The following is a 118,168-nucleotide window of genomic DNA, read 5'->3' as shown; positions in this document are numbered from 1 at the left end:
ATTTTCCTCATTTAGCAGACACTCTTATCCAGAACACCTAGGGTTAAGTGCCTTACTCAAGGTCACATCGACAGATTTTTCACCTAGTCGGCTCAGGGATTCAAACCAGCAATCTTTCAGTTACTGGCCCAGCTCTCTAACTGCTAGGCTACCTGCCACCCCTGATCCATGCACTACAAAATCCATGTATTATTTTGTTGTATGAATCTATATATCAGAATGTTACATTAACGAGATTGTTGTTTTTAATAAACGCTTTAGTCGTTTAGCAGACAATCTTATCCAGAGCAACTTACAGGAGCAATTAAGTGCCTTGCTCAAGGGACAGATTTTTCACCTAGTCGGCTCAGGGATTCGAACCAGCGCCCTTTTGATTACTGGTCCAACGCTCTTAACCACTAGGCTGTCCTTTTATTAAAATGTTTTTTTTTTTAATGTGATTATTGGGTTTTATGCTCTGACAATGGAGGAGTCAGTGACAGTCAGGCAATGTAACTTGGTTGTGTCATGTCAATGATAGCATTGACGCAGGTTATCTGGGCTATTGTATCTTCTAATATGGTACTTATGAATACACAAATATGAATGATTGAATCAGGAAGGGTGGGAAAGTGGTCTATTTTGGTGACATCACCTTTGGATTATGTGGCAACCGCCACGCGCGCGCACACACACACACACACACACACACACACACAAACACACACACACACACACACACACACACACACACACACACACACCTATTGTGTCTCTTTGTAGACCCTGGTAGGTTTGTGTTTCCAGTAATCATTAAACTAGTCCAGTAATAATTGACAGTTAAACTGGGTGTAGAGTTACTGTATCACCTAACACAGACAACAGGAAGTAAAGGCAAGTCATGTCTCTACCAGTGAATTGTGAAATACTGCTTATTATATGAGACAAAGGCGTGGCCAAAAGGACCTCATTGGTAGCCTATAACAGTGATTTCATAGCATCATACGTTTCTTTGTTAATGGTGTAATAGGACTGAGTGTAGTTTTTCGCTACAGGTTTCACATGTCCCACTATGTTCCAAACAGATTCCTTTGAGTTAGGTTTCCTTTACAGTGTACCTGCGTAAAGTTATTGTGCAACTTTCACACAGATAACAGGAGAGAGACAGTAAGTTCCAAACATGCCCTAAAAAGGTCATAACCCTTGTCTTTCAGAGTTCTGATAAGATTGATAAGGGGTATCAGAAACACTCAAGATTAGCGGGGTGGAAGGCATTTACAATATGTGATCAAACCCTTATAATTCAGCTGTATCGATTTAATATGGTATTGCACCCTATTCCCTATATAGCCCTATGGGTAGTGCAGTGGAAAAAGGGAGCCATTTGGGACGTAGTCTTAATGAGAATGTACGACCCAACAAACATCTAACTGTGTTATTTGTTGGAACGTTGAACTTTGACGTTTATCCATTGTGAGACTGGCTCATTTGGGTTCAGAGAGTTGGCCATCTTGATACACAACAGCATTATAAACATCATAAAGGTAAGCGGGAAGGCTAGGGTGACCCTAGAATAGGAATAGGAATAGACTAAATATGTTAGGCCTGTTTTTTCTGTCTATTGATTACCTGGGAAGCTTAGCAGAAGTAGACATCCTCATGTTATTTATGTTAGTGCAGGGTGAGCTACACATGTGGACTTCCTACTAGGGCACATCGCCTCAGTGCTAACAGTATAGTTAATAGGGACATGACTACTGCATACAATAGCTGTAGGATCAGCAGCGGCATTAAGGGCAGTTAGAGGGACATAAATTAGGTTACGTATATTGTACTAAACATTGCTCAAGTGTTTAATTTTTGCAATGTATTTTACTTTTCACTAAAGCAATGAAAACAATCAAGCATACCAGAAAAGCGCTAAAAACAGCCCACGTTAACATACATAGCTTAAGAAACAAGGTTCATGAAGTCAATAACTTGCTAGTAACAGATGACATTCATATTCTCTGAAACTCACTTAGATAATATATGACAATACAGTGGTAGCAATACATGGCTATAACATCTACCAAAAATACAGAAATGCCAATGGTGGAGGTGTTGCCGTGTATATTCAGAACCACATTCCTGTAAAGCTTAGAGAGGACCTCATGTTAAATACTGTTGAAGTAATATGGTTCTACAGGTTAATTTACCTCACCGAAAGCCTATTCTTGTGGGAAGCTGCTGTAGATCCCCAAGTGCTAACAGTCAGTATCTGGATAATATGTGTGAAATGCTTGATAATGTATGTGATATCAATAGAGACTTATATTTTCTGGGTGATTTTAAATATTAACTGGCTTTCATTAAGTTGCCCACTCAAGGAAAGGCTTCAAACTGTAACCAGTGCCTGCAACCTGGTTCAGGTTATCAGTCAACCTACCAGGGTAATTACAAACAGTACAGGAATGAAATAATCAACATTTATTGATCACATATTGTCACTCCCTGACCTTAGTTAACTTTGTTTTCTTTATTATTTTGGTTAGGTCAGAGTGTGACAAGGGTGGTTTGTTTAGTTTTTGTATTGTCTAGGGTTTTTTGTATGTCTAGGGGTTTTGTATGTCTCAGAGTTTTGGTATGTCTTGGGGTTTATATGTCTATGGTTGCCTAGATTGGTTCTCAATCAGAGGCAGCTGTTTATCGTTGTCTCTGATTGGGGACCATATTTAGGTAGCCATATTCCTTGGGTATTTTGTGGGTTGTTATTCTATGTTTAGTTGCCTGTTCTGCACTAGCCATATAGCTTCACGGTTCATTTTGTTGTTTTGTATAGTTTTGTTCAGTGTTCTCTCTTTCATTAATGAGTTATGTAAGCTTACGACGCTGCACCTTGGTCCCCTCATTATGACGACCGTGACACATCTTTACTAATGCTGCAGAAATGTGCTTTAAAACAGTATCCAAATCCATCGGATGTAGTGATCACAATATAGTAGCCATATTTAGGAAAACCAACATGCCAAAGGCTGGGCCTAACAACATTGACAAATACGCTGATTCGGTGAGCGAGTTCATTAGAAAGTGCATCGGCGATGTTATACCCACAGCAATGATTAAAACATTCCCAAACCAGAAAGAGTGGATTGATGGCAGCATTCGCGCGAAACTGAAAGCGTGAACCACTGCTTTTAACCAGGGCAAGGTGACCGGAAACATGACCGAATACAAACAGTGTAGCTATTCCCTCCAAGGCAATCAAACAAGCTAAGCGTCAGTACAGAGACAGAGTAGAGTCGCAATTCAACGGCTCAGACACAAGAGGTATGTGGCAGGGTCTACAGTCAATCACGGACTACAGGAAGAAATCCAGCCCAGTCACGGACCAGGATGTCCTGCTCCCAGGCAGACTAAATAACTTTTTTGCCCGCTTTGAGGACAATACAGTGCCACTGACACAGCCCGCTACCAAAACCTGCGGACTCTCCTTCATTGCAGCTGACGTGAGTAAAACATTTAAACGGGTTAACCCTCGCAAGGCTGCAGGACCAGACGGCATCCTCAGCTGCGTCCTCAGAGCATGCGTAGACCAGCTGGCTGGTGTGTTTACGGACATATTCAATCAATCTTTATCCCAGTCTGCTGTTCCCACATCCTTCAAGAGGGGCACCATTGTTCCTGTTCCCAAGAAAGCTAAGGTAACTGAGCTAAACGACTACCGCCCTGTAGCACTCACTTCCGTCATCATGAAGTGCTTTGAGAGACTAGTCAAGGACCATATCACCTCCACCCTACCTGACACCCGAGACCCACTCCAATTTACTTACCACCCCAATAGGTCCACAGACGACGCAATCGCAACCACACTGCACACTGCCCTAACCCATCTGGACAAGAGGAAGACTTATGTGAGAATGCTGTTCATCGACTACAGCTCAGCATTTAACACCATAGTACCCTCCAAACTCGTCATCAAGCTCGAGACCCCGGGTCTCAACCCCGCCCTGTGCAACTGGGTACTGGACTTCCTGACGGGCCGCCCCCAGGTGGTGAGGGTAGGTAACAACATCTCCACCCCACTGATCCTCAATGGGGCCCCACAAGGGTGCGTTCTGAGCTCTCTCCTGTACTCCCTGTTCACCCACGACTGCATGGCCATGCATGCCTCCAACTCAATCATCAAGTTTGCGAACGACACTACAGTGGTAGGCTTGATTACCAACAACGACGAGACGGCCTACAGTTGAGGAGGTGAGGGCCCTTGGAGTGTGGTGTCAGGAAAATAACCTCACACTCAACGTCAACAAAAGGAAGAGATGATTGTGGACAAGGGAGATGATTGTGGACTTCAGGAAACAGCAGAGGGAGCACCCCCCTATCCACATCGACGGGACAGTAGTGGAGAGGGTAGTAAGTTTTAAGTTCCTTGACTTACACATCACGGACAAACTGAATTGGTCCACCCACACAGACAGCGTCGTGAAGAAGGCGCAGCAGTAGCGATATTGCTACTCCTATTTGCCGTATCTTCAATTTAAGTGTGTGGCCTCAGGCCTGGAGGGAAGCAAAAGTCATTCTGTAAACTTTTGGAAAAAATTGTGTTTGACCAGATACAATGCTGTTTTACCGTAAACAAATTGACAACAGACTTTTAGCACACTTATAAGGAAGGACATTCAACAACCACAGCACATACACAAATTACTGATGATTGGATGAGAGAAATAGATAAAAAAGATTGTGGGGGCTGTTTTGTCAGACTTTAGTGCTGCTGGAAAAACATGTGTTATGGCTTTATAGTCACTGCTATATTGTGGATAAAGAGTTTCCTGTCTAACAGAACACAGAGAGTGTTTTTTAATGGAAGCCTCTCCAACATAATCCAGGTAGAATCAGGAATCCCCCAGGGCAGCTGCCTTGGCCCTTTACTCTTTTCAATATTTGCTAACAACATGCCACTGGCATTGAGTAAGGCCAGTGTGTCTATGTATGCTCATGACTCAACACTATACACGTCAGCTACTACAGCGACTGAAATGACTGCAACACTTAACAAAGAGCTGCAGTTCATTTCAGAATTGTTGACAAGGAATAAGTTAGTCCTAAATATTTCAAAAACTTAAAGCATTGTATTTGGGACAAATCATTCACTAAACCCTAAACCTCAACTAAATATTGCATTAAATAATGTGGAAATTGAGCAAGTTGAGGTGATTAAACTGCTTGGAGTAACCCTGGATTGTGAACTGTCATGGTCAAAACACATTCATACAACAGTAGCTAGGATGTGCTTCTACACCTGCATTGCTTGCTGTTTGGGGTTTTAGGCTGGGTTTCTGTACAGCACTTTGAAATATCAGCTGATGTAAGAAGGGCTATATAAATACATTTGATTTGATTTGAGGAAGGGAAGAAGTCTGTCCCTAATAAAGCACTGCTCTACCTTCTTGACAACACTATCAACAAGGCGGGTCCTACAGGCTTTAGTTTTGTCACACCTGGACTCTGTTCAGTCATGTGGTCAGGTTCCACAAAGAGGGACTTAGGAAACTTACAATTGGCTCAGAACAGGGCAGCACGGCTGGCCCTTAATTTTACACGGGGAGCTAATATTAATGATATGCATGTCAATCTCTCCTGGTTCTAAGTGGAGGGGAGATTGACTTCATCGCTACTTGTTTCTGTAAGAAGTATTGACAGGCTGAATGCACCGAGCTGTCTGTTTAAACTACTAGCACACAGCTCAGACACCCATGCATACCCCACAAGACATGCCACCAGAGGTCTCTTCCCAATCCCCAAGTCCAGAACAGACTATGGGAAGCTCACAGTACTACAAAGAGCCATGAGTGCATGGAACTCTATTCCACATCAGGTAACTGATGCAAGCAGTAGAATCAGATTTTTAAAAAACACAAATAGGGGACTGTGAAGTGACGCACACACAGGTACAGACACATGCACACACACGCTAGCACACGCACTCTACACACACACATACATTGTAACATTGTTGTATGGTGGTATTATACATTTTGTATTGTAGATATGTAGTGGTGTATTAATGTTATATGATGTACTATTATATCATTTGTTTTCTGTGTGATGTAAGCGCCTTAATGTGTTTGGACCCGAGGAATAGTAGCTGCTGCCTTGACCTAAACCTAACCTTAATAATTGACAGCTAATGGGGATCCCTAATAAATACAAATATTTCTTTAGATATTAGATATAATAATGGATGGGATATGCAGTACAGTGTGTATTCCACCAAGTCACTCTAGGTGATTTAAGAGGTGCGCCTGATAGATCCAACTCCTCCACTATCAAAGCACCGGGGTGCGATTGATTTAATGGACATGATTGGCATCTCCATAACCCTAACTCCCTAAACCCCACCCCTTAACACTCTAAATCCAACATGGGTTTGCTGACCAGTTGTGTCTCTAGATTTTCCCTTCACTTTGGTGATGTAATGAGCGGCAGCCATTTTGAACCAGTAAGCACATCACGCTTCACTTCACTTTATTGCCGTTATCTAACATTTATCACACCGGTATGTCAAGGCTTCATTCAGATCATTCAAGGCAGTTTTAATAGGTTTATACTTTTACTATCTGTCTCTCTGACACTTAAACTGAAGAAGACATGTTTGGTTTAGACCTGGGAACTCATTTATAAAATGTTTTTAGTTTTTATACTACATTTCAAACACAATATGAGAACGTTTGGTTTATACATTGTCTACACTCATTAATAAAGTTGTGTTGGACACAAATAAACATACCATGGTTCTACTCTCATTTTCTCAGACATTTTTGGTGTGGCCCTGGTGAGCAGTGTTCCTGAAGAGTGTAGTATGGTGTACCATCTCTACCAGGGCTCCACGTAGGCTTTTAACACTTCTCCGTCATATCTGATGTACAGCCAAGTACATTGATCTTAATCACGTAAGTTCTATTGGGGCAGTGTGTGTGTTTCTCAGGTGTCTATGTTCATGTAAAAATTTACAATTTAAAAGTTTGTCTGACCCTTGGACCCATTGAGGTATGTTTGTGTGTGTGCGTTTCTCAAGTGTCTATGCGCCCATGTAAAAATGTACATTTAAAAGTTTCAATTTTTACCTCTGTGACGTACAGGAAGGAATGAGATGACGAGTTAACGAATGGGAAAGGGAGGGTGAGTCAGAGAGGGTGAGTCTCAGTTGTAGCTGAGAGGGACGGAGGCAGGGAGGGTCTCTGTGCTATCTGTCTTTACTAGAAAGGGAGATGGTGTTGGGCCTTTTACTTATCTAATGTTTGGCCAATCTGTCATCCCAACAAACAGTTACAAAGGACATGACCACATTTAAACATGTATCTTGCCAAATCCCAACCTATGACTTTATGACTGCAGTAAAAGCAATCATTCATAACCATGGAATTATATGAGTGCTGAAGAAAGACATATTCCAAAGGACATAGATGTATCTCTCTGTAAGTGGCCATAACATTGTTTATGACAGTGTACAGTGCCCATCCCCAATGGCACCCTATTCCCTATAGAGTGTCCTACTTTTGACCCTGGGGCCCATAGTGATCTAGTCAAAAGTAGGGCACTATTTAGGGAATAGGGTGCCATTTGGGACGCACAGATGGGCTATGTGACCACATAGCATTGTTTATGGTTGTCACCACATCCCTAGTGATTTTTTTGTACCTATATAATGCTTTTCAGAGAATATTAAAGCGCAAAAAAGTTAAACTACAAAATGTAAATGATGGTGATTGAAACTCTCAGTCGGCTTAGCATTCATGTTTATGTGTTCATATTTTATCTTGTCATATCTGTTGATTTGGAATCCTATATTCTCACTGATGAAGACTGAATCTGATTTTCATGGCTCAGCAAAACGACAGTTCAGAAGAAGGAGGAGAGAGGGGGCAGAGAGAGAGGAGAGAGAGATTGTTTTAAAGATTGCTTTGAAAAACAGACTCTAAACCCAAAATAACTACATTTCCTTTGAAAGCTTTTAGTCCATGTTCCGACTGATTCTTTCCACATTTGTGCAAAAAGTGGGTTGCATTGTGTGTTAGGACAGACATCAGATAAACTGTTCAGAATTTCATTTTGCTGTGTTTTATTACAGCTATTCTCTTCTGCAGTTCTCTTCTGTCACTTGTTGAACACCCACCCTCCCTCCCTCCCTCTCGCTCTATCTCTCACCCTCCCTCCCTCCCTCCCTCCCTCTCGCTATATCTCTCTCTCTACCCCCTCTCTACCTCTCACCCGCTTTTCACATACCCACCTGTCCATCTCTCTATTCAATTGGAAGTGGCTTTATTGGCATGGGAAACAGATGTTTACATTGCCAAAGCAAGTGAAATAAACAAGAAACAAAAGTGAGAAGTAACAAAACAACATCAACAAAAACTATTGGAAAGGAACAGTTAACATTGTACTCACAAAGGTTTCAAACAAAAAATATAACACTTGAAATATCTTTATCAGCTATGTGCAGTGTTTTTAACAACGTGCAAACAGCTGTAGTACACTATCGAGAACCTTAAAGGTTAATTGAGCTGTCCCCATCGAAGAACCCTTTGAAGAACCCTTTTTTGTTCCAGGTAAGAACCCTTTTGGGTTCCACGTAGAACCTTTTCCACAGACAGTTCTACCTGGAACCAAAAAGGTTCTACCTGGACCCAAAAAGGGTTCTCCTATGGGGACAGCCAAAGTCACTGTTGGGGAAAGATGGGGAAAGATAAACAGATAAATATTGGTGGTATTTACAATGTTGTTTGTGTTCCTCTGGTTGCCCCTTTCTCATGGCAACGGGACACATATTTTGCTGCTGTGATTGCACATTTTGTGGTATTTTGAATGACAGATATGGATGTTTATCACTGTTTGAATTGTTATTGAATTCTTTGTGGGTCTTTGGGATATATGTGTCTCTAATATGGTCATACATAACTGCATTGTTGGTTAAGGGCTTGTACGTAATACAACACTGTTGTATTTCGCGCATGTGACAAATACCATTTGATTTGACATTTGGCAGGAGGTTAGGAAGTGCAGCTCAGTTTCCACCGCATTTTGTGGGCAGTGTGCACATAGCCTTTCTTCTCTCAAGAGCCAGGTAGGCCTGTGGCGGCCTCTCTCAATAGCAAGGCAATGCTCACTTAGTCTGTACATACTCAAGGAATTTCTTCATTTTGGGTCAGTCACCGTGGTCAGGTATTCTGTCACTGTGTACTCTCTGTTTAGGGCCAAATAGCATTCCAAAACTCTTACTTTTCTTGTTGATTCTTTCCAGTGTGTCAAATAGTTATCTTTTTGCTTTCTCATAATTTGGTTGTGTCTAACTGTGTTGCTGTCCTGGGGCTCTCTGGGTTCTGTTTGTGTTTGTGAACAGAGCCCCAGAACCAGCTGGCCGAGGCTCTCTAATTATGGGATGGAAGCAAATGAACAAGGGAGCAATGCTGCCCCCTATGGAGTAGTTTGTTATTGGTTTTGTGAGTGCGTGTGTACTTCTCTTATCAACATGATCTCTGTTTTATGGTTTCTCTCTCTCCCAATCTTTGATAAGAGTCACATTGTGACACTCGACTTGTGTATTTGTGATTCCTCCATAGCAACCTCAATGCCTAATGTTTCCGAAACAAGTTTTTTATTAACATGGTCCCTCCAATCTGATAATCTCTGACGCCACCTACCTCTCGTTAATATTTTAGCTTTCCACCATGCAGCTTCAGTACCACCTGTCACTCCACTCCATGCCCTATATTCAGCCACAGATGTTCCCTGCACACATGACTAGAGCTTGGAGTGATAGACAACAGGGGGAAACAGGCACTGAATAGATGCTAAAAATATCTGCTAGAGTCAATTGAAAGACAGTAATGTGATTTGAAATCTATGTATGTACAGTATCTATTTATGTGATCCTATCATATACAGTACCAGTCAAAGGTTTGGACACATCTACTCATTTAAGGGTTTTTCTTTATTTTTACTATTTTGTACATTGTAGAATAACAGTGAAGACATCAACACTATGAAACAAGACATATGGAATGATGTAATAACCAAAAAAGTGTTAAACAAATTAAATGTTAAATATTATTTATAATTGAGATTCTTCAAAGCAGCCACCCTTTGCCTTGATGACAGCTTTGCACACTCTACACGTTCACTCTACCAGCTTCATGAGGAATGCTTTTCCAATAGTCTTGCAGGACTTCCCACATATGCTGAGCACTTGTTGGCTGGTTTTCCTTCACTCTGCGGTCCAACTCATCCTAAACCATTGGATTGAGCTTGGGTGATTGTGGAGGCCAGGTCATCTGATGCTGCACTCCATTACTCTCCTTATTGGTCAAATAGCCCTTACACAGCCTGGAGGTGTGTTGGGTCATTGTCCTGTGGAAAAATAAATCATAGTCCCACTAAGCGCAAACCAGATGGGATGGCGTATCATTGCAGAATGCTGTGGTAGCCATGCTGGTTAAGTGTGCCTTGAATTCTAAATAAATCACTGATAGTGTCATCAGCAAAGCGCCCCTACACCATTACACCTCCTCCTCCATGCTTGACGGTGGCAACCACACGTGTGGAGATCATCCATTCACCTACTCTGCATCTCACAAAGACACGACGGTCAGAACCAAAAATGTCAAATTTGGACTCATCAGACCAAAGGACAGATTTCCACCTGTCTAATGTCCATTTCTCGTATTTCTTGGCCCAAGCAAGTCTCTTCCTCTTATTGGTGTCCTTTAGTAGTGGTTTCTTTACAGCAATTCCACCATGGAGGCCTGATTCACGCCAGTCTCCTCTGAGCAGTTGATGTTGAGATGTGTCTGTTACTTGAACTCTGAAGCATTTATTTGGGCTGCAATCTGGGTACAGTTAACTCTAATGAACTTTTCCTCTGCAGCAGAGGTAACTCTGGGTCGTCCTTTCCTGTGGCAGTCCTCATGGGAGCTGGTTTCATTATAACGCTTGATGGTTTTTGCGACTGCACTTGAAGAAACTTTCAAAGTTCTTGAAATGTTCTGCATTGACTGATCTTCACGTCTTAAAGTAATGAATGACTGTCGTTTCTCTTTGCTTATTTGAGCTGTTCTTGCCATAATATGGACAAAGTATTTTACCAAATCTTCTGTATACAACCCCTACCTTGTCACAACACAACTGACTGGTTCAAACACAATAAGAAAGAAAGTCCACAAATGAACTTTTAACAAGGCAAACCTGTTAATTGAAATGCATTCCCGAGTGACTACCTCATGAAGCTGATTGAGAGAATATCAAGAGTGTGCAAGGCTGTCATCAAGGCAAAGGGTGGCTACTTTGAAGAATCTCAAATATAAAATATATTTTGATTTGTTTAACACTTTTTTGGTTACTACATTATTCCGTATGTGTTATTTCATAGTTTTGATGTCTTCACTATTATTCTACAATGTAGAAAATAGTAAAAATAAAGTCAAACACTTGAGTGGGTGTGTCCAAACTTTTCACTGATACTACAGTATATATATATATATATATATATATATATATATATATATATCTACCTACAGTGCATTCATAAAATATTAAGACCCCTTGACTTTTTCCACGTCATAGCCTTATTCTAAAATTGATAAAATTGTTGTTTTTTACACACAATACCCCATAGTCACAAACCCAAAAGAGGATTTTACATAAGTATTCAGACCTTTTTAGTCAGTACTTTGTTGAAGCACCTTTGGCAGCGATTACAGTCTTCTTGGGTTTGACGCTACAAGCTTGGCACACCTGTATTTGGAAAGTTTCTCCCATTCTTCTCTGCAGATCCTCTCAAGCGCTTTCAGGTTTGATGGGGAGTGTCGCTGCACAGCTTTTTTCAGGTCTCTCCAGAGACGTTCGATCGAGTTCAAGTCCGGGCTCTGGCTGGGCAACTCAAGGACACACAGAGACTTGTCCCGAAGCCACTTCTGCGTTGTCTTATCTGTGTCCTTCCTGATGGAAGGTGAACCTTCACCCCAGTCTGAGGTCCTGAGCGTTCAGAGCAGGTTCGTCAAGCATCTCACTGTACTTTACTCCATTCATCTTTCCTTCGATCCTGACTGGTCTCCAAGTCCCTGCTGCTGAAAAAACATCACTTGACGTTTGGCATTCAGACTAAAGAGTTCAATCATGATTTCATCAGACCAGAGAATCTTGTTTCTCATGGTCTGAGTTTTTTAGGTCCATTTTGGCAAACTACAAGTGGGCTGTCATGTGCCTTTTGCTGAGGAGTGACTTCCCTCTGGCCACTACCATAAAAGGCTGATTGGTGGAGTGCTGCAGGGATGGTTGTCCTTCTTGAAGTTTCTCCCACCACAGAGGAACTCTGGAGATCTGTCAGATTGACCATTGGGTTCTCGGTCACCTCCCTGACCAAGGCCCTTCTCCCCCGATTTCTCAGTTTGGCCGGTCGGCCAGCACAGGTGGACTCCATTGAAGTTGTAGAAATATCTCAAGGATGATCAATGGAAACAAGATGCACCTGAGCTCAATTTCTAATCTCATAGAAAGGGGTCTGAAAACTTTTGTAAATAAGTTAAAAACAAATATATCTTATCCATTTTAGAACAAGGCTGTACCTATGTATCTGTCTATTTCTCATATTTGTCTGTCTGTCTGTTTCTCATATTTTTCTGAATGTCTGTCTATTTCTCATGTCTGTCTGTCTATTTCTCATGTCTGTCTGTCTGTCTGTCTGTCTGTCTGTCTGTCTGTCTGTCTGTCTGTCTGTCTGTCTATTTCTCATATTTGTCTGTCTGTCTGTCTGTCTGTCTGTCTGTCTGTCTGTCTGTCTGTCTGTCTGTCTGTCTGTCTGTCTGTCTGTCTGTCTGTCTGTCTATTTCTCATATTTGTCTGTCTGTCTGTCTGTCTGTCTGTCTGTCTGTCTGTCTGTCTGTCTGTCTGTCTATTTCTCATATTTGTCTGTCTGTCTGTCTATTTCTCATATTTGTCTGTCTGTCTGTCTATTTCTCATATTTGTCTGTCTGTCTGTCTGTCTCTCATATTTGTCTGTCTGTCTGTCTCTCATATTTGTCTGTCTGTCTGTCTCTCATATTTGTCTGTCTGTCTGTCTCTCATATTTGTCTTTCTGGCTATTCGGCCATCACTCATTCATATATTTTTATGTATTTTTATGTTATAAGGTAGTTGTTGTGAAATTGTTAGGTTAGATTACTTGTTAGATATTACTGCATGGTTTGAACTAGAAGCACACGCATTTTGCTACACTCGCATTAACATCTGCTAACCATGTGTATGTGACAAGAGCGAGAGAGCGAGAGAGCGAGAGAGCGAGAGCGAGAGAGAGAGAGAGAGAGATAACCCTGATAACCCTGAGAAAGTTATTTCTCTCTCTCCCTCTCCCTCTGCTTCCCACCCCACCTCCCTCTTACCCTGAGAAAGTTATTTCTCTCTCTCCCTCTGCTTCCCTCCCTCTTACCCTGAGAAAGTTATTTCTCTCTCTCCCTCTGCATCCCTCCTTCTCTCCCCACCTCCCTCTTACCCTAAAGAAGCTATTTTTCTCCCTCCCTCCCTCCCTCCGTCCCTCCTCTCCCTCCCTCTCTTTCTCACTGTCTCTGACAGGGCTCTTTCTCTCCCTCCCCGCCTCCCTTTTTCTACCCCCATCCCTCCCTCTCCCCAGACCACCACTCTTAGAGCAAGGGCTGTAGATATATGGATCCCATGGTGCTGATGGGGCCGCTGCTGATTAAAACTTCTTGATTCACCCATCCCGTTACCGGGATCATTTTCATCAACATCCGCTGAATTGCAGAGCGCCAAATTAAAATTAAATTACTAAAAATATTTCATTTTCATGAAATCACAAGTGCAATATAGCAAAACACAGCTTAGTTTGTTGTTAATCCACCTGGTGTGTCAGATTTAAAAATATATTTTTGGCGAAAGCATACCAAGAGTTTATGTAAGGACATCTCTCTCAGTAGACAAAACATTACAAACAGCTAGCAGCCAAGTAGATTGGTCAGGAAAGTCAGAAAATAAATAAAATGAATCGCTAACCTTTGATGATCTTCGGATGTTTGCACTCACGAGACTCCCAGTTACACAATAAATGTTCCTTTTGTTCCGTAAAGATTATTTTATATCCAAAATACCTCAATTTGGTTGGCACGTTATGTTCAGAAATCCACAGGCTCAAGCGATCACTACCAGGCAGACGAAAATTCAAAATAGTATCCGTAAAGTTCGTAGAAACATGTCACACATTTTTTATAATCAATCCTCAGGTTGTTTTTACAAGGTATAATCGATAATATTTCAACCGGGACTGTAGCTTCTTCAATAGGACAGAGAGAAAATGTCTGCTCCAAGCTGTTGCGCATGCAAAACGCTGCTGGCACCCAGCCATACAATGACGCGATGTGATCTTTCTCGCTCATTTTTTTAAATAAAAGCCTGAAACTATGTCTAGACTGTTCGCACCGTGGGGAAGCCATAGGAAAAGGAATCTGGTTGATATCTCTTTAAATGGAGCGAAGGCAGGCAATGGAACAGAGAGCTTTCAGGAAAAACAGCTCTTCCGGGTTTGGATTTTCCTCAGGTTTTCACCTGCAATATCAGTTCTGTTATACTCAAAGACAATATTTTGACAGTTTTGGAAACTGTAGAGTGTTTTCTATCCTATCTGACATTTATATGCATAATCTAGATTCTGGGCTTGAGAAATAGGCAGTTTCATTTGGGTACGTTTCTCATCCAAACATCAAAATACTGCCCCCTACACTCAACAGGTTAACAACTTCTACCTCCAAGCCATAAGACTACCGAACAATTAATCAAATAGCCACTTGGACAATTTACATTGACACCCCCCCCCCCCCCCCCCTTTTGTTTTTACACTGCTGCTACTCGCTGTTTATTATCTATGCATCGTCACTTTACCCCTACCTAAACACATTCATACAACAGTAGCTAGGATGTGCTTCAACACCTGCATTGCTTGCTGTTTGGGGTTTTAGGCTGGGTTTCTGTACAGCACTTTGAAATATCAGCTGATGTAAGAAGGGCTATATAAATACATTTGATTTGATTTGAGGAAGGGAAGAAGTCTGTCCCTAATAAAGCACTGCTCTACCTTCTTGACAACACTATCAACAAGGCGGGTCCTACAGGCCTTAGTTTTGTCACACCTGGACTCTGTTCAATCATGTGGTCAGGTTCCACAAAGAGGGACTTAGGAAACTTACAATTGGCTCAGAACAGGGCAGCACGGCTGGCCCTTAATTTTACACGGGGAGCTAATATTAATGATATGCATGTCAACCTCTCCTGGTTCTAAGTGGAGGGGAGATTGACTTCATCGCTACTTGTTTCTGTAAGAAGTATTGACAGGCTGAATGCACCGAGCTGTCTGTTTAAACTACTAGCACACAGCTCAGACACCCATGCATACCCCACAAGACATGCCACCAGAGGTCTCTTCCCAATCCCCAAGTCCAGAACAGACTATGGGAGGCTCACAGTACTACATAGAGCCATGAGTGCATGGAACTCTATTCCACATCAGGTAACTGATGCAAGCAGTAGAATCAGATTTTTTTTAAACACAAATGGAGGACTGTGAAGTGACGCACACACAGGTACAGACACATGCACACACACGCTAGCACACGCACTCTACACACACACATACATTGTAACATTGTTGTATGGTGGTATTATACATTTTGTATTGTAGATATGTAGTGGTGTATTAATGTTATATGATGTACTATTATATCATTTGTTTTCTGTGTGATGTAAGCGCCTTAATGTGTTTGGACCCGAGGAATAGTAGCTGCTGCCTTGACCTAAACCTAACCTTAACCTTACTTGACAGCTAATGGGGATCCCTAATAAATACTAATATTTATTTAGATATTAGATATAATAATGGATGGGATATGCAGTACAGTGTGTATTCCACCAAGTCACTCTAGGTGATTTAAGAGGTGCGCCTGATAGATCCAACTCCTCCACTATCAAAGCACCGGGGTGCGATTGATTTAATGGACATGAATGGCATCTCCATAACCCTAACTCCCTAAACCCCACCCCTTAACACTCTAAATCCAACATGGGTTTGCTGACCAGTTGTGTCTCTAGATTTTCCCTTCACTTTGGTGATGTAATGAGCGGCAGCCATTTTGAACCAGAAAGCACATCACGCTTCACTTCACTTTATTGCCGTTATCTAACATTTATCACACCGGTATGTCAAGGCTTCATTCAGATCATTCAAGGCAGTTTTAATAGGTTTATACTTTTACTATCTGTCTCTCTGACACTTAAACTGAAGAAGACATTTTTGGTTTAGACCTGGGAACTCATTTATAAAATGTTTTTAGTTTTTATACTACATTTCAAACACAATATGAGAACGTTTGGTTTATACATTGTCTACACTCATTAATAAAGTTGTGTTGGACACAAATAAACATACCATGGTTCTACTCTCATTTTCTCAGACATTTTTGGTGTGGCCCTGGTGAACAGTGTTCTTGAAGAGTGTAGTATGGTGTACCATCTCTACCAGGGCTCCACGTAGGCTTTTAACACTTCTCCGTCATATCTGATGTACAGCCAAGTACATTGATCTTAATCACGTAAGTTCTATTGGGGCAGTGTGTGTGTTTCTCAGGTGTCTATGTTCATGTAAAAATTTACAATTTAAAAGTTTGTCTGACCCGTGGACCCATTGAGGTATGTTTGTGTGTGTGCGTTTCTCAAGTGTCTATGCGCCCATGTAAAAATGTACATTTAAAAGTTTCCATTTTTACCTCTGTGACGTACAGGAAGGAATGAGATGACGAGTTAACGAATGGGAAAGGGAGGGTGAGTCAGAGAGGGTGAGTCTCAGTTGTAGCTGAGAGGGACGGATTCAGGGAGGGTCTCTGTGCTATCTGTCTTTACTAGAAAGGGCGATGGTGTTGGGCCTTTTACTTATCTAATGTTTGGCCAAACTGTCATCCCAACAAACAGTTACAAAGGACATGACCACATTTAAACATGTATCTTGCCAAATCCCAACCTATGACTTTATGACTGCAGTAAAAGCAATCATTCATAACCATGGAATTATATGAGTGCTGAAGAAAGACATATTCCAAAGGACATAGATGTATCTCTCTGTAAGTGGCCATAACATTGTTTATGACAGTGTACAGTGCCCATCCCCAATGGCACCCTATTCCCTATAGAGTGTCCTACTTTTGACCCTGGGGCCCATAGGGATCTAGTCAAAAGTAGGGCACTATTTAGGGAATAGGGTGTAATTTGGAATGCACAGATGGGCTATGTGACCACATAGCATTGTTTATGATTGTCACCACATCCCTAGTGATTTTTTTGTACCTATATAATGCTTTTCAGAGAATATTAAAGCGCAAAAAAGTTAAACTACAAAATGTAAATGATGGTGATTGAAACTCTCAGTCGGCTTAGCATTCATGTTTATGTGTTCATATTTTATCTTGTCATATCTGTTGATTTGTAATCCTATATTCTCACTGATGAAGACTGAATCTGATTTTCATGGCTCAGCACAACGACAGTTCAGAAGAAGGAGGAGAGAGGGGGCAGAGAGAGAGGAGAGAGAGAGATTGTTTTAAAGATTGCTTTGAAAAACAGACTCTAAACCCAAAATAACTACATTTTCTTTGAAAGCTTTTAGTCCATGTTCCGACTGATTCTTTCCACATTTGTGCAAAAAGTGGGTTGCATTGTGTGTTAGGACAGACATCAGATAAACTGTTCAGAATTTCATTTTGCTCTGTTTTATTACAGCTATTCTCTTCTGCAATTCTCTTCTGTCACTTGTTGGACACCCACCCTCCCTCCCTCCCTCCCTCCCTCTCGCTCTATCTCTCTCTCACCCTCCCTCCCTCCCTCCCTCCCTCCCTCCCTCCCTCCCTCCCGCTCTATCTCTCTCTCTCCCTCCCTCCCTCCCTCCCTCCCTCCCTCCCTCTATCTCTCTCTCTACCCCCTCTCTACCTCTCACCCGCTTTTCACATACCCACCTGTCCATCTCTCTATTCAATTGGAAGTGGCTTTATTGGCATGGGAAACAGATGTTTACATTGCCAAAGCAAGTGAAATAAACAAGAAACAAAAGTGAGAAGTAACAAAACAACATCAACAAAAACTATTGGAAAGGAACAGTTAACATTGTACTCACAAAGGTTTCAAACAAAAAATATAACACTTGAAATATCTTTATCAGCTATGTGCAGTGTTTTTAACAACGTGCAAACAGCTGTAGTACACTATCGAGAACCTTAAAGGTTTATTGAGCTGTCCCCATCGAAGAACCCTTTGAAGAACCCTTTTTTGTTCCAGGTAAGAACCCTTTTGGGTTCCACGTAGAACCTTTTCCACAGACAGTTCTACCTGGAACCAAAAAGGTTCTACCTGGACCCAAAAAGGGTTCTCCTATGGGGACAGCCAAAGTCACTGTTGGGGAAAGATAAACAGATAAATATTGGTGGTATTTACAATGTTGTTTGTGTTCCTCTGGTTGCCCCTTTCTCATGGCAACGGGACACATATTTTGCTGCTGTGATTGCACATTTTGTGGTATTTTGAATGACAGATATGGATGTTTATCACTGTTTGAATTGTTATTGAATTCTTTGTGGGTCTTTGGGAAATATGTGTCTCTAATATGGTCATACATAACTGCATTGTTGGTTAAGGGCTTGTACGTAATACAACACTGTTGTATTTCGCGCATGTGACAAATACCATTTGATTTGACATTTGGCAGGAGGTTAGGAAGTGCAGCTCAGTTTCCACCGCATTTTGTGGGCAGTGTGCACATAGCCTGTCTTCTCTAAAGAGCCAGGTAGGCCTGCGGCGGCCTCTCTCAATAGCAAGGCAATGCTCACTTAGTCTGTACATACTCAAGGAATTTCTTCATTTTGGGTCAGTCACCGTGGTCAGGTATTCTGTCACTGTGAACTCTCTGTTTAGGGCCAAATAGCATTCCAGAACTCTTACTTTTCTTGTTGATTCTTTCCAGTGTGTCAAATAGTTATCTTTTTGCTTTCTCATAATTTGGTTGTGTCTAACTGTGTTGCTGTCCTGGGGCTCTCTGGGTTCTGTTTGTGTTTGTGAACAGAGCCCCAGAACCAGCTGGCCGAGGCTCTCTAATTATGGGATGGAAGCAAATGAACAAGGGAGCAATGCTGCCCCCTATGGAGTAGTTTGTTATTGGTTGTGTGAGTGCGTGTGTACTTCTCTTATCAACATGATCTCTGTTTTATGGTTTCTCTCTCTCCCAATCTTTGATAAGAGTCACATTGTGACACTCGACTTGTGTATTTGTGATTCCTCCATAGCAACCTCAATGCCTAATGTTTCCGAAACAAGTTTTTTATTAACATGGTCCCTCCAATCTGATAATCTCTGACGCCACCTACCTCTCGTTAATATTTTAGCTTTCCACCATGCAGCTTCAGTACCACCTGTCACTCCACTCCATGCCCTATATTCAGCCACAGATGTTCCCTGCACACATGACTAGAGCTTGGAGTGATAGACAACAGGGGGAAACAGGCACTGAATAGATGCTAAAAATATCTGCTAGAGTCAATTGAAAGACAGTAATGTGATTTGAAATCTATGTATGTACAGTATCTATTTATGTGATCCTATCATATACAGTACCAGTCAAAGGTTTGGACACATCTACTCATTTAAGGGTTTTTCTTTATTTTTACTATTTTGTACATTGTAGAATAACAGTGAAGACATCAACACTATGAAACAAGACATATGGAATGATGTAATAACCAAAAAAGTGTTAAACAAATTAAATGTTAAATATTATTTATAATTGAGATTCTTCAAAGCAGCCACCCTTTGCCTTGATGACAGCTTTGCACACTCTACACATTCACTCTACCAGCTTCATGAGGAATGCTTTTCCAATAGTCTTGCAGGACTTCCCACATATGCTGAGCACTTGTTGGCTGGTTTTCCTTCACTCTGCGGTCCAACTCATCCTAAACCATCTCAATTGGATTGAGCTCGGGTGATTGTGGAGGCCAGGTCATCTGATGCTGCACTCCATTACTCTCCTTATTGGTCAAATAGCCCTTACACAGCCTGGAGGTGTGTTGGGTCATTGTCCTGTGGAAAAATAAATCATAGTCCCACTAAGCGCAAACCAGATGGGATGGCGTATCATTGCAGAATGCTGTGGTAGCCATGCTGGTTAAGTGTGCCTTGAGTTCTAAATAAATCACTGATAGTGTCATCAGCAAAGCGCCCCTACACCATTACACCTCCTCCTCCATGCTTGACGGTGGCAACCACACGTGTGGAGATCATCCATTCACCTACTCTGCATCTCACAAAGACACGACGGTCAGAACCAAAAATGTCAAATTTGGACTCATCAGACCAAAGGACAGATTTCCACCTGTCTAATGTCCATTTCTCGTATTTCTTGGCCCAAGCAAGTCTCTTCCTCTTATTGGTGTCCTTTAGTAGTGGTTTCTTTACAGCAATTCCACCATGGAGGCCTGATTCACGCCAGTCTCCTCTGAGCAGTTGATGTTGAGATGTGTCTGTTACTTGAACTCTGAAGCATTTATTTGGGCTGCAATCTGGGTACAGTTAACTCTAATGAACTTTTCCTCTGCAGCAGAGGTAACTCTGGGTCGTCCTTTCCTGTGGCAGTCCTCATGGGAGCTGGTTTCATTATAACGCTTGATGGTTTTTGCGACTGCACTTGAAGAAACTTTCAAAGTTCTTGAAATGTTCTGCATTGACTGATCTTCATGTCTTAAAGTAATGAATGACTGTCATTTCTCTTTGCTTATTTAAGCTGTTCTTGCCATAATAAGGACTTGGTCTTTTACCAAATAGGGCTATTTTCTGTAAAACATCCCTTCCTTGTCACAACACAACTGATTAGCTCAAACGCATTAAAAAGGGAAGAAATTCCACAAATTAACTTTTAACAAGGCACACCTGTTAATTGAAATGTATTCCAGATGACTACCTCATGAAGCTGGTTGAGAGAATATCAAGAGTGTGCAAGGCTGTCATCAAGGCAAAGGGTGGCTACTTTGAAGAATCTCAAATATAAAATATATTTTGATTTGTTTAACACTTTTTTGGTTACTACATTATTCCGTATGTGTTATTTCATAGTTTTGATGTCTTCACTATTATTCTACAATGTAGAAAATAGTAAAAAATAAAGTCAAACACTTGAGTGGGTGTGTCCAAACTTTTCACTGATACTACAGTATATATATATATATATATATATATATATATATACCTACAGTGCATTCATAAAATATTAAGACCCCTTGGCTTTTTCCACATCATAGCCTTATTCTAAAATTGATAAAATTGTTGTTTTTTACACACAATACCCCATAGTCACAAACCCAAAAGAGGATTTTACATAAGTATTCAGACCTTTTTAGTCAGTACTTTGTTGAAGCACCTTTGGCAGCGATTACAGTCTTCTTGGGTTTGACACTACAAGCTTGGCACACCTGTATTTGGAAAGTTTCTCCCATTCTTTTCTGCAGATCCTCTCAAGCTCTTTCAGGTTTGATGGGGAGCGTCGCTGCACAGCTTTTTTCAGGTCTCTCCAGAGACGTTCGATCGAGTTCAAGTCCGGGCTCTGGCTGGGCAACTCAAGGACACACAGAGACTTGTCCCGAAGCCACTTCTGCGTTGTCTTATCTGTGTCCTTCCTGATGGAAGGTGAACCTTCACCCCAGTCTGAGGTCCTGAGCGTTCAGAGCAGGTTCGTCAAGCATCTCACTGTACTTTACTCCATTCATCTTTCCTTCGATCCTGACTGGTCTCCAAGTCCCTGCTGCTGAAAAAACATCACTTGACGTTTGGCATTCAGACTAAAGAGTTCAATCATGATTTCATCAGACCAGAGAATCTTGTTTCTCATGGTCTGAGTTTTTTAGGTCCATTTTGGCAAACTACAAGTGGGCTGTCATGTGCCTTTTGCTGAGGAGTGACTTCCCTCTGGCCACTACCATAAAAGGCTGATTGGTGGAGTGCTGCAGGGATGGTTGTCCTTCTTGAAGTTTCTCCCACCACAGAGGAACTCTGGAGATCTGTCAGATTGACCATTGGGTTCTCGGTCACCTCCCTGACCAAGGCCCTTCTCCCCCGATTTCTCAGTTTGGCCGGTCGGCCAGCACAGGTGGACTCCATTGAAGTTGTAGAAATATCTCAAGGATGATCAATGGAAACAAGATGCACCTGAGCTCAATTTCTAATCTCATAGAAAGGGGTCTGAAAACTTTTGTAAATAAGTTAAAAACAAATATATCTTATCCATTTTAGAACAAGGCTGTACCTATGTATCTGTCTATTTCTCATATTTGTCTGTCTGTCTGTCTGTCTGTCTGTCTGTCTGTCATATTTGTCTGTCTGTCTGTCTGTTTGTCTGTCTGTCATATTTGTCTGTCTGTCTGTCTGTCATATTTGTCTGTCTGTCTGTCTGTCTGTCTGTCTGTCTGTCTGTCTGTCTGTCTGTCTGTCTGTCTGTCTCTCATATTTGTCTGTCTGTCTGTCTGTCTGTCATATTTGTCTGTCTGTCTGTCTGTCTGTCTGTCATATTTGTCTGTCTGTCTGTCTGTCTGTCTGTCTGTCTCTGTCTGTCTCTGTCTGTCTGTCTGTCTGTCTCTCATATTTGTATGTCTGTCTGTCTGTCTGTCTCTCATATTTGTCTGTCTGTTTGTCTGTCTGTCTCTCATATTTGTCTGTCTGTCTGTCTGTCTGTCATATTTGTCTGTCTGTCTGTCTGTCTGTCATATTTGTCTGTCTGTCTGTCTGTCTGTCATATTTGTCTGTCTGTCTGTCTGTCTGTCTGTCTCTGTCTGTCTCTGTCTGTCTGTCTGTCTGTCTCTCATATTTGTATGTCTGTCTGTCTGTCTGTCTCTCATATTTGTCTGTCTGTCATATTTGTCTGTCTCTCATATTTGTCTGTCTGTCTGTCTGTCTGTCTGTCATATTTGTCTGTCTGTCTGTCTGTCTGTCATATTTGTCTGTCTGTCTGTCTGTCTGTCATATTTGTCTGTCTGTCTGTCTGTCTGTCATATTTGTCTGTCTGTCTGTCATATTTGTCTGTCTGTCTGTCTGTCTGTCATATTTGTCTGTCTGTCTGTCTGTCTCTCATATTTGTCTGTCTGTCTGTCTGTCTATTTCTCATATTTGTCTGTCTGTCTGTCTGTCTGTCTGTCTATTTCTCATATTTGTCTGTCTGTCTGTCTGTCTGTCTGTCTGTCTCTCATATTTGTCTGTCTGTCTGTCTCTCATATTTGTCTGTCTGTCTGTCTGTCTGTCTGTCTGTCTGTCTGTCTGTCTGTCTGTCTGTCTGTCTCTCATATTTGTCTGTCTGTCTGTCTGTCTGTCTGTCTGTCTGTCTGTCTGTCTGTCTCTCATATTTGTCTGTCTGTCATATTTGTCTGTCTGTCTGTCTGTCTCATATTTGTCTGTCTGTCTGTCATATTTGTCTGTCTGTCTGTCTGTCATATTTGTCTGTCTGTCTGTCTGTCTGTCATATTTGTCTGTCTGTCTGTCTGTCTGTCATATTTGTCTGTCTGTCTGTCATATTTGTCTGTCTGTCTGTCTGTCATATTTGTCTGTCTGTCTGTCTGTCATATTTGTCTGTCTGTCTGTCTGTCTGTCATATTTGTCTGTCTGTCTGTCTGTCTGTCTGTCTCTCATATTTGTCTGTCTGTCTGTCTGTCTCTCATATTTGTCTGTCTGTCTGTCTGTCTGTCTGTCTGTCTGTCTGTCTCTCATATTTGTCTGTCTGTCTGTCTGTCTGTCTATTTCTCATATTTGTCTGTCTGTCTGTCTGTCTGTCTATTTCTCATATTTGTCTGTCTGTCTGTCTGTCTGTCTCTCATATTTGTCTGTCTGTCTGTCTGTCTGTCTGTCTCTCATATTTGTCTGTCTGTCTGTCTGTCATATTTGTCTGTCTGTCTGTCTGTCTGTCTGTCTGTCTGTCTGTCATATTTGTCTGTCTGTCATATTTGTCTGTCTGTCATATTTGTCTGTCTGTCATATTTGTCTGTCTGTCTGTCTGTCATATTTGTCTGTCTGTCTGTCTGTCTGTCATATTTGTCTGTCTGTCTGTCTGTCTGTCATATTTGTCTGTCTGTCTGTCTGTCTGTCATATTTTTCTGTCTGTCTGTCTGTCTGTCTGTCATATTTGTCTGTCTGTCTGTCTGTCATATTTGTCTGTCTGCCTGTCTGTCTGTCATATTTGTCTGTCTGTCTGTCTGTCTGTCATATTTGTCTGTCTGTCTGTCTGTCTGTCATATTTGTCTGTCTGTCTGTCTGTCTCTCATATTTGTCTGTCTGTCTGTCTGTCTCTCATATTTGTCTGTCTGTCTGTCTGTCTGTCTGTCTCTCATATTTGTCTGTCTGTCTGTCTGTCTATTTCTCATATTTGTCTGTCTGTCTGTCTGTCTGTCTATTTCTCATATTTGTCTGTCTGTCTGTCTGTCTCTCATATTTGTCTGTCTGTCTGTCTCTCATATTTGTCTGTCTGTCATATTTGTCTGTCTGTCATATTTGTCTGTCTGTCTGTCTGTCTCTCATATTTGTCTGTCTGTCTGTCTGTCATATTTGTCTGTCTGTCTGTCTGTCTGTCTGTCTGTCTGTCTGTCTGTCATATTTGTCTGTCTGTCATATTTGTCTGTCTGTCATATTTGTCTGTCTGTCATATTTGTCTGTCTGTCTGTCTGTCTCTCATATTTGTCTGTCTGTCATATTTGTCTGTCTGTCATATTTGTCTGTCTGTCATATTTGTCTGTCTGTCATATTTGTCTGTCTGTCTGTCTGTCTGTCTGTCTCTCATATTTGTCTGTCTCTCATATTTGTCTGTCTGTCATATTTTTCTGTCTGTCATATTTGTCTGTCTCTCATATTTGTCTGTCTGTCATATTTGTCTGTCTGTCTGTCTGTCTGTCATATTTGTCTGTCTGTCTGTCTGTCTGTCTGTCATATTTGTCTGTCTGTCTGTCTGTCTGTCATATTTGTCTGTCTGTCTGTCTGTCTGTCATATTTGTCTGTCTGTCTGTCATATTTGTCTGTCTGTCTGTCTGTCTGTCATATTTGTCTGTCTGTCTGTCTGTCATATTTGTCTGTCTGTCTGTCTGTCTGTCATATTTGTCTGTCTGTCTGTCTGTCTGTCATATTTGTCTGTCTGTCTGTCTGTCTCTCATATTTGTCTGTCTGTCTGTCTCTCATATTTGTCTGTCTGTCTGTCTCTCATATTTGTCTGTCTGTCTGTCTGTCTCTCATATTTGTCTGTCTGTCTGTCTCTCATATTTGTCTGTCTGTCTGTCTGTCTGTCTGTCTGTCTCTCATATTTGTCTGTCTGTCTGTCTGTCTGTCTGTCTGTCTGTCTGTCTGTCTGTCTGTCTGTCTGTCTCTCATATTTGTCTGTCTGTCATATTTGTCTGTCTGTCTGTCTGTCTCATATTTGTCTGTCTGTCTGTCTGTCATATTTGTCTGTCTGTCTGTCTGTCTGTCATATTTGTCTGTCTGTCTGTCTGTCTGTGTCTGTCTGTCATATTTGTCTCTCTGTCTGTCTGTCTGTCATATTTGTCTGTCTGTCTGTCTGTCTGTCATATTTGTCTGTCTGTCTGTCTGTCATATTTGTCTGTCTGTCTGTCTGTCATATTTGTCTGTCTGTCTGTCTGTCTGTCTCTCATATTTGTCTGTCTGTCTGTCTGTCTCTCATATTTGTCTGTCTGTCTGTCTGTCTGTCTGTCTGTCTCTCATATTTGTCTGTCTGTCTGTCTGTCTGTCTGTCTGTCTATTTCTCATATTTGTCTGTCTGTCTGTCTGTCTGTCTGTCTGTCTGTCTGTCTATTTCTCATATTTGTCTGTCTGTCTGTCTGTCTGTCTGTCTGTCTCTCATATTTGTCTGTCTGTCTGTCTCTCATATTTGTCTGTCTGTCTGTCTGTCTGTCTGTCTGTCTGTCTCTCATATTTGTCTGTCTGTCTGTCATATTTGTCTGTCTGTCTGTCTGTCTCTGTCTGTCTGTCATATTTGTCTGTCTGTCATATTTGTCTGTCTGTCATATTTGTCTGTCTGTCATATTTGTCTGTCTGTCATATTTGTCTGTCTGTCTGTCTGTCTGTCATATTTGTCTGTCTGTCTGTCTGTCTGTCATATTTGTCTGTCTGTCTGTCTGTCTGTCTGTCATATTTGTCTGTCTGTCTGTCTGTCTGTCATATTTGTCTGTCTGTCTGTCTGTCTGTCATATTTGTCTGTCTGTCTGTCTGTCTGTCATATTTGTCTGTCTGTCTGTCTGTCATATTTGTCTGTCTGCCTGTCTGTCTGTCATATTTGTCTGTCTGTCTGTCTGTCATATTTGTCTGTCTGTCTGTCTGTCATATTTGTCTGTCTGTCTGTCTGTCTCTCATATTTGTCTGTCTGTCTGTCTGTCTGTCTGTCTGTCTGTCTCTCATATTTGTCTGTCTGTCTGTCTGTCTGTCTGTCTATTTCTCATATTTGTCTGTCTGTCTGTCTATTTCTCATATTTGTCTGTCTGTCTGTCTGTCTGTCTCTCATATTTGTCTGTCTGTCTGTCTCTCATATTTGTCTGTCTGTCTGTCTGTCTGTCTGTCTGTCTGTCTGTCTGTCTCTCATATTTGTCTGTCTGTCTGTCTGTCATATTTGTCTGTCTGTCTGTCTGTCTGTCTGTCTGTCTGTCATATTTGTCTGTCTGTCATATTCGTCTGTCTGTCATATTTGTCTGTCTGTCTGTCTGTCTCTCATATTTGTCTGTCTGTCATATTTGTCTGTCTGTCATATTTGTCTGTCTGTCATATTTGTCTGTCTGTCATATTTGTCTGTCTGTCATATTTGTCTGTCTGTCTGTCTGTCTGTCTGTCTGTCTCTCATATTTGTCTGTCTCTCATATTTGTCTGTCTGTCATATTTGTCTGTCTGTCATATTTGTCTGTCTCTCATATTTGTCTGTCTGTCATATTTGTCTGTCTGTCTGTCTGTCTGTCATATTTGTCTGTCTGTCTGTCTGTCTGTCTGTCATATTTGTCTGTCTGTCTGTCTGTCTGTCATATTTGTCTGTCTGTCTGTCTGTCTGTCATATTTGTCTGTCTGTCTGTCTGTCATATTTGTCTGTCTGTCTGTCTGTCTGTCTGTCATATTTGTCTGTCTGTCTGTCTGTCTGTCATATTTGTCTGTCTGTCTGTCTGTCTGTCATATTTGTCTGTCTGTCTGTCATATTTGTCTGTCTGTCTGTCTGTCTCTCATATTTGTCTGTCTGTCTGTCTCTCATATTTGTCTGTCTGTCTGTCTCTCATATTTGTCTGTCTGTCTGTCTCTCATATTTGTCTGTCTGTCTGTCTGTCTGTCTCTCATATTTGTCTGTCTGTCTGTCTATCTGTCTATTTCTCATATTTGTCTGTCTGTCTGTCTGTCTGTCTGTCTCTCATATTTGTCTGTCTGTCTGTCTCTCATATTTGTCTGTCTGTCTGTCTGTCTGTCTGTCTCTCATATTTGTCTGTCTGTCTGTCATATTTGTCTGTCTGTCTGTCTGTCTGTCATATTTGTCTGTTTGTCTGTCTGTCTGTCATATTTGTCTGTCTGTCTGCCTGTCTGTCATATTTGTCTGTCTGTCTGTCTGTCTGTCTGTCTGTCATATTTGTCTGTCTGTCTGTCTGTCTGTCATATTTGTCTGTCTGTCTGTCTGTCTCTCATATTTGTCTGTCTGTCTGTCTCTCATATTTGTCTGTCTGTCTGTCTCTCATATTTGTCTGTATGTCTGTCTGTCTGTCTGTCTGTCTCTCATATTTGTCTGTCTGTCTGTCTGTCTGTCTATTTCTCATATTTGTCTGTCTGTCTGTCTGTCTCTCATATTTGTCTGTCTGTCTGTCTCTCATATTTGTCTGTCTGTCTGTCTGTCTGTCTGTCTCTCATATTTGTCTGTCTGTCTGTCTCTCATATTTGTCTGTCTGTCTGTCTGTCTGTCTCTCATATTTGTCTGTCTGTCTGTCTGTCTCTCATATTTGTCTGTCTGTCTGTCATATTTGTCTGTCTGTCATATTTGTCTGTCTGTCTCTCATATTTGTCTGTCTGTCTGTCTGTCTGTCTGTCTCTCATATTTGTCTGTCTGTCTGTCTCTCATATTTGTCTGTCTGTCTGTCTGTCTGTCTGTCTGTCTCTCATATTTGTCTGTCTGTCTGTCTGTCTCTCATATTTGTCTGTCTGTCTGTCTGTCTCTCATATTTGTCTGTCTGTCTATTTCTCATATTTGTCTGTCTGTCTCTCATATTTGTCTGTCTGTCTCTCATATTTGTCTGTCTGTCTGTCTCTCATATTTGTCTGTCTGTCTCTCATATTTGTCTGTCTGTCTGTCTCTCATATTTGTCTGTCTGTCTATTTCTCATATTTGTCTGTCTGTCTATTTCTCATATTTGTCTGTCTGTCTGTTTCTCATATTTGTCTGTCTGTCTGTCTGTCTGTCTGTCTGTCTGTCTGTCTGTCTGTCTGTCTGTCTGTGTCTCATATTTGTCTGTCTGTCTGTCTCTCATATTTGTCTGTCTGTCTGTCTGTCTGTCTGTCTGTCTGTCTGTCTGTCTGTCTGTCTGTCTGTCTGTCTGTCTGTCTGTCTCTCATATTTGTCTGTCTGTCTGTCTCTCATATTTGTCTGTCTGTCTGTCTCTCATATTTGTCTGTCTGTCTGTCTGTCTGTCTCTCATATTTGTCTGTCTGTCTGTCATATTTGTCTGTCTGTCTGTCTGTCTGTCATATTTGTCTGTTTGTCTGTCTGTCTGTCATATTTGTCTGTCTGTCTGCCTGTCTGTCATATTTGTCTGTCTGTCTGTCTGTCTGTCTGTCTGTCATATTTGTCTGTCTGTCTGTCTGTCTGTCATATTTGTCTGTCTGTCTGTCTGTCTCTCATATTTGTCTGTCTGTCTGTCTCTCATATTTGTCTGTCTGTCTGTCTCTCATATTTGTCTGTATGTCTGTCTGTCTGTCTCTCATATTTGTCTGTCTGTCTGTCTGTCTGTCTATTTCTCATATTTGTCTGTCTGTCTGTCTGTCTCTCATATTTGTCTGTCTGTCTGTCTCTCATATTTGTCTGTCTGTCTGTCTGTCTGTCTGTCTCTCATATTTGTCTGTCTGTCTGTCTGTCTGTCTCTCATATTTGTCTGTCTGTCTGTCTGTCTCTCATATTTGTCTGTCTGTCTGTCATATTTGTCTGTCTGTCATATTTGTCTGTCTGTCTCTCATATTTGTCTGTCTGTCTGTCTGTCTGTCTGTCTCTCATATTTGTCTGTCTGTCTGTCTCTCATATTTGTCTGTCTGTCTGTCTGTCTGTCTGTCTGTCTGTCTCTCATATTTGTCTGTCTGTCTGTCTGTCTCTCATATTTGTCTGTCTGTCTGTCTGTCTCTCATATTTGTCTGTCTGTCTATTTCTCATATTTGTCTGTCTGTCTCTCATATTTGTCTGTCTGTCTCTCATATTTGTCTGTCTGTCTGTCTCTCATATTTGTCTGTCTGTCTCTCATATTTGTCTGTCTGTCTGTCTCTCATATTTGTCTGTCTGTCTGTCTCTCATATTTGTCTGTCTGTCTGTCTGTCTCTCATATTTGTCTGTCTGTCTGTCTATCTGTCTATTTCTCATATTTGTCTGTCTGTCTGTCTGTCTGTCTGTCTCTCATATTTGTCTGTCTGTCTGTCTCTCATATTTGTCTGTCTGTCTGTCTGTCTGTCTGTCTCTCATATTTGTCTGTCTGTCTGTCATATTTGTCTGTCTGTCTGTCTGTCTGTCATATTTGTCTGTTTGTCTGTCTGTCTGTCATATTTGTCTGTCTGTCTGCCTGTCTGTCATATTTGTCTGTCTGTCTGTCTGTCTGTCTGTCATATTTGTCTGTCTGTCTGTCATATTTGTCTGTCTGTCTGTCTGTCTCTCATATTTGTCTGTCTGTCTGTCTCTCATATTTGTCTGTCTGTCTGTCTGTCTGTCTGTCTGTCTGTCTGTCTGTCTCTCATATTTGTCTGTCTGTCTGTCTGTCATATTTGTCTGTCTGTCTGTCTGTCTGTCTGTCTGTCTGTCTGTCTGTCATATTTGTCTGTCTGTCATATTCGTCTGTCTGTCATATTTGTCTGTCTGTCTGTCTGTCTCTCATATTTGTCTGTCTGTCATATTTGTCTGTCTGTCATATTTGTCTGTCTGTCATATTTGTCTGTCTGTCATATTTGTCTGTCTGTCATATTTGTCTGTCTGTCTGTCTGTCTGTCTGTCTGTCTCTCATATTTGTCTGTCTCTCATATTTGTCTGTCTGTCATATTTGTCTGTCTGTCATATTTGTCTGTCTCTCATATTTGTCTGTCTGTCATATTTGTCTGTCTGTCTGTCTGTCTGTCATATTTGTCTGTCTGTCTGTCTGTCTGTCTGTCATATTTGTCTGTCTGTCTGTCTGTCTGTCATATTTGTCTGTCTGTCTGTCTGTCTGTCATATTTGTCTGTCTGTCTGTCTGTCATATTTGTCTGTCTGTCTGTCTGTCTGTCTGTCATATTTGTCTGTCTGTCTGTCTGTCTGTCATATTTGTCTGTCTGTCTGTCTGTCTGTCATATTTGTCTGTCTGTCTGTCATATTTGTCTGTCTGTCTGTCTGTCTCTCATATTTGTCTGTCTGTCTGTCTCTCATATTTGTCTGTCTGTCTGTCTCTCATATTTGTCTGTCTGTCTGTCTCTCATATTTGTCTGTCTGTCTGTCTGTCTGTCTCTCATATTTGTCTGTCTGTCTGTCTATCTGTCTATTTCTCATATTTGTCTGTCTGTCTGTCTGTCTGTCTGTCTCTCATATTTGTCTGTCTGTCTGTCTCTCATATTTGTCTGTCTGTCTGTCTGTCTGTCTGTCTCTCATATTTGTCTGTCTGTCTGTCATATTTGTCTGTCTGTCTGTCTGTCTGTCATATTTGTCTGTTTGTCTGTCTGTCTGTCATATTTGTCTGTCTGTCTGCCTGTCTGTCATATTTGTCTGTCTGTCTGTCTGTCTGTCTGTCATATTTGTCTGTCTGTCTGTCTGTCTGTCATATTTGTCTGTCTGTCTGTCTGTCTCTCATATTTGTCTGTCTGTCTGTCTCTCATATTTGTCTGTCTGTCTGTCTCTCATATTTGTCTGTATGTCTGTCTGTCTGTCTGTCTGTCTCTCATATTTGTCTGTCTGTCTGTCTGTCTGTCTATTTCTCATATTTGTCTGTCTGTCTGTCTGTCTCTCATATTTGTCTGTCTGTCTGTCTCTCATATTTGTCTGTCTGTCTGTCTGTCTGTCTGTCTCTCATATTTGTCTGTCTGTCTGTCTCTCATATTTGTCTGTCTGTCTGTCTGTCTGTCTCTCATATTTGTCTGTCTGTCTGTCTGTCTCTCATATTTGTCTGTCTGTCTGTCATATTTGTCTGTCTGTCATATTTGTCTGTCTGTCTCTCATATTTGTCTGTCTGTCTGTCTGTCTGTCTGTCTCTCATATTTGTCTGTCTGTCTGTCTCTCATATTTGTCTGTCTGTCTGTCTGTCTGTCTGTCTGTCTGTCTCTCATATTTGTCTGTCTGTCTGTCTGTCTCTCATATTTGTCTGTCTGTCTGTCTGTCTCTCATATTTGTCTGTCTGTCTATTTCTCATATTTGTCTGTCTGTCTCTCATATTTGTCTGTCTGTCTCTCATATTTGTCTGTCTGTCTGTCTCTCATATTTGTCTGTCTGTCTCTCATATTTGTCTGTCTGTCTGTCTCTCATATTTGTCTGTCTGTCTATTTCTCATATTTGTCTGTCTGTCTATTTCTCATATTTGTCTGTCTGTCTGTTTCTCATATTTGTCTGTCTGTCTGTCTGTCTGTCTGTCTGTCTGTCTGTCTGTCTGTCTGTGTCTCATATTTGTCTGTCTGTCTGTCTCTCATATTTGTCTGTCTGTCTGTCTGTCTGTCTGTCTGTCTGTCTGTCTGTCTGTCTGTCTCTCATATTTGTCTGTCTGTCTGTCTCTCATATTTGTCTGTCTGTCTGTCTCTCATATTTGTCTGTCTGTCTGTCTGTCTGTCTCTCATATTTGTCTGTCTGTCTGTCATATTTGTCTGTCTGTCTGTCTGTCTGTCATATTTGTCTGTTTGTCTGTCTGTCTGTCATATTTGTCTGTCTGTCTGCCTGTCTGTCATATTTGTCTGTCTGTCTGTCTGTCTGTCTGTCTGTCATATTTGTCTGTCTGTCTGTCTGTCTGTCATATTTGTCTGTCTGTCTGTCTGTCTCTCATATTTGTCTGTCTGTCTGTCTCTCATATTTGTCTGTCTGTCTGTCTCTCATATTTGTCTGTATGTCTGTCTGTCTGTCTCTCATATTTGTCTGTCTGTCTGTCTGTCTGTCTATTTCTCATATTTGTCTGTCTGTCTGTCTGTCTCTCATATTTGTCTGTCTGTCTGTCTCTCATATTTGTCTGTCTGTCTGTCTGTCTGTCTGTCTCTCATATTTGTCTGTCTGTCTGTCTGTCTGTCTCTCATATTTGTCTGTCTGTCTGTCTGTCTCTCATATTTGTCTGTCTGTCTGTCATATTTGTCTGTCTGTCATATTTGTCTGTCTGTCTCTCATATTTGTCTGTCTGTCTGTCTGTCTGTCTGTCTCTCATATTTGTCTGTCTGTCTGTCTCTCATATTTGTCTGTCTGTCTGTCTGTCTGTCTGTCTGTCTGTCTGTCTCTCATATTTGTCTGTCTGTCTGTCTGTCTCTCATATTTGTCTGTCTGTCTGTCTGTCTCTCATATTTGTCTGTCTGTCTATTTCTCATATTTGTCTGTCTGTCTCTCATATTTGTCTGTCTGTCTCTCATATTTGTCTGTCTGTCTGTCTCTCATATTTGTCTGTCTGTCTCTCATATTTGTCTGTCTGTCTGTCTCTCATATTTGTCTGTCTGTCTGTCTCTCATATTTGTCTGTCTGTCTGTCTGTCTCTCATATTTGTCTGTCTGTCTGTCTATCTGTCTATTTCTCATATTTGTCTGTCTGTCTGTCTGTCTGTCTGTCTCTCATATTTGTCTGTCTGTCTGTCTCTCATATTTGTCTGTCTTTCTGTCTGTCTGTCTGTCTCTCATATTTGTCTGTCTGTCTGTCATATTTGTCTGTCTGTCTGTCTGTCTGTCATATTTGTCTGTTTGTCTGTCTGTCTGTCATATTTGTCTGTCTGTCTGCCTGTCTGTCATATTTGTCTGTCTGTCTGTCTGTCTGTCTGTCATATTTGTCTGTCTGTCTGTCATATTTGTCTGTCTGTCTGTCTGTCTCTCATATTTGTCTGTCTGTCTGTCTCTCATATTTGTCTGTCTGTCTGTCTCTCATATTTGTCTGTATGTCTGTCTGTCTGTCTGTCTGTCTCTCATATTTGTCTGTCTGTCTGTCTGTCTGTCTGTCTATTTCTCATATTTGTCTGTCTGTCTGTCTGTCTCTCATATTTGTCTGTCTGTCTGTCTCTCATATTTGTCTGTCTGTCTGTCTGTCTGTCTGTCTCTCATATTTGTCTGTCTGTCTGTCTCTCATATTTGTCTGTCTGTCTGTCTGTCTGTCTCTCATATTTGTCTGTCTGTCTGTCTGTCTCTCATATTTGTCTGTCTGTCTGTCATATTTGTCTGTCTGTCATATTTGTCTGTCTGTCTCTCATATTTGTCTGTCTGTCTGTCTGTCTGTCTGTCTCTCATATTTGTCTGTCTGTCTGTCTCTCATTTTTGTCTGTCTGTCTGTCTGTCTGTCTGTCTGTCTGTCTGTCTGTCTCTCATATTTGTCTGTCTGTCTGTCTGTCTCTCATATTTGTCTGTCTGTCTGTCTGTCTCTCATATTTGTCTGTCTGTCTATTTCTCATATTTGTCTGTCTGTCTCTCATATTTGTCTGTCTGTCTCTCATATTTGTCTGTCTGTCTGTCTCTCATATTTGTCTGTCTGTCTCTCATATTTGTCTGTCTGTCTGTCTCTCATATTTGTCTGTCTGTCTATTTCTCATATTTGTCTGTCTGTCTATTTCTCATATTTGTCTGTCTGTCTGTTTCTCATATTTGTCTGTCTGTCTGTCTGTCTGTCTGTCTGTCTGTCTGTCTGTCTCTCATATTTGTCTGTCTGTCTGTCTCTCATATTTGTCTGTCTGTCTGTCTGTCTGTCTGTCTGTCTGTCTGTCTCTCATATTTGTCTGTCTGTCTGTCTCTCATATTTGTCTGTCTGTCTGTCTCTCATATTTGTCTGTCTGTCTGTCTGTCTGTCTGTCTGTCTGTCTGTCTGTCTGTCTGTCTGTCTGTCTCTCATATTTGTCTGTCTGTCTGTCTCTCATATTTGTCTGTCTGTCTGTCTGGCTCTCATATTTGTCTGTCTGTCTGTCTGTCTCTCATATTTGTCTGTCTGTCTGTCTTTCTCTCATATTTGTCTGTCTGTCTGTCTGTCTATTTCTCATATTTGTCTGTCTGTCTATTTCTCATATTTGTCTGTCTGTCTATTTCTCATATTTGTCTGTCTGTCTATTTCTCATATTTGTCTGTCTGTCTGTCTCTCATATTTGTCTGTCTGTCTGTCTCTCATATTTGTCTGTCTGTCTCTCATATTTGTCTGTCTGTCTCTCATATTTGTCTGTCTGTCTGTCTCTCATATTTGTCTGTCTGTCTATTTCTCATATTTGTCTGTCTGTCTATTTCTCATATTTGTCTGTCTGTCTGTTTCTCATATTTGTCTGTCTGTCTGTCTGTCTGTCTCTCATATTTGTCTGTCTGTCTCTCATATTTGTCTGTCTGTCTGTCTGTCTCTCATATTTGTCTGTCTGTCTGTCTCTCATATTTGTCTGTCTGTTTCTCATATTTGTCTGTCTGTCTGTCTGTCTGTCTATTTCTCATATTTGTCTGTCTGTCTATTTCTCATATTTGTCTGTCTGTCTATTTCTCATATTTGTCTGTCTGTCTGTCTCTCATATTTGTCTGTCTGTCTCTCATATTTGTCTTTCTGTCTCTCATATTTGTCTGTCTGTCTCTCATATTTGTCTGTCTGTCTCTCATATTTGTCTGTCTGTCTCTCATATTTGTCTGTCTGTCTATTTCTCATATTTGTCTGTCTGTCTATTTCTCATATTTGTCTGTCTGTCTATTTCTCATATTTGTCTGTCTGTCTATTTCTCATATTTGTCTGTCTGTCTATTTCTCATATTTGTCTGTCTGTCTATTTCTCATATTTGTCTGTCTGTCTATTTCTCATATTTGTCTGTCTGTCTATTTCTCATATTTGTCTGTCTGTCTATTTCTCATATTTGTCTGTCTGTCTGTCTCTCATATTTGTCTTTCTGTCTATTTCTCATATTTGTCTGTCTGTCTATTTCTCATATTTGTCTGTCTGTCTATTTCTCATATTTGTCTGTCTGTCTATTTCTCATATTTGTCTGTCTGTCTGTCTGTCTGTCTGTCTGTCTGTCTGTCTGTCTGTCTGTCTGTCTGTCTGTCTGTCTGTCTGTCTGTCTATTTCTCATATTTGTCTGTCTGTCTATTTCTCATATTTGTCTGTCTGTCTGTCTCTCATATTTGTCTTTCTGGCTATTCGGCCATCACTCATTCATATATTTTTATGTATTTTTATGTTATAAGGTAGTTGTTGTGAAATTGTTAGGTTAGATTACTTGTTAGATATTACTGCATGGTTTGAACTAGAAGCACACGCATTTTGCTACACTCGCATTAACATCTGCTAACCATGTGTATGTGACAAGAGCGAGAGAGCGAGAGAGCGAGAGAGAGAGAGAGAGAGAGATAACCCTGATAACCCTGAGAAAGTTATTTCTCTCTCTCCCTCTCCCTCTGCTTCCCACCCCACCTCCCTCTTACCCTGAGAAAGTTATTTCTCTCTCTCCCTCTGCTTCCCTCCCTCTTACCCTGAGAAAGTTATTTCTCTCTCTCCCTCTGCATCCCTCCTTCTCTCCCCACCTCCCTCTTACCCTAAAGAAGCTATTTTTCTCCCTCCCTCCCTCCCTCCGTCCCTCCTCTCCCTCCCTCTCTTTCTCACTGTCTCTGACAGGGCTCTTTCTCTCGCTCCCCGCCTCCCTTTTTCTACCCCCATCCCTCCCTCTCCCCAGACCACCACTCTTAGAGCAAGGGCTGTAGATATATGGATCCCATGGTGCTGATGGGGCCGCTGCTGATTAAAACTTCTTGATTCACCCATCCCGTTACCGGGATCATTTTCGTCAACATCCGCTGAATTGCAGAGCGCCAAATTAAAATTTAATTACTAAAAATATTTCATTTTCATGAAATCACAAGTGCAATATAGCAAAACACAGCTTAGTTTGTTGTTAATCCACCTGGCGTGTCAGATTTTAAAAAATATTTTCGGCGAAAGCATACCAAGAGTTTATGTAAGGACATCTCTCTCAGTAGACAAAACATTACAAACAGCTAGCAGCCAAGTAGATTGGTCACGAAAGTCAGAAAATAAATAAAATGAATCGCTAACCTTTGATGATCTTCGGATGTTTGCACTCACGAGACTCCCAGTTACACAATAAATGTTCCTTTTGTTCCGTAAAGATTATTTTATATCCAAAATACCTCAATTTGGTTGGCACGTTATGTTCAGAAATCCACAGGCTCAAGCGATCACTACCAGGCAGACGAAAATTCAAAATAGTATCCGTAAAGTTCGTAGAAACATGTCACACATTTTTTATAATCAATCCTCAGGTTGTTTTTACAAGGTATAATCGATAATATTTCAACCGGGACTGTAGCTTCTTCAATAGGACAGAGAGAAAATGTCTGCTCCAAGCTGTTGCGCATGCAAAACGCTGCTGGCACCCAGCCATACAATGACGCGATGTGATCTTTCTCGCTCATTTTTTTAAATAAAAGCCTGAAACTATGTCTAAAGACTGTTCGCACCGTGGGGAAGCCATAGGAAAGGGAATCTGGTTGATATCTCTTTAAATGGAGCGAAGGCAGGCAATGGAACAGAGAGCTTTCAGGAAAAACAGCTCTTCTGGGTTTGGATTTTCCTCAGGTTTTCACCTGCAATATCAGTTCTGTTATACTCAAAGACAATATTTTGACAGTTTTGGAAACTGTAGAGTGTTTTCTATCCTAATCTGACATTTATATGCATAATCTAGATTCTGGGCTTGAGAAATAGGCAGTTTCATTTGGGTACGTTTCTCATCCAAACATCAAAATACTGCCCCCTACACTCAACAGGTTAACAACTTCTACCTCCAAGCCATAAGACTACCGAACAATTAATCAAATAGCCACTTGGACAATTTACATTGACCCCCCCCCCCCCCCCCCCCCCTTTTGTTTTTACACTGCTGCTACTCGCTGTTTATTATCTATGCATCGTCACTTTACCCCTACCTACATGTACAAATTACCTCAACTACAACACACACACACACCTCCCTCTTTCCTCTTTCCCTCTCTCTGCCCTCATCTTCTCCATCTATGTTTCCTACTCCTCTCCAATCTCTCCCTCCCTCTTTTCGCTCTCTTCTTTTCCCATGTCTCTCTCCCTCACTCTGCCCTCCCTCTCTTTATCCCTGCCCTCTCCGTCTCTGTTGCATTACATACAGTATACTTGTCACCAACCTGAATCTCTCTCCTCTCTTCTCCTCCCTTACCCTCAACCTCTTTCTACTTCTGTTGCTCCCTCTCACCCTTCATTTCTTCTCCCTCTGTCTTCTTCTGTTCTTCCCTTCTCCTTCTTTCTCCTCCTTTCTCTCTTTCTCCCTCAGTGGGTGTGTCTCTGTGTGTTTGTGTATTGGGTAATAGTTGTTATTGAGTCAGGCTGAATTAATAGTTGAGCTGAGGGAGAGGCTGCATAGTTCAGTCTCCAAGGAGGCACATAATCAATCACAACTGAATTAGCAAAACCCAGGGAGCATTCACGGTCATCCACTTGCACTGCCTTCCTTCTGCACAATCTTTACACGTCTCTATTAAGGCCAGCAGCCAAAACAGACCTACAATTTCCCAACAGAACCTTTGAGACTCCAAAGGTTCTAGAATTCAGATTTTGAAGGGGTTTTGAATGATATAAATAGAGTAGAAGGATTCTGGTTCTATGGATGGAACACGTTTTTTCCTGGTCAGGTGACAACATTGTCAGGTAAAACACCTGGTCCTAGTAGCAGCAGCATATCTGCAGTATGCACCGAGATTCAGGGTTTCATTTTAATTTCCGGTCTGCTCCATTACAAATCCAGACAGTCAGTAATGTTTTATTGCAGAATTGATCAGACTCTGAATAAATCATCTAAGATATGTACAGTGCATTTGGAAAGTATTCAGACCCCTTCACTTTTTCCAGTACCTGGTCCGGCTGTAGTTCCAGCCTCAGCACTACCTGGTCCGGCTGTAGTTCCAGCCTCAGCACTACCTGGTCCGGCTGTATTTCCAGCCTCAGCACTACCTGGTCCGGCTGTATTTCCAGGATCAGCAGTACCTGGTCCGGCTGTAGTTCCAGCATCAGAAGTACCTGCTCTGGCTGTAGTTCCAGCATCAGCAGTACCTGGCCCGGCTGTAGTTCCAGCATCAGCAGTACCTGGCCCGGCTGTAGTTCCAGGATCAGCAGTACCTGGCCCGGCTGTAGTTCCAGGATCAGCAGTACCTGGCTCGGCTGTAGTTCCAGGATCAGCAGTACCTGGTATGGCTGTAGTTCCAGCATCAGCAGTACCTGCTCCGGCTGTATTTCCAGCATGAGTAGTTACTAGATCGGCTGTAGTTCCAGCATGAGTAGTTACTGGATCGGCTGTAGTTCCAGCATGAGCAGGTCCTGGATCGGCTGTAGTTACAACATTGAGTGTGCCTGGATCGACTGTAGTTACAACATGACGAGTGCCTGGATCGGCTGTAGATACAACATCGGGTGTGCCTGAATCGACTGTAGTTACAACATGACGAGTGCCTGGATCGGCTGTAGATACAACATCGGGTGTGCCTAGATAGGCTGTAGTTACAAAATCAGAAGTGCCTTGATTGGCTGTAGTTACAACATCGAGTGTTTCTGAATTGACTGTAGTTACAACATCAGGTGTGACTGGAGTGGCTGTAGTTACTACATCAGGAGTGCCTGGATTAGCTGTAGTTACAACATCAGGAGTGCCTGGATTAGCTGTAGTTACAACATCGGGAGTGCCTGGATTTGCAGTAGTTACAACATCAGTTGTATATGAATTGACTGTAGTTACAACATCAGTTGTAGCTGAATTGACTTTAGTTACAACATCAGTTGTATATGAATTGACTTTAGTTACAACATCAGTTGTATATGAATTGACTTTAGTTACAACATCAGTTGTATATGAATTGACTGTAGTTACAACATCAGTTGTTGCTGAATTGACTTTAGTTACAACATCAGTTGTATATGAATTGACTGTAGTTACAACATCAGTTGTATATGAATTGACTGTAGTTACAACATCAGTTGTATATGAATTGACTGTAGTTACAACATCAGTTGTAGCTGAATTGACTTTAGTTACAACATCAGTTGTATATGAATTGACTGTAGTTACAACATCAGTTGTATATGAATTGACTGTAGTTACAACATCAGTTGTATATGAATTGACTGTAGTTACAACATCAGTTGTATATGAATTGACTGTAGTTACAACATCAGTTGTAGCTGAATTGACTTTAGTTACAACATCAGTTGTATATGAATTGACTGTAGTTACAACATCAGTTGTATATGAATTGACTGTAGTTACAACATCAGTTGTATATGAATTGACTGTAGGTACAACATCAGAAGTACCTGCTCTGGCTGTAGTTCCAGCATCAGCAGTACCTGGCCCGGCTGTAGTTCCAGCATCAGCAGTACCTGGCCCGGCTGTAGTTCCAGGATCAGCAGTACCTGGCCCGGCTGTAGTTCCAGGATCAGCAGTACCTGGCTCGGCTGTAGTTCCAGGATCAGCAGTACCTGGTATGGCTGTAGTTCCAGCATCAGCAGTACCTGCTCCGGCTGTATTTCCAGCATGAGTAGTTACTAGATCGTCTGTAGTTCCAGCATGAGTAGTTACTGGATCGGCTGTAGTTCCAGCATGAGCAGGTCCTGGATCGGCTGTAGTTACAACATTGAGTGTGCCTGGATCGGCTGTAGATACAACATCGGGTGTGCCTGAATCGACTGTAGTTACAACATGACGAGTGCCTGGATCGGCTGTAGATACAACATCGGGTGTGCCTAGATAGGCTGTAGTTACAAAATCAGAAGTGCCTTGATTGGCTGTAGTTACAACATCGAGTGTTTCTGAATTGACTGTAGTTACAACATCAGGTGTGACTGGAGTGGCTGTAGTTACTACATCAGGAGTGCCTGGATTAGCTGTAGTTACAACATCAGGAGTGCCTGGATTAGCTGTAGTTACAACATCGGGAGTGCCTGGATTTGCAGTAGTTACAACATCAGTTGTATATGAATTGACTGTAGTTACAACATCAGTTGTATATGAATTGACTGTAGTTACAACATCAGTTGTAGCTGAATTGACTTTAGTTACAACATCAGTTGTATATGAATTGACTGTAGTTACAACATCAGTTGTATATGAATTGACTGTAGTTACAACATCAGTTGTATATGAATTGACTGTAGTTACAACATCAGTTGTATATGAATTGACTGTAGTTACAACATCAGTTGTATATGAATTGACTGTAGGTACAACATCAGGAGTGCCTGGAATGGTTGTAGTAACAACATCAGTTGTATATGAATTGACTTTAGTTACAACATCACGAGTGCCTGGAATGGTTGTAGTAACAACATCAGTTGTATATGAATTGACTGTAGTTACAACATCAGTTGTAGCTGAATTGACTTTAGTTACAACATCACGAGTGCCTGGAATGGTTGTAGTAACAACATCAGTTGTAGCTGAATTTACTGTAGTTACATCATCAGGAGTGCCTTTATCGGCTGTAGTTAAAACATCGGTGGTGGCTGGATTAGCTGTAGTTACATATTACATACAGCCGGGAGGAACTTTTGGAAATAAGAGCAACGTCAACTTACCAACATTACGACCAGGAATACAACTTTCCTGAAGCGGATCCTCTGTGTGGATCACCACCCAGGACTATGAATCAGATCCCAGTAGGCGACCCAAAACAACGGCGCCGCAGAAGGGACAGACGGAGCGGTCTTCTGGTCAGGCTCCGTAGACGGGCACATAGCTTACTTCTCCCGAGTTTACTACTCGCCAATGTCCAGTCTCTTGACAACAAGGTAGACGAAATCCAAGCAAGGTTTGCCTTCCAGAGAGACATCAGAGATTTCAACATTCTTTGTTTCACGGAAACATGGCTGACTCGGGATACGTTATCAGAGTCGGTACAGCCACCCGGTTTGTTCACGGATCGCGCCGACAGAAACAAGCATCTCTCTGGTAAGAAGAAGGGCGGGGGTGTATGCCTTATGATTAACGAGTCGCGGTGTGATCATAACAACATACAGGAACTCAAGTCCTTTTGTTCACCTGACCTAAAATTCCTTACTATCAAATGTCGACCGCATTATCTACCAAGAGAATTCTCTTCGATTATAATCACAGCCGTGTATATCCCCCCCCCCCAAAGCAGACACCTCGACGGCCCTGAAAGAACTTCATTCGACTCTATGTAAACTGGAAACCGCATATCCTGAGGCTGCATTTATTGTAGCTGGGGATTTTAACAAGGCTAATCTGAAAACAAGGCACCCTAAATTTTATCAGCATAACGAATGTGCGACCCGGTCTGGAAAAACTCGGGATCATTGTTATTCTAACTTCCGTGACGCATACAAAGCCCTCCCTCGCCCTCCTTTTGGCAAATCTAACCAGGACGCCATTTTGCTGCTCCCAGCCTATATACAGAAACTAAAACAGGAAGCGTCTGTGCTCAGGTCTGTTCAACACTGGTCCGACAAGTCTGATTCCACACTTCAAGATTGCTTCGATCACTGGACTGGGATATGTTCCGGATAGCATCGGACAACAACCTTGATGTATACGCTGATTCGTTGAGCGAATTTATTAGCAAGTGCATTGGTGATGTGCTATCCACAGTGACTATTAAAACCTTTCACGACACTACAGTGGTAGGCTTGATTGCCAACAACGACGAGACGGCCTACAGGGAGGAGGTGAGGGTCCTTAGAGTGTGGTGTCAGGAAAATAACCTCACACTCAACGTCAACAAAACAAAGGAGATCAAATCAAATCAAATTTTATTTGTCACATACACATGGTTAGCAGATGTTAATGCGAGTGTAGCGAAATGCTTGTGCTTCTAGTTCCGACAATGCAGTAATAACCAACAAGTAATCTAACTAACAATTCCAAAACTACTGTCTTGTACACAGTGTAAGGGGATAAAGAATATGTACATAAGGATATATGAATGAGTGATGGTACAGAGCAGCATAGGCAAGATACAGTAGATGGTATCGAGATGATCGTGGACTTCAGGAAACAGCAGAGGGAGCACCCCCCTATCCACATCGATGGGACAGTAGTGGAGTAGGTGCAAAGTTTTAAGTTCTCGGCATACACATCATGGACAAACTGAAATGGTCCACCCACACAGACAGCGTGGTGAAGAAGGAGCAACAGCGCCTCTTCAACCTCAGAAGGCTGAAGAACTTTGGCTTGTCACCAAAAACACTCAAACTTTTACAGATGCACAATCGAGAGCATCCTGTCGGGCAGTATCAGAGGGTAGTGAGGTCTACACAACGCATCACCGGGGGTAAACTACCTGCCCTCCAGGACACCTACACCACCCGATGTCACAGGAAGGCCAAAAAGATCATCAAGGACAACAACCACACGAGAAACTGCCTGTTCACCCCGCTATCATCCAGAAGGAGAGGTCAGTACAGGTGCATCAAAGCTGGGACTGAGAGACTGAAAAACAGCTTCTATCTCAAGGCCATCAGACTGTTAAACAGCCATCATTAACATTGAGTGGCTGCTGCCAACATACTGACTCAAATCTCTAGCCACTTTAATAATTCAAAATTGGATATGATAAATGTATCACTAGTCACCTAAACAATGGCACATTATATAATGTTTATATACCCTACATTACTCATCTCATATGTATATACTGTACTCTATACCATCTACTGCATCTTGCCTATGCTGTTCGGCCATCGCTCATCCATATATTTATATGCACAGTGGCGTATGGCAGGTCAGCCACCAGGGGGAGTCTCGTCGAGGCCTGATGACAGATGGAGTATACATCACGACGCCTTGGCTCCATCTGCTGGACGTGCCAGGTCTCGACGTGCTCTCCGCCCAGGACTAACTGGGGCTGATCGGGGAGTTGGTTATTAATCAAGGGCTGATTGCTCACCAGCTGTACAAGCCCCATAAAGCTGCCAGAAGGGCAGCACACAGGAGAGGACTGGGGGAAGTAAGGTGACTTCCGTGTAGTTGGAGACGGTGCCCGAGCTAAGATGAGGGAGTTGAGTTTGTGTGCCCCTACAGGATACAGCAAGACCCGGAGCCCAGAAGACGGTATCCCGGAAAGGGTCTCATCGGGGACACCTATCCTTTTCTTTTGATTTATTATTTAATAAACACCCTTGAAAACCGAGCTAATCATACTCTGTCTGTGTCTGATCTGTGAAAACGTCTTGACCAAACCCCCTGGTCTGCCACAGTACATATTCTTAATCATTCCTTTACACTTGTGTGTATAAGGTAGTTGTTGTGAAATTGTTAGATTACTTGTTAGATATTACTGCATGGTCAGAACTAGAAGCACAAGTATTTCGCTACACTCGCATTAACATCTGCTAACCATGTGTAAGTGACCAAGAAAATTTGATTTGATTTGACTCATAGAACAGTGCAAACTGGCTCTACCCAGAATAGAAAGAGGTTAAAGACAGTTTGCACTGTTCTGTGAAAGGAGTAGTACACAGCGTTGTACGAGATCTTCAGTTTCTTGGCAATTTCTCGCATGGAATAGCCTTCATGTCTCAGAACTAGAACAGACTGACGAGTTTCAGAAGAAAGTACTTGTTTCTGTCCATTTTGAGCCTGTAATTCAACCCACAAATTCCAGATACTCGACTAGTCTAAAGAAGGACAGTTTTATTGCATCTTTAATCAGCACAACAGTTTTCAGCTGTGTAACATCATTGCAAAAGTATTTTCTAACGATCAATTAGCTTTTTAAAATGATAAACTTGGATTAGCTAACATATCGTGCCATTGGAACACAGGAGTGATGGTTGCTGATAATGGGCCTCTGTACGCCTATGTAGATATTCTATAAAAAATCTACCGTTTCCAGCTACAATAGTCATTTACAACATTAACAAGGTCTACACTGTATTTCTGATCAATATGATGTTATTTTAATGGACCAAAAACGTGATTTTCTTTCAAAAACAAGGACATTTCTAAGTGACCCCAAACGTTTGAACGGTAGTGTACATTAGTCAAGCAAAGTATAATACACCTACCTATGTGTTGCATTGATGCGTCAACAGTCCAGGTAGTTCTGATGTTCTGTAGTATTTTAGAGAAATATATTATCACAATCAGCGATCCCGATTTAAAAACGGATTTATTGCAGCTACATTGCCAAGCTGTCTGGAACAATGGCAATTCAACCTGCTGTGATCATGAGGAAGTGAAACACAAGTTACATATCGGCTGCCCTAGAATTGTGTGGTACTGTATCCATGGACGTGCATATATAGAATTCCAACTATTAAGCAATTAAATAGGATTTCTGTGTATCTCTGTTTTTTCAGGCCATTATTGTGGATAGGAATTTGGTTGAGGGGCGAGCATTGTGTAAGAGTGACGCCATCTGTCGGAAGACTGTCAACTGTGGGACCTTACATACACTGCATTCGGAAAGTATTCAGATCGCTTTACTTTTTCCACATTACAGCCTTATTCTAAAATGTATTAACTTCATATTTCTCCTCATCAATCTACACACAATACCCCATAATGACGGAGTGAAAACAGGTTTAAAGATTTTTGGGCAAAATTAAAAATGTTTCCATTGATCAGTTTTCAGACCCCTTGCAATGAGATTAGAAATTGAGCTCAGGTGCATCCTGTTTCCATTGATCATCCTTGAGATGTTTCTACAATTTGATTGGTGTCCACCTGTGCTAAATTCAATTGATTGGACATGATTTGGAAAGACACACACCTGTCTATATAAGGTCCCACAGTTGACAGTGCATGTCAGAGCAAAAACCAAGCCATGAGGTCGAAGGAATTGTTTGTAGAGCCCCGAGACAGGATTGTGTTGGGGTACAGATCTGGGGAAGGGTACCAAAACATTTCTGCAGTATTGAAGGTCCCCAAGAACACAGTGGCCTCCGTCATTATTAAATGGAAGAAGTTCGGAGCCACTAAGACTCTTCCTAGAGCTGGCCGCCTGTCCAAACTGAGCAATCGGAGGAGAAGGGCCTTGGTCAGAAAGGTGACTAAGAATCTGATGAGTTCCTCTGTGAAGCCTGGAGAACCTTCCTGAAGGACAACCATCTATGCAGCACTCCACCAATCAGGCATTTATGGTAGAGTTGCCAGATGCAAACAACACCTCAGTAAAAGGCACATAACAACCAGCTCTCAGACCATGAGAAACAAGACTCTCAGACCATGAGAAAAAAGATGATCTGGTCTGTTGAAACCAAGATTGAATTCTTTGACCTGAATGCCAAGCGTCACGTCTGGAGGAAACCTGGAACCATCCCTACGGTGAAGCATGGTGGTGGCAGGGACTGGGAAACTAGTCAGGATCAAGGGAAAGATGAACAGAGCAAAGTAGAAAGAGATCTTTGATGAAAACCTGCTCCAGGCACCTCAGGACCTCAGACCGGGGTGAAGGTTCACCTTCCAACAGGACAATGAGTCCTAAGCACACAGCTAAAACAACACAGGAGTGGCTTCGGGACAAGTCTCTGAATGTCCTTGAGTGGCCCAGCCAGAGCACGGACTTGAACCCCATCAAACATGTCTGGAGATACCTGGAAATAGCTGTGCAGCGGCACTCCTTATCAAACCTGATAAAGCTTGAAAGGATCTGCAGAGAAGAATGGGAGAAACTCCCAAAATACAGGGGTGCCAAGCTTGCAGCGTCATAACAAAGAAGACTCAAGGCTGTAATCTCTGACAAAAGTGCTTCAACAAAGAGTAAGGGGTCTGAATACTTATATAAATGTGATATTTCCGTTTTCCTTTTTTTTGCAAAATTTTCTAAAACCTGTTTTATATATGTCATTATGGGGTATTGTGTGTTGATTTGATGAGGGGGAAAAATCAATTGAATCGATTTTAGAATAAGGCTGTAAGGAAACAAAATGTGGAAAAGGTCTGAATACTTTCACGAATGCACTGTAGACAGGTGTCTGCCTTTCCTGTGTCCAATCAATTTAATTTATCAGAGGTGGACTCCAGTCAAGTTGTAGAAACATCTCAAGGATGATCATGGAAACAGGATGCACCTGAGCTCAATTTTGAGTCTCATAGCAAATGGTCTGAACAATTATGTGAATAAGTCTTGTCTCATCTTGTCTCATCCCTCACTCTGGAGGGGAGAAGGTCGAGAGCCGTGCGTCCTCCGAAACACAACCCAACCAAGCCGCACTGCTTCTTGACACAATGCTCACTTAACCAGGAAGCCAGCTGCACCAAATGTGTCGGAGGAAACATCGTACACCCGGCGACCGTGTCAGCATGCACTGCGCCCGCCCGCCACAGGAGTCGCTTGTGCGCGATGGGACAAGGACATCCCTGCCAGCCAAACCCTCCCCTAACCCGGACGACGCTGGGCCAATCAATTGTGCGCCGCCTCATGGGTCTCCCAGTCGCGGTCGGCTGCGACAGAGCCTGGACTCGAACCCAGAATCTCTAGTGGCACAGCTTGCACTGCGCCACTCAGGAGGCTGAAAATGGGCTTCCTCTATAGAAATAGTTCCTGCCACTCGTTAAATAGTAGAAAGCAGATTATTCAGTCGATGTTCCCATCAGTCCTAGACTATGGTGACGTCATCTATAGGAACACAGCTGACACTTCATTAAAGCCGTCAGATGTAGTTCATCATAGCGCACTGTGCTTTATTATGGCAACAATTTTAGTACTCCTCACTGCATTCTCTACCAGAAAGTTGGTTTGTGGTAGGTTTGGTGTGTGGTTTGATGTCACGTAGGTTGATACATCGCTATGTTTTAATTTGTTATGCCCTTTCACTCTAGTTAAACATTATTACTCAACTTTAGACATAAGAGTTACCATACTTGCTCTAAGGGAAGTCTAACTCTGGAAATGCCTTAGGTCTCTACTGAGTTAGGTAAATAAACTATTCGTTTTATTGAACCATATTTGTGGAACAATCTTCAAAATATTCTTAAATTTGATGTTTGGGTGCCTTTAGGGAATTTGAGAAAGCTGATTTAGGACATTAATACTGATGAATGTGTTAGTTTTTTATGACCGTGTTTTTCTTTCTGCTGCCTTTTTTATATATGTTTTATTCATCTTTAAAAAGACCTTGGTCTCAGTATGACTCCCTGATAAAATAAAGGTTCAATAAATATAATAAATACATAGTCATTGAACACCGGTCATTTTAATAATGTTGACATATTTTATACACTGAGTACACAAAACATTAAGAACACCTGCTCTTTCCATGACATAGACTGACCAGGTGAATCCAGGTGAGAGCTATGATCCCTTATTGATGTCACTTGTTAAGTCCACTTTAATCAGTGTAGATGAAGGTGGGGAGGCAGGTTAAAGAAAGCTGTTTAAGCCTTATGGATTGTGTGTGTCTGACGTTCAGAGGGTGAACGGGCAAGACAACAAATTGAAATGCCTGTAAACGGAGTATGGTCATAGGTGCCACCGGTTTGAGTGTCAAGAATCTTTAATACTATTGGGTTTTTATTTTCAACACCTAAGCAGCCCTCTCATATCATCAGTTTTTCAATAACCCGCTTTACAGAGTGGAATACCTTCAAAAACTAATATTGGACAACTTATAGACCAGCCATACTCAAAGGCGGACCGCGGTCTGGATCCAGATCCAGAACGGGGTCAATACGGACCGCGGATCCCGACTTTTATATTTTTTAATTTAAGAACACAATCAGGCTTTCAATTTATTGCAGTTGAGAGTTGTAATAGTAGAATGCAAAAGGTTCAATTGAGAGAATGTGGTAGTACAGTTCTCCTCTTGTTATGTCATTCACTGACAGATCTTAGATATCTATTTATAATTTCCAGCTGATCAACTAGCCCATGCTAGATACCAGCTGTCTAGGTCTTGTAGTTATTACGATGCCCATTGGGGCCTCAACCCCCAGGGGGCCCACATTGATTTTGTTGACTCACTTAGATATCATAAGACATGACAAAATGTGTAGAATCACAGGAAATTAGCTTTAAAACTGTGAAATGTTCTCTCTGCCCAATGGCAAAATGTGTTGAATTGCAGGAAATGATCTGCAAAACCTTCTTTCTGACAATAAGAGGGGTCTTTTACTCCCCTTGTGTCAGTTACTATTTGTCTTTATGTTAATCATTTTGTCCTCTGCATAGTTGAAGGGTTCATAAGCATTTCACGGTAAAGTCTACACCTGTTGTATTCGGCGCATGTGATAAATGACATTTGATTTGAACAGTTTGGGGTCACATGGGTTGCACGTTTGGGGTTTGTGACTACGCTGATAATGACCATATCCATCCGGACCTTTGCTACCTCGTAAGGTTGTGTGACGGGTAGTTTAGTACCTCTGTTATAGACTTTCAGAAACTAATATTGAACAGGTTATAAACTGTATTTTAGAAACAGCATTAGACTTTCTTAAATTGTATTATCAAACCGGTTAAAGAGTGTAATATTTAACACATTATAAACGTTAATATTGAATAACCTGTGATAAATTGTTATATCGAACAGATGATATATGTTGAAACCGTTATAAACACTTCTAAACTGCAATAATTGGTTTCCTATTGTAAAGTGCCGATCAGCAGAGTAAGCATTCTCACCAGCAGTGATAAACAGGCAGATGATTATCCCAGAGATCCAGGAGCGGCTAATGCTGGTCATGGTCATGATGATGATCGTCTAGGTCCAGGTATCTCTCTCTCTCTACGATGCTTAGTCCTGATCCACTCACTGGTGGATGTACCTCTCTGTCAGAATGGTGTACTGAACGCTACACACACCTGTACTCTAAACACACCTGTCCTCTACACACACCTCTGGCTCCCCCAGGTCTGAATGGCAGGGTTTAGCCTTGGGGTGTCGTGTCCAGTATGTGTCTGTCTAACCCTTGGACCCATTAATGTGTGTGTGTGTGTGTGTGTGTGTGTTCTAACCTACCTGGGTTCATGTAGCCATTTTCATAAGGCGTGTAAGTGTCATAATTTTGCATAATACTTAATGGATTGGAACCAAAAGACTAGGGACAAGATGGGAAGATACTCAGCGCAATCTTCAACCATAAAATAACAAACACTGTTACCAATGCACACATCATCATCACCTCATTTATGTGATTATTGGGTTTTATGCTCTGACAATGGAGGAGTCAGTGACAGTCAGGCAATGTAACTTGGTTGTGTCATGTCAATGATAGCATTGACGCAGGTTATCTGGGCTATTATATCTTCTAATATGGTACTTATGAATACACAAATATGAATTATTAAATCGGGAAGGGTGGGGAAAGTGGTCTATCATCTTCGGATTTTGTGGAAACTGCCCCACAAACACACACACCTATTGTGTCTCTTTGTAGACCCTGGTAGGTTTGTGTTTCCAGTAATCATTAAGCTAATCCAGTAATAATTGTATGCAAAACCTTTGTGTAGAGTTACTGTATCACCTAACACAGACAACAGGAAATAAAGGCAAGTCATGTCTCTGCCAGTAAATACTGCTTCCCTATATAGTTGACCAGTTTTGACCAGAGCATTAAGGGCACTGGTCCAAAGCAGTGCACTGGGAAAGGGTGCCATTTTGGACATAGTTTTTAGTGAGAATGTATGACTCAACGAAAATCTATTAAAATTGGTTTGAACGTTGAACTTAATAATGTTTTGAGATGCTGTTGTGTATCAAGCTAGCCTGCTCTCTGAACCCAAAAGAGCCAAAGTCTCACAATGTAGCATACATTGAAGCATAGCACTACAATAACATCTGCTAAATATGTGTAAGTGACTAATAAAATATGATTTGATTTTAATAATGGATGGGATATGCAGTACAGTGTGTATTCCACCAAGTCACTCTAGGTGATTTAAGAGGTGCGCCTGATAGATCCAACTCCTCCACTATCAAAGCACCGGGGTGCGATTGATTTAATGGACATGAATGGCATCTCCATAACCCTAACTCCCTAAACCCCACCCCTTAACACTCTAAATCCAACATGGGTTTGCTGACCAGTTGTGTCTCTAGATTTTCCCTTCACTTTGGTGATGTAATGAGCGGCAGCCATTTTGAACCAGTAAGCACATCACGCTTCACTTCACTTTATTGCCGTTATCTAACATTTATCACACCGGTATGTCAAGGCTTCATTCAGATCATTCAAGGCAGTGTAATAGGTTTATACTTTTACTATCTGTCTCTCTGACACTTAAACTGAAGAAGACATGTTTGGTTTAGACCTGGGAACTCATTTATAAAATGTTCTTAGTTTTTATACTACATTTAGAAGGCTTTTATAACTTCTCCATGTATAGCCAAGTACATTGATCTTCATCATGTAAGTTCTATTGGGGTAGTGTGTGTGTGTGTGTGTGTGTGCGTGCGTGCGTGTGCTGATTCCAGGTGCACCAAACAAAAAATATGAACTGGAGGTAGGTGGCATCAATATGTGTGACCTGTTGCCACAAGAAAAGGGCAAACAGTAAAGAACAAACACCATTGTAAATATAACCCATATTTATGTTTATTTATTTTCCCTTTTGTACTTTCATTATTTGCACATCATTACAGCACTGTTTATAGCCATAATATGACATTTGAAATGTCTCTATTCGTTTGGAACGAATGTTTATTGTAAAAAAAATAGGTTTATTTCACTTTTTGTTTATGATCTATTTCGCTTGCTTTGGCAATGTAAACACGTTTCCCATGCCAATAACGCCCCTTGAATTGAGAGAGGGGCAGTGGGGCTTCTCGCGAGACTTCCTCTGAGTAGCCTACTACTTTTCTTTTTTTTTTCATTTGTGGAGCGCTTTATCAGCGGCAGTCTCCCCCGCCGTCCTAACAGCACAGTAAGGGGTCACTACCCCCACTCAATACAGAGAGAGAGAGACGGGCACAAACACCTAGGGCTGACAGCAAAGCAGCGAAGACCGTAATTAAACCGCGCGTCTTTGCTCCCCGACCAGAAACCCTCACTCACCCTCTAACTGTGCCGAGGACACTGGGTTTAACTTCGTCTAAATAGGTTGACAGGGCGAGGATCGCTTGTCTCCCAGGGGATTCTGCGAAACAGCGTCTTTAGCCGGGTTGGACCCACTAGGCTACTAACTAGCCAGGGAAGGTCAAACGCACAGCCTGAGCCCAGTGGCGCGCTCGGTTCGGCTCGAGCTCAGTGCGTGCAGCAGCTGCTGTCTGTCCTTTTATAGACATTCTGCTGGAAATGACACGATCTAGCCTCGCTCCTCTGTCATTCTCGTCGGTGAGTGGAATAGAATTGGAACATTCGAATGTGGGATATTCATTCACCCCGGCAACATGATCATGCAATTGGATATTGTGGGAAAGAGAGTGAGAGAGGGAGGAGGGAGAGGGGGGTGACTGTGTGTGGTGGGGTATAGCTACTGTGCTGTCGATGTTGCGTGTGACGCGCCATCCATGGTGAGACCACTGAGCGAGACACGTGTGTTTGTTGGCGTTCCTCTCCTCGCACACATCTGTTTGGTTCATACATTGCCGATGTCTCGTCTGTTGTGCTTGTAATAGATTTTATAGACAGTGGGCGTCGTGTTTGTTACATGAACACTTGATGCGAAACGCAACATACAGGATTATATAGCTAGGTTTATTATTATGTTGCAAATGCAATTGTGTCAAATCTGTGCGTTGAGCAACACGGAATATGTAGGCCAAATCAGTGTTTATTGTAGGCCTGTTATTACTATTAATATTATTATTATTACGCCTATTCTCTTTCATTGCCCAATAGCTCATGACTGTCTCCTTCCATGTCTTTCCGTTTAATAACGCTTACCATTGCAACCAATTTCATAGTCTAGCCTGATTGCCTTGATCCTGTGCCATGTTGGAAAGATCAGGACAGACAGACATTTCCTGGCCAGGTCAGGAATGTCTGATGTATGTTTACCTCAGCTGGCAGTGACATAACACACATACACACACACACACACAGCAGCAGGGTAATGCAGCTGGGTAACCAGGACTCTACCTGGAGTGTGTGTGTGTGTGTGTGTGTGATGCTCCTTGATGTTACATAATGTCTGCCTATGGTGCTACTGTCAAAACAAGATGGCTTGGTTTGCTGCTATAACGCCATATCATCTACAGACTATAGGCAATATGTCTAATCTACACGTTACAAGATATAGGCTACTCCATATAGATAGATTGATGGATAGGCCTAGGTTGATGGATAGATATGTGCTCTATAATTTGATTAAAAGCAGGAGGGTGGCGTCTTGTGAGTGGCGCGTGGGCACACAGAGAGCGCGAGAGAGGCACACGTAAAGTCTTTTAACTGAAACAAAGTCTTGTTTACCTCGACTACCACCTGGACGCCACGCCTTTCCTACGCACTTCTCAGTAGTCGGTATTATTATCTTATGCAGGTGCATAACAGGCTTTGCAGGCGTGGTTCTCTTGCACGTGCTGAATACATTTTATTAATCCGCTGAAAAACCTTTGCTGGCCAACAGATTTTCTCGTGGAGTTTTCAATCAATAGGGTTTTCAACACGTTTATCTAAAGCCATCCCTTTTAAATTTGGTGTACCCTTTTAATTCGAATGTTCTCGACAGACACAAGAACATATGGAGAGAACGATCAAGAATATTAGGGACAATGGAAAAAAAGCCATGTAAATACACACATATTTGTCTCCTTTTAAGTGATAAAAATACTCTGATCTTGTATATTATTTAGGGTTAGGAAAGTATTAATGAATAATAAAAACAACAGGGTTGGAGAGCCTTTATGCACACAATATATTGGCAAATCAAAAATAGTGGTTTAATTCATCCTGAAAGGTTCTATTGTGCGATTGTTCAATCCATGAAGAATTGGAAGAGTAGTCCTATAAATCTACCCTAATCATCTTCATGTAACTGTGATGACAACGGTCCAGTCGTGCTCCAGATTTAAACTGCTACCTATGGCCTGCGTTCCATAATGATTCAAATATGCTACATGTCCCCAATGATTGCACAACTTGTAACACATTAGCCTAATATAATCCACTATTGATCCCCCTCAGGAACAACCACAGGAACATGAGAGAAATTAAAGTCAAATTAATAATCTAGTAATGGAATGATGCAAAATGTAAGGAAACTAACACTAAAGTGACAGTTATATATCTATATTTATCTTTCATTCATTATTTCTTCCTCTTTTTCTATTTCTCTTTATCTAGATCTGAGGGACTCCAGACAGAACAGAGACCACACACTTCTGACTACCTGAAACCAGAACCAGGAAGTAAACAACACAGAAAACAACATCATGAAGACCTCCACCGTCTTCCTCTCGCTCCTCGCCTCACTCTCTTGTTCCCAGAGCGACTCTCCGGAACTCATCGTGACAACGCGGGCAGGAAGCTTACGCGGCATCCGCCTACCGACGCCCGACAGGAGTCACGTGACTGCTTTCCTCGGCATCCCATTCGCCGAGCCCCCGCTGGGCAAGAAGCGCTTCCGTAAGGCGGAGCCAAAGAAGCCGTGGTCGGGAGTGTTCGACGCTAGCTCCTACCCCAACGCCTGCTATCAGTTCATTGACACTTCTTTCCCCGGGTTCCAAGGATCTGAGATGTGGAACCCAAACAGGTTTACATTTACTTTGAAATGTTCCAGGGTTCTGAGATGTGGAACCCTAACTGGTTGATTGTTTAAGACATCCTCTTGTTGCGTCCCTAAATGCACTATATTCCCTATTTAGTGCACTACTTTTGACTAGGGCTCTTAGGACTCTGTTCAAAATCACATTTATTTATATAGCCCTTCGTACATCAGCTGATATCTCAAAGTGTTGTACAGGAACCCAGCCTAAAACCCCAAACAGCAAGCAATGCAGGTGTTGAAGCACATTGGCTAGGAAAACTCCCTAGAAAGGCCAAAACCTAGGAAGAAACCTAGAGAGGAACCAGGCTATGAGGGGTGGCCAGTCCTCTTCTGGCTGTGCCGGGTGGAGATTATAACAGAACATGGCCAAGATGTTCAAATGTTCATAAATGACCAGCATGGTCAAATAATAGGTCTGGGACAGGTAGCATGTCCGGTGAACAGGTCAGGATTCCATAGCCGCAGGCAGAACAGTTGAAACTGGAGCAGCAGCACGGCCAGGTGGACTGGGGACAGCAAGGAGTCATCATGCCAGGTAGTCCTGAGGCATGGTCCTAGGGCTCAGGTCCTCCGAGAGAGAGAAAGAAAGAGAGAATTAGAGAGAGCATACTTAAATTCACACAGGACACCGAATAAGACAGGAGAAGTACTCCAGATATAACAAACTGACCCTAGCCCCCCGACACATAAACTACTGCAGCATAAATACTGGAGGCTGAGACAGGAGGGGTCAGGAGACACTGTGGCCCCATCCGATGATACCCCCGGACAGGGCCAAACAGGAATGATATAACCCCACCCACTTTGCCAAAGCACAGCCCCCACACCACTAGAGGGATATCTTCAACCACCAACTTACCATCCTGAGACAAGGCCGAGTATAGCCCACAAAGATCTCCGCCACGGCACAACCCAAGGGGGGTGCCAACCCAGACAGGAAGATCACATCAGTGACTCAACCCACTCAAGTGACGCACCCCTCCTAGGGACGGCATGGAAGAGCACCAGTAAGCCAGTGACTCATCCCCTGTTATAGGGTTAGAGGCCTTTCCGTTCACCGTCACACTCCTTCACACTCCTGGCCCAGACTACACTCAATCATATGACCCACTGAAGAGATGAGTCTTCAGTAAAGGTTGAGACCGAGTTTGCGTCTCTCACATGGGTAGGCAGACCATTCCATAAAATTGAGCTCTATAGGAGAAAGCCCTGCCTTTAGCTGTTTGCTTAGAAATTCTAGGGACAATTAGGAGGCCTGCGTCTTGTAACCGTAGCGTACGTGTAGGTATGTACGACAGGACCAAATCAGAGAGATAGGTAGGAGCAAACCCATGTAATGCTTTGTAGGTTAGCAGTAAAACCTTGAAATCAGACCTTGCCTTGACAGGAAGCCAGTGTAGAGAGGCTAGCACCAGAGTAATATGATCAAATTCTTTGGTTGTAGTCAGGATTCTAGCAGCTGTATATAGCACTAACTGAAGTTTATTTAGTGCTTTATCCGGGTAGCCGGAAAGTAGAGCATTGCAGTAGTCTAACCTAGAAGTAACAAAAGCATGGATTAATTTTTCGGCATAATTTTTGGACAGAAAGATGTTTGTCAAAAGAGAGATCAGGGTCCAGAATAACGCAGAGGTCCTTCACAGTTTTATTTGAGACGACTGTACAACCATTAAGATTAATTGTCAGATTCAACAGAAGATCTCTTTGTTTCTTGAGCCCTACAACAAGCATCTCTGTTTTGTCTGAGTTTAAAAGTAGAAAGTTTGCAGCCATCCACTTCCTTATGTCTGAAACACAGGCTTCTAGCGAGGGCAATTTTGGGGCTTCACCATGTTTCATTGAAATGTACAGCTGTGTGTCATCTGCATAGCAGTGAAAGTTAACATTATGTTTTCGAATGACATCCCCAAGAGGTAAAATATATAGTGAAAACAATAGTGGTCCTAAAACGGAACCTTGAGGAACACCGAAATGTACAGTTGATTTGTCAGAGGACAAGCCATTCACAGAGACAAACTGATATCTTTCCGACAGATAAGATCTAAACCAGGCCAGAACTTGTCCCTGTAGACCAATTTGGGTTTACAATCTCTCCAAAAGAATGTGATGATCGATGGTATCAAAAGCAGCACTAAGGTCTAGGAGCACGAGGACAGATGCAGAGCCTCGGTCTGATGCCATTAAAAAGTAATTTACCACCTTCACAAGTGCAGTCTCAGTGCTATGATGGGGTCTAAAACCATACTGAAACATTTCGTATACATTGTTTGTCTTCAGGAAGGCAGTGAGTTGCTGCGCAACAGCATTTCTAAAAATGTTGAGAAGAATGGAAGATTCGATATAGGCCGATAGTTAATATTTTCTGGGTCAAGGTTTGGCTTTTTCAAGAGAGGCTTTATTACTGCCACTTTTAGTGTTTTGTACACATCCGGTGGATAGAGAGCCATTTATTATGTTCAACATAGGAGGGCCAAGCACAGGAAGCAGCTCTTTCAGTAGTTTAGTTGGAATAGGGTCCAGTATGCAGCTTGAAGGTTTAGAGGCCGTGATTATTTTCATCATTGTGTCAAGAGATATAGTACTAAAACACTTGTGTCTCTCTTGATCCTAGGTCCTGGCAGAGTTGTGCAGTCTCAGGACAACTGAGCTTTGAAGGAATGCACAGATTTAAAGAGGAGTCCATAATTTGCTTTCTAATAATCATGATTTTTTCCTCAAAGAAGTTCATGAATTTATTACTGCTGAAGTGAAAGCCATCCTCACTTGGGGAATGCTGCTTTTTAGTTAGCTTTGCGACAGTATCAAAAATACATTTCGGATTGTTCTGATTTTCCTCAATTAAGTTGGAAAAATAGGATGATCGAAATGTACAGTTGATTTGTCAGATGACAAGCCATTCACAGAGACAAACTGATATCTTTCCGACAGATAAGATCTAAACCAGGCCAGAACTTGTCCGTGTAGTGCACTATGTAGGAAACGGGTCCATTTGGGACGTTTGGTTTTCATGTTATTTATTCTCTTTTACTTCCTTTCATTATTTTACGGTAAAGTGTGTTTTGTGATTTTTAAATGGATTTTAAATTATACCAGTTGTGATGGTAGCTAGCAAGACCACAATGTTCACTAAATCCAGTTTGATTTGATCTGATTCCAACAGGGAGATGAGTGAGGACTGCCTATACCTCAATGTCTGGGTACCAACCTCCCCCAGACCTCACAACCTCACCGTGATGGTGTGGATCTACGGTGGAGGCTTCTACAGGTAGGTAGCCCAGTGTGCTAAGCAGATGGCCCTGTAACTGGAGGGTTTGATCTTGCAACTAGAAGGCTTCTGGGTTCACATCCTAACAACAATCCCTTAACTACAATTTTGCCCTTGTGCAAGGCACAACATGCTCTCCATCCAGGGGTGCTTGGTGTGTGTGATATCTGATTAATAAATGAACAAAAGACAACGTGCTCTCTATCCAGAGACAAAGTTCCATTGTTCCATGTAACATATGGACAATAATGTTATATTGTTTTGTATTGTTCTACAGTGGCTCCTCCTCCCTGGATGTGTATGATGGACGTTACCTGGCCCACTCTGAGAAGGTGGTGGTGGTGTCCATGAACTACCGTGTCGGGGCCTTTGGTTTCCTGGCTCTTCCTGGCTCTTGGGAGGCCCCTGGGAATGTGGGGCTCCTAGACCAACGTATGGCCCTCCAGTGGATCCAGAATAACATACATGTCTTTGGGGGCAACCCCAAGCAGGTAATGATAACAAAGAGTTTGTGTGTGTGTGCTCTCATGCCTGCGTGCTTGGGATATGCTCTCTACAAATTCAATATTAATATTATGAACTACTACTACTCGTAGGTGACCATCTTTGGGGAGAGTGCAGGAGCAGTCTCTGTGGGAATACACCTCCTGTCTCCAGACAGCCGCCCCACCTTCGCCCGAGCCATCCTCCAGAGTGGAGTCCCCAACTGTCCCTGGGCCACTGTTACGCCCGCTGAAGCCCAGCGGAGAGCTGCCATGTTGGGGAAACTGGTGGGCTGTCCCTCTGGGGGTAACGACACAGAGCTGGTGGACTGTCTCCGTAACAAGCCCCCCCAGGACCTCATCGACCAGGAGTGGCAGGTCATTTACATTGACGTGTTACGTACATTTTTACATCTTACGGAAAGTTTGAAATTTATGTTTTACCTTTTTCATATTTCCGTTTTACACAAAGCTTAACATTTTGTATAAAACTTTGCATTTATGTTTACCTTTGTGTATATATATGTTAATTTTACTTTAAAATGTTTGTTTATGTGTGCATTTACACTTAATTTGACATATATATTTTCCATGTTGGAGGAATGTGTTCTAAATAGAGAAATAAAGAGGTTTTGTGTTGACATTTATATTTGATCATGAATAAGTAGTACAGTTCTAGTGAATAGGGTCCCTATGGTTTATTTGATATTATTTACCTTTTTTTCCCAGGTCATGCCATGGTCGGCCATCTTCCGTTTCTCCTTCGTGCCGGTCATCGATGGCGTGGTCCTTCCTGACAACCCAGAGGCCATGCTGTCATCAGGCAACATCAAAGACACCCAAATCCTGCTGGGAGTCAACCAGGACGAGGGCTCCTTCTTCCTCCTCTACGGAGCCCCCGGCTTCAGCAAGGTGTGTGTATGTGTGTGTGTGTGTGTGTGTTTGGGCCATGACGATACCAGTATCTCGATATTCATTAGTATCGTTTCAAGGAACAAAACACGAAGCGGATTTCACTTCTTTAGGAAACCGCCCTAATGTTGGAAAGAACCATCACTGTGTTGTCATCCAGAGTCTCATGTATTTATTTTCCAAGCTATATGTTACATACAGAACAATATACATACAATATGTTACATACAGAACAATATACATTCAATATGTTATATACAGAACAATATACATTCATACAATATGTTACATACAGAACAATATACATACAATATGTTATATACAGAACAATATACATTCAATATGTTATATACAGAACAATATACATTCATACAATATGTTACATACAGAACAATATACATATAATATGTTATATACAGAACAATATACATACAATATGTTATATACAGAACAATATACATACAATATGTTATATACAGAACAATATACATTCAATATGTTATATACAGAACAATATACATTCAATATGTTATATACAGAACAATATACATTCATACAATATGTTACATACAGAACAATATACATTCAATATGTTATATACAGAACAATATACATTCAATATGTTATATACAGAACAATATACATTCAATATGTTATATACAGAACAATATACATTCAATATGTTATATACAGAACAATATACATTCATACAATATGTTACATACAGAACAATATACATATAATATGTTATATACAGAACAATATACATTCATACAATATGTTACATACAGAACAATATACATACAATATGTTACATACAGAACAATATACATACAATATGTTACATACAGAACAATATACATTCATACAATATGTTATATACAGAACAATATACATATAATATGTTACATACAGAACAATATACATTCATACAATATGTTATATACAGAACAATATACATACAATATGTTATATACAGAACAATATACATATAATATGTTACATACAGAACAATATACATTCATACAATATGTTATACAGAACAATATACATATATGTTACATACAGAACAATATACATTCATATAATATGTTATATACAGAACAATATACATTCATACAATATGTTATATACAGAACAATATACATTCATACATTGTTATATACAGAACAATATACATTCATACAATATGTTACATACAGAACAATATACATACAATATGTTATATACAGAACAATATACATATAATATGTTACATACAGAACAATATACATTCATACAATATGTTATATACAGAACAATATACATTCAATATGTTATATACAGAACAATATACATATAATATGTTACATACAGAACAATATACATTCATACAATATGTTATATACAGAACAATATACATACAATATGTTATATACAGAACAATATACATATAATATGTTACATACAGAACAATATACATTCATACAATATGTTATACAGAACAATATACATATAATATGTTACATACAGAACAATATACATTCATATAATATGTTATATACAGAACAATATACATTCATACAATATGTTATATACAGAACAATATACATTCATACATTGTTATATACAGAACAATATACATTCATACAATATGTTACATACAGAACAATATACATACAATATGTTATATACAGAACAATATACATTCATACAATATGTTATATACAGAACAATATTCATACATTATGTTATATACAGAACAATATACATTCAATATGTTATATACAGAACAATATACATATAATATGTTATATACAGAACAATATACATACAATATGTTACATACAGAACAATATACATTCAATATGTTATATACAGAACAATATACATTCATACAATATGTTATATACAGCACAATATACATACAATATGTTATATACAGAACAATATACATATAATATGTTATATACAGAACAATATACATTCAATATGTTATATACAGAACAATATACATATAATATGTTATATACAGAACAATATACATTCAATATGTTATATACAGAACAATATACATTCATTCAATATGTTATATACAGAACAATATACATTCATACAATATGTTACATACAGAACAATATACATACAATATGTTATATACAGAACAATATACATTCATACAATATGTTATATACAGAACAATATTCATACATTATGTTATATACAGAACAATATACATTCAATATGTTATATACAGAACAATATACATTCAATATGTTATATACAGAACAATATACATTCATACAATATGTTATATACAGCACAATATACATACAATATGTTATATACAGAACAATATACATTCATACAATATGTTATATACAGAACAATATACATATAATATGTTACATACAGAACAATATACATACAATATGTTATACAGAACAATATACATATAATATGTTACATACAGAACAATATACATTCAATATGTTATATACAGAACAATATACATACAATATGTTATATACAGAACAATATACATTCAATATGTTATATACAGAACAATATACATTCATACAATATGTTATATACAGAACAATATACATACAATATGTTATATACAGAACAATATACATACAATATGTTATATACAGAACAATATACATTCATACAATATGTTACATACAGAACAATATACATACAATATGTTATACAGAACAATATACATATAATATGTTACATACAGAACAATATACATACAATATGTTATATACAGAACAATATACATACAATATGTTATATACAGAACAATATACATTCAATATGTTATATACAGAACAATATACATTCATACAATATGTTATATACAGAACAATATACATACAATATGTTATATACAGAACAATATACATACAATATGTTATATACAGAACAATATACATTCATACAATATGTTATATACAGAACAATATACATATAATATGTTACATACAGAACAATATACATTCAATATGTTATATACAGAACAATATACATTCATACAATATGTTATATACAGAACAATATACATACAATATGTTACATACAGAACAATATACATTCAATATGTTATATACAGAACAATATACATACAATATGTTACATACAGAACAATATACATTCAATATGTTATATACAGAACAATATACATACAATATGTTATATACAGAACAATATACATTCATACAATATGTTACATACAGAACAATATACATTCAATATGTTATATACAGAACAATATACATTCATACAATATGTTATATACAGAACAATATACATTCAATATGTTATATACAGAACAATATACATTCATACAATATGTTACATACAGAACAATATACATTCAATATGTTATATACAGAACAATATACATTCATACAATATGTTACATACAGAACAATATACATTCAATATGTTATATACAGAACAATATACATACAATATGTTATATACAGAACAATATACATTCATACAATATGTTACATACAGAACAATATACATTCAATATGTTATATACAGAACAATATACATACAATATGTTATATACAGAACAATATACATTCATACAATATGTTACATACAGAACAATATACATTCAATATGTTATATACAGAACAATATACATTCATACAATATGTTACATACAGAACAATATACATTCAATATGTTATATACAGAACAATATACATACAATATGTTATATACAGAACAATATACATTCATACAATATGTTACATACAGAACAATATACATACAATATGTTATATACAGAACAATATACATTCATACAATATGTTACATACAGAACAATATACATACAATATGTTATATACAGAACAATATACATTCATACAATATGTTACATACAGAACAATATACATACAATATGTTATATACAGAACAATATACATTCATACAATATGTTATATACAGAACAATATACATACAATATGTTATATACAGAACAATATACATTCATACAATATGTTACATACAGAACAATATACATACAATATGTTACATACAGAACAATATACATACAATATGTTATATACAGAACAATATACATTCATACAATATGTTACATACAGAACAATATACATACAATATGTTATATACAGAACAATATACATATAATATGTTATATACAGAACAATATACATACAATATGTTATATACAGAACAATATACATATAATATGTTATATACAGAACAATATACATTCATATAATATGTTATATACAGAACAATATACATTCATATAATATGTTATATACAGAACAATATACATACAATATGTTATATACAGAACAATATACATATAATATGTTATATACAGAACAATATACATTCATATAATATGTTATATACAGAACAATATACATTCATATAATATGTTACATACAGAACAATATACATTCATACAATATGTTATATACAGAACAATATACATACAATATGTTACATACAGAACAATATACATACAATATGTTATATACAGAACAATATACATTCATATAATATGTTATATACAGAACAATATACATACAATATGTTATATACAGAACAATATACATACAATATGTTATATACAGAACAATATACATACAATATGTTATATACAGAACAATATACATTCATACAATATGTTACATACAGAACAATATACATTCATACAATATGTTATATACAGAACAATATACATACAATATGTTACATACAGAACAATATACATTCATACAATATGTTATATACAGAACAATATACATACAATATGTTATATACAGAACAATATACATACAATATGTTACATACAGAACAATATACATTCATACAATATGTTATATACAGAACAATATACATATAATATGTTACATACAGAACAATATACATTCATACAATATGTTATATACAGAACAATATACATTCATACAATATGTTATATACAGAACAATATACATACAATATGTTACATACAGAACAATATTCATACAATATGTTATATACAGAACAATATACATTCATACAATATGTTACATACAGAAGGTTTAAAGGACCAATCATGTATGCCAGTACACCTACTGTTTGTTTTAGTGCGTATTATTATATTATGTGGGTGTGTGTGTGTGCGTTCCAATGACACTAATACAATTGCACCCTAACCTTTCATTGGCCCTCCATAGGACAACGAGTCATTGATCTCCCGTGAGGACTTCCTGGAGAGCGTGAAGCTGAGTGTCCCGCACGCCAACGAAATCGGCCAGGAGGCTGTGGTGCTGCAGGTACGCGGACCAGCAGGATAAGGAGGTGGACCTGTAGCCAAAAGGTTGTTGGTTAGAAACCCGGATTAAGCCGGGCTCTGTAAAAAAGTGGAAATTGATCTGGCACCTTGAGGTTTGCTGGATGTATGTGATTAGTGAATCAAGTAGTCTAATAAAGTTGTGTTGTATCAAGGTCCCTGGTTTGAATACCAGTCTAATAAAGTTGTGTTGTATCAAGGTCCCTGGTTTGAATACCAGTCTAATAAAGTTGTGTTGTATCAAGGTCCCTGGTTTGAATACCAGTCTAATAAAGTTGTGTTGTATCAAGGTCCCTGGTTTGAATACCAGTCTAATAAAGTTGTGTTGTATCAAGGTCCCTGGTTTGAATACCAGTCTAATAAAGTTGTGTTGTATCAAGGTCCCTGGTTTGAATACCAGTCTAATAAAGTTGTGTTGTATCAAGGTCTCCGGTTTGAAAACAAGTCTAATAAAGTTTTGTGTTACAGTACACTGACTGGTTCGATGAGAACAATGGAGTGAAGAACCGAGACTCCCTGGATGACGTGGTCGGAGACCATAATGTCATCTGCCCTCTGCAGCAGTTTGCCAGGACCTACTCCCAGCTCCACTCTAACCTGGGTGCCAACAATGGACAACAGGCGGGCAACGCTGGGGCCATGACCAAGGACGGGAACTCACAAAGTAAGAATTGTTCACAAATGTTTTTTCAAATATGTTGTTTAATGTCTGGTTGGTTTTTAAAGTAACTGTTCAGAGAAAATCTTACTTTTAAAAGATCAAATTCTGTTAACTCATACCCAAATAATGTTGTTGGCTCATCCTATACTCTTATTTGTGGCAAAGCAAAAATGTGAGAATTTTAGCATTTTTTTAACCCTCAACTACTCACATTAATAATTTTGATACCGGTGTAGAATATTTTTGATACCGGCTTGATTTAAGATGATCACACCCCCGAGTAGAGTAATCCCATGTAATTAGACTAGATTTGGCATCATCCTAAGCACACCACTGACACTTATATCATTTCAATAAACGTTTTCAGCAGCGACACACATTGTTATTCACATACTTGGCTGTCACAACAACAAATGATTTGCATGATACGTATGCTGCCTCTCTGTGTTACCCAGCCTGCTAACACTGACAGTAAAGCTGTCACATTATACTGACAGTAAAACTGTCACATTATACTGACAGTAAAGCTGTCACATTATACTGACAGTAAAGCTGTCACATTATACTGACAGTAAAACTGTCACATTATACTGACAGTAAAACTGTCACATTATACTGACAGTAAAACTGTCACATTATACTGACAGTAAAACTGTCACATTATACTGACAGTAAAGCTGTCACATTATACTGACAGTAAAGCTGTCACATTATACTGACAGTAAAACTGTCACATTATACTGACAGTAAAACTGTCACATTATACTGACAGTAAAGCTGTCACAACAACAAATGATTTGCATGATACGTATGCTGCCTCTCTGTGTTACCCAGCCTGCTAACACTGACAGTAAAGCTGTCACATTATACTGACAGTAAAACTGTCACATTATACTGACAGTAAAGCTGTCACATTATACTGACAGTAAAACTGTCACATTATACTGACAGTAAAACTGTCACATTATACTGACAGTAAAGCTGTCACATTATACTGACCTGCTAACACTGACAGTAAAGCTGTCACATTATACTGACAGTAAAACTGTCACATTATACTGACAGTAAAACTGTCACATTATACTGACAGTAAAACTGTCACATTATACTGACAGTAAAACTGTCACATTATACTGACAGTAAAGCTGTCACATTATACTGACAGTAAAGCTGTCACATTATACTGACAGTAAAACTGTCACATTATACTGACAGTAAAACTGTCACATTATACTGACAGTAAAACTGTCACATTATACTGACAGTAAAGCTGTCACATTATACTGACCTGCTAACACTGACAGTAAAGCTGTCACATTATACTGACAGTAAAACTGTCACATTATACTGACAGTAAAGCTGTCACATTATACTGACAGTACAACTGTCACATTATACTGACAGTACAACTGTCACATTATACTGACAGTAAAGCTGTCACAACAACAAATGATTTGCATGATACGTATGCTGCCACTCTGTGTTACCCAGCCTGCTAACACTGACAGTAAAGCTGTCACAACAACAAATGATTTGCATGATACGTATGCTGCCACTCTGTGTTACCCAGCCTGCTAACACTGACAGTAAAGCTGTCACATTATACTGACCTGCTAACACTGACAGTAAAGCTGTCACATTATACTGACCTGCTAACACTGACAGTAAAGCTGTCACAACAACAAATGATTTGCATGATACGTATGCTGCCACTCTGTGTTACCCAGCCTGCTAACACTGACAGTAAAGCTGTCACAACAACAAATGATTTGCATGATACGTATGCTGCCACTCTGTGTTACCCAGCCTGCTAACACTGACAGTAAAGCTGTCACAAAAACAAATGATTTGCATGATATGTATGCTGCCACTCTGTGTTACCCAGCCTGCTAACACTGACAGTAAAGCTGTCACAACAACAAATGATTTGCATGATACGTATGCTGCCACTCTGTGTTACCCAGCCTGCTAACACTGACAGTACAACTGTCACATTATACTGACCTGCTAACACTGACAGTAAAGCTGTCACATTATACTGACAGTAAAGCTGTCACATTATACTGACCTGCTAACACTGACAGTAAAGCTGTCACAACAACAAATGATTTGCATGATACGTATGCTGCCACTCTGTGTTACCCAGCCTGCTAACACTGACAGTAAAGCTGTCACATTATACTGACAGTAAAACTGTCACATTATACTGACAGTAAAGCTGTCACATTATACTGACAGTAAAGCTGTCACATTATACTGACAGTAAAACTGTCACATTATACTGACAGTAAAACTGTCACATTATACTGACAGTAAAACTGTCACATTATACTGACAGTAAAACTGTCACATTATACTGACAGTAAAGCTGTCACATTATACTGACAGTAAAGCTGTCACATTATACTGACAGTAAAACTGTCACATTATACTGACAGTAAAACTGTCACATTATACTGACAGTAAAGCTGTCACAACAACAAATGATTTGCATGATACGTATGCTGCCTCTCTGTGTTACCCAGCCTGCTAACACTGACAGTAAAGCTGTCACATTATACTGACAGTAAAACTGTCACATTATACTGACAGTAAAGCTGTCACATTATACTGACAGTAAAACTGTCACATTATACTGACAGTAAAACTGTCACATTATACTGACAGTAAAGCTGTCACATTATACTGACCTGCTAACACTGACAGTAAAGCTGTCACATTATACTGACAGTAAAACTGTCACATTATACTGACAGTAAAACTGTCACATTATACTGACAGTAAAACTGTCACATTATACTGACAGTAAAGCTGTCACATTATACTGACAGTAAAGCTGTCACATTATACTGACAGTAAAACTGTCACATTATACTGACAGTAAAACTGTCACATTATACTGACAGTACAACTGTCACATTATACTGACAGTAAAACTGTCACATTATACTGACAGTACAACTGTCACATTATACTGACAGTACAACTGTCACATTATACTGACAGTACAACTGTCACATTATACTGACAGTACAACTGTCACATTATACTGACAGTACAACTGTCACATTATACTGACAGTACAACTGTCACATTATACTGACAGTACAACTGTCACATTATACTGACAGTACAACTGTCACATTATACTGACAGTACAACTGTCACATTATACTGACAGTACAACTGTCACATTATACTGACAGTACAACTGTCACATTATACTGACAGTACAACTGTCACATTATACTGACAGTACAACTGTCACATTATACTGACAGTACAACTGTCACATTATACTGACAGTACAACTGTCACATTATACTGACAGTACAACTGTCACATTATACTGACAGTACAACTGTCACATTATACTGACAGTACAACTGTCACATTATACTGACAGTACAACTGTCACATTATACTGACAGTACAACTGTCACATTATACTGACAGTACAACTGTCACATTATACTGACAGTACAACTGTCACATTATACTGACAGTACAACTGTCACATTATACTGACGTCCCTGTTTGTTTACCGCTGTCTTTTTCGCCGGTTAACTGACATTAGCTGGCAGTCTAGTGAGAGAAATTAATCTGGATCTAATTTGCTAGTCTTAGACATGCCGCGTAACTGCTTCCTGTCTTTGCCTGCAGTCTAGGTATCTAGAAAAGTTGATTCTTGTTGGTTTGACTATATGTCCTTTCAACTTGCTGGAGACCAGCTTGGGAGACAACCTTAGTAGACTATGGTGATATCTACACCTACATGGTGGAATCTCCAGGGTTACACAGGCAATACACATAGCTAGTTAGATACAAACAAGTATTAGCTAGCGACTTACCGTGAATGAAGTGCTTCGAAACACACCAATTTATTGAGTAACCGGAGCCCACAGCTTTCCATCATCATTGCGTCGTATAGCCTGAAACCATGAGGTTCGTCTAACATTGGTCCTCGGGCAGTTGATTAAACTTAATTTGGCAGTCATTTCTCCTGCTATTGTTCAAACAAAACGGTACGCAGCAGCTTGTCGGCATCTATGAAAGCAGGGTTAGTCAGCTATCCTTAGCTAGCTGAAGAAAGTCCATTGGAATTGGCTCTTTGGCTGATAATCGTGACAAACTGTCGCATGGAATATACATCTGTTCACGCTAACATTTTTACGGTTAGAATCAGTATTTTTAGGTGTGATGTAGTTTGTTGAAAAAAAAAAAAAAAATGACCAACCAATCATGTACAAAATGTTCATAGAATGATCAAAAAACAACCATTCAGACGTTGTTGGGTTATGAGTAAAGTAGGAAACTTAATGAAGGGAGTAACCTAAGAAATGTAACATGGGAGTGAAGGGAGTAACCTGTGTCTGTACCCTCCTCGGGGGCATGGTCACGTTAAGCCACGCCTCGCCGTGGGTATCTATACGCCCACTCCATTCCAACACAGAAATATGTTTTTTTTTAACATGCTTAATTGCCATTTTTTGGAAGGAAAACTATTTCATTCATAATGTAATTGATGTTGTTCAAACAAAAAGTCTAACTCAAAGTCCTGTGTTATGATATAATATATGCCATTTAGCAGACGTTTTTATCCAAAGCAACTTACAGCCATGCGTGCATACATTTGACGTATGAGTGGTACCAGGAATCAAACCCACTACTCTGGTGTTACAAGCACCATGCTCTACCATTGCCCCTCCTATCCCTCCATTGATCCCAGGTGGAGTGTACCTGTTTGCCTGTTACAGGTATGAAGTATAATACACCAGAGTGGTTGATGTCATAGTCCTGCATAGCTCTAGGCAGCCATCTTGGTCATGGATTCATTCTGGTGTCCTATTTTATTGTATGCTCTACCCCAAACTCTATATAGGTGGAGTGTACCTGTACCTGTTTGACCACCGTGCGTCTAACCTGGCGTGGCCTGGGTGGATGGGCGTTATCCATGGTTACGAGATAGAGTTTGTGTTCGGCATGCCACTGGAGAAGAGACTCAACTACACAGCCGAGGAGGAGAAACTGAGCCGACGCATGATGAGATACTGGGCTAACTTCGCACGCACCGGGTAATGGAGAGAGAGAGAGAGGGAGGGAGGGTGGGTGGGTGGGTGGGTGGGATAGAGAGAGAGGGGGGAGAGAGAGAGGGGGGGGGAGAGAGAGAGGGGGGGGAGAGAGAGAGAGGGGGGAGAGAGAGAGAGGGGGGAGAGAGAGAGAGGGGGGAGAGAGAGAGAGGGGGGAGAGAGAGAGAGGGGGGAGAGAGAGAGAGGGGGGAGAGAGAGCGAGAGAGAGGGGGGGAGAGAGCGAGAGAGAGGGGGGGAGAGAGCGAGAGAGGGGGAGAGAGAGCGAGAGAGGGGGAGAGAGAGCGAGAGGGGGGGGAGAGAGAGAGGGGGAGAGAGAGAGAGGGGGGAGAGAGAGAGAGGGGGAGAGAGAGAGAGGGGGAGAGAGAGAGAGGGGGAGAGAGAGAGAGGGGGAGAGAGAGAGAGAGGGAGAGAGAGAGAGGGAGAGAGAGAGAGGGGGAGAGAGAGAGAGAGGGGGAGAGAGAGGGGGAGAGAGAGAGAGAGAGGGGGAGAGAGAGAGAGAGGGGGAGAGAGAGCGAGAGGGGGAGAGAGAGCGAGAGAGGGGGGGAGAGAGAGAGAGAGAGAGGGGGAGAGAGAGAGAGAGGGGGAGAGAGAGAGAGAGGGGGAGAGAGAGCGAGAGAGGGGGAGAGAGGGGGAGAGAGCGAGAGAGGGGGAGAGAGCGAGAGAGGGGGGAGAGAGCGAGAGAGGGGGGAGAGAGCGAGAGAGAGCGAGAGAGGGGGGAGAGAGCGAGAGAGGGGGGAGAGCGAGAGAGAGGGGGGAGAGAGCGGGGGAGAGGGGAGAGAGAGCGAGAAAGAGGGGGGCATATCTCTCTTCCTCTCTCTGACTCCTTCCTTCCACCTCTCTCTCCAGTAACCCCAACATCAATTTTGACGGCAGTGTGGATAGCAGGCAGAAGTGGCCGCAGTTCACCAACAGTGAGCAAAAACACGTGGGGCTGAACACAGAATCTCTGAAGATCCACAAGGGCCTGCGGAACCAGCTGTGTGCATTCTGGAACCGCTTTCTGCCACGCCTCCTCAATATCACCGGTAAGGGGGTTACACACGCATATTCATTATTGAATTAATTATTGGGCTGCAAGTACATATTCAACTGATTTATACAGAGGGTTAATTAATATTCTGAGGTAGCTCTGTGTAGCTAACTGTCTTTTGCAGAGAAAAATACTCAACTGACTGATAGAACTATAAAAAGAACTGAGACAGGAGGGGGGGGGGGCGGGAGGAGAGAGAGAGAGAGAAGGGGCGAGTGAGGGGGGAGGGGGTGAGATGGTGTAGATTGTTTGGTTTTGCAGTGGAACTTTGTTCGTGATCAGTATTGTGAACTATAGCTAATCGCCTCCCTGCTAAACTGACCCAGAGTCAGATTGGATGAAGAAGTATAGGACAATGATGTCATAGATTTTAGGTTAGCTCTGGCATCTAAATGCCATGCACACATTCTTGGGAACCAGATGTTACATCCAGTGGTTAATTTATAAATCGGGAGGTGGGGCACAAAAAGTGAGTGCGCGAGGGGGGGGACCTGAGGAGTTCTGAGGTACCAGAATGCCTGAGAAAGATAAATCACCTTTATAATAAAGTATTGCATGCATATCATTGCATTTGTGTAGTGGCATAGAGCATTAGAGTAGAGGCATTTACAGAAGTTGAACAAAAAGTTGTGAAAAATGTGATATTTTTTAAACGCTTTAGGCCCGGGCTGAAAATCTACTTTTTCACATGACGTTTTTTGAGGGGGCAGGAGAATTAACGAAGAGGCAACTCAAATTAACTTTACTCGCTTTTATTATAATTTTTACATTGAAAAAAGTGAATGATTTTTTTTGTATGCCACGGGAGGTACAGGATCCGGCCAAATAGGTTCAGGAACATAACAGGAGGTACAGGATCCGGCCAAATAGGTTCAGGAACATAACAGGAGGTACAGGATCCGGCCAAATAGGTTCAGGAACATAACAGGAGGTACAGGATCCGGCCAAATAGGTTCAGGAACATAACAGGAGGTACAGGATCCGGCCAAATAGGTTCAGGAACATAACAGGAGGTACAGGATCCGGCCAAATAGGTTCAGGAACATAACAGGAGGTACAGGATCCGGCCAAATAGGTTCAGGAACATAACAGGAGGTACAGGATCCGGCCAAATAGGTTCAGGAACATAACAGGAGGTACAGGATCCGGCCAAATAGGTTCAGGAACATAACAGGAGGTACAGGATCCGGCCAAATAGGTTCAGGAACATAACAGGAGGTACAGGATCCGGCCAAATAGGTTCAGGAACATAACAGGAGGTACAGGATCCGGCCAAATAGGTTCAGGAACATAACAGGAGGTACAGGATCCGGCCAAATAGGTTCAGGAACATAACAGGAGGTACAGGATCCGGCCAAATAGGTTCAGGAACATAACAGGAGGTACAGGATCCGGCCAAATAGGTTCAGGAACATAACAGGAGGTACAGGATCCGGCCAAATAGGTTCAGGAACATAACAGGAGGTACAGGATCCGGCCAAATAGGTTCAGGAACATAACAGGAGGTACAGGATCCGGCCAAATAGGTTCAGGAACATAACAGGAGGTACAGGATCCGGCCAAATAGGTTCAGGAACATAACAGGAGGTACAGGATCCGGCCAAATAGGTTCAGGAACATAACAGGAGGTACAGGATCCGGCCAAATAGGTTCAGGAACATAACAGGAGGTACAGGATCCGGCCAAATAGGTTCAGGAACATAACAGGAGGTACAGGATCCGGCCAAATAGGTTCAGGAACATAACAGGAGGTACAGGATCCGGCCAAATAGGTTCAGGAACATAACAGGAGGTACAGGATCCGGCCAAATAGGTTCAGGAACATAACAGGAGGTACAGGATCCGGCCAAATAGGTTCAGGAACATAACAGGAGGTACAGGATCCGGCCAAATAGGTTCAGGAACATAACAGGAGGTACAGGATCCGGCCAAATAGGTTCAGGAACATAACAGGAGGTACAGGATCCGGCCAAATAGGTTCAGGAACATAACAGGAGGTACAGGATCCGGCCAAATAGGTTCAGGAACATAACAGGAGGTACAGGATCCGGCCAAATAGGTTCAGGAACATAACAGGAGGTACAGGATCCGGCCAAATAGGTTCAGGAACAAAACAGGAGGTACAGGATCCGGCCAAATAGGTTCAGGAACATAACAGGAGGTACAGGATCCGGCCAAATAGGTTCAGGAACATAACAGGAGGTACAGGATCCGGCCAAATAGGTTCAGGAACATAACAGTTCAAAATGTAGAACAGGATCCGGCTCAAATTAAACACTGACCGCATTCCAAATCGCACCCTAATCTCTATAAAGTGCACTACTTTTACCAGGGCCCATAGGGCAGCCTGTTCACTATAAACTCAAAAGGGTGCCAGTTGAGACAGGTTAGCAGGAGGAAGAGAATAGAGATGAGCCGGCTCTTGTAGGTGAACGTTGGGAGCCAGCTCGCATATCAGAAGAGCTGAATCTATTTATTAAAAAAATAAAGATATGAATATTCAAAATATTTAAATAAATAGAATTAACAAATTAAAATAATGAAAAAAGGAAATAAAATAATATAGGCCTAAATCCTCAAGCGGGCACACATTCGTTCTGACTGTCTGCTCAGACTAACAGCCTCACCTGTTGTTCCTGTCAATCAGACACGCAGTGTCAACCAATGAACCAAAGATGCGTGAGGGAGGGCGGAGCCAACTCACTCACAGTCACACACTTAGCAGCCGAGGAGAGAGAGGAAGGACAGCTGTGAAAACAACAGCTGGAAAATGAGTCGGAATCACAGTAGCTTTTGGATGCATTTTAATAATGTAGACAATGTTAGAACACAGTATAGAATTTGCAAAACAAAATCTCATATAAAGCCGGTTCTACGCACAACCTACACCGACATATGGGAACTGTTCACCCAACTGTGAAGCTAGCTGTAGCGGAGCTTCCAGAAACTAGCGGGCCTGCTAGTGATAGCGGTGGAGCCAGCACCTCCACACGTGGAGATGTATCCACTCAGTCAACTAGGCCTTATCTGCCACCCACAGCAACAGTCTTCTATGGACCAGTTAATGCCAAAGTCTATGCCTGTAGCAAAACAAGGCTAAATTGATATTGCATTAGCTAAAAGGATTGCCACCAATTTCCAGTCATTTTCAATCGTGGAGGACAGAGGTTTTAGAAATTATAGCAATAGTCTAAATCCAATGTACACAATTCCAAGCAGGAAACCCTTTTAAAATCACTTATTCCACAACTGTTCGAGAGCACACAGGCTTCAGTGCGGAAAGAGTCCAAAAAGCTACTGCAGTTTGCCAATTTATATGTTGAGGCGGTTTCTTGAGTTAAAGGATGCCATCATCTCTACCCTGGCCATTGTCAATGCACCTGTTGATGCTCTGACCCAAGAGGAATAGGAGGTGGTGGAGGAGGAGTGCAGAGTCCTGGAACCCTTTGAGCTGGTCACTGTGGAGGTCAGTGGAGAGAGATACAGTAAGCAGTTATTACTACATCATTATTTAATCCAGTATTATATATGAATATGAGCAGTAGATGGGAATGTAGTATCAGTAGACAAAGCATGAACCTGAACTAATAAGTTACTCTTCTCTCTTTTCAGCTATGTGGCAGCCTCACAAATGATACTCCTGTGTCAGGGTCTGCAGCGAATCACAGCCAGCCGCCAGAGAGAAGCAAATGTAACCACAGGACATGTGACAGATTTATTGGAGACCCAATGTTCATCAATGGACAGAAAGTTCCACAGAATGGAATATAATCACGTGCTATCACAAATCGCTGCACTTGACCCCGGTGTAAGAAGTTAGCCTTCAGTGATGCCAGAGTGATTGATGAGGCTCTTCAAAGAATAACCTCAGCAGCAGGGAGGGACAGCCCCAGCAGTCAGCTGGCTCAGGCACCAGGGCAACAGGAAGAAGAGGGATCAGATGGAGCAGAAGCACCAGCAGTAGTGCCACAAACGTCTGCTGTTTGGATGCTGTTTGACGAGAGAGTAACTGGGGATGCAACACGAAGGAATCCCTCAGCAGATGCCATAATGGAGGTCCGATCCTATTTGGAGGAGCCCCTCCCCCAAAGATCTGCAGAACCTCTGAGCTGGTGGAAGAACAAGGCCTCTTGTCTACCCACGGCTTACTAAAGTCATGACAGGGAGACTCTTGATAGTGGCCACATCCGTTCCCTCTGAGAGGGTCTTCTCAAAAACGGGACAAATAATTACTGAGAGAAGAAACCACATCAGCCCTTCGAAAGTGAGGCAGCTTGCATTTCTGAATGCAAATCTCTCATAAAAGCTAAATATGGTCAGCATTGCTGTGTGCTGCTGGTTATAACATGGCAATAAAGAAGAGAGAGAAAAGAGGGACCAGTTTAATGTTTTCAGTGGGATGCTGCAGTTTTGCACATTGTTACTTATTTTTCTTTGATATGGTGCAATATTCTATTACGCTGTTCAGATTGTATTAGTTTTGAATTGTTACATTTATATGCACTTTGTTTATATACATTAAAAAGTTGTACTTTAAATGCAAATGTTTAATAGCATTATTTTTCATAACAAACCAATGCATTTTAAAATACATTGTGGTTAAGGTAGAGTATGATTTCATTTACTAATTTAATTAGAATTGTTTTAACACCAATCCTAGTCAAACTATCATCTTTCATTTATAACTCTTATACAGTGGGGAGAACAAGTATTTGATACACTGCCGATTTTGCAGGTTTTCCTACTTACAAAGCATGTAGAGGTCTATTTTTATCATAGGTACACTTCAACTGTGAGAGATGGAATCTAAAACAAAAATCCAGAAAATCATTGTATGATTTTTAAGTAATTAATTTGCATTTTATTGCATGACATCAGTATTTGATCACCTACCAACCAGTAAGAATTCCGGCTCTCACAGACCTGTTAGTTTTTCTTTAAGAAGCCCTCCTGTTCTCCACTCATTACCTGTATTAACTACACCTGTTTGAACTTGTTACCTGTATAAAAGACCCCTGTCCACACACTCAATCAAACAGACTCCAACCTCTCCACAATGGCCAAGACCAGAAATCTGTGTAAGGACATCAGGGATAAAATTGTAGACCTGCACAAGGCTGGGATGGGCTACAGGACAATAGGCAAGCAGCTTGGTGAGAAGGCAACAACTGTTGGTGCAATTATTAGAAAATGGAAGAAGTTCAAGATGACGGTCAATCACCCTCGGTCTGGGGCTCCATGCAAGATCTCACCTCGTGGGGCATCAATGATCACGAGGAAGGTGAGGGATCAGCCCAGAATTACACGGCAGGACCTGGTCAATGACCTGAAGAGAGCTGGGACCACAGTCTCAAAGAAAACCATTAGTAACACACTACGCTGTCATGGATTAAAATCCTGCAGCGCACGCAAGGTCCCCCTGCTCAAGCCAGCGCATGTCCAGGCCCGTCTGAAGTTTGCCAATGACCATCTGGATGATCCAGTGGAGGAATGGGAGAAGGTCATGTGGTCTGATGAGTCAAAAATAGAGCTTTTTGGTCTAAACTCCACTCGCCGTGTTTGGAGGAAGAAGAAGGATGAGTACAACCCCAAGAACACCATCCCAACCGTGAAGCATGGAGTTGGAAACATCATTCTTTGGGGATGCTTTTCTGCAAAGGGGACAGGACGACTGCACCGTATTGAGGGGAGGATGGATGGGGCCATGTATCGCAAGATCTTGGCCAACAACCTCCTTCCCTCAGTAAGAGCATTGAAGATGGGTCGTGGCTGGGTCTTCCAGAATGACAACGACCCGAAACACACAGCCAGGGCAACTATGGAGTGGCTCCGTAAGAAGCATCTCAAGGTCCTGGAGTGGCCTAGCCAGTGTCCAGACCTGAACCCAATAGAAAATCTTTGGAGGGAGCTGAAAGTCCGTACTGCCCAGCGACAGCCACGAAACCTGAAGGATCTGGAGAAGGTCTGTATGGAGGAGTAGGCCAAAATCCCTGCTGCAGTGTGTGCAAACCTGCTCAAGAACTGCAGGAAACGTATGATCTCTGTAATAGCAAACAAAGGTTTCTGTACCAAATATTAAGTTCTGCTTTTCTGATGTATCAAATACTAATGTCATCAAATAAAATGCAATTTAATTACTTAAAAATCATACAGTATGATTTTCTGGATTTTTGTTTGAGATACCGTCTCACACAGTTGAAGTGTACCTATGATTAAAAAAAATACAGTCCTCTACATGCTTTGTAAGTAGAAAAACCTGCAAAATCGGCAGTTTATCAAATACTTGTTCTCCCCACTATATTTAATCTCCCCTTCATTCCCTCCTCCTTTGTCACTATTCCCTCCTCCGTCGTCAGTATTCCCTCTTGTCAGTATTCCCTCCTCCTTCCTCAGTATTCCTTCCGTCTTCATCAGTATTCCCTCCGTCAGTATTCCCTCCTCCGTCGTCAGTATGTGTTAATGTTAGAGATCTGTGTGAAACATGTCTGTAATCCTCTGACCCTAACCTATGACCTCTGGTCAGAAAAACAGGGTCTCCCACCCTGGGTTCCTCTCTGACTGATAGTGTGCGATTCGATCTGTGGGTGAGAGTGGTAACTCTGTCTTTCACTTGTAGTAATATCTCTCTCGCTCCCTTTCTCCTCCCCAGATAACATAGACGAGGCGGAGCGTCAGTGGAAGGTGGAGTTCCATCGCTGGTCCTCCTACATGATGCATTGGAAGAGCCAGTTCGACCATTACAGCAAGCAGGAGCGCTGCACTGACCTCTGAGGAGAGGAGAGAGAGAGATGCCGACCATGTCCTTCCATATTATCCTACATGTCTTCATGTGATATGTTGAGGCTGTTATATTTAACTCAATGTGTTTTTTCTGGTTTCCATTGCAGAGGTTATAGCAGGTCTATAAGACTATTCATCAGACAGGAGTTATGGAAGGAGATGGTCATTGATGAAGAGTTTGAATAGGTGTGTGTTTGTGTGTGTGGTACGACTGAACCTCTGGGTCCCACCCACCTCATTTTTTTTTTTTTTTTTAAAACTTTTTTACTATTTTCCAGTTGATACAAATTTCACGATCTGCTCATTTGAAATGATCTTTATTTAAAACAGCTAGTGTTGTCTGTCTATGTATCTGTTCACTTGTCTTGATCTCAAATATTCTTCCCTCTGGTTATATAGTGCTGTTCATTGTATCTCTGTGTAGTGTCTTCTGCTGTCTCAAATTGTGCACCACTTGGCTCTGGTCAAAGTAGTGTACTAGGAAGAGTACTACATAGGGAATAGAGTGTGATTTGGGATTGAGTCTGTGTGGGTCCAAATGTAAAACCTAAAACCATTGATCAACTGTTATGTTAGTCTAGGAATCTGGAGCCATGTAAATCCCTGTGTTCTGGGTTAGAAAATAACTGCACTGAAACTGTGTGTGTGTGTGTTACATGTCCATCTTGATGATCACTGCTTTGGTATTGGTTTTCAATCCATAGTGTGTTTATGAACTGTGTATGCACTTGTCTGCATATATTCACATATCTCTGTCAATCGCCTATATGTAGCTAAACTAACCCCTCGTATGCCAGTACACCTACTGTTTGTTTTAGTGCGTATTATTATATTTTGTGTGTGTGTGTATGTGTACTGCTGATGTTGTCTCTGTACCAACGGTTGATGTGTTTCTCTCCTCCATCCCCCTCTCCATCTATCCCTCCTCCTCTCTTCTATTCCTATCTCGCTCCCTCCCATCTTTCTCTCTATTCCTATACATCTCTCTCCCCACTTTTTCCACCTCACTGTTTCTTATCTCTCCATCTCTCTCTCTCTCTTCCATCCATCTCTCCGTGTCCCCAGAGGATGAACGTTCTCGTTAGTCTAATGGAGGCTGAAGTAATTCACTCAGAGCGTGGGTGTGTGTGTGTGTGTGTGTAATTCACTTAGAGCGTGTGTGAAACAGCAGGATGCTGCGTCTGCCTTTTACTGGCTATGAGACTGACAGGCCTGGCTGTGCTGTATACTGCGGTGGCTGGGTTTGAAGGAGAGAGAGGGTGGAGGAGTAGAGAGTGGAATAGGGGTGAGATGAGAGAGAGATCAGGTAGAGGGGAAGGAGAGAGCGAGAGATGGAGGAACAAAGAGATAGAGAGGGATAGAAAAATTATAAAACAGGGTTCTGTGCTCCTCCTGTCTGTACCACAGTTATTGATCTTTAATGGGACATATGCATAATACCTCTGTGTGGGTTTTGATTCCTCTCTTTCAGTATGTTATTTTACTGTTACACTTGCATGCTTCAGGTTTACACCAACTACTGTGTCAGTATAATGGACTGTTGTGAGTTTGGCTGCTCTCTTGAGGGCTTTGTGATAAGTATGTCAGCCTGACTGACTGTGTATGTTTACTGTCAGTCTGAACCTCTGTCCACCTCTGTCTGTATAACTCTACAGCTGTCTGTCTGTCTCTTCGTATGTCTGTCTGTGTCCATCTGTGTGATGGTGTGTGACGTCGTCTATTTGTGATGTCATATGTGCGTGATGTCATATTGATTTGAACTCGCGTCCGTTGACACTGTGGAAGAAATCAGGATCAGCCTTGTGATTGGTCAGTGGGTCTTTCTGTGAAGCATTGTGATTGGTTTATTTACCTGGCATGTAGAACTCCTATTTAATGACTGGAGTAGAGTAGTCTAGCTTTAAAAATAAAATATATAATGTATATTGAAAAGAATTGTAAAAAGTGAAAGACTGTCTGTAATTACTTAGATACTGGATGAGTCCCAAATGGCCTCTATTCCGATAGGGCCCTAGTCAAAGATAGTGGGCCCTGGTCAAAAAGTAGTGCACTACGTAGGGAATAGGATGCTATTTGGGACATGCCCACTTTGTTTGACTGAAAATAATGCATGTGTGTATCACAGGAGGTTAGTGTTAACCTTAAATGGGGAGGACGGGCTCGTGGTCATGATTGGAGCGGAATAGGTGGAATGGTACCAAACACATGGTTTCCAGGTCTTTGATGCCATTCCATTTGCTTCGTTCCCGACATTATTGTGAGCCGTTCTGCCCTCTGCAGCCTCCTGTGGTGTGTATGAATGGTTGTGTGCGTGAGTGTTCCGATGATGAGTGAGTGACAGCTGCTCAAGCACCTCTTGTCCATTAAAGAGGGCCTGCTTAACCTTTCTCCTCCAATAATATCCCCTGATGCATGTGCCGAGCACCCACCCCCTTTCTCTGTATTCTACTCCAAATGTATGACTGTTATTTTCTGTAGCGATATATTCCCTGATGTACTGATTTGTATTTTGATGATTATTACGATTATTACGACTACTATAGCTTTGAGATTAGAGTTGACGTGAGCAATAATATAAAACATATGATGAAAATATATTTGATATTTAAATGCATTGACATTTATTGTGTGATGATGATGGATGGATATTATTACCATTAACAATGAAAGGGAGGCTAATACCTGGATAAGTGTGTGTGTGTGTGTGTGTGTGTGTGTGACATCCTTTGATTTGAATTGTTGTATTTTTTTTCTTATGTTCTATATATTTTTCTGATTTATTTATCTTTTGTTATATACTTTTTTTTTTAAATCCAACAGTATTACTACAGTCTACTAGTACATAGAGTATACTATAATGGTATACACAGTATAGACAGTATACTAGTACTAGAGTATTACTACAGTATACTAGTATATAGATTATGACCCTGGCCATGACCCCACTCTCCGAGGGTGTCTCAGAGGTAGTTGGGAATGCAAAAAACACATTTCCAATTTGGACAACTATAAGCACCGAACAAATTATTATTATGTTTATACAGTATAGTATTTACTGTATACTAGTACTACTACTACTCCTGCATCCTCATTTGTTATGGTCACTAGTACTTTAAATAATACATTAGAATGGCTTTTGTAGAAGTATGTATTCATGAATGCCAGCTTGTTGTTTGTGAAATTGCAACAAAATAAAGACACCTTGCTGCTGATCAGTCATACTGAGTATCTCTCTTTCTCTGCTCTCGCCTCTCTCTTTCCTTACTCTCTCTCGGTCTCTCTCTCTCCTCTCTTACCTGTCATACAGAATCATATCATTATGTTATAGTATATTACATCTCTTTTTCTCCATCTCTCTGTCTCAGGTTTGTACTGCTGAAGCAGATTGCGCGATAGAAAGGTAAAGTTAAGGGGCCTCCAGAGTGGCACAGTGGTCTAAGGCATCGCAGTGCTTGAGGCAGGGATGTCCTTGTCCCATCACGCTCTAGCGACTCCTTGTGGCAGGCAGACTTTGGTCGCACGCTGACTTCGGTCACCAGTTGTGTGAATATATACAGTATATACAGTGGGGCAAAAAAGTATTTAGTCAGCCACCAATTGTGCAAGTTCTCCCACTTAAAAAGATGAGAGAGGCCTGTAATTTTCATCAATAACAAAAGTTTATCTCAATACTTTGTTATATATCCTTTGTTGGCAATGACAGAAGTCAAACGTTTTCTGTAAGTCTTCACAAGGTTTTCACACACTGTTGCTGATATTTTGGCCCATTCCTCCATGCAGTCGTCTTTCAGCATGACAATGATCCCAAACACACCGCCCAGGCAACGAAGGAGTGGCTTCGTAAGAAGCATTTCAAGGTCCTGGAGTGGCCTAGCCAGTCTCCAGATCTCAACCCCATAGAAAATCTTTGGATGGAGTTGAAAGTCCGTGTTGCCCAGCAACAGCCCCAAAACATCACTGCTCTAGAGGAGATCTGCATGGAGGAATGGGCCAAAATACCAGCAACCGTGTGTGAAAACCTTGTGAAGACTTACAGAAAACGTTTGACCTCTGTTATATACCCTTTGTTGGCAATGACAAAGTATTGAGACAAACTTTTGTTATTGACCAAATACTTATTTCCCACCATAATTTGCAAAAAAAAACATTCAAAATCCTACAATGTGATTTTCTGGATTTTTTTGTCTCATTTTGTCTGTCATAGTTGAAGTGTACCTATGATGAAAATTACAGGCCTCTCTCATCTTTTTAAGTGGGAGAACTTGCACAATTGGTGGCTGACTAAATACTTTTTTGCCCCACTGTATATGTGTAAAGGTAATTTACGATTGAGCCGACATATGTATTCAGACCCCTCAACTTTTTCCACATTTTGTTAAGTTACAGCCTGTGTGCTGAGGGTTGTTGTCCTGTTGGAAGGTGACCCTTCGCCCCAGTCTGAGGTCCTCAGCACTCTGGAGCAGGTTTTCATCAAGGATCTCGCTGTACTTTGCTCCGTTCATATTTCACTCGATCCTGACTAGTCTCCCAGTCCCCGCTGCCAAATAACATCCCCACAGCATGTTGCTGCCACCACCATGCTTCACAGCAGAGATGGTGCCAGGTTTCCTCCAGACGTGATGCTTGGCAGTCAGGCCAAAGAGTTCAATCTTGGTTTCACCAGAGAATCTTGTTTCTCATGGTCTGACAGTCTTTAAGTGCCTTTTGGCAAACTCCAAGGGGGCTTTTATGTGCCTTTTACTGAGGAGTGGCTTCCGTCTGGCCAACACCATAAAGGCCTGAAGGCCTGCCGTGCACTGTCACCTGTGGGACCTTATATAGACATCTAAACGAAACATCTAAACTAAAGGTCATTGTCCTTTTGAAAAACAAATAATAGTTCCACTAAGCCAAAACCAGATGGGATGTCGTATCGTAGCAGACTGCTGTGGTAACCATGCTGGTTAAGTGTGCCTTGAATTCTAAATAAATCCACAAAAAAAGATATATGTATATTTGTCACGTGACAAATACCTTTACAGTGAAATACTTACTTACAAGTCCTTAACCAGCAATGCAGTTTTAAGAAAATACCCCCCCCCCTCCCCCAAAAAAAAGTAAGAGATAAGAATAACAAATAATTGAAGAGCAGCAGTAAATAACAATAGCGGGGCTATATACGGGGGTACCGGTACAGAGTCAATGTGCGGGGGGCACCGGTGTGGAGGTAATTATGTACATGTAGGTAAAGTTATTAAAGTGGCTATGCATAGATAATAACGGAGAGTAAGTACCAGCAGTATGGGGGGGGGGGCAATGCAAATAGTCTGGGTAGCCATTTGATTAGCTGTTCAGGAGTCTTATGGCTTGTGGGTAGAAGCCTCTTGGACCTAGACTTGGTCCTCCGGTCCTGCTTGCCATGCGGTAGCAGAGAGAACAGTCTATGACTGGGGTGGCTGGGGTTTTTGACACCGCCTGGTGTAGAGGTCCTGGGTGGCAGGAAGCTTGGCCCTGGTGATGTACTGGGCCGTACGCACTACCCTCTGTGGCGCCTTGCTTCGGAGGCCGAGCAGTTGCCGTATCGGGCAGTGATGCAACCCGTCAGGATGCTCTCGATGGTGCAGCTGTAAAACCTTTTGAGGATCTGAGGACCCATGCCAAATCTTTTCAGTCTCCTGAGGGGAATAGATTTTGTCATACCCTCACACCAAGGAACTTGAAGCGCTCAATCCACTCCAGTACAGCCCCGTTGATGAGAATGGGGGCCTGCAAGGTTCTCCTTTGCCTGTAGTCCACAATCATCTCCTTTGTCTTGATCATGTTGAGGGAGAGGTTGTTGTCCTTGCACCACATGGTCAAGTCTCTGTCCTCCTAATAGGCTGTCTCATTGTTGTCGGTGATCAGGCCTACCACTGTTGTCTTCAGCAAACTTAATGATGGTGTCTGGCAGTCATGAGTGAACAGGGAGTACAGGAGGGGACAGAGCACGCACGCACCCCTGAGGGACCCCCGTGTTGAGGATCAGCGTGGTGGATGTGTTGTTACCTACCCTTACTACCTGGGGGCGGCCCGTCAGGAAGTCCAGGATCCAGTTGCAGAGGGAGGTGTTTAGTCCCAGGATCCTTAGCTTAGTGATGCGCTTTGTGGGCACTATGGTGTTGAACATTGAGCTGTAGCCAATGAATAGCATTCTCACATAGGTGTTCCTTTTGTCCAGGTGGAAAAGGGCAGTGTGGAGTGCAATAGAGATTGCATCATCTGTGGATCTGTTGATGCGGTATACAAATTGGACTGGGTCTAGGGTTTCTTGGATAATGGTGTTAATGTGAGCCATGCCTTTCAAAGCATTTCATGGCTACAGATGTGAGTGCTACGGATCGGTAGTCATTTAGGTAGGTTACCTTAGCGATCTTGGGCACAGGGACTGTGGTGGTGTGCTTGAAACATGTTGGTATTACAGACTCAGACAGGGGGAGGTTGAAAATGTCAGTGAAGACTTGCCAGTTGGTTAGCGCATGCTCGGAGTACACGTCCTGGTAATCCGTCTGGCCCAGCGGCCTTGTGAATGTTGAGTAGGGCATAGCGGGAGGGCATAGCGGGATTTCTTATCAGCTTCTGGGTTAGAGTCCCGCTCCTTGAAAGTGTCAGCTCTACCCTTTAGCTCAGTGCGAATGTTGCCTGTAATCCATGGCTTCTGGTTGGGGTATGTACGTACAGTCACTGTGGGGACGACGTCCTCAATGCACTTATTGATAAAGACAGTGACTGATGTGGTGTACTCCTCAATGCCATCGGAGGAATCCCGGAACATATTCCAGTCTGTGCTAGCAAAACAGTCCTGTAGTTTAACATCTGCTTCATCTGACTACTTTTTTTTATGGACCGAGTCACTGGTGCTTCTTGCTTTAATTTTTGCTTGTAAGCAGGAATCAGGAGGATAGAGTTATGGTCAGATTTGCCAAATGGAGGGAGAGAGAGAGTATTGTACGTGTCTCTGTGTGTGGAGTAAAGGTGGTCTAGAATGTTTATTCCCTCTGGTTGCACATTTAACATGCTGATAGAAATAAGGTAAAACTGATTTAATTTTCCCTGCATTAAAGTCTCCGGCCACTAGGAGCAGCGGCTCTGGATCAACGTTTTCCTGTTTGCTTATTTCCTTATACAGCTGGCTGAGTGCTGTCTTAGTGCCGGCATCTGTCTGTGGTGGTAAATAAACAGCCACGAAAAGTATAGCTGAGAACTCTCTAGGCAAGTCGTGTGGCCTGCAATTTATCACAATATACTCTACTTCAGGCGAGCAAAATCTAGAGACTTCCTTATATTTTGTGCACTAGGTGTCGTTACCAAATATGCAGAATACAGCTCATTGAGTGTGGTTTAAGTGCCAGCATCGGCCCTATGTAGACAGCTATTAAAAATACAAATGAAAACTCTAGGTAGATAGTGTGGTCTACAGCTTATCATGAGATACTCTTAGATATCATGCACCAGCTGTTGTTTACATAAACGCATAGGCCCCCGCCCCATGTCTTACCAGAGGCTGCTGTTCTGTCCTGCTGATAGAGTATATAACCCACCAGCTGTATGTTCTTAATGTCATCGTTCAGCCACAGCTCGGTAAAACACAAGATATTACAGTTTTTAATCTCCCGTTGGTAGGATATACTTGCTTTCAATTTGTCCCATTTATTTTCCAGCGATTGAACGTTAGCTAGCAGAACGGAAGGAAAGGGCAGAGTAGTCACTCGTCGCCTGATCCTCACAAGGCATCCGATCTCTTTCTGCGAAACCTACATTTCCTTTTCCAGCAAATCACGGGGATCTGGGCCTGGTTGGGTGTCAGTAGTATATCCCTCGCATCCGACTCATTGAAAAATAACTCTTCGTCCAACTTGAGGTGAGTTCTGATCTCCAGAAGCTCTTTTCGATCATAAGAGACGGTAGCAGCAACATTATACACAAAACAAGTAACGTACATCGCGAAAAGACAAACAAAATAGCATGGTTGGTTAAGAGCCGATAAGATCACTGATAGTTTCATCAGCAAAGCACCTCCACACCATCATACCTCCTCCTCCATGCTTCACGGTGAGAACCACACCTATGGAGATCATACCTTCCCCTACTCTGCGTCTCACAAAGACATAACGGTTGGAACCAAAATCTCAAATTTGGACTCATCAGACCAAAGGACAGATATCCACCGGTCTAATGTCCATTGCTCGTGTTTCTTGACCCAAGCAAGTCTCTTCTTGTTATTGGTGACCTTCATTAGTGGTTTCTTTGCAGTAATTAGACCATGAAGGCCTGATTCACGCAGTCTCCTCTGAACAGTTGATGTTGATGTCTGTTACTTGAACTCTGTAAAACATTTAATTGGGCGGCAATTTCTGAGGTGCAGGCAATTTCTGAGGTGCACTCTAATGAACTTGTCCTCTGCAGCAGAGGTAACTCTGGGTCGTCCTTTCTTGTGGCGGTCCTCATGAGAGCCAGTTTCATAATAGCGCTTGATGGTTTTTGCGACTGCACTGGAAGAAACTATTTTCCGGATTGACTGAAATGCATGTCTCAAAGTAATGATGGACTGTTGTTTCTCTTTGCTTAAATGATCTGTTCTTGACATTTTATGGACTTGGTCTTTTACCAAATAGGGCTATCTTCTGTATACCGCCCCTACCTTGTCACAACACTACTGTTTGGCTCAAACGCATTAAGTAGGAAATTAATTCCACAAATTAACTTTTAACAATGCACACCTGTTAATTGAAATGCATTCCAGGTGACTACCTCATGAAGCTAGTTGAGAGAATGCCAAGAATTTGCAAAGCTGTCATCAAGGGTGGCTATAAAATATATTTTGATTTGTTTAACACTTTTTTGGTTACTACATGATTCTATATGTGTTTTTTCATAGTTTTGATGTCTTCACTATTATTCTACAATGTAGAAATAGTAAAAATTAAAAACCCTGGAATGAGTAGGTGTCCAAACTTTGGACTGGTACTGTATATATTCACTGACTCCGACATTGCTCGTCCTAATATTTCTATGTATCTTAATTGCATTCTTTTACTTTTAGATTTGTGTATTGTTAGACATTACTGCACTGTTGGAGGTAGGAACACAAACATTTCGCTACACCTGCAATAACATCTGCTAAATAAATTCAGCAAAGAAAGAAACGTCCTTTTTTCAGGACCCTGTCTTTCAAAGATAATTCGTAAAAATCAAAATAACTTCACAGATCTTCATTGTAAATGGTTTAAACACTGTTTCCCAAGCTTGTTCAATGAACCATAAACAATTAATGAACATGCACCTGTGGAACGGTCGTTAAGACACTAACAGCTTACAGACGGTAGGCAATTAAGGTCACAGTTATGAAAATGTAAGACACTAAAGAGGCCTTTCTACCGACTCTGAAAAACACCAAAAGAAAGATTCCCAGGGTCCCTGCTCATCTGTGTGAATGTGCCTTAGGCATGCTGCAAGGAGGCATGAGGACTGCAGATGTGGCCAGGGCACAATGTCCGTACTGTGAGACGCCTAAGACAGCGCTACAGGGAGACAGGACGGACAGCTGATCATCCTCGCAGTGGCAGACCACGTGTAACAACACCTGCACAGGATCGGTACATCCGAACATCACACCTGCGGGACAGGTACAGGATGGCAACAACAACTGCCCGAGTTACACCAGGAATGCACAATCCCTCCATCAGTGCTCAGACTGTCCGCAATAGGCTGAGAGAGGCTGGACTGAGGGCTTGTAGTCCTGTTGTAAGGCAGGTCCTCACCAGACATCACCGGCAACAACGTCGCCTATGAGCACAAACCCACCGTCGCTGGACCAGACAGGACTGGCAAAAAGTGCTCTTCACTGACGAGTCTCGGTTTTGTCTCATCAGTGGTGATGGTCAGATTCAAGTTTATCGTCGAAGGAATGAGCGTTACACCGAGGCCTGTACTCTGGAGCGGGATCGATTTGGAGGTGGAGGGTCCGTCATGGTCTGGGGCGGTGTCTCACAGCATCATCGGACTGAGCTTGTCATTGCAGGCAATCTCAACACGTGCGTTACAGGGAAGACATCCTACTCTTCCTGCAGGCTCATCCTGAGATGACCCTCCAGCATGACAATGCCACCAGCCATAGTGCTTGTTCTGTGTGTGATTTCCTGCAAGACAGGAATGTCAGTGTTCTGCCATGGCCAGCAAAGAGCCCGGATCTCAATCCCATTGAGCACATCTGGGACCTGTTGGATCGGAGGGTGAGGGCTAGGGCCATTCCCCCCCAGAAATGTCCGGAAACTTGCAGGTGCCTTGGTTGAAGAGTGGGGTAACATCTCACAGCAAGAACTGGCAAATCTGGTGCAGTCCATGAGGAGGAGATGCACTGCAGTACTTAATGCAGCTGGTGGCCACACCAGATACTGACTGTTACTTTAGATTTTGACCCCCCCTTTGTTCAGGGACACATTATTCAATTTCTGTGGAACTTGTTCAGTTTATGTCTCAGTTCTTGAATCTTGTTATGTTCATACAAATATTTACACATGTTAAGTTTGCTGAAAATAAACACAGTTGACAGTGAGAGGACATTTCTTTTTTTGATGAGTTTATGTGTATGTGACCAATAAAATTGTATTTGATTTTAGTCTCTCTCTCTGACGTGTGATACAGAGTCATTTTAGATTTATGTTAACTCTCATATTGAATTACATTGGATAATTTGTGAGGAAAATGTCACAACAGACTGATATCCCAAATCATATTGCCTACAGTCTATACAACCCAGTATACTGTATATCTTTACTGTGGAAGGTCAATTTTTGCTAAACGCAAATTGTGGCTCTCGAGTGGTGCAGCGGTCTAAGGCACTACATCTCAGTGTAAGAGGCATCACTAGAGACCCTGGTTTGATTCCAGGCTGTATCACAACTGGTGGTGATTGGGAGTCCCATAGGGTGACGCACAACTGGCCCAGCGTCGTCTGGGGTAGGCTGTCATTGTGCATAAAGAGTTTGTTCTTAACGGACTTGCCTGGTTAAATTAAAAGTATTGCTGAGTCTACCAAAATCATAAGCTTCACTGTGATATGTTTTTATTCAATCTTTATTTAACTAGGAAAGTCAGAACAAATTCTTACTTACAGTGCCAGCCTACCCTGGTGACACTGGGCCAACCAATTGCACACCGCCCTATGGGACTCCCAATCATGACCAGATGACATTCAGCCTGGATTCGTACCAGGTGATATTCGTATAGTGACGCATCTTGCACTGAGATGCAGTGCCTTAGACCACTACGCCACTCAGGAGCCTGACTGCGCTGTACAAGTATTGTACAAGTATTCATTTTCCCTCTGACTGCAAAATATACTAAGTACATGTACAAGACAAAATACCTCTTTAACACATTTAACCTCTTCCAGTTTCTAATAAATTACAATCTATCAATTTTGCATGTTTCGTAAAGGAGGTTGTAGTGTCTTGGTTTGGCCACAAGACGGCAGTGTAAGCACAGAAATAGAGGATTACGTGAGAAATCACCCTTAATAAGGCCTAAAACTGTTCCTGTCTTGTCACACACATACACGCACACACACACACACCAGTCATCGTAAATCATCTCCACTACGATGACATAATGACATTTAACTAATCCCTTGGTTTTAGAGGGATTTAAACCAAATCATTAATAAAGATAATAGATTACATGCAAATAAATCAGCCCCATGTGAAAGAATTCAAATTGTGGCGAGAATCACAATAGTTAGACCTAAACTTCTGCAGAAAAAATAAACTGCATTAGAATCACAAATGTATTCACTTTCAGAATATATTTAATCGATGTATTTTCACCTTACATCGACTAGCATAAACAGAGTAAAGTATTTACACCCTATTGCATAACCTGCCTAGAGCCATAATAATTTCAACATCGAATTATTAGTGTGCATATATTATCAACTTGTAAAGATTTGCTGGCGTGTGACTTCTTGCCCAAATACTAATGGTACAAAGGGAATAGCCTACGAAGTTACTAAACACAGTTCACTAACAATTGTCTGTGTTCTCCTTGCTGTCATCTCCATGTCAATCAGAATTTAAAGTCACCCAATCAAATGTACTTTCTTCAGTTCGGTTGAATGTCAGTAGTCCAGTAAAAACGGTGAAATTGGATACCTAGCAATTTTTCGTTACTTCTTCAGACGTCATTTCTCTCCACCCCTCGTCTCTCTGGCTCCCTGTGTGTCCTTACCGAAAAGCCGTGAAATTCCTGAAGGTTTACACTTTTGTTTTTATTGTTTTGGCGCACAAATTAGTGGATTTTCTTGGCTACTAAAAACCGTTAGGCTACTAATGTAACTGCGCCACTTGTAACAAACGATCATTTCAATCATAACCGCAGAACACACGTTGGATAGTCTTGCAGTTCAACGCCCTACTCCGGTTAAAGTGAACAAGAAATTCAGAATGAAAGAACCAGGGAATGAACATAAGGGTGGAAAGTAAGGAGGGAGAGGAGGAAGGAGAATAAAGGGAAACTAGGAAGATTGTTTTGGCTCAAGGAAGAGATATAAAGTTATGTGGGCACAATCATCGTCTCCCACGGTTTGACAGGTCAAGAAGTTTCTACTCCCGGGGGAATTTGGTAAGTGATTATGATAGCTATTGGGTTACACAATCGATCACTGGCTAACTAAACAGTATACTTATGTCCTACTTCTCTCGATACGTGTCATGTGTCACTTCTCGTTTTCTCTAGGCTTCCCCTAGACCTACACACTCACTTACTGTCGCCTTTCTGGTATTTCAGTCTTGAAAACACTTTTCCTTGATTTAACTTTATTTATGTGATTATGCAGTCTTGCACTGTACACACTTCCGATCAAATGTTATTGGTCGCATACACATATTTAGCAGATGTTATTGCAGGGTGTAGCGAAGTGATTGTGTTCCTAGCTCCAACGGTGCAGTGATACCTAACAATACACACACATCTAAAAGTAAAATAATGGAATTAAGAAATATTAGGACGAGCAATGTCAGAGTCCGTAGTATACATATAAATGTTTACGCTGAAAAAAATTAACGCAGCATGCAACAATTAACGATTTTACACTTCATATAAGGAAAACAGTCAATTGAAATTAATTCATTAGGCCCTAATCTACGGATTCCACATGACTGGGCAGGGGTATAGCCATGGGTGGGCATGTTGCATCATACCCAAGACCCGAGGCTGTAATCGCTGCCAAGATGCTACAATAAAGTACTGAGAAATGGGTCTGAATACGTATGTAAATGTAATATTTCAATTTTTTATTTTTTTTATAAATTTGCTCAAATTTAATCAAAATCTGTTTTGCTTCATCATTATGGGGTATTGTGTGTAGATTGATGAGCGGGGGAACAATTTAATACATTTCAGAATAAGGCTGTAACATAACAAAATGTGGAAAAAGTCAAGGGGTCTGAATCATTTCCAAATGCATATATATATATATATATATATACATACACACACTACCGTTCAAAAGTTTGGGGTCACTTAGAAATGTCCTTGTTTTTGAAAGAAAAGCACATTTTTGGTCCGTTAAAATAACATCAAATTAATCAGAAATACAGTGTAGACATTGTTAATGTTGTAAATTACTAGTGTAGCTAGAAACTGATGATTTTTAAAGTTATCTACATAGGCGTACAGAGGCCCATTATCAGCAACCATCACTCCGGTGTTCTAATGGCACGTTGTGTTAGCTAATCCAAGTTTGTCATTTTAAAAGGCTAATTGATCATTAGAAAACCCTTTTGCAATTAATTATGTTAGCACAGCTGAAAACTGTTGTTCTGATTTAAAGAAGCAATAAAACTGGACTTCTTTAGACTAGTTGAGTATCTGGAGCATCAGAATTTGTGGGTTTGATTACAGGCTCAAAATGGCCAGAAACAAAGTACTTTCTTCTGAAACTCGTCAGTCTGTTCTTGTTCTGAGAAATTAAGGCTATTCCATGTGCGAAATTGCCAAGAAACTGAAGATCTCGTACAACGCTGTGTACTACTCCCTTCACAGAACAGTGCAAACTGGCCCTAACCAGAATGAAAAGGAGTGGGAGGCCCCGGGGCACAAATGAGCAAGAGGACAAGTACATTAGAGTGTCTAGTTTGAGAAATAGATGCCTCACAAGTCCTCAGCTGGTAGCTTCATTAAATAGTACCCGCAAAACACCAGTCTCAACGTCAACAGTGAAGAGGTGACTCTGGGATGCTGGCCTTCTAGGCAGAGTTCCTCTGTCCAGTGTCTGTGTTATTTTGTCCATCTTAATCTTTTCTTTTTATTGGCCAGTCTGAGATATGGCTTTTTCTTTGCAACTCTGCCTAGAAGGCCAGCATCCTGGATTCACCTCTTCACTGTTGACGTTGAGGCTAGTGTTTAGTACTTTAAAGTATTTTTACTTAAGTACTTTACACTACTGCTGTTGCCACATAATAGACACTGTTAGCATAGTATCATTAGTACCTTGGAACTCTTGATATTAGTTTTCCAAGGATTCAGTATGTTCCATGTCAATTTTCCATGGTGACCGAGTGGTGCAGCAGTCTAAGGCACTGCATCTCAGTGCTCAAGACGTCACTACATACGCTGGTTCGACTCCAGGCTGTATCACAACCAGCCGTGATTGGGAGTCCCATAGGGCGGCGCACAATTGGCCCAGCATTGTCCGGGTTAGGGTTTGGCCGGGGTAGGCCGTCATTGTAAATTAGAGTTTGTTCTTAACTGACTTGCCTAGTTAAAGGTAAAAAATATATATATATTTTTTAAAACAAACGTATCTTGTCTCCTCTGTTGTCACTAACTTCAAGTCATCCTAAAATGTTCCTTTGAATAATGTTTATAGCTTCTTCAAAGTCAAATTGTCTCCTTGCATATCATCATTTTGAAGTAGCAGGCCTAACACCAAGCAGTGTAATATAGTTGTTTTAACAGTAGGTTCATATTTATTCATAGCCTGTTTATAAAGTATTAATAAACAACTATTTAGTCTTTCTGTTATACCAACAGAAGTGCCCCGTCCTCCCCAGAGCAGTGTGAAATCTACCCACTCTGGAACTCTCTCCTACTGACACAAGAGATGGAGGGAGTAAAGGAGAGAGAGAGGGAGCGGGGAGAGGAGAAAGAGAGCGACGAGATGGAGGAAGAGGAGAAAGAGAGCGAGGCTGAAGAGGAAGGTGGTGAAGAGGAGGAGGATGAAGATGCAGAGGGAGCAGCGTTGGTGTGGCAGGAGGGCTCGTACGGAGAGGATGACCTGGGCCTACCCATAATGCACTGGGAGGCGCTGAGCCTGCGCATCGCCGAGCTAGAGAAACAGGAAGAGGAAAAGAGAGAGAAGACAAAGGTGTGTGTATGTGTGTCAGAGGTTACAGTTGAATGCTGTCTGGTATTTATGGATGGGGCAGGTGTTTTTGGACAGGGAGAGGAGATGGGGACATAGAGAGCAGAGGGGGATGAGGTGGGAGAAGGCAAGAGTCAGGGTTTGAATACTGTCAGTTACTTATGGATGGGGACAGGTGATGCAGTTTAGGCTTGTGATCTGTTTGTTGGAGGGAAGTGTGCTATGTGTATCAGTGAAGTTGTGTTACAAACAAACGTTTCCATGAATGGAATTTCATTAAGTCAAGTGCTCTGTTCAGTGGCTAGTTTAGCATTGAAAGCAGTGATGTAGTTCAACACAAAATAACATGGGTAAACGCTGGTCCCAGTGAATAAAGTACCGCTCCCTTTACTTTTAAAGTATGTTTCTGAAATAGAAAATAGGTGACTCAACACTCACTCAAAATAAAAAAGGTGCTGAAACAGCATTTACGTGAGTTAACACTACATCTCTGGTTGAAAGATACTACATACACAATAGTTAGTAACTAAAGTTATAGTTAGTAACTAAAGGTTTTACATACAAGGGATACCCTCCATATCTTGCTCTTCCTAAATCTAATTCATTTCTAGTCTTCCAGTGTCCTGGAACGAGGGAAGATGCTGTCCATGAGCCGGCCAGGAGAGAGAGATCGAGGGAACAGTAAAGAGAGCTGGGAGGACGGAGGAGAGGCGGAGGACTGCAATAGCCGCGTGACAGCCCTGACCGCTTGGTACGAAGCATGATGCTGTCTACGAAACATAATGTTATGATAGTGTTGTTAAACAGTACAGTCCCCAGCCAGATAGTACTGCAGCAACCCTGGATAAACATGATGTCTTTGAATACATGTTTTACAATGGTTGAATGAATAAACTACAACGACATCTTTACCAATGAATAAACTGAAACGACATCTAGACTGATGAATAAACTAAAACGACATCTTTACCAATGAATAAACTGAAACGACATCTAGACTGATGAATAAACTAAAACGACATCTTTACCAATGAATAAACTGAAACGACATCTAGACTGATGAATAAACTGAAACGACATCTAGACCGATGAATAAACTAAAACGACATCTAGACTGATGAATAAACTAAAACGACATCTAGACCGATGAATAAACTAAAACGACATCTAGACCGATGAATAAACTTAAAACGACATCTAGACCGATGAATAAACTAAAACGACATCTAGACCGATGAATAAACTAAAACGACATCTAGACCGATGAATAAACTTAAAACGACATCTAGACCGATGAATAAACTAAAACGACATCTAGACCGATGAATAAACTAAAACAACATCTTTACCGATGAATAAACTAAAACGACATCTTTACCGATGAATAAACTGAAACGACATCTAGACCGATGAATAAACTGAAACGACATCTAGACCGATGAATAAACTAAAACGACATCTAGACCGATGAATAAACTAAAACGACATCTTTACCGATGAATAAACTAAAACAACATCTAGACCGATGAATAAACTAAAACAACCTCTTTACCGATGAATAAACTAAAACGACATCTAGACCGATGAATAAACTAAAACGACATCTTTACCAATGAATAAACTGAAACGACATCTAGACCGATGAATAAACTAAAATGACATCTTTACCGATGAATAAACTAAAACGACATCTTTACCGATGAATAAACTAAAACGACATCTTTACCGATGAATAAACTAAAACGACATCTAGACCGATGAATAAACTAAAACGACATCTAGACCGATGAATAAACTAAAACGACATCTAGACCGATGAATAAACTAAAACGACATCTAGACTGATGAATAAACTAAAACGACATCTAGACCGATGAATAAACTACGTCACGCTGGTGTAAAGGATTTTGGAGACAGGCGCAGGAATACACAATAAGGGTTTTTAATACACCCTAAACAGACACGTATACAAAACACTGGGCTGTACCCAAACAAAAGAGGGCACAAATATAACATGCTAATCAGGGGAAATGGGAACCAGGTGTGTGTTATCAGACAAGACAGTCCGGGGTTGATGATAATGGAACCAGGTGTGTGTTATCACACAAGACAGTCCGGGGTTGATGATAATGGAACCGGGTGTGTGTTATCAGACAAGACAGTCCGGGGTTGATGATAATGGAACCGGGTGTGTGTTATCACACAAGACAGTCCGGGGTTGATGATAATGGAACCGGGTGTGTGTTATCAGACAAGACAGTCCGGGGTTGATGATAATGGAACCGGGTGTGTGTTATCACACAAGACAGTCCGGGGTTGATGATAATGGAACCAGGTGTGTGTTATCACACAAGACAGTCCGGGGTTGATGATAATGGAACCAGGTGTGTGTTATCACACAAGACAGTCCGGGGTTGATGATAATGGAACCAGGTGTGTGTTATCAGACAAGACAGTCCGGGGTTGATGATAATGGAACCGGGTGTGTGTTATCAGACAAGACAGTCCGGGGTTGATGATAATGGAACCAGGTGTGTGTTATCACACAAGACAGTCCGGGGTTGATGATAATGGAACCAGGTGTGTGTTATCAGACAAGACAGTCCGGGGTTGATGATAATGAATCCCGTTCAGTGAAGCCTAGAAGCCAGTAGTGATGTAGACCTCCGGAACTGGTGAACAGAATGAGCAGCAGTACCGGGGGGATCCGTGACAAATAAACTAAAACTACATCTAGACCGATGAATCAACTAAAACTACATCTAGACCGATTTACTGAAATAAAACTACATCTAGACCGATTTACTGAAATAAAACTACATCTAGACCGATTTACTGAAATAAAATTACATCTAGACCGATTTACTGAAATAAAACTACATCTAGACCGATTTACTGAAATAAAACTACATCTAGACCGATTTACTGAAATAAAACTACATCTAGACCAATTTACTGAAATAAAATTACATCTAGACCGATTTACTGAAATAAAACTACATCTAGACCGATTTACTGAAATAAAACTACATCTAGACCGATTTACTGAAATAAAACTACATCTAGACCGATTTACTGAAATAAAACTACATCTAGACCGATTTACTGAAATAAAACTACATCTAGACCGATTTACTGAAATAAAACTACATCTAGACCGATTACTAAAATAAAACTACAGTATAGACTGATTCTTGCCCACAAGGTTGTGAGTTTGTGTCTCACCTTTGACCTTTACGCTTCTCCCGCCGTTTCATCACACAAGTGGGATTTGTTTATGATTCTAACACCAACAAAAAAATGGTTCGTCCTCCTCAGTCTTTCAAATCAGATGAACCTCCAGCTGTGCTTCATCAATGACAGCGGGAGCGAAGAAGAGGAGGAGGATTCTGGGGTAACGATTTGCACAAAGGTAAGTACACCCTCAAAAGGTAAGGTCAGTCATAGGTAGAGTGCTACAACTAATATCAATCAGAAAGAAAATAAAGTTTTATTTTAATTCTAAATCTCGATCTTAAAGCACTGTCACCATTTTGTTTTGGCCACTACAGAATTCCAAAATGGTGGTAAAGAATGGTTCCAGCGTGCAGGTGTCCCAGCAGCCCCAGTCCCCAGCTGCAACCAAAAGCAAATCATCAGGCTTCAAGGCTGCGCTGAGGGCACTCAAAAACAAGCTGAGAACAGAACAGAAACAGGAGGTGAGAGAGAGTATAGGTTTAAGCAATGTGGCGCTTGCTTTCCCTTGCCTTCTGATACAATCTTTGACCTCTACTGGAGTGGTTAGGAAGGAGGGACTAAGGGCTGATCATCATACTGTCCTCGAGGCCCACAGTGTTTGGTTCTTTTGGTTTTATCCTCAGTTATCTTATATTCTGCCCTTCACTCTGTCCCCTGTGTCTCAGGGTCTAACCAGTTATTCTGCCCTTCACCATGTCCCCTGTGTCTCAGGGTCTAACCAGTTATTCTGCCCTTCACCATGTCCTCTGTGTCTCAGAGCCTAGTGTGTGGTGATCCACTGTTGAAGAATAGAAAGCGAGACCATAGTGACCTGCAGGCCTCCAGTCTCAAAGAACTCAACACTCACAGAAACTCTCTCAGTAAGGCAATACAAGGTGAGGGTCACTCGGCTAATACACTGGATATACTTTGATATTAGATATAGGCTACATTATATTTAATAGATGCAGTATATTTCACCTTTTTCATTAAGAAGTTATTACTAACCTCGTTATTTTACCTTAATTTCACCTTTGTCAAATTATCTGTTAAACACTGCCTTTGACCTTACATTTTGTGTGTGTGTGTGTGTGTGTGTGGTGTGTGTGTGTGTGTGTGTGTGTATCATCAGACCTGAGCACTGAGCTGGTGGTTCACCTCCAGGCTCGAGACCAGCTGAGGACGGAACAGGACGCCATGCTGCTGGAGGTACAGGATATGACATCACTCTGACCCAGTCCCAGGCAAGATGGGGGACGGTTTGTGCCGCAGATTTCGTACTAGAAATTCCTCTCCAGGGTTCAATCTCTATGAGAAGGCCCATCACTATAGAATCCTTCTAATCATTCTAATTCTATGGTGTCATCACATGAAATGGAATCCTGGTGTCGGTGATGTCACAATTAATCGATGACGGATTAGACGCCGCTTCTTCAAACGAAAGGATGAGTCAAATCACTGTGAAGAGACTGCATCACTCCTAAAGACTGTTGAATTGAATTGCACAGTGTTTTGTTTTTCTTTTTATACCCAGTTACCAAAACTGGTTGAAATGACATCATTACACCCAGTTTTACATTCATTATGACATCACGTCGACCAGTTTTGTTTTCCCTCTGTGTTTTTTTTGTTTGTGGGAAATCAAATGTGTATGTCTGGACTGTTAATGTTTTAGTGTTTTAGGGGGAAATAACTGGAATATTATAAGGGATTAATAAATGACCATTGCTTCCCATGGATCGATCTAGCTCTAATGTCATTGTCATCCAAATGTTGAAATGTAATGGTTGTTTGCTAGCACATTATTCAAACTATGCGTCATATTACACCAAATAAAGCTGATTCTGATTGCATAATAATCGTCTAACCACTAGGCTACCGGGGGGGGCAGGTAGACTAGTGGTTAGAGTGCAGGGGCGGCAGGTAGACTAGTGGTTAGAGTGTAGGGGCGGCAGGTAGCCTAGTGGTTAGAGTGTAGGGGCGGCAGGTAGCCTAGTGGTTAGAGTGTAGGGGCGGCAGGTAGACTAGTGGTTAGAGTGTAGGGGTGGCAGGTAGACTAGTGGTTAGAGTGCAGGGGCGGCAGGTAGACTAGTGGTTAGAGTGTAGGGGCGGCAGGTAGACTAGTGGTTAGAGTGTAGGGGTGGCAGGTAGACTAGTGGTTAGAGTGTAGGGGCGGCAGGTAGACTAGTGGTTAGAGTGTAGGGGAGACAGGTAGACTAGTGGTTAGAGTGTAGGGGAGACAGGTAGACTAGTGGTTAGAGTGTAGGGGTGGCAGGTAGACTAGTGGTTAGAGTGTAGGGGAGACAGGTAGACTAGTGGTTAGAGTGTAGGGGCGGCAGGTAGACTAGTGGTTAGAGTGTAGGGGTGGCAGGTAGACTAGTGGTTAGAGTGTAGGGGAGACAGGTAGACTAGTGGTTAGAGTGTAGGGGCGGCAGGTAGACTAGTGGTTAGAGTGTAGGGGAGACAGGTAGCCTAGTGGTTAGAGTGTAGGGGAGACAGGTAGACTAGTGGTTAGAGTGTAGGGTGGCAGGTAGACTAGTGGTTAGAGTGTAGGGGAGACAGGTAGACTAGTGGTTAGAGTGTAGGGGCGGCAGGTAAACTAGTGGTTAGAGTGTAGGGGTGGCAGGTAGACTAGTGGTTAGAGTGTAGGGGAGACAGGTAGACTAGTGGTTAGAGTGTAGGGGCGGCAGGTAGACTACTGGTTAGAGTGTAGGGGCGGCAGGTAGCCTAGTGGTTAGAGTGTAGGGGCGGCAGGTAAACTAGTGGTTAGAGTGTAGGGGCGGCAGGTAAACTAGTGGTTAGAGTGTAGGGGCGGCAGGTAGACTAGTGGTTAGAGTGCAGGGACGGCAGGTAGACTAGTGGTTAGAGTGCAGGGGCGGCAGGTAGACTAGTGGTTAGAGTGTAGGGGCGGCAGGTAGACTAGTGGTTAGAGTGCAGGGACGGCAGGTAGACTAGTGGTTAGAGTGTAGGGGCGGCAGGTAGACTAGTGGTTAGAGTGCAGGGGCGGCAGGTAGACTAGTGGTTAGAGTGTAGGGGCGGCAGGTAGACTAGTGGTTAGAGTGTAGGGGCGGCAGGTAGACTAGTGGTTAGAGTGTAGGGGCGGCAGGTAGACTGGTGGTTAGAGTGTAGGGGCGGCAGGTAGACTAGTGGTTAGAGTGTAGGGGCGGCAGGTAGACGAGTCGTTAGAGTGTACGGGTGGCAGGTAGACGAGTGGTTAGAGTGTAGGGGCGGCAGGTAGACTAGTGGTTAGAGTGTAGGGACGGCAGGTAGACTAGTGGTTAGAGTGTATGGGCGGCAGGTAGCCTAGTGGTTAGAGTGTAGGGGCGGCAGGTAGACGAGTGGTTAGAGTGTAGGGGTGGCAGGTAGACGAGTAGTTAGAGTGCAGGGGCGGCAGGTAGACTAGTGGTTAGAGTGTAGGGGTGGCAGGTAGACGAGTGGTTAGAGTGTAGGGGTGGCAGGTAGACGAGTGGTTAGAGCGTTGGGCCAGTAACTGAAAGGGTGCAAGATCAAATCTGTCATTTTGCCCCTGAACAAGGTAGTTAACCAACTGTTCCTAGGCCGTCACTGTAAATAATAATTTGTTCTTAACTGACGTGCCTGGTTACATACAGGGTTGAATAAAATAATAATAATGAGTGTTATGACGTAGAGTTCAAACAAAGTGTTACCGGTTAGTTTTTATTCTTGTTGTTTGGAAACGTTTAGATGAATGTTGTCGGTAAACATTTCATTCAGTTCTGTTCTGTCTCCTGCATGTTTTCATGTATGATGATCGTCAAAGGAGTCAGTCACAGAAAGGGACATTACTAAAACCACACAGGAGAACAAAGTAGCGTGAGCACAGCTCAACTCAATGACTTGGGGCTATTGAAAGGAGTATTATATCAGCCTGCATACATGGTGGTTGTAATGACAGCAACGTCTACCGATCAGCCGACCGACAAGGTCCCTGAGTTCCTGTTTGGGACTGTTGGCATTATACAGTTCTGTGAGGGAGTAACACACACACACACAGATAACACACACACACAGATACAAACACACAGATATACAGATACAAACACACAGATATATACACACACACACACACATAGATGTACACACACACACAGATACACACCCAGATATCCACACACACACACATAGATATACACACACACACATAGATATACACACACACACATAGATGTACACAGATACACACCCAGATATACACACACACACACAGATATACACACACACACACACATAGATATACACACAAACACACACTCACATAGATATATATACACACACACACACAGATATACACACAAACACACTCACATAGATATACACACACACAGACACACATAGGTATATACACACACACACACACACACATAGATACACACACTCACATAGATATATATACACACACACACATAGATATACACACAAACACACACACTCATATAGATATACACACACTCACTCACATAGATATACACACACATGCATAGATATGCACACAAAATACTGTTGATATACACACACATGCACACAGGGAGCGTTGGGATTGTGTGCTGGTTTACATGTATTTACACGTCATCACAGGAGTGAGATATATACACACACAGATATATATACACACACACACACATAGATATTTTTTATTTATTTGATTTAACCAGGAAGGGCTCATTGAGATTAAAATCTATTTTTCAAGAGCGCCCTGGTCAAGATGGGCAGCACCAAGTCATTACAAAAATATTACAGACAGACAACATGAAAAACTACAAGTAATCTAGTAAAAACCATTGAATTCATAAGAGTATAAAACAATAAATTAAAAACATTGACAGGTCAGGGAATCAGCCTCAAAATCCTTCATCAGTGATTTAAAAACACCAATCGGGACAAGTTCTTCCAGTTTAAAAGTATTTTGTAAGGGGTTCCAAGACGATGGCGCAGAGTACATAAAAGCCCTTTTACCAAATTCAGTTCGGACATTTGGAACAGTTAGCAGGATAAAGTCCAGCGAACGAAGAGAGTACCCACCACATTTCTGAACTATAAAAATGCACAAATTAAAAGGCAGTAAACCCAAAATGGCTTTGTAAATAAAAGTATACCAGTGACTGAGCCTACGAGTGACTAGAGAAGGCCAGCCAACCCTGGTATACAAAGTGCCGTTGTGCGTAAGGGTTTTGCAGTTTAAAATAAATCACAAAGTGCCATGGTAAAGAGTGTCAGTTGATCTCAAACACTGAGCGGAAGCATTCATATATAAAATGTCCCCATAGTCTAGTAAAGGCATAAATGTAGCTGACACTAGCCTCCTTCTGGCTTCAAAAGAAAAACAGGCCTTATTCCTAAAATAAAATCACAATTTCAGCTTCAATTTATTTGTAAGTTGTTGAATGTGCAATTTAAAAGAGAGGCCGTCAAATCAATCAGGGTAGATTTATCTGGGCATTTAAGATTTGGGCGAGTGGGTGAGTTAATCAACTGGGTAAGATTCATAGAATTACAAAACATACACACACACACACACACACACACACACACACATAAATATACACACACACACACTCACATAGATATACACACACACACACACACATAGATATACACACACACACAAACTCACATAGATATACACACACACACACACAGATATACACAAACACACACACATGTGAAAACAAGACTCCCCAAATTTTATCAGCATATCGATTGCGCAACCAGGGGAGGAAAGACCTTGGACCATTGTTACTCTAACTTCCGCGACGCATATAAGGCCCTGCCCCGCCCCCCTTTCGGAAAAGCTGACCACGACTCCATTTTGTTGATCCCTGCCTACAGACAGAAACTAAAACAAGAGGCTCCCACGCTGAGGTCTGTCCAACGCTGGTCCGAACAAGCTGACTCCACACTCCAAGACTGCTTCCATCACGTGGACTGGGAGATGTTTCGTATTGCGTCAGATAACAACATTGACGAATACGCTGATTCGGTGTGCGAGTTCATTAGAACGTGCGTTGAAGATGTCGTTCCCATAGCAACGATTAAAACATTCCCTAACCAGAAACCGTGGATTGATGGCAGCATTCGTGTGAAACTGAAAGCGCGAACCACTGCTTTTAATCAGGGCAAGGTGTCTGGTAACATGACCGAATACAAACAGTGCAACTATTCCCTCCGCAAGGCTATCAAACAAGCTAAGCGCCAGTACAGAGACAAAGTAGAATCTCAATTCAACGGCTCAGACACAAGAGGCATGTGGCAGGGTCTACAGTCAATCACGGACTACAGGAAGAAACCCAGCCCAGTCACGGACCAGGATGTCTTGCTCCCAGGCAGACTAAATAACTTTTTTGCCCGCTTTGAGGACAATACAGTGCCACTGACACGGCCTGCAACGAAAACATGCGGTCTCTCCTTCACTGCAGCCGAGGTGAGTAAGACATTTAAACGTGTTAACCCTCGCAAGGCTGCAGGCCCAGATGGCATCCCCAGCCGCGCCCTCAGAGCATGCGCAGACCAGCTGGCCGGTGTGTTTACGGACATATTCAATCAATCCCTATACCAGTCTGCTGTTCCCACATGCTTCAAGAGGGCCACCATTGTTCCTGTTCCCAAGAAAGCTAAGGTAACTGAGCTAAATGACTACCGCCCCGTAGCACTCACATCCGTCATCATGAAGTGCTTTGAGAGACTAGTCAAGGACCATATCACCTCCACCCTACCTGACACCCTAGACCCACTCCAATTTGCTTACCGCCCAAATAGGTCCACAGACGATGCAATCTCAACCACACTGCACACTGCCCTAACCCATCTGGACAAGAGGAATACCTATGTGAGAATGCTGTTCATCGACTACAGCTCGGCATTCAACACCATAGTACCCTCCAAGCTCGTCATCAAGCTCGAGACCCTGGGTCTCGACCCCGCCCTGTGCAACTGGGTACTGGACTTCCTGACGGGCCGCCCCCAGGTGGTGAGGGTAGGCAACAACATCTCCTCCCCGCTGATCCTCAACACTGGGGCCCCACAAGGTTGCGTTCTGAGCCCTCTCCTGTACTCCCTGTTCACCCACGACTGCGTGGCCACGCACGCCTCCAACTCAATCATCAAGTTTGCGGACGACACAACAGTGGTAGGCTTGATTACCAACAACGATGAGACGGCCTACAGGGAGGAGGTGAGGGCCCTCGGAGTGTGGTGTCAGGAAAACAACCTCACACTCAACGTCAACAAAACTAAGGAGATGATTGTGGACTTCAGGAAACAGCAGAGGGAACACCCCCCTATCCACATCGATGGAACAGTAGTGGAGAGGGTAGCAAGTTTTAAGTTCCTCGGCATACACATCACAGACAAACTGAATTGGTCCACTCACACAGACAGCATCGTGAAGAAGGCGCAGCAGCGCCTCTTCAACCTCAGGAGGCTGAAGAAATTCGGCTTGTCACCAAAAGCACTCACAAACTTCTACAGATGCACAATCGAGAGCATCCTGGCGGGCTGTATCACCGCCTGGTATGGCAACTGCACCGCCCTCAACCGTAAGGCTCTCCAGAGGGTAGTGAGGTCTGCACAACGCATCACCGGGGGCAAACTACCTGCCCTCCAGGACACCTACACCACCCGATGTCACAGGAAGGCCATAAAGATCATCAAGGACATCAACCACCCGAGCCACTGCCTGTTCACCCCGCTATCATCCAGAAGGCGAGGTCAGTACAGGTGCATCAAAGCTGGGACCGAGAGACTGAAAAACAGCTTCTATCTCAAGGCCATCAGACTGTTAAACAGCCACCACTAACACTGAGTGGCTGCTGCCAACACACTGACACTGACTCAACTCCAGCCACTTTAATAATGGGAATTGATGGGAAATGATGTAAATATATCACTAGCCACTTTAAACAATGCTACCTTATATAAATGTTACTTACCCTACATTATTCATCTCATATGCATACGTATATACTGTACTCTATATCATCGACGGTATCCTTATGTAATACATGTATCACTAGCCACTTTATACTATACTATGCCACTTTGTTTACATACTCATCTCATTTGTACATACTGTACCCGATACCATCTACTGTATCTTGCCTATGCTGCTCTGTACCATCACTCATTCATATATCCTTATGTACATATTCTTTATCCCCTTACACTGTGTACAAGACAGTAGTTTTGGAATTGTTAGTTAGATTACTTGTTATTACTGCATTGTCGGAACTAGAAGCACAAGCATTTCGCTACACTCGCATTAACATCTGCTAACCATGTGTATGTGACAAATAAAATTTGATTTGATTTGATTTGATATAGACATACACACACACAGATATACACAAACACACACACACATGCATAGATATGCACACACATAATGTAGATATACACACACATACACACTGGGAGCGTTGGGATTGTGTGCTGGTTTACATGCATTTACACGTCGTCACAGGAGTGAGTTTGATGTCACTTCCTTTTGACGTTCTATTCTACAATAATTTTCTATTGACTAAACAGGTTGTCAATGATACATACATATGTAGATGTGCTAGTGCTATTTTGCATGTAGCTGTATCTATAGATTAATTAAATAAGTAGCTATATGCGTAATGTATTTAGCACGGATGTAAATTGTATACATTGCCTGGTTGCTGTGAGGTGTGTGTGTGCGTGTGTGTGATTTGCCCTGGTCAGAGTTTGCCTAAACCAAATGTCTAGATCAGCAAAATAGGAGGAAGGGGGAGGAAGGAACAGTGACAGTATGTAACAGATATAACAGATATATAGCAAATAGGAGGAAGGGGGAGGAAGGGACAGTGACAGTATGTAACAGATATAACAGATATATAGCAAATAGGAGGAAGGGACAGTGACAGTATGTAACAGATATAACAGATATATAGCAAATAGGAGGAAGGGGGAGGAAGGAACAGTGACAGTATGTAACAGATATAACAGATATAACATATATATAGCAAATAGGAGGAAGGGGGAGGAAGGAACAGTGACAGTATGTAACAGATATAACAGATATATAGCAAATAGGAGGAAGGGGGAGGAAGGGACAGTGACAGTATGTAACAGATATAACAGATATATAGCAAATAGGAGGAAGGGGGAGGAAGGGACAGTGACAGTATGTAACAGATATAACAGATATATAGCAAATAGGAGGAAGGGGGAGGAAGGGACAGTGACAGTATGTAACAGATATAACAGATATATAGCAAATAGGAGGAAGGGGGAGGAAGGAACAGTGACAGTATGTAACAGATATAACAGATATATAGCAAATAGGAGGAAGGGACAGTGACAGTATGTAACAGATATAACATATATATAGCAAATAGGAGGAAGGGGGAGGAAGGAACAGTGACAGTATGTAACAGATATAACAGATATATAGCAAATAGGAGGAAGGAACAGTGACAGTATGTAACAGATATAACAGATATAACAGATATATAGCAAATAGGAGGAAGGGACAGTGACAGTATGTAACAGATATAACAGATATATAGCAAATAGGAGGAAGGGGGAGGAAGGAACAGTGACAGTATGTAACAGATATAACAGATATATAGCAAATAGGAGGAAGGGACAGTGACAGTATGTAACAGATATAACATATATATAGCAAATAGGAGGAAGGGGGAGGAAGGAACAGTGACAGTATGTAACAGATATAACAGATATATAGCAAATAGGAGGAAGGAACAGTGACAGTATGTAACAGATATAACAGATATAACAGATATATAGCAAATAGGAGGAAGGGGGAGGAAGGGACAGTGACAGTATGTAACAGATATAACAGATATAACAGATATATAGCAAATAGGAGGAAGGGGGAGGAAGGGACAGTGACAGTATGTAACAGATATAACAGATATATAGCAAATAGGAGGAAGGGGGAGGAAGGGACAGTGACAGTATGTAACAGATGTAACAGATATAACATATATATAGCAAATAGGAGGAAGGGACAGTGACAGTATGTAACAGATATAACAGATATATAGCAAATAGGAGGAAGGGGGAGGAAGGAACAGTGACAGTATGTAACAGATATAACAGATATAACAGATATATAGCAAATAGGAGGAAGGGGGAGGAAGGGACAGTGACAGTATGTAACAGATATAACAGATATAACATATATATAGCAAATAGGAGGAAGGGACAGTGACAGTATGTAACAGATATAACAGATATATAGCAAATAGGAGGAAGGGGGAGGAAGGAACAGTGACAGTATGTAACAGATATAACAGATATATAGCAAATAGGAGGAAGGGGGAGGAAGGGACAGTGACAGTATGTAACAGATATAACAGATATATAGCAAATAGGAGGAAGGGACAGTGACAGTATGTAACAGATATAACAGATATATAGCAAATAGGAGGAAGGGGGAGGAAGGGACAGTGACAGTATGTAACAGATGTAACAGATATAACAGATATATAGCAAATAGGAGGAAGGGGGAGGAAGGAACAGTGACAGTATGTAACAGATATAACAGATATAACAGATATATAGCAAATAGGAGGAAGGGGGAGGAAGGGACAGTGACAGTATGTAACAGATATAACATATATATAGCAAATAGGAGGAAGGGGGAGGAAGGAACAGTGACAGTATGTAACAGATATAACAGATATATAGCAAATAGGAGGAAGGGGGAGGAAGGAACAGTGACAGTATGTAACAGATATAACAGATATAACAGATATATAGCAAATAGGAGGAAGGGGGAGGAAGGGACAGTGACAGTATGTAACAGATATAACATATATATAGCAAATAGGAGGAAGGGGGAGGAAGGAACAGTGACAGTATGTAACAGATATAACAGATATATAGCAAATAGGAGGAAGGGGGAGGAAGGAACAGTGACAGTATGTAACAGATATAACAGATATATAGCAAATAGGAGGAAGGAACAGTGACAGTATGTAACAGATATAACATATATATAGCAAATAGGAGGAAGGGGGAGGAAGGAACAGTGACAGTATGTAACAGATATAACATATATATAGCAAATAGGAGGAAGGGGGAGGAAGGAACAGTGACAGTATGTAACAGATATAACAGATATAACAGATATATAGCAAATAGGAGGAAGGAACAGTGACAGTATGTAACAGATATAACAGATATAACAGATATATAGCAAATAGGAGGAAGGAACAGTGACAGTATGTAACAGATATAACAGATATAACAGATATATAGCAAATAGGAGGAAGGAACAGTGACAGTATGTAACAGATATAACATATATATAGCAAATAGGAGGAAGGGGGAGGAAGGGACAGTGACAGTATGTAACAGATATAACAGATATATAGCAAATAGGAGGAAGGGGGAGGAAGGGACAGTGACAGTATGTAACAGATATAACAGATATAACATATATATAGCAAATAGGAGGAAGGGGGAGGAAGGGACAGTGACAGTATGTAACAGATATAACAGATATAACATATATATAGCAAATAGGAGGAAGGGGGAGGAAGGGACAGTGACAGTATGTAACAGATATAACAGATATAACATATATATAGCAAATAGGAGGAAGGGGGAGGAAGGGACAGTGACAGTATGTAACAGATATAACAGATATATAGCAAATAGGAGGAAGGGGGAGGAAGGGACAGTGACAGTATGTAACAGATATAACAGATATATAGCAAATAGGAGGAAGGGGGAGGAAGGGACAGTGACAGTATGTAACAGATATAACAGATATATAGCAAATAGGAGGAAGGGGGAGGAAGGAACAGTGACAGTATGTAACAGATATAACAGATATAACAGATATATAGCAAATAGGAGGAAGGAACAGTGACAGTATGTAACAGATATAACATATATATAGCAAATAGGAGGAAGGGGGAGGAAGGGACAGTGACAGTATGTAACAGATATAACAGATATATAGCAAATAGGAGGAAGGGGGAGGAAGGGACAGTGACAGTATGTAACAGATATAACAGATATATAGCAAATAGGAGGAAGGGGGAGGAAGGGACAGTGACAGTATGTAACAGATGTAACAGATATAACATATATATAGCAAATAGGAGGAAGGGGGAGGAAGGAACAGTGACAGTATGTAACAGATATAACAGATATAACAGATATATAGCAAATAGGAGGAAGGGGGAGGAAGGGACAGTGACAGTATGTAACAGATATAACAGATATATAGCAAATAGGAGGAAGGGGGAGGAAGGGACAGTGACAGTATGTAACAGATATAACAGATATATAGCAAATAGGAGGAAGGGGGAGGAAGGAACAGTGACAGTATGTAACAGATATAACAGATATATAGCAAATAGGAGGAAGGGGGAGGAAGGAACAGTGACAGTATGTAACAGATATAACAGATATATAGCAAATAGGAGGAAGGGGGAGGAAGGGACAGTGACAGTATGTAACAGATATAACAGATATATAGCAAATAGGAGGAAGGGACAGTGACAGTATGTAACAGATATAACAGATATATAGCAAATAGGAGGAAGGGGGAGGAAGGGACAGTGACAGTATGTAACAGATATAACAGATATATAGCAAATAGGAGGAAGGGACAGTGACAGTATGTAACAGATATAACAGATATATAGCAAATAGGAGGAAGGGGGAGGAAGGAACAGTGACAGTATGTAACAGATATAACAGATATATAGCAAATAGGAGGAAGGGGGAGGAAGGGACAGTGACAGTATGTAACAGATATAACAGATATATAGCAAATAGGAGGAAGGGGGAGGAAGGAACAGTGACAGTATGTAACAGATATAACAGATATATAGCAAATAGGAGGAAGGGGGAGGAAGGAACAGTGACAGTATGTAACAGATATAACAGATATATAGCAAATAGGAGGAAGGGGGAGGAAGGGACAGTGACAGTATGTAACAGATATAACAGATATATAGCAAATAGGAGGAAGGGGGAGGAAGGGACAGTGACAGTATGTAACAGATATAACAGATATATAGCAAATAGGAGGAAGGGACAGTGACAGTATGTAACAGATATAACAGATATATAGCAAATAGGAGGAAGGGACAGTGACAGTATGTAACAGATATAACAGATATATAGCAAATAGGAGGAAGGGACAGTGACAGTATGTAACAGATATAACAGATATAACAGATATATAGCAAATAGGAGGAAGGGGGAGGAAGGAACAGTGACAGTATGTAACAGATATAACAGATATATAGCAAATAGGAGGAAGGGGGAGGAAGGGACAGTGACAGTATGTAACAGATATAACAGATATATAGCAAATAGGAGGAAGGGACAGTGACAGTATGTAACAGATATAACAGATATATAGCAAATAGGAGGAAGGGGGAGGAAGGGACAGTGACAGTATGTAACAGATATAACAGATATATAGCAAATAGGAGGAAGGGGGAGGAAGGAACAGTGACAGTATGTAACAGATATAACAGATATATAGCAAATAGGAGGAAGGGGGAGGAAGGGACAGTGACAGTATGTAACAGATATAACAGATATATAGCAAATAGGAGGAAGGGGGAGGAAGGAACAGTGACAGTATGTAACAGATATAACAGATATAACAGATATATAGCAAATAGGAGGAAGGGGGAGGAAGGGACAGTGACAGTATGTAACAGATATAACAGATATATAGCAAATAGGAGGAAGGGACAGTGACAGTATGTAACAGATATAACAGATATATAGCAAATAGGAGGAAGGGGGAGGAAGGAACAGTGACAGTATGTAACAGATATAACAGATATATAGCAAATAGGAGGAAGGGGGAGGAAGGGACAGTGACAGTATGTAACAGATATAACAGATATATAGCAAATAGGAGGAAGGGGGAGGAAGGGACAGTGACAGTATGTAACAGATATAACAGATATATAGCAAATAGGAGGAAGGGACAGTGACAGTATGTAACAGATATAACAGATATATAGCAAATAGGAGGAAGGGGGAGGAAGGGACAGTGACAGTATGTAACAGATATAACAGATATATAGCAAATAGGAGGAAGGGACAGTGACAGTATGTAACAGATATAACAGATATATAGCAAATAGGAGGAAGGGGGAGGAAGGAACAGTGACAGTATGTAACAGATATAACAGATATATAGCAAATAGGAGGAAGGGGGAGGAAGGGACAGTGACAGTATGTAACAGATATAACAGATATAACAGATATATAGCAAATAGGAGGAAGGGGGAGGAAGGGACAGTGACAGTATGTAACAGATATAACAGATATATAGCAAATAGGAGGAAGGGACAGTGACAGTATGTAACAGATATAACAGATATATAGCAAATAGGAGGAAGGGACAGTGACAGTATGTAACAGATATAACAGATATATAGCAAATAGGAGGAAGGGACAGTGACAGTATGTAACAGATATAACAGATATATAGCAAATAGGAGGAAGGGGGAGGAAGGAACAGTGACAGTATGTAACAGATATAACAGATATATAGCAAATAGGAGGAAAGGGGAGGAAGGGACAGTGACAGTATGTAACAGATATAACAGATATATAGCAAATAGGAGGAAGGGACAGTGACAGTATGTAACAGATATAACAGATATATAGCAAATAGGAGGAAGGGGGAGGAAGGGACAGTGACAGTATGTAACAGATATAACAGATATAACAGATATATAGCAAATAGGAGGAAGGGGGAGGAAGGGACAGTGACAGTATGTAACAGATGTAACAGATATAACAGATATATAGCAAATAGGAGGAAGGGGGAGGAAGGAACAGTGACAGTATGTAACAGATATAACAGATATATAGCAAATAGGAGGAAGGGGGAGGAAGGGACAGTGACAGTATGTAACAGATGTAACAGATATAACAGATATATAGCAAATAGGAGGAAGGGGGAGGAAGGAACAGTGACAGTATGTAACAGATATAACAGATATAACAGATATATAGCAAATAGGAGGAAGGGGGAGGAAGGGACAGTGACAGTATGTAACAGATATAACAGATATATAGCAAATAGGAGGAAGGGGGAGGAAGGAACAGTGACAGGATGTAACAGATATAACAGATATATAGCAAATAGGAGGAAGGGGGAGGAAGGGACAGTGACAGTATGTAACAGATATAACAGATATATAGCAAATAGGAGGAAGGGGGAGGAAGGGACAGTGACAGTATGTAACAGATATAACAGATATATAGCAAATAGGAGGAAGGGGGAGGAAGGAACAGTGACAGTATGTAACAGATATAACAGATATATAGCAAATAGGAGGAAGGGGGAGGAAGGGACAGTGACAGTATGTAACAGATATAACAGATATATAGCAAATAGGAGGAAGGGACAGTGACAGTATGTAACAGATATAACAGATATAACAGATATATAGCAAATGGTGTGAATACATATGCACGCAACACTTTTCAGTTAAAAAAATAATCATCTTTAGAAATAGATCTTTTTTTCATTTCACTTCACCAATTTGGACTATTTTGTGTATGTCCATTACATGAAATCCAAATAAAAATCCATTTAAATTACAGGTTGCAATGCAAGAAAATAGGAAAAATGCCAATACTTTTGCAAGGCATGGTACATTCTATAATATATATATATATATATATATATATATATATATATATATATATATATATATATATATACAGTGCCTTGCGAAAGTATTCGGCCCCCTTGAACTTTGCGACCTTTTTTCCACATTTCAGGCTTCAAACATAAAGATATAAAACTGTATTTTTTTGTGAAGAATCAACAACAAGTGGGACACAATCATGAAGTGGAACGACATTTATTGGATATTTCAAACTTTTTTAACAAATCAAAAACTGAAAAATTGGGCATGCAAAATTATTCAGCCCCCTTAAGTTAATACTTTGTAGCGCCACCTTTTGCTGCGATTACAGCTGTAAGTCGCTTGGGGTATGTCTCTATCAGTTTTGCACATCGAGAGACTGACATTTTTTCCCATTCCTCCTTGCAAAACAGCTCGAGCTCAGTGAGGTTGGATGGAGAGCATTTGTGAACAGCAGTTTTCAGTTCTTTCCACAGATTCTCGATTGGATTCAGGTCTGGACTTTGACTTGGCCATTCTAACACCTGGATATGTTTATTTTTGAACCATTCCATTGTAGATTTTGCTTTATGTTTTGGATCATTGTCTTGTTGGAAGACAAATCTCCGTCCCAGTCTCAGGTCTTTTGCAGACTCCATCAGGTTTTCTTCCAGAATGGTCCTGTATTTGGCTCCATCCATCTTCCCATCAAATTTAACCATCTTCCCTGTCCCTGGTGAAGAAAAGCAGGCCCAAACCATGATGCTGCCACCACCATGTTTGACAGTGGGGATGGTGTGTTCAGGGTGATGTGCTGTGTTGCTTTTACGCCAAACATAACGTTTTGCATTGTTGCCAAAAAGTTCCATTTTGGTTTCATCTGACCAGAGCACCTTCTTCCACATGTTTGGTGTGTCTCCCAGGTGGCTTGTGGCAAACTTTAAACAACACTTTTTATGGATATCTTTAAGAAATGGCTTTCTTCTTGCCACTCTTCCATAAAGGCCAGATTTGTGCAAAATACTTTTGTTTGTTTTTTGTTGTCCTATGGACAGAGTCTCCCACCTCAGCTGTAGATCTCTGCAGTTCATCCAGAGTGATCATGGGCCTCTTGGCTGCATCTCTGATCAGTCTTCTCCTTGCATGAGCTGAAAGTTTAGAGGGACGGCCAGGTCTTGGTAGATTTGCAGTGGTCTGATACTCCTTCCATTTCAATATTATCGCTTGCACAGTGCTCCTTGGGATGTTTAAAGCTTGGGAAATCTTTTTGTATCCAAATCCGGCTTTAAACTTCTTCACAACAGTATCTCGGACCTGCCTGGTGTGTTCCTTGTTCTTCATGATGCTCTCTGCGCTTTTAACGGACCTCTGAGACTATCACAGTGCAGGTGCATTTATACGGAGACTTGATTACACACAGGTGGATTGTATTTATCATCATTAGTCATTTAGGTCAACATTGGATCATTCAGAGATCCTCACTGAACTTCTGGAGAGAGTTTGCTGCACTGAAAGTAAAGGGGCTGAATAATTTTGCACGCCCAATTTTTCAGTTTTTGATTTGTTAAAAAAGTTTGAAATATCCAATAAATGTCGTTCCACTTCATGATTGTGTCCCACTTGTTGTTGATTCTTCACAAAAAAATACAGTTTTATATCTTTATGTTTGAAGCCTGAAATGTGGCAAAAGGTCGCAAAGTTCAAGGGGGCCGAATACTTTCGCAAGGCACTGTATATATATCTATATACAGTTGAAGTCGGAGGTTTACATACACTTAGGTTGGAGTCATTAAAACTCATTTTTCAACCACTCCACAAATTTCTTGTTAACAAACTATAGTTTTGGCAAGTCGGTTAGGACATCTACTTTGTGCATGACACAAGTAATCTTTCCAACAATTATTAACAGACAGATTATTTCACTTATAATTCACTGTATCACAAATCCAGTGGGTCAGAAGTTTACATACACAAAGTTGACTGTGCCTTTAAACAGCTTGGAAAATTCCAGAAAATTATTTCATGGCTTTAGAAGCTTCTGATAGCCTAACTGACATAATTTGAGTCAATTGGAGGTGTACCTGTGGATGTATTTCAAGGCCTACCTTCAAACTCAGTGCCTCTTTTCTTGACATCATGGGAATATCAAAATCAGGCAATACCTCAGAAAAAAAATTGTAGACCTCCACAAGTCTGGTTCATCCTTGGGAGCAATTTCCAAATGCCTGAAGGTACCACGTTCATCTGTACAAACTTTAGTACACAAATATAAACACCATGGGACCATGCAGCCATCATACCTCTCAGGAAGGAGACGCGTTCTGTCTCCTAAAGATGAACGTACTTTGGTGCGAAAAGTGCAAATCAATCCCAGAACAACAGTAAAGGACTTTGTGAAGATGCTGGAGGAAACAGGGGCAAAAGTATCTATATCCACAGTAAAACAAGTCCTATATCGACATAACCTGAAAGGCCACTCAGCAAGGAAGAATCCACTGCTCCAAAACCACCATAAAAAAGCCAGACTACGGTTTGCAACTGCACATGGGGACAAAGATCGTACTTTTTGGAGAAATGTCCTCTGGTCTGATGAAACAAAAATAGAACCGTTATGTTTGGAGGAAAATGGGGGAGGCTTGCAAGCCGAAGAACACCATCCCAACCGTGAAGCACGGGGGTGGCGGCATCATGTTGTGGGGGTGCTTTGCTGCAGGGGGGACTGGTGCACTTCACAAAATAGATGGCATCATGAGAGAGGAAGATTATGTGGATATATTGAAGCAGCATCTCAAGACAACAATCAGGAAGTTAAAGCTTGGTCGCAAATGGGTCTTCCAAATGGACAATGACCCCAAGCATACTTCCAAAGTTGTGTCAAAATGGCGTAAGGACAACAAAGTCAAGGTATTGGAGTGGCCATCACAAAGCCCTGACCTCAATCCTATAGAAAATTTGTGGGCAGAACTGAAAAAGCGTGTGCGGGCAATGAGGCCTACAAACCTGACTCAGTTACACCAGCTCTGTCAGGAGGAATGGCAATGCTACCAAATACTAATTGAGCGTATGTAAACTTCTGACCCACTGGGAATGTGATGAAAGAAATAAAAGCTGAAATAAATCATTCTCTCTTCTATTATTCTGACATTTCACTATCTTAAAATAAAGTTGTGATCCTAACTGACCAAGACAGGGAATTAACTGACCAAGACAGGATTAAATGTCAGGAATTGTGAAAAACTGAGTTTATATGTATATGTAAACTTCCGACTTCAACTGTTTATATATATATATATACAGTGGGGAGAACAAGTATTTGATACACTGCCGACTTTGCAGGTTTTCCTACTTACAAAGCATGTAGAGGTCTGTATTTTTTATCATCAACTGTGAGAGACGGAATCTAAAACAAAAATCCAGAAAATCACATTGTATGATTTTTAAGTAATTCCTTTGCATTTTATTGCATGACATAAGTATTTGATCATCTACCAACCAGTAAGAATTCCGACTCTCACAGACCTGTTAGTTTTTCTTTAAGAAGCCCTCCTGTTCTCCACTCATTACCTGTATTAACTGCACCTGTTTGAACTCGTTACCTGTATAAAAGACACCTGTCCACACACTCAATCAAACAGACTCCAACCTCTCCACAATGGCCAAGACCAGAGAGGTTGTAAGGACATCAGGGATAAAATTGTAGACCTGCACAAGGCTGGGATGGGCTACAGGACAATAGGCAAGCAGCTTGGTGAGAAGGCAACAACTGTTGGCGCAATTATTAGAAAATGGATGAAGTTCAAGATGACGGTCAATCACCCTCGGTCTGGGGCTCCATGCAGGATCTTACCTCGTAGGGCATCAATGATCATGAGGAAGGTGAGGGATCAGCCCAGAATTACACGGCAGGACCGGGTCCATGACCTGAAGAGAGCTGGGACCACAGTCTCAAAGAAAACCATTAGTAACACACTACGCCGTCATGGATTAAAATCCTGCAGCGCACGCAAGGTCCCCCTGCTCAAGCCAGCGCATGTCCAGGCCCGTCTGAAGTTTGCCAATGACCATCTGGATGATCCAGAGGAGGAATGGGAGAAGGTCATGTGGTCTGATGAAACAAAAACAGAGCTTTTTGATCTAAACTCCACTCGCCGTGTTTGGAGGAAGAAGAAGGATGAGTACAACCCCAAGAACACCATCCCAACTGTGAAGCATGGAGGTGAAAACATTATTCTTTGGGGATGCTTTTCTGCAAAGGGGACAGGACGACTGCACCGTATTGAGGGGAGGATGGATGGAGCCATGCATCGCGAGATCTTGGCCAATAACCTCCTTCCCTCAGTAAGAACATTGAAGATGGGTCGTGGCTGGGTCTTCCAGCATGACAACGACCCGAAACACACAGCCAGGGCAACTAAGGAGTGGCTCCGTAAGCAGCATCTCAAGGTCCTGGAGTGGCCTAGCCAGTCTCCAGACCTGAACCCAATAGATAATCTTTGAAGGGAGCTGAAAGTCCGTATTGCCCAGCGACAGCCCCGAAACCTGAAGGATCTGGAGAAGGTCTGTATGGATTAGTGGGCCAAAATCCCTGCTGCAGTGTGTGCAAACCTGGTCAAGAACTACAGGAAACGTATGATCTCTGGAATTGCAAACAAAGGTTTCTGTACCAAATATTAAGTTCAGCTTTTCTGATGTATCAAATACTTATGTCATGTAATAAAAAGCAAATTAATTACTTAAAAATCATACAATGTGATTTTCTGGATTTTTGTTTTAGATTCCATCTCTCACAGTTGAAGTGTACCTATGATAAAAAAATTACAGTTACTTAAATGCCCTTGCTGATGGAAGGAGGTTTTCACTCAAAATCTCACAATATATGGCCCCATTCATTCTTTCCTTTACACGGATCAGTCGTCCTGGTCCCATTGCAGAAAAATAGCCCTAAAGCATGATGTTTCCACCCCCATGCTTCACAGTAGGTATAGTGTTCTTTGGATGCAACTCAGCATTCTTTGTCCTCCAAACACGACGAGTTGAGTTTTTACCAAAAAGTTATATTTTGGTTTCATCTGACCATATGCCATTCTCCCAATCTTCTTCTGGATCATCCAAATGCTCTCTAGCAAACTTCAGACGGGCCTGGACATGTACTGGCTTAAGCTGGGGGACACGTCTGGCACTGCAGGATTTGAGTCCCTGGCGGCGTAGTGTGTTACTGATGGTAGGCTTTTTTACTTTGGTCCCAGCTCTCTGCAGGTCATTCACTAGGTCCCCCCGTGTGGTTCTGGGATTTTGGCTCACCGTTCTTGTGATCATTTTAACCCCACGGGGTGAGATCTTGCGTGGAGCCCCAGATCGAAGGAGATTATCAGTGGTCTTGTATGTCTTCCATTTCCTAATAATTGCTCCCACAGTTGATTTCTTCAAACCAAGCTGCTTACCTATTGCAGATTCAGTCTTCCCAGCCTGGTGCAGGTCTACAATTTTGTTTTTGGTGTCCTTTGACAGCTCTTTGGTCTTTGGTCTTGGCCATAGTGGAGTTTGGAGTGTGACTGTTTGAGGTTGTGGACAGGTGACATGATGACTCCTTGCTGTCCCCAGTCCACCTGGCCGTGCTGCTGCTCCAGTTCCAACTGTTCTGCCTGTGATTATTATTATTTATTAACATTTATGAACATTTGAACATCTTGGCCATGTTCTGTTAAAATCTCCACTCTTGTAGGTGACCAAATACTTATTTTCCACCATAATTTGCAAATAAATTCATTAAAAATCCTACAATGTGATTTTCTGGATTTGTTTTCTTCTCATTTTGTCTGTCATAGTTGAAGTGTACCTATGATCTTTTTAAGTGGGAGAACTTGGACAATTGGTGGCTGACTAAACACTTTTTTGCCCCACTGTATGTGTGTGTATTTTTCATAATACTTTATTTTAGCAGGAAAGATATTACAGTTCATATATACTTGACTTAACATGGAATGGGGTTGTACATTCTAGAATATATATATATATTTTTTACAGTTCATACATATCAGACAACATCAAAGCTGGGTAGAGAGCAGCCAAAGACCCAAATCTCATATTTATAACAATATTTCTACAATCTAGAGACCACAGTGATGTCACAAGCACTTGTCAGGAACTATGGATAATGGGACCTACTCTACTTTGTCCTTCCGTTTGCGCAAATGAAAGTGAGGTGAGACTGGTGGACCGTAAAGACCTAGCTTAGGTTGTTGTTGCTTTTAGTTCTGAGCTCTGGGTAAATTATAATTTTGGTTGTGTAAGTACATATACTAATCTGCTGTTTGAATGG

At 41.3% G+C, this 118,168-nt stretch overlaps 2 protein-coding genes across 2 annotated transcripts; both read left to right on the top strand.

The window, feature by feature from the left end:
- The first annotated feature begins 51,221 nt into the window (after nucleotides 1–51,221).
- On the top strand, nucleotides 51,222–80,842 carry LOC110532912 (acetylcholinesterase-like). The gene is made up of 11 exons (XM_036987330.1): nucleotides 51,222–51,711; nucleotides 53,662–54,070; nucleotides 57,246–57,350; nucleotides 57,628–57,841; nucleotides 57,947–58,210; nucleotides 58,562–58,744; nucleotides 63,949–64,047; nucleotides 64,533–64,728; nucleotides 69,608–69,800; nucleotides 70,662–70,840; nucleotides 77,495–80,842. The coding sequence occupies exons 2-11, from the start codon at nucleotides 53,751–53,753 to the stop codon at nucleotides 77,614–77,616; spliced, it is 1,875 nt and encodes a 624-aa protein (XP_036843225.1). The 5' UTR covers nucleotides 51,222–51,711; nucleotides 53,662–53,750; the 3' UTR covers nucleotides 77,617–80,842.
- An 8,917-nt stretch (nucleotides 80,843–89,759) lies between these two features.
- Nucleotides 89,760–98,076, top strand: LOC110531453 (cilia- and flagella-associated protein 251). Its single transcript, XM_036987329.1, has 7 exons — nucleotides 89,760–90,258; nucleotides 92,671–93,004; nucleotides 93,613–93,752; nucleotides 96,320–96,413; nucleotides 96,553–96,699; nucleotides 96,996–97,113; nucleotides 97,350–98,076. Exons 2-7 carry the CDS (start codon nucleotides 92,741–92,743, stop codon nucleotides 97,448–97,450), a joined length of 864 nt encoding a protein of 287 aa, XP_036843224.1. The 5' UTR covers nucleotides 89,760–90,258; nucleotides 92,671–92,740; the 3' UTR covers nucleotides 97,451–98,076.
- The last annotated feature ends 20,092 nt before the right edge of the window (nucleotides 98,077–118,168 follow it).

This window comes from Oncorhynchus mykiss, chromosome 9, assembly GCF_013265735.2.
Source record: "Oncorhynchus mykiss isolate Arlee chromosome 9, USDA_OmykA_1.1, whole genome shotgun sequence".
In the NCBI taxonomy this organism is placed as follows: Eukaryota; Metazoa; Chordata; class Actinopteri; order Salmoniformes; family Salmonidae; genus Oncorhynchus; species Oncorhynchus mykiss.
The sequence above is the reverse complement of the archived record's forward strand: the minus strand, read 5'-3'. Positions and strand labels throughout refer to the sequence as shown.

Excerpts from the sequence above, each read along its gene's own strand:
- LOC110532912 (XM_036987330.1), top strand. The coding sequence starts at position 53,751 with ATGAAGACCTCCACCGTCTTCCTCTCGCTCCTCGCCTCACTCTCTTGT. Across the intron at positions 69,801-70,661 it reads GCTAACTTCGCACGCACCGG|TAACCCCAACATCAATTTTG; the intron begins GTAATGGAGAGA and ends CTCTCTCTCCAG. Across the intron at positions 70,841-77,494 it reads ACGCCTCCTCAATATCACCG|ATAACATAGACGAGGCGGAG; the intron begins GTAAGGGGGTTA and ends TCTCCTCCCCAG.
- LOC110531453 (XM_036987329.1), top strand. The coding sequence starts at position 92,741 with ATGGAGGGAGTAAAGGAGAGAGAGAGGGAGCGGGGAGAGGAGAAAGAG. Across the intron at positions 93,753-96,319 it reads GTGACAGCCCTGACCGCTTG|TCTTTCAAATCAGATGAACC; the intron begins GTACGAAGCATG and ends CGTCCTCCTCAG. Across the intron at positions 96,700-96,995 it reads GAACAGAACAGAAACAGGAG|AGCCTAGTGTGTGGTGATCC; the intron begins GTGAGAGAGAGT and ends TCTGTGTCTCAG.